The sequence below is a fragment of the Dendrobates tinctorius genome, unplaced genomic scaffold (assembly GCF_039654945.1).
Source record: "Dendrobates tinctorius isolate UK_male_01 unplaced genomic scaffold, ASM3965494v1 ptg000083l, whole genome shotgun sequence".
NCBI classification, from domain to species: domain Eukaryota; kingdom Metazoa; phylum Chordata; class Amphibia; order Anura; family Dendrobatidae; genus Dendrobates; species Dendrobates tinctorius.
In genome coordinates this window covers 38-144,216 of record NW_027361751.1, presented here as the reverse complement: position 1 = coordinate 144,216, position 144,179 = coordinate 38, and the positions used below count along the sequence as shown (strand labels likewise).

General features: G+C 46.2%; 2 protein-coding genes and 1 long non-coding RNA gene across 4 annotated transcripts; 2 read left to right on the top strand and 1 right to left on the bottom strand.

The window, feature by feature from the left end:
• Positions 1-19,130: 19,130 nt before the first annotated feature.
• LOC141097213 (uncharacterized) lies at positions 19,131-21,422 on the top strand. Its single transcript, XR_012233875.1, has 3 exons — positions 19,131-19,195; positions 19,290-19,352; positions 20,935-21,422. It is a non-coding gene; the product is annotated as an uncharacterized lncRNA (long non-coding RNA).
• A 12,432-nt stretch (positions 21,423-33,854) lies between these two features.
• On the top strand, positions 33,855-118,741 carry CCDC125 (coiled-coil domain containing 125). Of its 2 annotated transcripts, none has more exons than XM_073584020.1 (12): positions 33,855-34,011; positions 47,669-47,985; positions 66,468-66,526; positions 67,708-67,794; positions 74,277-74,354; positions 77,983-78,068; positions 85,578-85,660; positions 86,183-86,298; positions 97,702-97,806; positions 100,431-100,611; positions 103,776-103,906; positions 118,159-118,741. In XM_073584020.1, exons 2-12 carry the CDS (start codon positions 47,700-47,702, stop codon positions 118,510-118,512), a joined length of 1,566 nt encoding a protein of 521 aa, XP_073440121.1. In that variant the 5' UTR covers positions 33,855-34,011; positions 47,669-47,699; the 3' UTR covers positions 118,513-118,741. The 2 variants fall into 2 exon arrangements, with proteins under 2 accessions (XP_073440121.1, XP_073440122.1); XM_073584021.1 differs by lacking the exon at positions 33,855-34,011 and adding an exon at positions 45,681-45,702.
• A 19,600-nt stretch (positions 118,742-138,341) lies between these two features.
• On the bottom strand, positions 138,342-138,892 carry LOC141097059 (histone H2AX-like). Its single transcript, XM_073584018.1, has one exon. It carries the CDS (start codon positions 138,828-138,830, stop codon positions 138,399-138,401), a length of 432 nt encoding a protein of 143 aa, XP_073440119.1. The 5' UTR covers positions 138,831-138,892; the 3' UTR covers positions 138,342-138,398.
• Between the last annotated feature and the right edge of the window lie 5,287 nt (positions 138,893-144,179).

Here is a 144,179-nt window from a genome sequence, read left to right as displayed (position 1 = left end):
AGATCAGAGCGGAAGGAATCCCGGTGATTCTCATTGCATCAGACTGGCCACGCTGAGCGTGGTACGCAGAACTAGTGCAACTAGTCGCCAACTTTCCCTGGCGGATACCGGACCACCCAGACCTACTCTCTCAGGGGCCGATTTACTACCAGAACTTGAGCGTTCTGAATTTAACGGCCTGCCCATTGAATCCTGGATTCTAGCCCAGGCCAGTTTCTCGCAACAGGTAGCTTCCATCATGATTAGCGCTTGGGAAACCTACATCCATGTGCATTTACCATCGCATCTAGAAGACCTTTTTCTCCTGGTGCAGAACCCGTGGATGTTCTCTACTCGTTTTTTCCATTCCTTCCAGTTTGGAGTTTCTCCTAACGGGGTTAGACTCAGGCCTTACGCTTTCCTCTCTCAAGTGTCAAATTTCGGTCTTATCCGTAGGATAGCTTCCAAATTACAGGTTAAGACCTTTATACAGGGAGTGTCATCTTGTTCCCCCCTACAAGATGCCATTGGAGCCTTGGGACCTAAATTTGGTCCTAGGTGCCTTGCAAGAAGCCCCTTTTGAACCAATACAGGATGCAGCGCTTGCCCTTCTTACTTGGAAAGTAGCTTTTCTTGTGGTGGTAACGTCCATCCGGCGGGTCTCGGAGTTGGCAAAAAAAAAAGTGCCTTGTCCTGCAGGCCTACATTTCTAGTTTTCCACCAGGACAAGGTGGTGTTGAGGATATCTCCGTTCTTTTTACCTAAGGTAGTTTCTCCCTTCCGTCTGAATGAGGACATAGATCTGCCCTCGTTCTGCCCAGAAGCGGTCCATCGTACTGAGAAAGGGTGACATGCTTCACATGGGGAGCCTATGGAGCTGTCTGGCAGAACATGGGGATGCTTTGGTGGTGACATGCTGCACATGGGGAGGCTATGGGGGTGTCATGCTGCATATGGGGAGGCTATGGGGGTGACATGCTGCACATGGTGAGGCTATGGGGTCTTATGCAGTATATGGGAAGGCTGTGTGGGGCTTATGCAATATATAGGGAGGCTGTGTGGGGCTCATGCAGTATATGGGGAGGCTGTGTGGGGCTTATGCAATATATAGGGAGGCTGTGTGGGGCTCATGCAGTATATGGGGAGGCTGTGTGGGGCTCATGCAGTATATGGGGAGGCTGTGTGGGGCTCATGCAGTATATGGGGAGGCTGTGTGGGGCTCATGCAGTATATGGGGAGGCTGTGTGGGGCTCATGCAGTATATGGGGAGGCTGTGTGGGGCTCATGCAGTATATGGGGAGGCTGTGTGGGGCTCATGCAGTATATGGGGAGGCTGTGTGGGGACTCATTCAGTATGTGGAGAGACTGTGGGGCTCAATCTGTATATGGGAAGCTGTGTGGGGTTCATGCAGTATATATAGGGAGGCTGTGTGGGGTTCATGCAGTATATATAGGGAGCCTGTGTGGAGCTCATGCAATATATGGTGGGACTGTGTGGGGCTCATGCAGTATATGGGGAGGGTGTGCGAGGCTCATGCTGTATATAGGGAGGCTGTATATAAAGGGCTGTGGTGGGGTTCATACGATATACAGAAGGGGCTGTACTTGGGTTCAAAGATATAGTGCCTTGCGAAAGTATTCGGCTCCCTCAAACTTTTCAACCTTTTCCCACATATCCTGCTTCAAACATAAAGATACCAAATGTTAATTTTTGGTGAAGAATCAACAACAAATGGGACACAAATGTGAAGTTGAATGAGAGTTATTGGTTATTTAAAAATTTTGGTGAAATACAAAAACTGAAAAGTGGGGCGTGCAATATTATTCGGCCCATTTAACTTAATACTTGGTTGCGCCACCTTTTGCTGCGATTACAGCTGCAAGTCACTTGGGGTATGTCTATCAGCTTTGTACATCAAGAGACTGAAATTCTTGCCCATTCTTCCTTGGCAAACAGCTCTAGTTCAGTGAGGTTGGATGGAGATTGTTTGTGAACAGCAGTTTTCAGCTCTTTCCACAGATTCTCGATTGGATTCAGGTCTGGACTTTGACTTGGCCATTCTAACACCTGGATACGTTTATTTGTGAACCATTCCATTGCAGATTTTGCTTTATGTTTGGGATCATTGTCTTGTTGGAAGACAAATCTCCGTCCCAGTCTCAGGTCCTTTGCAGACTCCCAACAGGTTTTCTTCACGAATGGTCCTGTATTTGGCTCCATCCACCTTCCCATCAATTTTAACCATCTTCCCTGTGCCTGTTGAAGAAAAGCAGGCCCAAACCATGATGCTGCTACCACCATGTTTGACAGTGGGGATGGTGTGTTCAGGGTAATGAGCTGTGTTGCTTTTACGCCAAACATATCGTTTGGCATTGTTGCCAAAAAGTTTGATTTTGGGTTCATCTGACCAGAGCACCTTCTTCCACATGTTTGGTGTGTCTCCCAGGTGGCTTGTTGCAAACTTTAAACAACACTTTTTATGGATATCTTTAAGAAATGGCTTTCTTCTTGCCACTCTTCCATAAAGGCCAGATTTGTGCAGTGTACGACTGATTGTTTTCCTATGGACAGACTGTCCCACCTCAGCTGTAGATCTCTGCAGTTCATCCAGAGTGATCATGGGCCTCTTGGCTGCATCTCTGATCAGTCTTATTCTTGTAGATGAAAGTTTAGAGGGACGGTCGGGTCTTGGTAGATTTGCAGTGGTATGATACTCCTTCCATTTCAATATGATCGCTTGCACAGTGCTCCTTGGGATGTTTAAAGTTTTGGAAATCATTTTGTATCCAAATCCGGCTTTAACCCCTTTCTGACATCAGACGTACTATCCCGTCCACGGGACCCGGGCCCGTATGACCACGGACGGGATAGTACGTCTAAGCGATCAGCGGCGCTCCCGGGGGGGGGGGGGTCGCCGCTGATCGCGGCCGGGTGTCAGCTGATTCACAGCTGACACCCAGCACTATGTGTCAGGGGCAGTCACAGACCACCCCCGGCACGCTAACCCCTGGCACACTGCGATCAAATATGATCGCAGTGTACCGGGGGATTAGGGAAGCATCGGCAGGGAGGGGGCTCCCTGCGTGCTTCCCTGAGACCCCAAAATCAGCGCGATGTGCTTTGAGGTTCTCCTTCCCTGCAGGCCCCCGGATCCAAGATGGCCACGAGGGCCTTCGGGGGCCTGCAGAGAGGTGGCTTCCTCAGTGCCTGCAGAGAGCAGGCACGGAGGAAGCCTTGCAGCACCTGTCAGATCACTGATCTGACAGAGTGCTGTGCAAACTGTCAGATCAGCAATCTGTGACACATTACAGTAATGTAAAAATAAACAATAAAATAAAGTGAAAAAAAAATAAGTGTAAAAATAAAATAGTGATTACCACTGTGCATGCCATCGTTACCTCAGAGTTGGCGTACAGAGCGGTTGCATATGCCCCTGTGTTACCTGAGAGAATGAAAAATCCAGTAGTGAATAACCCCTTTAACTCTTCCTGACATGCAGTTGTACACCCCCCTGACTTACCTGAGAGAGAAAAATCCAGTAATGTCCATTGGTAGCCAGTGCGATCCTACTGCGATCTGTCTCCTCCTGCAATCTGTGCTGTGTGCTGGCTGCTGTGAGACCGATCTCTGATCACAGCACCAGCAGTTCCCCAATCCCTGTTCCAGTCCCCCCAATATACCCCACTCCCAATTGTATTTTTGGCTTACTTTTTTGCACTTTCTCCTTGTGCGTGGCGTCCTGCGCTGAGCATTCGTGCTCTTCCCATGCCCGCAGCACTCTGATCAGTATCGCTGCTGATCAGAGTCTGAGCCAAGGGACTTTTTCTTTTTTAAGCTAGTTAGAGCAGTGGATGTCGCAGTGTAAGTGATACTCAATATTTTTTAGTGTAGCTTTATAGGTAGGGAGGTATAGTATTATAGTAGCAGACGTCGAAGGGTTAGTAACGTCAAATTTTCTTTTTAGAAAAGATCAATAGTACAGTGTAGCTTTATAGGTTGGGGGTAGGTGTCAGGGAACTAGTGCATTAGGTGAGTGGCTGTCAGTGTTAGTGACGTTCAATTCTGTTTTAGAAAAAAATAGTACATAACAGCTTTATAGGTAGGGAGATGGGGCATTAGAGTAGCGGAGGTTGCAGTGTTAGTGACATCCGATTTTGTTTTAGAAAAAATAGAGAGTAGCTTTTGTAGGTAGAAAGGTAACGATTTTTCTTTTGCAAAAAAGAAAAAAAAATTGCTATCGCTGAATAAAATTTTAGCTAGTGCAGCATTAATGACATCCGGTTTTCTTTAGCAAAAAAAAAAAAAAAAAATTAGCGGTGAGTAAATTTATAGCTAGTGCAGTGGTGCATACTTGGACGAGATGGGGAACCTGCATACCAGTATAGGGATGAGGGCAATCATTACTGACGACCATTTTTGCTTTGCAAAAAAAATTAAAAAATAGAATAGCGCCAGGTAATTTTATAGGTAGGGCATTAGTGTAGTGCACGTTACTGTAATTTTTTATACATTTTTTTTTTTTTTTACATCTGATTTTTTTCTTTTAGGCTGTGTGCCTACGTTGCGTTTAAGCGTTTCCGCAGCGCTTTTAGACAAGCGTTTCTGCTGCGGAAACGCTTAAGAAAAGCATCTAATGTAATAGAATGGAAAACGCACATGTGCTAATGGTGCGTTTGTTTCCGCTGCGGAAACGCTTAGTGGAAAAAAACGCAGCATGTTCATTAATTGGGCGGAATCGCATGCGATTCCGCATACATACACTGTAATTGCAAAAACGCATCGGAAAACGCATGTCAAAACGCTTGACAATCGCGTCAAAAACGCGTGTCAAAAAGTGCATGCGTTTTCCCTGGCAAGGGCATGTGTTTCTGCTCAGGAAAAAAACGCTTGAAAAACGCTACGTGGGCATATAGCCTTAAGTGTTTCTTCTAAATTTTTCGTTTTTATTTTTTCCTATACTTTTTATAATAAATAGTATCCATTACACAAGTCCCACATAATACATGTGTAAAAGCACCACTTACATACACTTATCCCCAGTGTTTTGAAGAATAAAATATAAATGGCCCAATTGTCAAGAAGCTATTCACCAGAGGAGGTATACGCTTTTCTTGCCTTCAACATAGATTCGGGCAGTGAGGAAGATCTCACATTACTCTAGTTCTCTTCATGCTCCTCATCTAGTGAGGAGGACCCCAGCAAGGTGCCCTTGAACCCAGGCAACCTCTTTGCTTTCACATGGATTCCAACCCCCTGAAGATTATCAACCTATATTTTCGGATTTCATGGGTAGCTCAGGAATCCAGTTTGATGTTACAGGCTTCACTGAAATTGACTTTTTCAAATTCTTTTTCAGCAAGGAAATAATAAATCTTATGAGAGCCCAGACAAAGTTGTATGCCCACCAATTTTTCACCTGAAATCCCCTGTCTTGATACGGCAGATGGATGGGCTTTGCCCTAAATGCAGCCAAAATGATGCCATTTTGGGGCATTGTGCTGCATATGGGCATGGTAAAAAAAAACAGCTTCGTCAATATTGGAGTGCTGATATACTCTACAGCATACTGATATTCCGTATGGCCATGACAAGGACACAATTTGAAGCGATCCAAAAATGTTTGCATTATAGTGATAATGTGCAGTGCCCTCCCTGAGACAATCCTAACTTTGATCGTCTATATAAAATTTGGCCAGTAGTTGAACACTTTAGCAGAAAATTTGCTGAGGCAAACAACCTCCAAAAGGAGGTCTGTATAGATAAATCTCTGGTTCATTTCAAAGGGAGGCTAAACTTCCGAACACGTGGGCTCACTATAACCAGCGATTAAATTGGAGTAATGCAATCCGATTAAATATCAGATTATAGTCGTACCAATTGATACGTACCAGTTTGCCATTGAGATCTGTTACCAAAACAGATCTCAATTTTTGTGAACAAGTTTTTACCATGACATAAGTGCTTCTCATAAAATTAGAATATCATCAAAAACTTTATTTCAATTCTTCAATACAAAAAGTGAAACTCATATATAGAGTCATTACAAACAGAGTGATCTATTTCAAGTGTTTATTTCTGTTAAAGTTGATGATTATGGCTTACAGCCAGTGAAAACCCAAAAGTCATTATCTCAGTAAATTAGAATAATTGACAAAAAACACCTGCAAAGGCTTCCTAAACTTTTAAAAAGGTCCTTTAGTCTGTTTCAGTAGTCTCCACAATCATGGGGAAGACTGCTGACTTGACAGATGTCCAGAAGGCAGTCATTCACACACTCTCCAAGGAGGGTAAACCCCAAAAGGTCATTGCTTTAGAAGCTGGCTGTTCACAGAGTGCTGTATACAAGCATATTAATGGAAAGTTGAGTGGAAGGAAAAACTGTGGTAGAAAAAGGTTCACAAGCAACCGGGATTACCGCAGCCTTGAAAGGACTGTTAAGAAAAGGCCATTCAAAAATTTGGGGGCGATTCACAAGAAGTGGACTGCTGCTGTAGTCATTGCTTCAAGAGCCACCACACACAGACGTATCCAGGACATGGGCTACAAGTATCGCATTTCTTGTGTCAAGCCACTCATGACCAATAGACAACGCCAGAAGCGTCTTACCTGAGCCAAGGAGAAAAAGAACTTGGCTGTTGCTCAGTGGTCCAAGGTGTTGTTTTCAGGTGAAAGTAAATTTTGTATTTCATCTGGAAATCAAGGTCTCAGAGTCTGGAGGAAGAGTGGAGGCGCCACAATCCAAGCTGCTTGAGGTCTAGTGTGAAGTTTCCACAATCAGTGATGGTTTGGGGAGCCATGTCATCTGCTGGTGTAGTCAATATTCAAAAATGGATGGCTAGCACTCAACTGCAGTATAGAATCACAGTGCAAGTGGTCCCATCAACAGTAACTCATGAAATCACTGCACACGTACAAGTAGAAAATATGCTTCAGGTGCAAATTTATTTATAGTGGTAGGTGAAGCGACAGTCAAATGACGTTTCGGCCAGATGATGGCCTTGATCACATAGTTGCTAGAAAAAATTGAAATATACACAATAAGAAAAATATACAAAAAAGACAAAAAATGAAACATATACATTCAATATTTACAGTATATATACAAAGCACTAAATACGCATGTCCAGGGCATTAATGAAAAGAACATGGTATGGCTGCCAGAGGATACTCATCAACATTCATAGAGAGGCATCTTTGGAGGAAGAGGAGATAGAAGAAGACGATGTTAAGATGATATAACAATGTAATGAGATATAAATTTGGTCTAGTAAAATATCAGTTTATGAGCTTGCAAAAAGGAAGGGATATAGAAAATTAAAGTCATAAACCTTTTTTAAAATACTTTGCATGCCACAACGTGTTTTGATAGCAACACGCTATCTTCCTCAGGTAGTAAAGAATGTGCTGTTATGAATGGGTCACCGAGGAGGATAAAAACCTAAACCAAGCTAAGCCCCAGAAAAACCAGAGAGGTTGGTAACTGCAGATTGCAGATCCCTGATCCTAACCACACAACTAGCAGCAGCCGTGGAGCATACCTACTATGAACCTAGACGCCTCGTCACGGCCGGAGGACTAAATAAGCCTAAAGCAAGAAAAGGGGAAAACTGCCCCAGAGCAGACCCCAAAGGAATAGACAGCCCCCACACATGTATTGACGGTGAAACAAGATGAAAACACAAACGCAGGCAGGAAAGTAGGCTGAGCAAACGATGGGGCCCAAACTAACTAGAAAGGAGAGGAAAGGAAAGACACTCTGCAATCTGCCCAAAACCCTACAAAATAATGTCCAACACTTTTAACCCTGAAGTCACTAGACTTCTCCCACTATATCAGCACTCTGAAATATTCTGAGACAGAGCAAAAAGAGGCCAATCTAATAAGGGACAAAAAGCAAATTGGCAAATACAGATAAATAAGAGTGGAAATTCAGCACAGCCCCAGCCACGGCTGGCTGACCACACAAAAAAATGAATAGAACAACAAAATCAAGTGTGAACATTAGCAGAAAAACTTAGCTTGAGCTGACTGGAACAGAGCTGAGAACCAAGACCTGACAAGCAGAAGGAATCACCAGCACCAGAGTAGGGCGTTGGCTGTCTTAAATCCAATCTGAGATTCCTGAGGTCCAATCTTCATCCTCATTATCAGGTGGCAGATCGCTACTGATTAAATCAGCCTCACTACCTCCTGTTACCACCAGAGGGAGCCTGGAAGGAGAACTCACAACTGGTAGACCAGAAAATGAACTCACAACAATGTGTCATCTCTTGCTTTCCTATTTACATCCCTCATCGAGGGTACATGGCAGGAGTAGCTCCGGGCACAGTAATTTCTCCTTGGCCAAAATACCTGCGGTCACGTGACTCCAGCAACACCTCCCCACAGTCATGTGTTCAAACCTCGTGACGAGAGTAGGAAGAGTCAGCACAGAGCTCTGTCCTCCTTACCTCTTCGCTTTCACCGGGGTTATGCAGGGGTGCATAACCCCATGAGGTTAGTGGCCCTTTGGCCCATTTAGCCACATAGCCCCTTAGACCACTAGATTCTTCTCATGTGCGCTCCCTGTTTCTCTCTTTTTTTGCAGGTTACTTTGATAGCCGCCTTCATCAGCTCGTCTGCATTGTTGGGTCTGGTGTCTCACATCTTCCTCTTGACAATACCCCATAGAGAATCTATGGGGTTAAGGTCAGGCGACTTTGCTGGCCAATCAAGCACAGTGATACTGTTTTTAAACCAGTGCTCTGAAATTTCCTGGTAGACGGCTGTGTTGACTTTGGTCTTGATAAAACACCGTGGACCTACATTAACAGATAACTCGTGAAATCACTGCACACGTGCAAATATAAAATATGGTTCAGGTGCAAATTTATTTATAGTGGTAGGTGAAGCGACAGTCAAATGACGTTTCGTCCAGATGATGGCCTTGATCACATAGTCGCTAGAAAAATATAGAAATATACACAATAAGAAAAATATACAAAAAAGACAAAAAATGAGACATATACATTCAAGATTTACAGTATATATACAAAGCACTAAATACGCATGTCCAGGGCATTAATGAAAAGAACATGGTATGGCAGCCAAAGGATACTCATCAACATTCATAGAGAGGCATCTTTCGAGAAAGAGGAGATGGAAGAAGAAGATGTTAAGATGATATAGTGTAATGAGATATAAATTTGGTCTAGTAAAATATCAGTTTATGAGCTTGCCTACCGCTTTTAATGAAGCATCGTAGGAAAAAAGACAGATTATGTCCCTGTTAGGCGGTTTATCATATGGTAAGATATATCCTGTAAGTGATAATATACAGACTATTAGTCAAGTTGTATAGCAATATGGACAGTTAATATGTAGTTCTCAATATGATTATAGATAATATAAATTACAATATAGGAGGGATGTGAGTAATGAGAACCTTAGATCGCCCATTAGGAGTGCTATGAGTGAAGGTTGTATAATATGCAGAGATAGTGAATGTACTGCAGATACATGAAACTGATGTAATAAAATCTATGTATAGATACACAGACGAGTATCATGATTGCTGTTTACATAGTATAGACATACCAAAGTATATGCGTCAATCTTATGTAGAGGGATGCACCCTGAGCCATGATTTCTATGTTGGTACTGAAATAGAAATTAGGGTGAGATATAAATATATACAAAATAGATATAGCTCCTAATCATAATAATAGGAAAATGGGGGATATAAGGTTCCCTGCATGAGGAGGGATCTGTTCATATATTGTGCTAGAGTGAATTCCAGACTGCAAGTTTTAGTGTGGGGCAAACGCTCTGTGAAAAAACAAAATATGTGGTATTAATTTAAGCTATCAGGCTTATACAAGAGCTGCATATACTTATCTTTAGATGGCAAAAAGCTCTCACATCCGTTGGTGGCACCGTGGTGAATGCTGACACATCAGTGTCTAAGGCTGGTTTCATACTAGCGTTTTTTTGCGCTGCGCCTCGTGCGCTATCGTGCGCATGCGCATTGCTCCCCTATCTTTAACATGGTGGGCGCATGGTATAGCGCATGTACGCGTTCATGTGCGTTTTCGTGCGCTGCGTTTTTTCCAGGTGTGCGCTCAGGCACGCTAGACGCTACATGTTGCATTTTTCTGTGCGCCCAACTGCTGCCAAAAAACGCATGTGTACGTTAGTGCACGGAATGCGCAAAAAAACAGCATTACAGTCTATGGGATCGCACTCGTGCGCTAGAACATGCGCACGCATGCGTTTAAAGTTGCATTCGTTTTTAGAGTTAACATGGTGACATACTGGTTCAATCGCATGCGTAAAAAAACAGCAAACACATACAAAACGCTTAATGCGTTTTTTGTATGCATTTGGAATGCGCATGAGGCGCAGCGCAAAAAAACGCTAGTGTGAAAGTAGCCTAAGCGAGGACTGGCGCTAGGAGTCGGGTAAGCGCTCCTAATGTAGAGCGATGATGAATCACGTGACCGGGGGTGACGTGGAGCTCTGGCGCATGCGCGGATGTTTTATTATAGACATTCCTGGCGTTGGTTACTGTGTATAGAATAGGCGCTCCTAATGTGGAGCGCTGATCGGTCATATGACCGAGGAAGACATTGAGCACTGGCGCATGCGCAGATCTATATATATAAAATTGAATGTGTGTTTATCACCAACCAATCACGAAGCATCTTTCATTTCACCAGAGCCATTTAAAAGAAGCTGAGCTGTGATTGGTTGCTATGAGCAACAGTTTTCTTACTCCACAACAACACCTCAGCAGGCGGTGACCGTGTGGGAGAACTCTAGCATCCCCAGCAACATAAGCCCCCATCCATTGTCTGCCCCCCAGAAAGGAGCAGAGAGCACATGACAGAAATGAATCCCCCCTCCCTGCCCATATACATATCACACATCCTCCATCCCATAGGCACATCTTCCCTCTTAAAGGGATCATTGGTATGGAAGTCAGGGCAAATCCATCCAGCACTTTGGTTTGACCCCAGGCCTCTCTTAAACGGATCCCCGGTATGGAAGTTAGGACCGTTCCACTCAGCTCTGTGGTTCTGACCCCAGGGTGTCTTAAAGAGATCATTGGTAGGAAGTTAGGGCAATTCCACTAAGCGCTCTGGTACTGGCCCCAGGCCTCTCTTAAAGGGATCCCCGGTACGGAAGTTAGGGCAAATCCCTCAGCGCTCTGATTCTGACCCCGGCCTCTCTTAAAGGGATCATTGGTATGGAAGTCAGGGAAAATCCATCCAGCGCTTTGGTTCTGACGCCAGGCCTCTCTTAAAGGGATCCCTGGTATGGAAGTTAGGGCAATTCCACTCAGCGTTCTGGTTCTGACCCCAGGCTCTCTTAAACGGATCCCCGGTATGGAAGTCAGGGCAATTGCTTTCAAATGCTCTGGTACTGACCCCAGGCCTCTATTAAAGGGATCATTGGTATGGAAGTCAGGGCAAATCCACTCAGCGCTTTGGTTTTGACCCCAGGCCTCTCTTAACCCCTTCACTACCAAGGGTGGTTTGCACGTTAACTCCCGGGCCAATTTTTACAATTCTGACCACTGTACCTTTATGAGGTCATAACTCTGGAACGCTTCCATGGATCCCGGTGATTCTGTCATTGTTTTCTCGTGACATATTGTACTTCATGTTAGTGGTAAAATTGCATTCAAATAACTTGCGTTTATTTGTGAAAAAAACGGAAATTTGGCGAAAATTTTGAAAATTTCGCAATTTTCCAACTTTGAATTTTTATGCCCTTAAATCACAGCGATACGGCACACAAAAAACTTAATAGATAACATTTCCCACATGTTTACTTTACATCAGCACAATTTTGGAACCAAAAATTTTTTTTGTTAGGAAGTTATAAGGGTTAAAAATTGACCAGCGATTTCTCATTTTTGCAACACCATTTTATTTTTAGGGACCACTTCACATTTGAAGCCACTTTGAGGGGTCTATATAATAGAAAATACCCAAAAGTGACACCATTCTAAAAAATGCACCCCTTAAGGTGCTTAAAACCACATTCAAGAAGTTTATTAACCCTTTAGGTGCGTCACAGGAATTTTTTGAATATTAAAAAAAAAAATGAACATTTAACTTTTTTTCACAAAAAAAACACTTCAGGTTCAATTTTCTTTATTTTACCAAGGGTAACAGGAGAAATTGGACTGCAAAAGTTATTGTGCAATTTGTCCTGAGTATGCTGATACCTGATATGTGGGGGGGAACCACTGTTTCGGCGCATGGCAGACCTCAGTAGGGAAGGAGCGCCGTTTGACTTTTTCAATGCAAAATTGGCTGGAATTCAGATCGGACGTCATGTCGCGTTTGGAGAGCCCCTGATGTACCTAAACAGTGGAAACCCCCCAAGTGACCCCATTTTGGAAACTAGACCCCCCAAAAGGAACTTATCTAGATATGTGGTGAGAACTTTGAACCCACAAGGGCTTCACAGAAGTTTATAACGTACAGCGGTACAATTAAAAAATCATATTTTTTCCACAAAAATGATCTTTGCACCCCCAATTTTTATTTTTCCAAGCGTAACAGGACCTAAAAGTTATTGTGCAATTTGTTCTGAGTACGCTGATACCCCATATGTGGGTGTAAATGACTATTTGGGCGCATAGCAGAGCTCAGAAGGGAAGCAGCGCCATTTGACGTTTTTGTCTAGAATTGAGATCGGACACCATGTCGCGATTGGAAAACCCCTGATGTACCAAAACAGTGGAAACCCCCCACAAATGACACCATTTTGGAATCTAGACCCCCAGGGAACTTATCTAGATGTGTGGAGAGCACTTTGAACCCCCCCAGTGCTTCACAGAAGTTTATAACGACTGGGCGTGAAAATAAAAATATCGTATTTTTTCAACAAACATCATCTTTTAGTCCCCATTTTTTTTATTTTCCCAAGGGTAACAGGAGAAATTGGACCCCAAAAGTTGTTGTCCAATTTGTCCTGAGTACGCTGATACCTCATATGTGGGAGAAAACTACTGTATGGGCACACGTCGGGGCTCGGAAGGGAAGTAGTGACGTTTTGGAATGCAGACTTTGATGGCATGGTCTGCGGGTGTCATGTTGCTTTTGGAGAGCCCCTGATGTACCTAAACTATTGAAACTCCCCACAAGTGACCCCATTTTGGAAACTAGACCCCCCACGGAGCTTATCTAGATGTGTGGAGAGCACTTTGAACCCCCAAGTGCTTCACAGAAGTTTATAATGCCTGGGCGTGAAAATAAAAAAAACATTTTTTTCCGCAAAATTATATTTTTGCCCCCAATTTTTTATTTTCCTAAGGGTAACAGGAGAAATTGGACCCCAAAAGTTGTTTTGTAATTTGTCCTGAGTAGGCTGATACCCTACATGTGGGGGTAAAACACTGTGTGGGCGCATGGCAGAGCTTGGAAGGGAAGGAGCACCATTTGACTTTTTCAACGCAGAATTGGCTGGAATTGAGATCAGACGCCATGTTGCCTTTGGAGAGCACCTGATGTGCCCAAACAGTGGAAACCCCCCCAATTATAACTCCAACCCTAACCGCAACACACCCCTAACCCTAATCTGAGCCCTAGCCCTAACCCTAGCCCTAACCCTAGCCCTAGCGGGAAAATGGAAATAAATACATTTTCTTTTAGTTTTATTATTTTTCCCTAACTAAGGGGGTGATAGCGGGGGGTTTGATTTACTATTTATGGCGGTTTTTATGTTTGGCAGCTGTCGCACGCTAAAAGACGCTTTTTATTGTAAAAATAGTTTTTGCATCACCACATATTGTGAGCTATAATTTTTCCGTATTTTGACCCACCGAGTCATGTGAGGTCTTATTTTTTGCGGGACGAGTTGACGTTTTTATTGGTGCCATTTTCGGGCACGTGACATTTTTTGATCGCTTTTTATTCCGATTTTTGGGACGCAGAATGAACAAAAACCAGCGTTTCATTAATTTCTTTTGGGGGGTGCGTTTACACCGTTCCGCGTGCGGTAAAATTGATAAAGCGTTTTTATTCTTCGGGTCAGTACGGTTACAGCGATACCTCATTTAGGTCGTTTTTTTGTTTTGTCGGTTTTTTGCTATGAAAACAATTTTATATAAAAAATAATTATTTTTGTTTCGCTTTATTCTGCGAGCTATAACTTTTTTATTTTTTTGCGGATGATGCTGTATGGCGGCTCGTTTTTTGCGGGACAAGATGACGTTTTCAGCGGTACCATGGATATTTATATGCGTCTTTTTGATCGCGCGTTATTGCACTTTTTGTTCGGTGGTATTATAATAAATCATTTTTTGCTTCGTTTTTTATTTTTTAAGGGGTTCGCTAAAGGGGTTAACTAATGGGACAGTTTTATAGGGCAGGTCATTACGGACGCGGCGATACCAAATATGTTTACTTTTATTGTTTTTGTTTTTTTTATTTTGAAAAAATGGATTTATTGGGGAATATTTTTTTTTTTTTTTACTAATTTATTTAGCGATTTTTTTAAATTATTTTTAACACTTTTTTTTTTTTTTTTTTTTTACTTTATTACCTTGTCCCAGGTGGGACATCACTGTCCTGTGACAGATCGCTGATCTGTCACATCACAGATCACTGTGACAGATCAGCGATCTGTCACAGGCACTGCTGCAGACTTCCTCATGCCTGCGCTTTGCAGGCAGTGAGGAAGTCAGCTCCCTGCAGGCCCCGTCGCCATCTTGGATCCGGGGGCCTGTAGGGAAAGAGCCCTCCGCAGCAGCGCTGCACATTGCGCTGCCGTGGGGGGCTCAGGGAAGCACGGAGGGAGCCCCCTCCCTGCCGATGTTTCCCTTTAACCCCCGGTACACCGCGATCGCGTTTGATCGCGGTGTGCAAGGGGTTAACGTGTCGGGGGCGGTCAGTGATGACATTGTGCCGGGTGTCAGCTATGATAATTAGCTGACACCCGGCCGCGGTCAGCGGCGCTCACCACGTGGGCGCCGCTGATCGCTGGGACGTAATATTCCGTCCATGGTAGTTAGGTCCAGGGTCACATGAACGGAATATTGCGTCCTTTGTAGGTAAGGGGTTAAAGGGATCCCCGGTATGGAAGTTAGGACAGTTCCACTCAGCGCTGTGGTTCTGACCCCAGGGCCTCTTAACGGGATAATTGGTATGGAAGTTAGGGCAATTCTACTCAGCGCTCTGGTTCTGACACCAGGCCCCTCTTAACGGGATCATTGGTATGGAAGTGAGGGAAAATCCACTCTGCGCTCTGATTCTGACCCCAGGCCTCTCTTAAAGGGATCTCCAGTATGAAAGTTAGGGTAAATCCCTCAGTGCTCTGATTCTCACCCAGGCTTCTATTAAAGGGACCATTGGTATGGAAGTCGGGGCAAATCCACTCAGCGCTCTGGTTCTGACACCAGGCCCCTCTTAAAGGGATCCCCAGTGTGGAAGTTTGTGCCATTCCACTCAGCGCTCTGGTTCTGACCCCAGGCTAACGGGATGATGTGGGATATTAGGAGAGTAGTCTGGTGGCTCTGGCTGACGGGATGATGTGGGATATTAGGGGGAGTAGTCCGGCTGCTCTGACGGCATGATGTGGGATATTAGTGGTAGTTGTCCCGTGGCTATGGCTGATGGGATGATGTGGGATATTAGGGGTAGAAGTCCAGTGGCTTTGACGGAATGATGTGGGATATTAGTAGCCCGGTGGCTCTCGCTGACGGGACGGTGGGATATTAGTGGTAGTAGTCCGGTAGCTCTGGCTGACGGGACGATGTGGGATATTAGGGGTAGTAGTCCGGTAGCTCTGGCTGACGGGATGATGTGGGATATTATAGTGAATGTGGCTATGCGAAGTGGGCGGGGCTGTACACTCAGCTTTATATATAGATATAATCATTATAACATAGTAACATAGTTTTGAAGGCTGAAGGAAGACCTTATGTTCATCTAGTTCAGCCTATTTTTAGTGCAGCTGTTCTGCATTGTTGATCCTGGGGAAGGCAAAAAACCCACAGAGTAGAAGCCAATTTTCTCCATAGGGAAAAAAATTCCTTCCCCTAAGCTGGGTCAACCATCTACCTATAATATTCTGTTATTCGTAACCTTCTATACTGTTACTCACAAGAAAAGCATCCATTCCTTTCTTAAATTCATTCAGTGAGTTGGCCATCACCACTTCCTCAGGAAGAGAATTCCAGAGCCTCACTGCTCTTACCGTGAAGAACCCTCTTTTATGCTGGTGCAGAAATTGTCTTTCCTCCAAACGAAGAGAATGCCCCCTTGTTCTTGTCACAGTCCTTGGTGCAAACAGTTCATTGGAGAGATCTCTGTATTGCCCTCCGATATACTTGTACATATATATTAAGTCTCCCCTAAGTCTTCTCTTTTCTAGAGTAAATAGACCTAATTTTGATAACCTTTCTGGGTATTGTAGTGAACCAACTCCATTTATCATTTTAGTAGCCCGCCTTTTAACCCTTTCAAGTTTAGTAATGTCTTTCTTGAGCACCGGCGTCCAAAATTGCACACAATACTCCAAGTGTGGTCTGACGAGTGATTTGTACAGAGGGAGAATTATGTTTTCATCTCGTGTCCCCAGACCTCTTCTAATGCATCCCATGACCCTATTTGCTTTGGTGGCAGCTGCCTGACACTGGGCACTCCAATTTAGCTTCTTATTGACTAAGATGCCTAAGTCTTTTTCCATGTCTGATTTCCCCAGCAGTTTCCCATTTAGTAAGTAATTGTAGCATCTGTTTCTCCTTCCCATGTGCATAACCTTACACTTATCTGTGTTAAACCTCATTTGCCATTTTTCAGCCCAATTCTCCAATTTACTCAAATCTGTCTGTAGTTGCAAACTGTCCTCCTTTGTGTTAACTACCTTACATAGTTTTGTATCATCTGCAAATACTGATATTTTACTGTGTAAGCCATCCACTAGATCATTAATAAATATATCAAATTGTATGGGGCCCAATACAGAACCCTGTGGTACCCCACTAGTAACCCTGGCCCAATCTGAGTATGTACCATTAATAACCACTCTTTGTTTTCTATCACTAAGGCCTCTTTCACACATCCAGCTTTTGTAATCCGGCACGATGCGGCGAAATTTTTAATAACCGGATCCAGCACCGGATCCGGTTTTGTCCCATAAGCTTTCATGGTCGCCGCATCGTGCCAGATGGTTATGCATCGTGTCCGGTTGTTGCCGGACACGGCAAAAATTAGCCGTCCGGCATCTGCAAAAAACGTTCTCTGCAACGTTTTTTGTCAGCGCCGGACCGGCTTTTTCCACAGCACATACCCGGACTCTGTGAATGTTAACCCCACAAGTGCCCGGCGAGAAAGAGATCTCTCTCTGTCACCCGGACACTTGTGAGAGATCTCTCTCGCCGGGCACTTGTGGGGTTAACATTCACAGAGTCCGGGCATGCGCTGTGGAAAAAGCCGGTCCGGCGCTAACAAAAAACGTTGCAGAGAACGTTTTTTGCAGATGCCGGACGGCTAACAATAAAGAGATTCTCTCGCCTGGACACTGAGTGTTAACCCCACATGTCTCTCTCTCTCTCCACCCCCCTCTCCCCTCCCCTCCCTTTCAGCAGCTGTCTCTCAGCGGCTGCCTCTGTCCACCGGTGTATATGTTCCTCCTGCGGCTCCTTTAAATCATGTCCAAGCCGTATCAGACGCCCCATACACATCCGGTGTCACGGCTGCAGGCCGGATCCGGCGGCCTGGCTTCTCGCCGCATGCTGCCGGACCCCACACACCGGATGTGTGAAAGTAGCCTAAGCCAGCTACCTACCTATCTACACACATTTTCCCCTAGCCCAAGCTTTCTCATCTTACTTACCAATCTTTTATGTGGGACAGTGTCAAATGCTTTAGAGAAGTCGAGATAAATGACATTCAATGATTCTCTTTGGTCCATTTGAGAGCTTACATCCTCATAGAAGCTGATCAGGTTAGTTTGACAGAAGCGATCCTTCATAAATCCATGTTGATATGGAGTTAAACATTTATTAACATTGAGATATTCCATAATGGTATCCCTTAGAAACCCTTCAAAAATTTTACAAACAACAGATGTTAAGCTTACCGGCCTATAGTTTCCAGGTTCCCTTTTACACCCCTTTTTGAATATTGGTACCACATTTGCATGCCGCCAATCAAAAGGAACAGACCCTGTTTCTATAGAGTCTTTAAATATAAGGAATAGAGGCCTGTCTATCACATTACTTAACTCCCTTAATACCCGAGGATGAATGCCATCAGGGCCTGGTGATTTGTCAATTTTAATCTTATTATAATTTGTAATAACTAACCGCAGTTAGTTACTATGCCCGGGCAGCGCCGGGTTCTTCAGCTAGTACAAAATAAACATAAATGCACTCACGGTGCTGGCTGATATGTATGTTGTCATGTGGATGTGAGGCGGAGCTAGTCTAATGCTTATCCCAAGATGGAGCGTGACTGTATAGATAGTTTTAGGGACGCTGCATAAATGGGAAAGGAAAAAATAATATAATTGTGATCTGACTGTTAGGATGATGGGAGACTCCTATTAGTATTTTAGTGATTTGTTTATAGATAGTTAGGTGCAACTGGAGTATATTGCAGAACAACTGATGCAGTTGTGTCATAGTGTATGTAGGTAATAAATATGACATTTACAATTCATATGTTGAAATAAATTGAAAAAACAGCAATCAAGGGGAAGGTAAAAAGAAGGAAAAAAAATGGAAAAACATGATAAAGCATAAGGTAACATAAAGCATAAAAACATGAAAATTAGGATATTAAGTAGGAGTCCAAGCTAAATGGCAAAGTAAATGAAAATAAAAGGGGCTAGGGGGGGGGGGGGTGGTAAATTACAAAAAGGAAACTTAGATATCTCATGCATAGTATATGGTCTTACCGCCTCGACCAAATTTATTGCTTTGACGATATGTGCAATAGATCAATGGGTCTAGGGAAAGAAATGCATTTAACCAATCTATTTCACGATTAAGGCCCCTGGGGCTAAGGGTGTCAATGTATGAATCCAATAGGTCTCACGTCTGAGTAACTGGATGTGATTCCCGCCGCCTTTTTACCATCTAAAGATAAGTATATGCAGGTTTTATATAAGCCTGATAGCTTAAATTAATACCGCATATTTTGCTTTTTCACAGAGCGCTTGCCCCACGCTAAAACTTGCGGTGTGGAATTCACTCTAGCACTCTCCTCATGCAGGGTAACTTATATCCCCCATTTTCCTATTATTAATTATGATTAGGAGCTATCTCTATTTTGTATATATTTATATCTCACCCTAATTTCTATTTCAGTACCAACATAGAAATCATGGCTCAGGGTGCATCCCTCTACATAAGATTGACGCATATACTTTGGTATGTCTACATTTACTATGTAAACAGCAATCATGATACTCGTCTGTGTATCTATACATAGATTTTATTACATCAGTTTCATGTATCTGCAGTGCATTCACTATCTCTGTGCATATTATACAACCTTCACTCATATCACTCCTAATGGGCGATCTAAGGTTCTTATTACTCACATCCCTCCTATATTGTAATTTATATTATCTATAATCATATTGAGAACTACATATTAACTGTCCATATTGCGATACAACTTGACTTAGGCTGAGTTCACACGTTGCATTTTTTTCGCGTTTCCGCGGCGGTTTTAACCGCGCGATTTTGCCGCGAAAAATAAGCATCCCATGCATTCCTATGGGATTCCGCAATGCTGTGCTAATGCTGCGGTTTCTACCGCGGCGGAATCGCTCCGCGGCAAAAACCGCAGCATGCTCATTATTTTGCGGAATCGCGGCGATCCCGCACCCATAGGAATGCATTGTTCCGCTTACTTCCCGCATGTGGCTGTGCACACCATGCGGAAAGTAAGCAGAACATTTGCGGATGGTACCCACGGTCCGGAGGAGAGGAGACTGTCCTCCGGGCTTTGGGTACCATATCCCTGTAAAAAATAGAATTTAAAAATAAAAAATATTGTATTCTCACCCTCCGACGTCCCGCGCAGTCTTCCCGCTTCTCTTCACGCTTTCGTTCCCAGTAATCCTTTGCGAAAATGCCCGCGATGGCGTCCGTTCTCGCGGGATCGCGAAGTCTCGTGGTTATTCACGCGACGTCATCGCGAATTACCGCGAGACATCGCGATCCCGCGAGAACGGACGTCATCGCGGGCATTTTCGCAAAGGATTACTGGGAACGGATGCGCGGGACGTCGGAAGGTAAGAATAACACCATTTTTTATTTTTATTTTTTACATTTTATCTTTTACTACTGATGCTGCATAGGCGGCCTCAGTAGTAAAAAGTTGGTCACACTCATCAAACACTATGTTTGACGAGTGTGACCAACCTGTCAATCAGTTCTCCAAGCGATGCTACAGATCGCTTGGAAAACGCTAGCATTTTGCAAGCTAAATACGCTTGCAACATGCTAGTTTTTCCACGGGAAAATCGCGGGAATTTAAAATGCGATTTTCCCGCGGACTGGAATTACGGAATTATCGCGGTAATTTCCGCGAGAGTTCCGGTACGTGTGCACTTGGCCTAATAGTCTGTATATTATCACTTACAGGATATATCTTACCATATGATAAACCGCCTAACAGGGACATAATCTGTCTTTTTTCCTACGATGCTTCATTAAAAGCGGTAGGCAAGCTCATAAACTGATATTTTACTAGACCAAATTTATATCTCATTACATTATATCATCTTAACATCTTCTTCTTCTATCTCCTCTTTCTCCAAAGATGCCTCTCTATGAATGTTGATGAGTATCCTCTGGCAGCCATAACATGTTCTTTTCATTAATGCCCTGGACATGCGTATTTAGTGCTTTGTATATATACTGTAAATATTGAATGTATATGTCTCATTTTTTGTCTTTTTTGCATATTTTTCTTATTGTGTATATTTCTATATTTTTCTAGCGACTATGTGATCAAGGCCATCATCTGGACGAAACGTCATCTGACTGTCGCTTCACCTACCACTGTAAATAAATTTGCACCTGAAGCATATTTTCTATTTGTACGTGTGCAGTGATTTCATGAGTTATCTGCTGGTGTAGGTCCACTGTGTTTTATCAAGACTAAAGTCAGCACAGCCGTCTACCAGGAAATTTCAGAGCACTGGTTTAAAAACAACAGTATCACTGTGCTTGATTGGCCAGCAAAGTCGCCTGACCTTAACCTCATAGAAAATCTATGTGGTATTGTCAAAAGGAAGATGTGAGACACCAGACCCAACAATGCAGATGAGCTGAAGGCGGCTATCAAAGCAACCTGCAAAAAAAGAGAGAAACAGGGAGCGCACCTAACCTCATGGGGTTATGCACCCCTGCATAACCACGGTGAAAGCGAAGAGGTAAGGAGGACAGAGCTCCGTGCTGACTCTTCCTACTCTCGTCACGGGGTTTGAACACATGACTGTGGGGAGGTGTTACTGGAGTCACGTGACCGCAGGTCTTTTGGCCAAGGAGAAGAAATTGCTGTGCCCGGAGCTACTCCTGCCATGTACCCTCAATGAGGGATGTAAATAGGAAAGCAAGAGATTGCACATTCTTTACCACATGAAGGAGATAGCGTGTTGCTATCAAAACGCGTTGTGGAGTGCAAAGTATTTTAATAAAGGTTTATGCCTTTAATTTTCTATATCCTTTCCTTTTTGCTTCTAAAGACCGCACAATCTCTTGCTTTCCTATCAAAGCAACCTGGCTTGCATAACACCTCAGCAGTGCTACAGGCCGATTGTCTCCATGCCGCACTGCATTGATGCAGTAATTGATGCCAAAGGAGCCACGATCAAGTATTGAGTGCATTTACTGAACATACATTTCAGTAGGCCAACATTTCGGATTTTAAAATCATTTTTCAAGCTGGTGTTATAAAGTATTCTAAATTACTGAGATAATGACTTTTGGGTTTTCATTGGCTGTAAGCCATAATCATCAACATTAACAGAAATAAACACTTGCAATAGATCAATCTGTAATGACTCTATATAATATGAGTTTCACTTTTTGTATTGAAGAACTGAAATAAATTAACTTTTTAGTGATATTGTAATTTTGTCAGAAGCACCTGTATGTTGAAGAGTGCTAAGTGTGGAACTGGTACAGCATGGTCTGGTTTGTGCTCCTGTTAACCTGACACACGTTTCACCACTCTAGCTTCTTCCTGAGGATGTGTCTAAAGTGAGGGGCCGGCCGGATTAAATACTTCACTGCATCAATCAGCTGTGAATGCTTACTACCTCGCTCAACCAAAAGGAGGTAGCGTGTGATGTCATGAGGAGGGGTGGAGTAATCGGCGCATGAAGTCCCTGCACCACCTCATAAGAAAGTGACCTCATTCATTTGCGAACTTTAGGAGACTATATTTAATAATATCTCCTCTTACCACATTAACAATTGTATTTCATCTGGTAGCTATATGTAAAGATATGGATCTATGCCAATGTTGGGGAGCTAAAACAACATACGTGTAGTGATTAGTGTTGAGCATTCCGATACCGCAAATATCGGGTATCGGCCGATATTCGCGGTATCGGAATTCCGATACTGAGTTCCGATACTTTTTGCCTATCGAATACCGGAATCGGAAGTTCCCATAATGCTATGAGCCAGTTTGATTTGATTCAGCCAGTGAGGAATCCTCAGAGGTGTGGGCATATCCTGTTAGGCATGTAGGCATGTTAACTAATGGCATGCCTGTGATTGGCTGCTGAAATGATGTCATGATGCATTATAAAAGCCACCGCCTCCATTTAGGGTTCACTCTGCTGCGAATTCAGTTAGGGACAGGCTGGTGTTCAAGACTCTGAGGGACAGTGAGAGATAGCGATTTGCTATATAATATTGTGCTTTACCCAGGCTACATTATCAATCACTGTAGCTTTCGTTTGCCTTGCAGCGCTGTTCACACCTGTCTGCAAGGTCTATGTGAGTGCAATGCACGCTGCAGTGTGTCCTGCAGCCACCTCTGGTTGTAGGCCACTCAGCGTGCGTCACTGCCTCATACATATTTATTTTTGTTTTATTGCTGCTCATTTTTCATTATTTCTCCTATTAGTGTGCATCCATCCGTATCCATCTACATTAGTTGCAAACACTATAGGAGTAGACAGCGGAGCCTTTCTGCAGCCTTTCAGTGCTAGTGCCCAGTTCTCTGCACTGTTCACGGCTGTCTGTGAGGTCACTGTGTGTGAGTGCAGCTCACGTTGTAGTGTGTTCTGCAGCCACCACTGGTTGTAGTACGCTCAGCGTGCGTCACTGCCTCATACATTGTCCTTTTTTTGTTTTATTGCAGCTCATTTTTCCTGATTTTTTTCTCCTATTAGAGTGCTTCCATCCATATCCATCTACATTGGTTGATTGCTCATTTTTCCAGATTTCTCCTATTAGTGTGGTTCCATCCGTATCCAGCTAGAATATTTCCAAACACTATATAGGAGTAGATAGAGGAGCCTTTTTGCTGGCTTGTGCCATGCAGCCATAGCCAGATTAGTATTAGCCTATTTTTTGGAGCCTCATCTATTGCATTGTAGGTTACCTTCCTGCATTGTAATAGCTCCAAAAAGTTTGTGATACTATCTCTTTCACATCCGTTTTGTTTTTTTGAAAAAAACACGTAAATAAAGTTCACCAAACACTCCACTTGACAGTTGTGTAGGCCACATTACCTCATATTACAGTGTAGTCCACACACTTTATAAAATTAGTGTTTCTTTTACCTGTTAGCAGCTGTTCAGGAATAAGCACACTAAGCCCCCCTTTGTACTTTTCTGCCTATCTTTATCAGTCTACCAAGATGAAGAAGGCAGGGAATAAGGCACGTGGTCGTGGTCATGGAGTTTCAGCAGGGAGAGGATGTGGGGATTCTGTGCCTGCTGCGGGCACAAGTGACTCAGCATCCCCCAGTTTTACCAGGCAACAGTCCTTTATGCGCAGCTTTGTAGGACCTTGCCATACCCCACTGCTGTGGGACGAACATATTGAAGCCGTTGTCGGATGGATGGCAGCTAACGCATTGACTTCAATTACTTCCACATCCTCTCAGGGCCAGAGCACTGAAGAGCAACCATCTGTCTCTTCACCACCTGCCAAATTGCCCAGGCAGTCAGAGAGCCCTGGACAGGAGCCATCTCTACTTCTGTTCTCTGAATCTCTTGGCTTGGAAACAGGGGGCCAGCCAAGCAGCATTCTAGAATGTGAAGAGGGAGTATGCAGTGATGCGCAACTGCTTTGTCCCTCTGAATTTGAAGAGGCGGGTGGGCCAGTGCCTATGGTCAGCACACCTCAGTATGCATCAGATGATGAGACTCGGGTGCCACTTTCTGGTGTGTACTGTGCTGGCGAGACTACCCAGGAGAAGCAGGTGTTTGAAGAGGGGAGTGCAGATGATGAGGTCCTTGACCCATCATGGTGTGAGGAACAGGAAGGTGGTGGGAGCAGCTCTGAGGAAGAGATTCCCCGAACAGCCAAAAAAGGAGGGAGAGGGAGGGGGAAGACTTGGTTGCCTGTAGCCTCCACTTCGGCACCCGTTAGGAACATTCCTCTTCCAAAACCCAAAACGGGCGCTCCCAGGATTTCCAGTGCATGGTCCTTTTTTGACACAGTTGCAAATGACATTTGCTTTGTCAAATGCAAGCTGTGTAATCAGAAAGTCAAAAGAGGGAAAAGTGTCAGCAACCTCAATACCACAAATATGTGGAAACGGGTGCGGACCAAGCACGTGGTGGAGTTACAAAGACACACTGAAGATGTAGGCCAACCAACAGCACCACCTACCACCTCTTTAGCTCGTGTTGTAGCCTCTTCCTCCAGCTCACGCACAGCTGGTTTGGCTTCCTCACAGGATCACCATGGAAGAACCTCTGGCACTGTTGTCCAGAGACCCAGTGACATTCCACCCACAGCACCACGTTCCCTGTCATCCTCACACTCCCAGGCCACTCTACAGCCATCGGTAGCACAGGCATGGGAGAAAAGGCAGCCATACTCGGCAAACCATCCCCGAGCACAGGCTCTGAATGCTGGCATTGCAAAACTACTGGCCCTTGAAATGCTCTCATTCAGGCTAGTGGAGACTGACACCTTCCGTAACTTCATGGCATTGGCAGTCCCACAATACACCGTGCCCAGCCGCTTTTATTTCAGCAGGCAAGCCGTCCCTGCCCTGCAAAAGCATGTGGAGGGAAAAATTAAACATGCGCTACTAAACGCCGTCAGTAGCAAGGTCCACCTGACCACCGATGCGTGGACCAGTAACCATGGACAGGGATGATACCTTTCCCTCACTGCCCATTGGGTCAATGTTGTGGAGCCGGGTACAGATCTTGAGTGTGGCGCTGTATGTGTTCTGCCAACTCCAAGGATTGCAGGAATCCAGTCTGTACACATTGACTCCTCCTCATACTCCAGTTCCTCAGAATCAGCGCTGCAGGAGCCGTCACGGTCTACCTCCACATGGACCCGTGAACGCTTACTCGATATGAGCACAGCTGTGGCCAAACATCAACAGGCCGTACTGAAATTAATTTCTTTGGGGAATCGAAGCCACACAGCGCAGGAGCTCTGGAATGCCATCAAGCAGGAGAGCGACGTGTGGTTTGTGCCAGCGAATCTCCAGCCAGGCTTGGTAGTGTGTGACAATGGCCGAAATCTGGTGGCAGCTCTGGGCCTAGGCAACCTCACTCACATCCCATGTCTGGCACATGTGCTCAACTTGGTCGTACAGAGCTTTCTGAGGGACTATCCGGATCTTGATGCACTGCTGCACAAGGTCCACATAGAGTGCGCTCACTTGCGGCGTTTCAGCATGGCAAGATCGCGCATTGCAGCTCTGCAGCGCCGATTCCGCCTTCCGGAACATCCCATCATATGTGACCTACCCACCAGGTGGAATTGAATGTTACATATGTTGGAGCGGTTGTGTGAGCTGCAGGCAGAAGTAATGGAGTACCAGCTGCATCAGGCGCAAACAAGTCGCACTGTGCGCCGGTCACACTTCACCACCACGGAGTGGGCCTCTATGAAGGACAACTGCCATGATTTGCGTGCCTTCGATGATTCCACGCAGATGGTGAGTGCAGATGATGCACTAGTCAGCATGACTGTCCCCCTTATCTGCCTGCTTCAAACAACACTGCAAGCACTAAGGGAGGAGGTTTTGGAAGAGGTGGAGGATGAGGAGTCACAAATGCCATCTGCTTCTGGACAGTCTGCGCAACGTGGTTCCTCACAAAGGCCTAGGCAGGGGACACTTTGTGAGGAGGATGAGGAGGAGTCAATGGAGGAGGAAGACATCTGTCCAGAGGAGGGAGGTACACAATGCTGTAGCAATCAGTATGTAGAGCGAGGGTGGGGTGATGCAGAGCAGGCAGAGATGACGCCTCAAGCAGGGGACAGCGTTTCTTGGGCAGTTGGGAGTCTGCAGCACATGATTGATTTCATGCTGCAGTGCCTGAGAAACGACCGCCGCATTGCCCACATTCTCAACACGGCTGATTATTGGGTGTACACCCTCCTAGATCCTCGCTACCGGGACAACTTGCAAAGCCTCATAACACCGTTGAACCGTAAGCGTAAAATGCGGGAGTACCAAGACACTGGTGCATTCCATCATGTTCTCCATTCCACCCGAGAGCAGTGCTGCTAGTGCTTTACAAAGCAGCTCTGTGCGTCGATGCAGTGAAGGAAGCTCTGCACAAAGAGCGAGCAGAGGCAGCGCCTCAGCACAAGGCAAGACCAGTATGGCCCAAATGTGGCAAAGTTTTGTGTGCCCGCCACAAATGTCTACACCATCACAGACGGCTCCAGTCAGCAGGAGGCAACGTTTCCGTCAGATGGTGACAGACTACATGTCTTGCCCTCTCAGTGTACTCCAAGACGGCTCTTCCCCCTTCAAGTTTTGGGTCTCTAAGCTGGATACATGGTCAGAGCTTAGCCAGTATGCATTGGAGGTGCTGGCTTGCCCTGCTGCTAGTGTATTATCGGAACGCGTCTTTAGTGCCGCAGGTGGTGTACTAACAGACCGTCGCACGCGACTATCCTCCGATAACGTTGACCGCCTTACTTTTCTGAAAATGAACAAGGCCTGGATCTCACCGGAATTTGCCAGTCCTCTTCCAGAATAGATAATTGGTTGGCAACAGTATCCAGGTCTCCTGTTGTGTTCATGTTTCTACCACCTGAACTGCAATCCCTGGGCTCCAACACTGCCAGTTGTTGCTCAGAAGTGCCATCTGCACAGAGAAAAACACATGCTCCAGTGTTAGTGGGGTTCAGTAACGCCAGCTGCTCTCCTGCTGTGTGTCCGGCAATATCTCCTGCTCCCTCCACATTCATCCCAACATCAGATATTAAACTTGCTCCAATTCGGCCTTAGCCTACTCCATGAATGACCCTGGGCTCCAACACCGCCAGTTGTTGCTCAGAAGTGCCGTCTGCACAGAGAAAAACACATGCTCCAGTGTTAGTGGGGTTCAGTAACGCCAGCTGCTCCCCTGCTGTGTGTCCGGCAAAGTCTCCTGCTGCCTCCACATTCATCCCAACATCAGATATTAACCCCTTCACTACCAAGGGTGGTTTGCACGTTAACTCCTGGGCCAATTTTTATAATTCTGACCACTGTCCGTTTATGAGGTAATAACTCTGAAACTCTTCCATGGATCCCGGTGATTCTGACATTGTTTTCTCGTGACATATTGTACTTCATGTTAGTGGTAAAATTTCATTCAAATAACTTGCGTTTATTTGTGAAAAAAATGGATATTTGGTGAAAATTTTTAAAATTTCGCAATTTTCCAACTTTGAATTTTTATGCCCTTAAATCACAGAGATACGGCACACAAAAAACTTAATAACATTTCCCACATGTTTACTTTACATCAGCACAATTTGGGAACCAACATTTTTTTTTGTTAGGAAGTTATAGGGGTTAAAAGTTGACCAGCGATTTCTCATTTTTGCAACATCATTTTATTTTTAGGACCACATCACATTTGAAGCCACTTTGAGGGGTCTATATGATATAGAATACCCAAAAGTGACACCATTCTAAAAACTGCACCCCTTAAGGTGCTCAAAGCCACATTCAAGAAGTTTATTAACCCTTCAAGTGCGTCACAGGAATTTTTTAGAATATTTAAAAAAAATGAACATTTAACTTTTTTTCACAAAAAAAATACTTCAGGTTCAATTTTTTTTATTTTACCAAGGGTAACAGGAGAAATTGGATTGGAAAAGTTATTGTGCAATTTGTCCTGAGTACGCTGATACCTGATATGTGGGGGGAACCACTGTTTCGGCGCATGGCAGAGCTCAGAATGGAAGGAGCGCCGCTTGACTTTTTCAATGCAAAATTGGCTGGAATTCAGATTGGACGCCATATCATGTTTGGAGAGCCCCTGATGTGCCTAAACAGTGGAAACCCCCCACAAGTGACCCCATTTTGGAAACTAGACCCCCCAAGGAACTTATCTAGATATGTGGTGAGAACTTTGAACCCACAAGGGCTTCACAGAAGTTTATAACGTACAGCGGTACAATTAAAAAAAATCATATTTTTTCCACAAAAATGATCTCTTCACCCCCAATTTTTATTTTCCCAAGGGTAACATGACCCTAAAAGTTATTGTGCAATTTGTCCTGAGTAAGCTGATACCCCATATGTGGGTGTAAACGACTATTTGGGCGCATGGCAGAGCTCAGAAGGGAAGCATCGCCATTTGACTTTTTTGGCTGAAATTGAGGTCGGACACCATGTCACGATTGGAAAACCCCTGATGTACCAAAACAGTGGAAACCCCCACAAATGACACCATTTTGGAAACTAGACCCCCCAAGGAACTTATATAGATGTGCTTCACAGAAGTTTATAACGCCCAGGCGTGAAAATAAAAAAATCGTATTTTTTCCACAAACATGATCTTTTAGTCACCAATTTTTTTTTATTTTCCCAAGGGTACCAGGAGAAATTGGACCCCAAAAGTTGTTGTCCAATTTGTCCTGAGTACGCTGATACCTGATATGTGGGAGAAAACTAATGTATGGGCACACGTCGGGGCTCGGAAGGGAAGTAGAGACGTTTTGGAATGCAGACTTTGATGGACTGGTCTGCGGGTGTCATGTTGCCTTTGGAGAGCCCCTGATGTACCTAAACTATTGAAACTCCCCACAAGTGACCCCATTTTGGAAAATAGACCCTCCACGGAACTTATCTAGATGTGTGGTGAGCACTTTGAACCCCCAAGTGCTTCACAGAAGTTTATAACGCCCGGGCGCGAAAATAAAAAAATAATTTTTTTCCACAAAAATGATATTTTTGGCCCCAATTTTTTATTTTCCTAAGGGTAACAGGAGAAATTGGACCCCAAAAGTTGTTGTCCAATTTGTCCTGAGTAGGCTGATACCCTATATGTTGGGATAAACCACTGTTTGGGCGCATGGCAGAGCTTGGAAGGGAAAGAGCACCATTTGACTTTTTCAATGCAGAATTGGCTGGAATTGAGATCAGATGCCATGTTGCATTTGGAGAGCACCTGATGTGCCCAAACAGTGGAAACCCCCAAATTATAACTCCAACCCTAACCCCAACTCACCCCTAACTCTAATCTCAGTCCTAATTCTAGCCCTAACCCTAGCGGGAAAATGGAAATAAATACATTTTCTTTTAATTTTTTTATTTTTCCCTAACTAAGGGGGTGATAACGGGGGGTTTGATTTACTATTTATGGCGGTTTTTATTTTTGGCAGCTGTCACACGCTAAAAGACGCTTTTTATTGTAAAAATAGTTTTTGCATCACCACATATTGAGAGCTATAATTTTTCCATATTTTGACCCACCGAGTCATCTGAGGTCTTATTTTTTGCAGGACGAGTTGACGTTTTTATTAGTATCATTTTCGGGCACGTGACATGTTTTGATCGCTCTTTATTCCGATTTTTGGGACGCCGAATGAACAAAAACCAGTGTTTCATGAATTTCTTTTGGGGGGTGTGTTTACACCGTTCCGCGTGCGGTAAAATTGATAAAGCGGTTTTATTCTTCGGGTCAGTACGGTTACAGCGATACCTCATTTAGGTTTTTTTTATGTTTTGGCGCTTTTATGCAATGAAAACAATTTGATATAAAAAATAATTATTTTTGCATTGCTTTTTTCTGCGAGCTATAACTTTTTTATTTTCTTGCTGATGATGCTGTATGGCGGTTTGTTTTTTGTGGGACAAGATGACGTTTTCAGCGGTACCATGGATATTTATATGCGTCTTTTTGATCGCACGTTATTTCACTTTTTGTTCGGCGGTATGATAATTCATTATTTTTTGCTTCGTTTTTTATTTTTATTTTTTAAGGGGTTCGCTAAAGGGGTTAACTAATGGGACACTTTTATAGGGCGGGTCGTTACAGACGCGGCGATACCAAATATGTGCATCACGGATACACCGCCTCCAGTGGGGCGAATTTAGGTATTACACGAAATCTGGAAACCCCGCCTCCAGTAAGGCGAATTTAAATAATAAAGGGGGAACCTGGGTAACATTAAAAATGGTGGGCCCTGCAATAGGGAATAGGGAAGTGGAGACCTCCTGAACTCCCCTGAGCCAGTGTCCCTGCACTCCTAACGTTCCCTATGCCGATTCCGCATCGGGCGTGCAACAGAAACCTAAAAACCCTAGCTCGTCCTGACCTAAACCCTCACTAGGGAATTGGTCGGTGCGGAAACTAATCCCAACACTGCACTAAAACACACATGAGGAAAGATGACAAAACAGGGGAAACATCACTTAACTTTGCTCTGTTGCGTGCGCTCCTAGCAACAGAGCCCACCACCTGTGTGCATCTTCTCCACCCGGATCCATCACCATAACTGGATCCTTCACCATAGTGCAGCCTTGGAGCAGAGTCCACCACCAGTTGCAGAAGTCCAGTAACAGAGTCCCAAAGAGGAGTTCAGCCCCTGCCCAAAAAGTCAAGCATGCTTGAGTCCAGCGCTCAGCAACCAAGTCCCACATGCTGAGTGCAACTCTCTCCATAGTCATCACTCCACCAAGCCATGCAAGCACTTCCTGCCAACACCATAAACTGCGACAACACCACGCCATGCCAGCCCTTCTTGCAGACCACCTAGCTGCCACTCGTCCCCTCTGGCTTGGATGCGCAGGACTCATGTTCAGCTCCTTCATTCACCCAGGCTTCCTTCCCAAATGACGAACACACAATATCACTAACAGTGATTGAACCCACCTGGCTCTCTGTTATAGAGCATTCACACCTGTTACCTAATCACGTGCACTTAACCAAAGAACTAAAGTGCGATACCACTCACCACCACCGGGGCAACTTAGAAAGAACGACACCACGTGTAATAATTCTAATGGCCACCAGGGGCAATTACATCACTTTGGCACCTAGCCAAAGGAAAAAAAGTTAACTTATCCATTTACCTTGTCAGATCCAACCTGGATCACTACAATGTGTACTTTTATTGTTTTATTTTTTATTTCCAAAAAAATGAATTTATTAGGGAATATTTATTTTTATTTATTTAGCGATTTTTTTTAAATTATTTTTACACTTTTTTTTAACTTTATTACATTGTCCCAGGGGGGACATAACTGTCCTGTGACAGATCAGCGATCTGTCACGGGCATAGACGCAGACTTCCTCATGCCTGCGCTTTGCAGGCACTGAGGAATTCAGCTCCCTGCAGGCCTTCGAAGGTCCCCGTCGCCATCTTGGATCCGGGGACGTGCACGGAAAGAGCCCCCCGCAGCAGCGCTGCACATTGCGCTGCTGTGGGGGGCTCAGGGAAGCACGGAGCGAGCCACGTCCCTGCCGATACTTCCCTTTAACCCCCGGTACACCACGATCGTGTTTGATCACAGTGTGCAAGGGGTTAACGTGTCGGGGGCGGTCTGTGACCGCCCCTGACACATTGTGCCAGGTGTCAGCTGTGATAATCAGCTGACACCCGGCCGCGATCGCTATGACGTAATATTCCGTCCATGGGACTTAGGGCCCATGTCACATGGACGGAATATTACGTCCAATGTAGGAAAGGGGAACTTGCTCCAATTCGGCCTTAGCCTACTCCATGAACGACCTGGGCTCCAACACCGCCAGTTGTTGCTCAGAAGTGCCGTCTGCACAGAGAAAAACACTAGCTCCTGTGTTAGTGGGTTCAGTAACGCCAGCTGCTCCCCTGCTGTGTGTCCGACAAAGTCTCCTGCTGCCTCCACATTCAAACTACATCAGATATAAAACTTGCTCCAATTAGGCCTCAGCCTAAACTCTGATTGAACCTAGGCTCCAACACCGCCAGTTGCTGCTCAGATGTGCCGTCTGCACAGAGAAAAACACATGCTCCAGTGTTAGTGGGGTTCAGTAACGCCAGCTGCTCCCCTGCTGTGTGTCCGGCAATGTCTACTGCTGCCTCCACATTCACACTACTACTGATTTCAAACTTGCTCTACTCTGTCTCTAGTATTTCCCCTGGCCTCCAACACTGCCAGTTGCTGCTCAGAAGTGCCGTCTGCACAATCAACACTTGTTCCTGTGTTACTGGGGTTCAGTAACGTCAGCTGATCCCCTGATGTGTCTCCTGCTCTGTCCACATTCCCACTGCTAGTACTTTTCATCAATGAGAAGCAAAGGAGAGCCAGGCTGAAGTTTGCCAAACACCATAAGGATTGGACCATAGAGGACTGGAGTAAGGTAATCTTCTCTGATGAGTCTAATTTTCAGCTTTGACCAACACCTGGTTGTCTAATGGTTAGATGGAGACCTGGAGAGGCGTACAAGCCACAGTGCCTTGCACCCACTGTGACATTTGGTGGAGGATCGGTGATGATCTGGGGATGCTTCAGCAAGGCTGGAATTGGGCGGGTTAATCTTTGTGAAGGACGTATGAATCAAGCTGCATACAAAGTTATCTTGGAAAAACAGTTGATTCCTTCTGCTCAGGCAATGTTCCCTAACACTGAGGACTGGTTTTCCAGCAGGACAATGCGCCTTGCCACACATCTAGGTCAGTTTGTAGATGAAGGACCACCACATCAAATCCCTGTCATGGCCGGCCCAATCTCCTGAACCCCATTGAAAACCTCAGGATGTAATCAAGAGGAAGATGGATAGTCAGAAGCCATCAACAAAGAAGAACTGCTTACATTTTTTTTCCAGGAGTGGTATGAGGTTACCCAAAAGCAGTGTGAAAGACTGGTGGCAAGCAGCCAAGACGCATGAAAGCTGTGATTAACAATCATGGTTATTCCACAAAATATTGATTTCCGAACTCTTCCTGAGTTAAAACATTAGTATTGTTGTTTCTAAATGATTATGAACTTGTTTTCTTAGCATTATTTGAGGTCTGCAAGCACTGCATCTTTTTGTTATTTTGACCATTTCTCATTTTCTGAAAATAAACAAAATTTAGTGCTTGGAAATTCGGAGACATGTCAGTAGTTTATAGAATAAAAGAGCAATTTACATTCTACTCAAAAATATACCTATAAAGAGAAAAATCAGACTGAACATTCTGCAGTGGTCTCTAATGCTTGCCAGAGCTGTATAGCACTGCAGTATATACGATGCATGCACCACCATATATAACACTGCGATATATACCATGTGTAGACGAGTTATACATAGCACTGTGGTATATATGGCATATACACGCGTTATATATAACACAGCTGTGTATACGATGTGTACAATAATCACATATAACACAGCAGTATATACAATATACTTACTGGGTATATATTACACGGAGGCATATGTGACATTTACACTAGTGATAGATAACGCTACTGCGGTATATACTGTATAGATACGTGTGTACTGGGGACAGGAGTGCTCAGGTGAGACAGGCAGAGCCCAGCCTTCAGGTCATGTGACCGGTAGAAGGAGGGGAGGCCACGTCTGTACCGGAGGAAACCAGAGTTGTGTGCACTGTGTAACATCTGTGGGGAGGAAGTGACAGGCGGGAGCCCTGCTGCATGGTGGGTGAGACCCTCTATATACAGAGGCTAGGACACTGACCTGGTGGCGGTATATGGCTGCTCTGTCATCCGGGTGTTTGTAGAGAGGGCTGCACTGCAGGATAACTGGGAGTGCGCGCGGGGCTGTGAGGTCGGGGGGCAGGTTTGGGTGCTCCCTCTTAGTTTTAACCCCGTGTGTTCACATACCGGACTGGCCCGTCTGTATCTGCTCTTCATCAGGGAGTGGTTGTGTCATATCCTGAGTACACAATGTGCTGGAACTTGTGAGAGGGGCACTGTGTGTAATGGAAGGGACTGGTCGGGGGGCACTGCTGTCCTGTGAGTAATGGAAGGGACTGGTCGGGGGGCACTGCTGTCCTGTGTGTAATGGAAGGGACTGGTCGGGGGGCACTGCTGTCCTGTGAGTAATGGAAGGGACTGGTCGGGGGGCACTGCTGTCCTGTGTGTAATGGAAGGGACTGGTCGGGGGGCACTGCTGTCCTGTGAGTAATGGAAGGGACTGGTCGGGGGGCACTGCTGTCCTGTGAGTAATGGAAGGGACTGGTCGGGGGGCACTGCTGTCCTGTGTGTAATGGAAGTGACTGGTCGGGGGGCACTGCTGTGCTGTGTGTAATGGAAGTGACTGGACGGGGGGCACTGCTGTGCTGTGTGTAATGGAAGGGACTGGTCGGGGGGCACTGCTGTCCTGTGTGTAATGGAAGTGACTGGTCGGGGGGCACTGCTGTCCTGTGTGTAATGGAAGTGACTGGACGGGGGGCACTGCTGTGCTGTGTGTAATGGAAGGGACTGGTCGGGGGGCACTGCTGTGCTCTGTGTAATGGAAGTGACTGGTCGGGGGGCACTGCTGTGCTGTGTGCAATGGAAGTGACTGGTCGGGGGGCACTGCTGTGCTGTGTGCAATGGAAGTGACTGGTCGGGGGGCACTGCTGTGCTGTGTGCAATGGAAGTGACTGGTCCGGGGGCACTGCTGTGCTCTGTGTAATGGAAGTGACTGGTCGGGGGGCACTGCTGTGCTGTGTGTAATGGAAGTGACTGGACGGGGGGCACTGCTGTGCTGTGTGTAATGGAAGTGACTGGTCGGGGGGCACTGCTGTGCTCTGTGTAATGGAAGTGACTGGTCGGGGGGCACTGCTGTGCTGTGTGTAATGGAAGTGACTGGTCGGGGGGCACTGCTGTGCTGTGTGTAATGGAAGTGACTGGACGGGGGGCACTGCTGTGCTGTGTGTAATGGAAGTGACTGGTCGGGGGGCACTGCTGTGCTGTGTGTAACGGAAGTGACTGGACGGGGGGCACTGCTGTCCTGTGTGCAATGGAAGTGACTGGTCCGGGGGCACTGCTGTGCTCTGTGTAATGGAAGTGACTGGTCGGGGGGCACTGCTGTGTGCAATGGAAGTGACTGGTCGGGGGGCACTGCAGTGCTGTGTGTAATGGAAGTGACTGGACGGGGGGCACTGCAGTGCTGTGTGTAATGGAAGTGACTGGACGGGGGACACTGCTGTGCTGTGTGTAATGGAAGTGACTGGACGGGGGGCACTGCTGTGCTGTGTGTAATGGAAGTGACTGGACGGGGGGCACTGCTGTCCTGTGTGTAACGGAAGGGACTGGACGGGGGGCACTGCTGTCCTGTGTGCAATGGAAGTGACTGGTCCGGGGGCACTGCTGTCCTGTGTGTAATGGAAGTGACTGGTCGGGGGGCACTGCTGTGCTCTGTGTAATGGAAGTGACTGGTCGGGGGGCACTGCTGTGCTGTGTGCAATGGAAGTGACTGGTCGGGGGGCACTGCTGTGCTGTGTGTAATGGAAGTGACTGGACGGGGGGCACTGCTGTGCTGTGTGTAATGGAAGTGACTGGACGGGGGGCACTGCTGTCCTGTGTGTAACGGAAGGGACTGGACGGGGGGCACTGCTGTCCTGTGTGCAATGGAAGTGACTGGTCCGGGGGCACTGCTGTCCTGTGTGTAATGGAAGTGACTGGTCGGGGGGCACTGCTGTGCTCTGTGTAATGGAAGTGACTGGTCGGGGGGCACTGCTGTGCTGTGTGTAATGGAAGTGACTGGACGGGGGGCACTGCTGTCCTGTGTGTAATGGAAGTGACTGGACGGGGGGCACTGCTGTGCTGTGTGTAATGGAAGGGACTGGTCGGGGGGCACTGCTGTGCTCTGTGTAATGGAAGTGACTGGTCGGGGGGCACTGCTGTGCTGTGTGCAATGGAAGTGACTGGTCGGGGGGCACTGCTGTGCTGTGTGCAATGGAAGTGACTGGTCCGGGGGCACTGCTGTGCTCTGTGTAATGGAAGTGACTGGTCGGGGGGCACTGCTGTCCTGTGTGTAATGGAAGTGACTGGTCGGGGGGCACTGCTGTGCTGTGTGTAATGGAAGTGACTGGACGGGGGGCACTGCTGTGCTGTGTGTAATGGAAGTGACTGGACGGGGGGCACTGCTGTGCTGTGTGTAATGGAAGTGACTGGTCGGGGGGCACTGCTGTGCTGTGTGTAATGGAAGTGGCTGGTCGGGGGGCACTGCTGTGCTGTGTGCAATGGAAGTGACTGGTCGGGGGGCACTGCTGTGCTGTGTGTAATGGAAGTGACTGGACGGGGGGCACTGCTGTGCTGTGTGTAATGGAAGTGACTGGTCGGGGGGCACTGCTGTCCTGTGTGTAATGGAAGGGACTGGACGGGGGGCACTGCTGTCCTGTGTGTAATGGAAGTGACTGGATGGGGGGCACTGCTGTGTGTAATGGAAGTGACTGGATGGGGGGCACTGCTGTGCTGTGTGTAATGGAAGTGACTGGACAGGGGGCACTGCTGTCCTGTGTGTAATGGAAGTGACTGGACGGGGGGCACTGCTGTCCTGTGTGTAATGGAAGGGACTGGACGGGGGGCACTGCTGTCCTGTGTGTAATGGAAGGGACTGGACGGGGGGCACTGCTGTCCTGTGTGTAATGGAAGTGACTGGATGGGGGGGCACTGCTGTGCTGTGTGTAATGGAAGTGACTGGATGGGGGGCACTGCTGTCCTGTGTGTAATGGAAGTGACTGGATGGGGGGCACTGCTGTGCTGTGTGTAATGGAAGTGACTGGTCGGGGGGCACTGCTGTGCTGTGTGCAATGGAAGTGACTGGTCGGGGGGCACTGCTGTCCTGTGTGTAATGGAAGGGTCTGGACGGGGGGCACTGCTGTGCTGTGTGTAATGGAAGTGACTGGATGGGGGGCACTGCTGTGCTGTGTGTAATGGAAGTGACTGGACGGGGGGCACTGCTGTCCTGTGTGTAATGGAAGTGACTGGATTGGGGGGCACTGCTGTGCTGTGTGTAATGGAAGTGACTGGTCGGGGGGCACTGCTGTGCTGTGTGCAATGGAAGTGACTGGTCGGGGGGCACTGCTGTCCTGTGTGTAATGGAAGGGACTGGACGGGGGGCACTGCTGTCCTGTGTGTAATGGAAGTGACTGTTCGGGGGGCACTGCTGTCCTGTGTGTAATGGAAGGGACTGGTCGGGGGGCACTGCTGTGTGTAATGGAAGTGACTGGACGGGGGGCACTGCTGTGTGAAATGGAAGTGACTGGTCGGGGGGCACTGCTGTCCTGTGTGTAATGGAAGTGACTGGACGGGGGGCACTGCTGTCCTGTGTGTAATGGAAGTGACTGGTCGGGGGGCACTGCTGTCCTGTGTGTAATGGAAGTGACTGGATGGGGGGCACTGCTGTCCTGTGTCTAATGGAAGTGACTGGATGGGGGGCACTGCTGTGCTGTGTGTAATGGAAGTGACTGGTCGGGGGGCACTGCTGTGTGTAACGGAAGTGACTGGTCGGGGGGCACTGCTGTCCTGTGTGTAATGGAAGTGACTGGTCGGGGGGCACTGCTGTCCTGTGTGTAATGGAAGGAACTGGACGGGGGGCACTGCTGTGTGTAATGGAAGTGACTGGTCGGGGGGCACTGCTGTCCTGTGTGTAATGGAAGTGACTGGACGGGGGGGCACTGCTGTCCTGTGTGTAATGGAAGTGACTGGACGGGGGGGCACTGCTGTCCTGTGTGTAATGGAAGTGACTGGTCGGGGGGCACTGCTGTCCTGTGTGTAATGGAAGTGACTGGACGGGGGGCACTGCTGTGTGTAATGGAAGTGACTGGACGGGGGGCACTGCTGTGCTGTGTGCAATGGAAGTGACTGGTCGGGGGGCACTGCTGTCCTGTGTGTAATGGAAGGGACTGGACGGGGGGCACTGCTGTCCTGTGTGTAATGGAAGTGACTGGTCGGGGGGCACTGCTGTCCTGTGTGTAATGGAAGGGACTGGTCGGGGGGCACTGCTGTGTGTAATGGAAGTGACTGGTCGGGGGGCACTGCTGTCCTGTGTGTAATGGAAGTGACTGGACAGGGGGCACTGCTGTGCTGTGTGTAACGGAAGTGACTGGACGGGGGGCACTGCTGTCCTGTGTGTAACGGGAGTGACTGGTCGGGGGGCAGTGCTGTCCTGTGTGTAATGGAAGTGACTGGTCGGGGGGCACTGCTGTCCTGTGTTTAATGGAAGTGACTGGATGGGGGGCACTGCTGTGCTGTGTGTAACGGAAGTGACTGGTTGGGGGGCACTGCTGTGTGTAATGGAAGTGACTGGTCGGGGGGCACTGCTGTGTGTAATGGAAGTGACTGGTCGGGGGGCACTGCTGTGTGTAATGGAAGTGACTGGTCGGGGGCACTGCTGTCCTGTGTGTAATGGAAGTGACTGGTCGGGGGGCACTGCTGTCCTGTGTGTAATGGAAGTGACTGGATGGGGTGCACTGCTGTCCTGTGTGTAACGGAAGTGACTGGACGGGGGGCACTGCTGTCCTGTGTGTAACGGAAGTGACTGGACGGGGGGCACTGCTGTCCTGTGTGTAATGGAAGTGACTGGATGGGGTGCACTGCTGTCCTGTGTGTAATGGAAGTGACTGGACGGGGGGCACTGCTGTCCTGTGTGTAACGGAAGTGACTGGTCGGGGGGCACTGCTGTCCTGTGTGTAATGGAAGTGACTGGATGGGGGGCACTGCTGTCCTGTGTGTAATGGAAGGGACTGGACGGGGGGCACTTCTGTCCTGTGTGTAACGGAAGTGACTGGTCGGGGGGCACTGCTGTCCTGTGTGTAACGGAAGTGACTGGACGGGGGGCACTGCTGTCCTGTGTGTAATGGAAGTGACTGGATGGGGGGCACTGCTGTCCTTTGTGTAATGGAAGTGACTGGACGGGGGGCACTGCTGTCCTGTGTGTAATGGAAGGGACTGGACGGGGGGCACTGCTGTACTGTGTGTAATGGAAGGGACTGCACGGGGGGCACTGCTGTGCTGTGTGTAATGGAAGTGACTGGACGGGGGGCACTGCTGTCCTGTGTGTAATGGAACTGACTGGACGGGGGGCACTGCTGTCCTGTGTGTAACGGAAGTGACTGGTCGGGGGGCACTGCTGTCCTGTGTGTAATGGAAGCGGGTGGACGGTGGGCACTGCTGTCCTGTGTGTAACGGAAGTGACTGGATGGGGGGCACTGCTGTGCTGTGCGCAATGGAAGCGGGTGGACGGGGGGCACTGCTGTCCTGTGTGTAATGGAAGTGACTGGATGGGGGGCACTGCTGTCCTGTGTGTAATGGAAGGGACTGGACGGGGGGCACTGCTGTCCTGTGTGTAACCGAAGTGACTGGTCGGGGGGCACTGCTGTCCTGTGTGTAACGGAAGTGACTGGACAGGGGGCACTGCTGTCCTGTGTGTAATGGAAGGGACTGGACGGGGGGCACTGCTGTCCTGTGTGCAATGGAAGTGACTGGTCGGGGGGCACTGCTGTCCTGTGTGTAATGGAAGTGACTGGATGGGGTCACTGCTGTCCTGTGTGTAATGGAAGTGACTGGATGGGGGGCACTGCTGTCCTGTGTGTAATGGAAGGGACTGGACGGGGGGCACTGCTGTGCTGTGTGTAATGGAAGGGACTGGACGGGGGGCACTGCTGTGCGGTGTGTAATGGAAGGGACTGGACGGGGGGCACTGCTGTCCTGTGTGTAACCGAAGGGACTGGACGGGGGGCACTGCTGTGTGTAAAGGAAGTGACTGGACGGGGGGCACTGCTGTGCTGTGTGCAATGGAAGTGACTGGTCGGGGGGCACTGCTGTCCTGTGTGTAATGGAAGGGACTGGACGGGGGGCACTGCTGTCCTGTGTGTAATGGAAGTGACTGGTCGGGGGGCACTGCTGTCCTGTGTGTAATGGAAGGGACTGGTCGGGGGGCACTGCTGTGTGTAATGGAAGTGACTGGACGGGGGGCACTGCTGTGTGTAATGGAAGTGACTGGTCGGGGGGCACTGCTGTCCTGTGTGTAATGGAAGTGACTGGACAGGGGGCACTGCTGTGCTGTGTGTAACGGAAGTGACTGGACGGGGGGCACTGCTGTCCTGTGTGTAACGGAAGTGACTGGTCGTGGGGCACTGCTGTCCTGTGTGTAATGGAAGTGACTGGTCGGGGGGCACTGCTGTCCTGTGTGTAATGGAAGTGACTGGATGGGGGGCACTGCTGTGCTGTGTGTAATGGAAGTGACTGGTCGGGGGGCACTGCTGTGTGTAATGGAAGTGACTGGTCGGGGGGCACTGCTGTGTGTAATGGAAGTGACTGGTCGGGGGGCACTGCTGTGTGTAATGGAAGTGACTGGTCGGGGGCACTGCTGTCCTGTGTGTAATGGAAGTGACTGGTCGGGGGGCACTGCTGTCCTTTGTGTAATGGAAGTGACTGGATGGGGTGCACTGCTGTCCTGTGTGTAATGGAAGTGACTGGACGGGGGGCACTGCTGTCCTGTGTGTAACGGAAGTGACTGGTCGGGGGGCACTGCTGTCCTGTGTGTAACGGAAGTGACTGGTCGGGGGGCACTGCTGTCCTGTGTGTAATGGAAGCGGATGGACGGTGGGCACTGCTGTCCTGTGTGTAACGGAAGTGACTGGATGGGGGGCACTGCTGTGCTGTGCGCAATGGAAGCGGGTGGACGGGGGGCACTGCTGTCCTGTGTGTAATGGAAGTGACTGGATGGGGGGCACTGCTGTCCTGTGTGTAATGGAAGGGACTGGACGGGGGGCACTGCTGTCCTGTGTGTAACGGAAGTGACTGGACAGGGGGCACTGCTGTCCTGTGTGCAATGGAAGTGACTGGTCGGGGGGCACTGCTGTCCTGTGTGTAATGGAAGTGACTGGATGGGGTCACTGCTGTCCTGTGTGTAATGGAAGTGACTGGATGGGGGGCACTGCTGTCCTGTGTGTAATGGAAGGGACTGGACGGGGGGCACTGCTGTGCTGTGTGTAATGGAAGGGACTGGACGGGGGGCACTGCTGTGCTGTGTGTAATGGAAGGGACTGGACGGGGGGCACTGCTGTGCTGTGTGTAATGGAAGGGACTGGTCGGGGGGCACTGCTGTCCTGTGTGTAACCGAAGTGACTGGTCGGGGGGCACTGCTGTCCTGTGTGTAATGGAAGCGGCTGGATGGGGGGCACTGCTGTGTGTAATGGAAGGGACTGGACGGGGGGCACTGCTGTGTAGGGTTGGTGGGCCGAGCTGGGGGGGTGGTCCCTCTTCTTACCGCGCAGAGATATAAACAGAGACACGATGAGGCAGATTCTGGGTGCAACAGGTCCAAGTTTATTGTTCACCGTCCGACTGACGGCCCTCGCAGCACACCGCGATATCTCTCTCACAGCCCTCCATGTCCAGGGCCGCTTCAACACCGTACGTTACACTAGGGACGTATTTATACGTACCGTCCCTTCTCACACTGTGACAATCCTGACAGCTCAGTCACTGTGGCCGCCTTAGGCCCGTACACCATCAGCACTTTACTGGCCAGTTTCGTCGTTACACATACGGTGTCCTTCACCTAGAGCCTCGTCTCTGCTGCGGTCCTTTCCTGTCAGGACCACCCCCCTGACGTTCTCTCTCCTCAGTTCCCCTGGTCTGGATTCACCTCACAGCGGACAGACCGTCAGTCCTCCTGTCACTGCGGCTCCCCCTGGGGACTGGAACCTTCTGTAACCCTCCCTCAGTATTTATAACTCTCCCGGTTCCTTGAAACTGTCACTCTAACTGTCACTCCGCCCCCCATGACCAACGGTTTCTAAAGCCCTAAGCTGATGTCACGTCCTTTGCTCACACTCCACCCTGCCATCTAATGGTCATCCCAAGGTACTGCACGTCACCTACACTTTCCTAGCTGTTTCCCACTATATTACTGACACCTACCTAAACTGTGCAAACCTATCTTTCTTCACTCTGACTAGTCCGTCCGTCCGTCAGGTCACCTTCCCTACAGCTGTCCTGTGTGTAATGGAAGCGACTGGACGGGGGGCACAGCTGTCCTTTGTGTAACGGAAGTGACTGGACGGGGGGCACATCTGTCCTGTGTGTAATGGAAGCGGCTGGATGGGGGGCACTGCTGTGCTGTGTGTAATGGAAGCGACTGGACGGGGGGGCACTGCTGTCCTGTGTGTAACGGAAGTGACTGGTCGGGGGGCACTGCTGTCCTGTGTGTAATGGAAGTGACTGGACGGGGGGCACTGCTGTCCTGTGTGTAATGGAAGGGACTGGACGGGGGGCACTGCTGTGCTGTGTGTAATGGAAGTGACTGGACGGGGGGGCACTGCTGTCCTTTGTGTAATGGAAGGGACTGGACGGGGGGCACTGCTGTGCTGTGTGTAATGGAAGGGACTGGACGGGGGGCACTGCTGTCCTGTGTGTAATGGAAGCGACTGGACGGGGGGGCACTGCTGTCCTGTTTGTAACGGAAGTGACTGGTCGGGGGGCACTGCTGTCCTGTGTGTAATGGAAGTGACTGGACGTGGGGCACTGCTGTCCTGTGTGTAATGGAAGTGACTGGATGGGGGGAACTGCTGTGCTGTGTGTAATGGAAGTGACTGGTCGGGGGGCACTGCTGTGTGTAATGGAAGTGACTGGTCGGGGGGCACTGCTGTCCTGTGTGTAATGGAAGTGACTGGACGGGGGGCACTGCTGTGCTGTGTGTAACGGAAGTGACTGGACGGGGGGCACTGCTGTCCTGTGTGTAACGGAAGTGACTGGTCGGGGGGCACTGCTGTCCTGTGTGTAATGGAAGTGACTGGTCGGGGGGCACTGCTGTGCTGTGTGTAATGGAAGTGACTGGACGGGGGGCACTGCTGTGCTGTGTGTAATGGAAGTGACTGGACGGGGGGCACTGCTGTCCTGTGTGTAACGGAAGTGACTGGACGGGGGGCACTGCTGTGCTGTGTGTAATGGAAGTGACTGGACGGGGGGCACTGCTGTGCTGTGTGTAATGGAAGTGACTGGACGGGGGGCACTGCTGTCCTGTGTGTAATGGAAGGGACTGGACGGGGGGCACTGCTGTGCTGTGTGTAATGGAAGTGACTGGACGGGGGGGCACTGCTGTCCTGTGTGTAATGGAAGGGACTGGACGGGGGGCACTGCTGTGCTGTGTGTAATGGAAGGGACTGGACGGGGGGCACTGCTGTCCTGTGTGTAATGGAAGCGACTGGACGGGGGGGCACTGCTGTCCTGTTTGTAACGGAAGTGACTGGTCGGGGGGCACTGCTGTCCTGTGTGTAATGGAAGTGACTGGACGGGGGGCACTGCTGTCCTGTGTGTAATGGAAGTGACTGGATGGGGGGAACTGCTGTGCTGTGTGTAATGGAAGTGACTGGTCGGGGGGCACTGCTGTGTGTAATGGAAGTGACTGGTCGGGGGGCACTGCTGTCCTGTGTGTAATGGAAGTGACTGGACGGGGGGCACTGCTGTGCTGTGTGTAACGGAAGTGACTGGTCGGGGGGCACTGCTGTGTGTAATGGAAGTGACTGGTCGGGGGGCACTGCTGTCCTGTGTGTAATGGAAGTGACTGGTCGGGGGGCACTGCTGTGCTGTGTGTAATGGAAGTGACTGGACGGGGGGCACTGCTGTGCTGTGTGTAATGGAAGTGACTGGACGGGGGGCACTGCTGTGCTGTGTGTAACGGAAGTGACTGGATGGGGGGCACTGCTGTGCTGTGTGTAATGGAAGTGACTGGACGGGGGGCACTGCTGTGCTGTGTGTAATGGAAGTGACTGGACGGGGGGCACTGCTGTCCTGTGTGTAACGGAAGTGACTGGTCGGGGGGCACTGCTGTCCTGTGTGTAATGGAAGCGGGTGGACGGTGGGCACTGCTGTCCTGTGTGTAACGGAAGTGACTGGATGGGTGGCACTGCTGTGCTGTGTGCAATGGAAGCGGGTGGACGGGGGGCACTGCTGTGTGTAATGGAAGTGACTGGACGGGGGCACTGCTGTCCTGTGTATAATGGAAGGGACTGGACGGGGGGCACTGCTGTGCTGTGTGTAATGGAAGGGACTGGATGGGGGGCACTGCTGTCCTGTTTGTAATGGAAGTGACTGGTCGGGGGGCACTGCTGTCCTGTGTGTAATGGAAGTGACTGGACGGGGGGCACTGCTGTGCTGTGTGTAATGGAAGGGACTGGATGCGGGGCACTGCTGTCCTGTGTGTAATGGAAGTGACTGGTCGGGGGGCACTGCTGTCCTGTGTGTAATGGAAGTGACTGGACGGGGGGCACTGCTGTGCTGTGTGTAATGGAAGGGACTGGTCGGGGGGCACTGCTGTCCTGTGTGTAATGGAAGCGGGTGGACGGGGGGCACTGCTGTCCTGTGTGTAATGGAAGTGACTGGTCGGGGGGCACTGCTGTGCTGTGTGTAATGGAAGTGACTGGACGGGGGGCACTGCTGTGCTGTGTGTAATGGAAGTGACTGGACGGGGGGCACTGCTGTCCTGTGTGTAACGGAAGTGACTGGACGGGGGGCACTGCTGTGCTGTGTGTAATGGAAGTGACTGGACGGGGGGCACTGCTGTGTGTAATGGAAGTGACTGGTCGGGGGGCACTGCTGTGTGTAATGGAAGTGACTGGTCGGGGGGCACTGCTGTGTGTAATGGAAGTGACTGGTCGGGGGCACTGCTGTCCTGTGTGTAATGGAAGGGACTGGACGGGGGGGCACTGCTGTCCTGTGTGTAATGGAAGTGACTGGACGGGGGGGCACTGCTGTCCTGTGTGTAATGGAAGTGACTGGACGGGGGGGCACTGCTGTCCTGTGTGTAATGGAAGGGACTGGACGGGGGGGGCACTGCTGTCCTGTGTGTAATGGAAGCGACTGGACGGGGGGGGCACTGCTGTCCTGTGTGTAATGGAAGTGACTGGTCGGGGGGCACTGCTGTCCTGTGTGTAATGGAAGTGACTGGTCGGGGGGCACTGCTGTCCTGTGTGTAATGGAAGGGACTGGACGGGGGGGCACTGCTGTCCTGTGTGTAATGGAAGCGACTGGACGGGGGGGCACTGCTGTCCTGTGTGTAATGGAAGCGACTGGACGAGGGGCACTGCTGTCTTGTGTGTAATGGAAGTGACTGGTCGGGGGGCACTGCTGTCCTGTGTGTAATGGAAGCGATTGACCGAAGGCACTGTGTTTGTGATGGAAGCGACTGAGGGGCACTGCTTTGCTGTGTGTAATGGAAATGGCTGGATGGGGGGGGGGCACTTCCTTTTTAGGGGGGGTGTGTGTTTTTTTTTTTTTTTTTTTTTTTTCCTTCATGGTTTGGAATATTGTTGCAACAAGTGAATTTCTCCTTGGAATACGCTGTAATCCTTTGGACCCGATTTAGCAAAGCGATTATTCCAGAATTCTAGTGTAAGTTGCATTGAAGCGTTTCAAGTTTTTTCATGCGACATGGAGATATGTAAACATTTTGCCAATTTTTGCCTTTTCAGGCCAATTTGGGTGCAGCTAAGGCAGGACGGAGAGGTGACGCCGTAGCTCATCTAATTTATCACTAGCGGCATCTTTCCTTACGTCAGAAGTCTTTGACTCCAGTCGGACTGGAGATTTGTTGCACGGCGCTCCTGATTCATTAAGAGTTATGAAATGAGAGCATCTGACTCCAGCATGCCCCCTTATAAAGACTGGCGCATAAATCGCCGGTGTTGATGAATCGGGGCCTTTGTCTCTTAATTAGTTTCCCTAAGATTATATCTAAATGTGACAGAATTTTTTTCCATTACAGATTTTGCCATAGATCCAATACAAAAGCCACAACACTCCTGTCCCAACCTGCAGCTTAATCCACTTGTGTTCTGCAGCATAAGTTCACAGGCTGATGATTTAACACCTTCATGATGTGGCGAATTTCCCTTTTTTTTTTTTTTTTTGTTTTTTGTTTTTCTTCCCATTCTCCTTGACAATATAGCAATATAAGGGCTTGTTTTTTGTGGGACAAGTTGTATTTATGAATGACACAATTCATTCTACCCCATGGTGTACTGGAAAACAGGGAAAAAGTTCAAAGTGCAATTTTCTAATTGGCGCTTTTTTTTTTTTCTTTATTACTACTATGTTTACTGTATGGGAAAACCAACCTGGCAGTATGATTCCCCCAGGTCATCCCGAGTACACGGATGCCAAACACGTATAGTGTGTTTTTTTTTTTTTCCATTAGTATTCTATTATCCTGAAATGGTGTTTGGGCATTTTCTATATGCAGTCCAAGGATTGCAATGTGATCCTCAGGAATACAGCAGTCTGACTGAATCAGTGACCCCAGTGTAGAGGGGTGGGTGGGGGAAAGGGTGAATATTCATTTTCCATGTACATGATGCATAATTTGCCAGTGCGTGACAATAAATTTTCCGGGGCTTACAGCATCACAATGGGGCCTCATACAGGAAAAAAAAGTTACGTATTTCATCTTATTAATATACTAAACAAAAATGACCTGACCGATTCCTTTTAAGGCTGGTTTCACATTAGCGCTTTTGTGCGCAGCGCATCGTGCGCACCCGTGCGCATGCGCACTGCGCACCTATACTTAACATGACGTGCGCATGGTCTTGCGCATACTTGCGTTTTCGTGCGCATGCGTTTTTTTGTCTTTTGCGCCAGGCGCGCCAGACGCAACGTGTTGCATTTTTGCTTCCGCCCTGTCTCGTCAAAAAAACGCTTGCGCACGGAATGCGCAAAAACACCACATTGGAGCCTATGGGAACGCATGCGTGCGCATGGTCTTGCGCACGCTTGCGTTTTTTTGCGCATGCGTTTTTTGAGTTAAACAAGTCTAGAATGTTCTCTAGACAATGGAAAAAACGTCACACTTAAAAACGCATGCGCATAAAAAACGCCAACGCATGCAAAAAACGCATGTAAAACGCAAAGAACGCTGCGTTTTTTTTTACACATCAGCGTGCGCATGACGTTAAAAAAACTCGCGTTTGTTTTGCGTTTTTCTTTGCGTTTTTTATGCGCCCGATGCGCTGCGCAAAAAAACGCTAATGTGAAACTAGCCTTAGTGGTGAAAAAAAACGTTGGAAATTTGTAAACAAGGAACATTTTGGTTTTGTTGCAATGTTCCGATATATAATGCTAGGGGCAGGGAATTTACACTAGAAGCACCACTCCATCGCTGCAATAAAAATCAAAACGCTGGAGTGGTGCTTTAATGATGCCTCACAGTTTACTTCCTGCAAATAATCCTTTATATGACGGGCAAAGTAAGTATATGTGATCTAATGTGAGGATCCGTGGAGCAATATAAATAGATATAACTAGTATACATACTGATGCGTTAGAACACATTATACTGTACGTGTTATTCGTGTTTCAGATCTGAAGGACAATCACTTCACACGCCGGCGATGACTGACGGCCTTTCAGAGGATGAGGAAGATTTTATGGCTGGTGGAGACTTGGGAGAAGGTTTTGGGAGAAAGCCAGGTGGACTCTACGAAAGTCTTGATGAAACTATGGCAAAATCATTCAAATTAAGGAAAGGATCAAGTTCTGTTCATTACCACCTTATTAAGAAGGGAGAAGACGATTGTAACATGAGACATCATGTAGGAAAAAATAGCATGTCCGAAGAAAGGGAGACTGGGAGGCCAGCGAAAGAGGCTTATACCCGCTGCAGACAGAACAGCATTGGTAAGACTGGCAGACACTTTCTCTATGTACTGTACACACTGAATGTTTTTTGATGAGTACTTCGATTCTTGAAGCAGTTTTGATGAGATTTTAAGTGCTGCATGTGCACACAACTGGGCCAATTCATGAAGGTTCAGGAAGTGAACATAATGGCACAGCAATGTCAAAACGTCACTGCTGAGCGCATGTTTTGTCTTTTGTTACTACGTTTAACTGTTTCGGGGTTCGGAGACCTTGACGCAGTTAATTCTTCCGTTGGGAAGCTGCCCACTCTATATTTAACCCCTTTCCTACTTTAGACGTACTATTCCGTCCATGTGACTTGGGACCTACTGTAAGTCCCAAGAACAGAATAGTACATCTAATGCGATCAGCTGCGCTCACGGGGGGAACGCAGCTGATCGCAGCCGGATGTCAGCTGATTATCACAGCTGACACACGGCACAATGTGTCAGGGGCAGTCACGGACCGCCCCCGACATGTTAACCCCTGGCACACTGCGATCAAACATGATCGCAGTGTCCCGGGGGGTTAAAGGAAGCATCGGCAGGGAGGGGGCTCCCGCCGTGCTTCCCTTCTACCCCCCCCCCCCCACAGCAGCGCAATGTGCAGCGCCACTGTGGGGGTCGCCTTCCTTGCAGGTCCCCGGATCTAATATGGCGACGGGGGCCTGCAGGGAGCTGGCTTCCTCACTGTCTGCAGAGCGCTGGCATGAGGAAGCCTGCAGCAGTGCCTGTGACAGATCGCTGATCTGTGATGTGACAGATCAGTGATGTCCCCCATGGGACATTATAGTAAAGTAAAAAAAAAAAAATCGCTAAATTAAAAAAAAAAAAATTCCCTAAAATTCATTTTTTGAAAACAAAAAAACAATAAAAGTACACATTTGGTATCGCTGCATCCGTAATGACCCACCCTATAAAACTGTCCCATTAGTTAACCCCTCTAGCGAACCCCTTAAAAAATAAAAAACTAAGCAAAAAATGATGATTTATCATAACGCGCGATCAAAAAGACTCATATAAATATCTATGGTACCGCTGAAAACGTCATCTTGTCCCGCAAAAAAACAAGCCACCATACAGCATCATCAGCGACAAAAATAAAAAAGTTATAGCTCACAGAATAAAGCGATGCAAAAATAATTATTTTTTATATAAAATTGTTTTGATTGCATAAGGCTACGTTCACACGTACCGGAACTCTCGCGGAAATTACCGCGAGAATTCCTGAATTCCATTTCGGGGGAAAATCGCATTTTAAATTCCCGCGATTTTCCGGCGGAAAAACTAGCATTTTGCAAGCGTATTTAGCTTGCAAAATGCTAGCGTTTTCCAAGCGATCTGTAGCATCGCTTGGAGAGCTGAATGACAGGTTGGTCACACTCCTCAAACAGTGTTTGACGAGTGTGACCAACTTTTTACTACTGAGGCCGCCTATGCAGCATCAGTAGTAAAAGATAAAATGTAAAAAAAAAAATAAAAAATGGTGTTATTCTTACCTTCCGACGTCCCGCGCAGCCGTTCCCAGTAATCCTTTGCGAAAATGCCCGCGATGACGTCCGTTCTCGCGGGATCGCGATGTCTCGCGGTAATTCGTGATGACGTCCGTTCTCGCGGAATCGCGATGTCTCGCGGTAATTCGCGATGACCGCGAGACTTCGCGATCCCGCGAGAACGGACGTCATCGCGGGCATTTTCGCAAAGGATTACTGTGAACGAGAGCGTGGAGAGAAGCTGGAAGGCTGCGCGGGACGCCGGAAGGTAAGAATAACAATATTTTTAATTTTAAATTCTATTTTTTACAGGGATATGGTACACAAAGCCCAGAGGACAGTCTCCTCTCCTCTGGACCGTGGGTACCATCCGCAATTGTTCTGCTTACTTTCTGCATGGTGTGCACAGCCACATGTGGGAAGTAAGCGGAACAATGCATTCCTATGGGTGCGGGATCGCCACGATTCCGCAAAATTAATGAGCATGCTGCGGTTTTTACTGTGAAGCGATTCCGCAGCATTAGCACAGCATTGCGGAATCCCATAGGAATGCATGGGATGCTTATTTTTCGCGGCAAAATCGCATGGTTAAAACCGCCACGGAAACGCGAAAAAAACGCCACGTGTGAACTCAGCCTAAAACCGTCAAAACATAAAAAGACATAAATGAGGTATCGCTGTAACCGTACTGACCCGAAGAATAAAACCGCTTTATTAATTTTACCGCACGCAGAACGGTGTAAACACACCCCCCAAAAGAAGTTCATGAAACGCTGGTTTTTGTTCATTCTGCATCCCAAAAATCGGAATAAAAAGCGATCAAAAAATGTCACGTGCCGAAAATGGTAACAATAAAAACGTCAACTCGTCCCGCAAATAACAAGACCTCACATGACTCGGTGGGTCAAAATATGGAAAAATTATAGCTCTCAATATGTGGTGATACATAAACTATTTTTACAATAAAAAGCATCTTTTAGCGTATGACAGCTGCCAAAACAAAACCCCCCATTAGTAAATCAACCCCCCATTATCACCCCCTTAGTTAGGGAAAAATAATAAAATTAAAAAAAAAATATTAATTTCCATTTTCCCGTTAGGGTTGGAGTTAGAATTGGGGGGGTTTCCACTGTTTTGGCACATCAGGGGCTTTCCAAACGCGACATGGCGTCCGATCTCAATTCCAACCAAAAAAGTTAAATGGCGCTGCTTCCCTTCCGAGCTCTGCCATGTGCCCAAATAGTGGTTTACCCCCATATATGGGGTATCAGCGTACTCAGGACAAATTGCACAATAACTTTTGGGGTCCTGTTACTCTTAGGAAAATAAAAATTGGGGGTGAAAAGATCATTTTTGTGGAAAAAATGATTTTTTTTTAAATTGTACGGCTGTACGTTATAAACTTCTGTGAAGCCCTTGGGGGTCTCACCACATATCTAGATAAGTTCCTTGGGTCTAGTTTCCAAAATGGGGTCACTTGTGGGGGGTTTCCACTGTTTAGGCACATCAGGGGCTCTCCAAACGTGGCATGGCCTCCAATCTGAATTCCAGCCAATTTTGCAGTGAAAAAGTTAAATGGCGCTGCTTCCCTTCCGAGCTCTGCCATGCGCCCAAACAGTGGTTCCCCCGACATATCAGGTATCGGCGTACTCAGGACAAATTGCACAATAACTTTTCCAGTCCAATTTCTCCTGTTACTCTTGGTAAAATAAAAAAACTGAACCTGAAATAATTTTTTTTGTGAAAAAAAAAGTTAAATGTTCAGTCCTTTTTTTTTTTTTTTTTTTTTTTTTTTTTTAACATTCAAAAAATTCCTGTGAAGCACCTGAAGGATTAATAAACATCTTGAATGTGGTTTTGAGCACCTTGAGGGGTGCAGTTTTTAGAATGGTGTAACTTTTGGGTATTTTCTATCATATAGACCCCTCAAAGTGACTTCAAATGTGATGTGGTCCGTAAAAATAAAATGGTGTTGTAAAAATGAGAAATCGCTGGTCAACTTTTAACCCTTAAGTTCCTAACAAAAACAAAATTTTGGTTCTCAAATTGTGCTGATGTAAAGTAAACGTGGGAAATGTTACTTAAGTATTTTGATTGCCATATCTCTGTGATTTAAGAGCATAAAAATTCAAAGTTGGAAAATTGCGAAATTTTTGCCAAATTTCCATTTTTTTTCACAAACGCAAGTTATATGAAGGAAATTTTACCACTAACCTGAAGTACAATATGTCACGAGAAAACAATGTCAGAATCACCGAGATCCATGGAAGCGTTCCAGAGTTATTACCTCATAATGGGAGAGTGGTCAGAATTGTAAAAATTGGCCCGGGAATTAACATGCAAACCACCCTTGGGAGTAAAGGGGTTAAAGGATAGCGTCAAAGCTGCCCCAAGAAAATGACCGCTGGTGTTTTCTGATGCTGCCTGAGAAATCTCGGAAGGTTGCACCAGTGTCTAAATGACATTGTGTGCATTTATGTTCAAGTGTATTTTTTTATTTATTTATTTTTTTTCCTGAAGCATTTTTGCAGCCTTTTAATTGGACAGTGTCTAGTTTGAAGTGTTTTCCATCAGAAGCATCAAAGAACTGACAGGGACCTTTAGGTTTTTCAAAACCTGAAGCAGAATATAAAATTGGACAGACTGAACATATGAATGGCAAAGTTGATTCATAATAGAAATGAATAGGAAGAGTGTTTCAATCGAACCGACTCTAAAAGACACCTCCGAAATCTTCATGTGCACTTTTCCTTAAAAACAAAGACATGCAGCTTTGTCAAATCATGGTCTACGTTCCATTGCACAATAGAAGAAAATCCAGCTCAACGATGAAGTGAAAAAAATCAAATTCTTCACTTGAGTTTCAAGAATAGAGGATAAAAGTATCAGCATAGATAGCAGCAAACAATGCGTTATCAACGTGTTTCAGGTGTGCAGCACCCTTAGTCATGAGGGCGAAAATAAAAAATAAATCGATCACTAAACGGCCCATCGAGAGAAACATTGTACCTACCCTAAAGTGATGTCAATAAAAACATAGATTTGGGGCGAAAAAAACACAAGCCCTCACACAGGTCCATATCCCGAAAATGTAAAACTCTCAGAAAATGGCAACACTACCAATTTATTTATTTTTTTTCACCACTTAAAATAAAAACTGAGTGTTTGGTATATGTATAATCCTACTGAGCTGGAGAATCATATTGCAAGGTCATTTTTCCATTCTACATGATGGCACCACGAGAGAGGGGATCCGCCCAGCGAGGACAGGAAACCTTCAAGATAAAAGGGGCGGCTCCTCTCTACGCATCAGTTGGTTTCCTGTCCTCGATGGGGAACCCTCAAGATGAAAACCTCTTGAAGATTCTAGAAGAAAAGAAGAGGATGCCTGGGTCGGGCGATTACTGACCTGCTACACCCGTCGCCAGGTACCGGTGGTCGCCTCGGGGGCCATATATTCCTATGTCCCCCCTGAACGAGTGCATGGCCACAGCCCGTGAGGCAGATGCCCGGGTGAAGTCTTGACCTTGGAGATCACGATATTTGTAATCTCCCTGTTGACCGACATGTCATGGATGCCACTTCGTGCTCCCTCCCTGTTGACAACCAGTGGCCATGCAGCCCGTGAGGCACATCGGTGCCCGGGCTGAGGAAAGTCTCCTCGGAGGACCCTTTGGGAAATCCCTCCCTGTTGAGCGTAGGTCGGACACCGGAGCTGCCCAGGAGAACAGTACCTGCAGTGTGGAGACTTTCGCAGGTGACCAGGTCCATGGGGGCCGCAGGTATGAGGGCAGCAGCAGGTGTCATGGAGATAGCAGCATGGGAACGCTGCGGTGGCCTGGGCACGTACCGGAAGGGGAAAAGCCGGGCACGCGCAGCTAATGGGGACACCTGAATGCGAGCTGAAAACAGCGGCAGGGAGCGCACACAGGACAAGTGTGGTACGCCCACATGACGGGGGGCGCGCATCGGAAGTGGTCACCGAGTGCGTGCGTACATTGTTTTCGGAACACGTACGCCCGAGAGGACGCAGGCATCGGTGGAGGCGCGCACCGGATGTGGTTGCCGGGTGCGCGCGTAGGCCAGCTATAGTGCGCAGGCGTGGGGGCATAAACAGGAAGTGCAAGTGGCCGGCAGGTGCAGGATCAACCAGGTGTGCCAAACTAATTAGGAAAAAAAAGTGCTTCTATTTAAAAGCAACAGGAAGTGCTGGCAGGCGTCACCACACCATTATTGGGTTAGATCTGACTGCTCCCATCGCAAGGCAGCAGCAGCTAAGCAGTTTATAGAATGGAGAGCCCTTCGCCAGAGCACTTGCAGCCGCACCAGGAGGCGAAGGAGAGGCGGTCGCGCTCAGAGGAGAAGAGCCAGACACGCCGCATTGTCGCCGCAAAAACGAGGGGTCCCTAGTCTCTTTGGGAGACAGTGAGAAGACCAGTCAGCCTCCAGATCCGGTACCCGTTCTGTGAAGCGTCCGAGTAGTGAGTGAGCTTCGAGAAAGTCCAGCACTCTAATGTCTGTTCTCCTTCTCTCTCCCTCTCTTGTATCTTCTCTCCCCTCTTTTACATACATTGGTGGGGTGGAGTATAGGAGGTCCCTAAGAAGAGTAGGGGGAAAAAACTAAAAATAATGAATGTCCTTTATGCAATAGTCCCCTAGGAGCATCCTGGATTAAGAGATTGTGCCAGGATTGTATTAAGAGGACAGTAGCGGAAGAGACGCCCTCATTCTCTGACAGTCTGAGATCCCTAATTCAAACAGAGGTTTGCAAATCAGTGAGGGCATTACAATCAACAGATACGGATAACAACTAGAAAGATCCAGCCCCTCAGTGGTGTCTCAGGAGGACTCCACAGGGTCAGAGGAGGACTCAGATAAAACCCGCTATTCAGATAGTAGTTCTGACGAGGAAAACGCATTCCCAGTAGAAGATACAGATAACCTTATAAAGGCAATCCAGTCTAACATGGGGCTGGTAGATGAGCGAGCAAAAAAGACAGCTCAGGAACTCATGTTTAGTGGACTAAAAAAGAAAAAACATAGAGCCTTCCCTATTAATGAACAGCTGGAAGGACTCACAAAACTGGAACTGGAAAAACCAGAGAAGAAGTCCCAGATAATCAATTCCCTAAAAAGGAGGTACCCCTTTGAGGAAGAGGCATCCTCGTCCTGGGATAGAGCTCCAAAAACTGATGTAGCGATATCCAAAGTCGCCAGGAAATCCTCCCTACCATTTGAGGATTTAGGTTCTCTAAAAGAACCTCTGGACCGAAAGACAGACAATTGTCTTAAAATGGCTTGGGAGGCCTCGGCTGGGGCACTAAGACCCACCATCGCGGCAACTTGTGTGGCTAGCTCCCTTTAAAATATGGGTTGACAACCTGGAGGATCAGCTAGAGCAAGGAGTCGCCAGGGAGTCTATTCTGGAAGCATTGCAGGCCATCAGAGCAGCGGCAGTCTTTCTCGCTGAAGCTTCAGCAGATTCAGCCAGGCTAGCAGCAAAATCGGCAGCCTTAACCAATGTAGGACGCCATGCAGTATGGCTCAAATGCTGGCCGGGGGACACACGGGTAAAGATGAAACTTTGCTCTCTGCCATGTGAGGGAAATTTCCTGTTTGGATCGGCATTGGATGACGTATTGGAGAAAGCCGGCGACAAAAAGAATTTCCCAAAACGGCCATTTCAGAATGGCCGAAAATTCAGAAGACAGCAGTACAGGGATCGAGACAGAAACAACTCTGACAAGCGATCCAGAGGTGGGAGAGGCTTCTATTTCGGCAAGCCCTCCTAAGACGCCAAAAAACTCTCCCAGTGACGGTCCTTCTCAGGTGGGGTGAAGGCTCTCTCATATCCTCCCAGCCTGGGAGAGGATCTCATCCAGCACCTGGATCCGACAAATTGCAGGGTCGGGTCTGGAATTAAGATTCCACCACTGGCCGCCACGAAGATACATGCAGACTCCAGTACAGTCATCTCAAGAAAAACAAGGTCTGGAAGGAGAAGTATTATCACTTCTAGAAAAACATGTCCTGGAAGAAATTCTGGAAAATGAAAAGAGGGAAGGTCTTTACTCCCCCCCCCCCCCCCGATCCAGCAACAAGACCGCAACTCTGAGTGGCGGTCCAGATAAGGTCTCGGTGGCGTCACTTTCAATACAGGGCTCTGCCCTGTGGGGTAGCAATAGCCCCCCCCCCCCCCCCCCCCCCCCCCCCGAGTCTTCACAAAATTAATTGCAGAGGTCACAGCGCATCTCAGGGAAAAAGACACTCTGGTGATACCATATCTGGACGACTTCTTGATAGTGGGAAGAGATCTCTCTCACTGTCAAGAACAAGTCAAAATGGTGATGGAGACGCTACAGACCCTGGGTTGGCAGCTGAACCTCAAAAAATCCAAGCTGGAACCAGCAATGATCCAGAATTTTTTGGGCTTAACAATGGACTTTGTGGTACAGGGGTGTTGCCTCCCAGAGGAGAAAGAGAAGATCAAAAATCTAATCATGGCAACATTATTAAAAAACAAAAAAAAAACAGAAATGACTGAGAAGGGTCGTGTCAGTGTTGGGGTCCCTAACCTCCTGCATACCATCAGTAAAATGGGCCCAGTTCCACACAAGAGAACTTCAGTGGTGTGTACTACAAAACGACCTGAGGCTTCAGGGGCAGTTAGAGCAGAAGCTCACCCTCCCGGACCCTGTACTCCAGTCACTCAGGTGGTGGCTACAGATAGTCCTCTCCAAGAGGAGTACCCTGGACATACACAGCCTCCAAAGTAGTCACAACGGACTCCAGTCCATGGGTGTGGGGAGCCCACCTAGACACACTGTGGCTCCAGGATCCCTGGGCCCAGGAGGAAAGAAATCTATCCTCAAATGATTGTGAACTGCTAGCCATCGAAAGGGCGCTGGAAGGATTGTTGACACACCTAAGAGGACATCATGTGAGAGTCCTATTTGACAACCGAACAGTGGTCGCATATGTGAACCAACAGGGGGCACCTGTTCTCAGTCCCTGATGCAAATAGCAAAAAGGATCATGACTCTAGCAGAACACCAGTTCCTTTCATTATCGGCCCTGCATACTCGAGGCGTAGACAACCTGAAGACAGACTTTCTGAGCAGGAACCACTTGAGGCAAGGAGAATGGTGCCTAAAAGAGTCCATTTTTCAATGGATTGTGCATATGTGGGGGAAACCCATCATAGATCTCTTCACCTCAAAAACCAACAGGAAGGTTCAAAAATTCTGCTCCCTAAGTCCAGCAGACAGGCCATTGGCAGTAGACGCCTTCAGGATAAAGTGGACACCAGGTCTCCTGTACGCCTTCCCTCCAATATGCCTCATTCCAGCAGTTCTGAGGAAGATCAGGGAGGACCAAGCCAGAGTAATTATGATCGCTCCCTTTTGGCTGAAAAGACCGTGGTTCTACTGGCTGAGAGTGATGTTGGTGACGGACCCATGGGTGCTGCCAGAGGACCACGACCTCCTAACACAGGGTCCCTTCAATCACCCTCCGAAGTCCAGGCTGCATTTGACAGCCTGGAATTTGAAAGGTCACTGTTAGAGAAAAAAGGTTTCTCAGTGGGGTTAATATCCACCTTACTTAGTAGCAGAAAACCAGTGACTACAAAAATTTATGGAAGGATATGGAGGAAATTTTTATCTACCTCAGGCCCGATACGGGAGGGAGAAGTACCGCAAGGCTGGGAAAAAAAACGCTTAAAGCACACTGAGTTAAATATCACTAAGTGTGAAGAGCGCAAAGTACCAAGCTCTGTTACACCACAGAGTGGTACTATGAAGCAAAGCATAAAGGACTATACCCTGTTAGACTGCACAGGCATATAGAAAGTACTAATTAGGGTCCCTATAACTTAACCCTCCAGGGAAGACTAAGCTGGTGGTTGACCCTGCGCTGACACACGGTGTGCTTTAGCACGCGTGCCTGAGGACGCCCGGTGCATATGCTAAGTTCAAGCAGCAGTTCCCACCCTACACTGCCTGTCTAGATCAACACTCGCAGTGCTATTAGGGGCACACGTGCACACAAGGTGGTAAAGTAGCCGCCAAACACACATGATACTAGTGCACAGTCATGCGCCATTGACAGCTTTTTATACCTTGCTCAAGTCCAGACAGACAGGACCTTGCCTGTGGACAAATCTGAAGCTGCCACATCACCAAAGCACCTGACATCTGAGCACCAATGGGAAGGAACCATATCATGGACATGCTTAGTAGGGTGAAATCTGGACTTGGGCCCCAAAGCACAGCGCTGCACATGTAAACTAGTAGTCACCATAGGCTTAGCTGGAGAGCCAGCAGTAACTACACGTGCAAGGCACTGGGGCCGGAGAGTGTGCTGAGCAGTCATCCCAGTGGCCGAGCCTGAATGGGAGACCACAGCACCAGACAAGGCTTGAGATCCATCCCGTGCAGCGCGAGAATCCCGACGCCTAACACCCTCACATATCGACGGAAAAATAAGTTATGGTTCTTGGAAAGAAAAACAGCCATGCTTAATATAGTGAGATGAAGTGTTACCTTCATCCAGTATTCTGGCACCACACACCCCAAAGCGCATTTCGGCTGTGGTGGCTCTTCCAAGGTAACGTTTCATCTTGCTATACTATGCAGGGCTGTTTTTTGACTACATTCCTTAGTGATTTGTCTGCATATGAACACTGTGATACAAAATGTTCTATTTATTTGTGATATGGATTTCTAGCCGCATGTATTTATCCTTACTACTCTTAGGATTTGGCCCTTTTTGCAGCATTGAATTCATGTATAAGGCTATTTTTGCCTTGTTGCGATGCCACATTTTTTTGGCCAGTACACTTTGGCCTAACCCCTGTGTTACTCTTTTATGTATTAACCCCTTCACTACCAAGGGTGGTTTGCACGTTAACTCCCGGGCCAATTTTTACAATTCTGACCACTGTCCCTTTATGAGGTAATAACTCTGGAACACTTCCATGGATCCCGGTGATTCTGACATTGTTTTCTTGTGACATATTGTACTTCATGCTAGTAGTAAAATTTCATTCATATAACTTGCGTTTATTTGTGGGGAAAAAAATGGAAATTTGGCGAAAATTTTGCAATTTTCAAACTTTGAATTTTTATGCTCTTAAATCAAAGAGATATGGCACTCAAAATACTCAATAAGTAACATTTCCCACATGTTTACTTTACATCCGCACAATTTGAGAACCAAAACTTTTTTTTTTATTAGGAATATAAATTGGACTGGAAAAGTTATTGTTCAATTTGTCCTGAGTATGCTGATACCTGATATGTGGGGGGAACCACTGTTTGGGCGCATGGCAGAGCTCAGAAGGGAAGGGGCGACGTTTGACTTTTTCACTGCAAAATTGGCAGGAATTCAGATTGGACGCCATGCCACGTTTGGAGAGCCCCTGATGTGCCTAAACAGTGGAAACCCCCCACAAGTGACCCTTTTTTGGAAACTAGACCCCCCCCCCCCCCCCCCAAGGATCTTATCTAGATATGTTGAGGGCACTTTGAACCCCCAAGGGCTTCACAGAAGTTTATAACGTACAGCCGTACAATTAAAAAAATCATATTTTTTTCCACAAAAATGATCTTTTCACCCCCAATTTTTATTTTCCCAGGAGTAACAGGACCCCAAAAGTTATTGTGCAATTCTGTCCTGAGTACGCCAATACCCCATATATGGGGGTAAACCACTATTTGGGCACATGGCAGAGCTCGGAAGGGAAGCAGCGCCATTTAACTTTTTTGGCTGGAATTGAGAGGGGACGCCATGTCGCGTTTGAAGAGCCCCTGATGTGCCAAAACAGTGGAAATCCCCCAATTCTAACTCCAAACCTAGCCCTAACCCTAGCTCTAATGGGAAAATGGAAATAAATTAAAAAAAAAAATATTTTATTTTCCCTAACTAAGGGGGTGATAACGGGGGGTTTGATTTACTATTTATGGTGGTTTTTATGTTTGGCAGCTGTCATACGCTAAAAGACGCTTTTTATTGTAAAAATAGTTTATGCATCACCACATATTGAGAGCTATAATTTTTCCATATTTTGACCCACCGAGTCATGTGAGGTCTTGTTTTTTGCGGGACGAGTTGACGTTTTTATTGGTACCATTTTCGGGCACGTGACATTTTTTGATCGCTTTTTATTCCGATTTTTGGGACGCAGAATGAACAAAAACCAGCGTTTCATGAATTTGTTTTGGGGGGGTGCATTTACACCGTTTCGCGTGCGGTAAAATTGATAGAGCGGTTTTATTCTTCGGGTCAGTACGGTTACAGCGATACCTCATTTATATCTTTTTTTATGTTGTGGCGGTTTTATGCAATGAAAACAATTTCTATATAAAAAATTATTTTTGCATCGCTTTATTCTGCGAGCTATAACTTTTTTATTTTTTTGCTGATGACGGCATGTTGTGGCTCATTTTTTGCGGGACAAGATGAAGTTTTCAGCGGTGCCATGGATATTTATATGCATCTTTTTGATCGTGCGTTATTGCACTTTTTGTTCGGCGGCATGATAATAAATCGTTGTTTTTTGCTTAGTTTTTTATTTTTATTTTTTAAGGGGTTATCTAATGGGACAGTTTTATAGGGTGGGTCATTACGGACGCGGCAATACCAAATATGTAGACTTTCATTTTTATTTTTTTTATTTTCAAAAAATGAATTTATTAGGGTGTGTGTATGTATGTATGTGTGTATATATGTATGTATGTATGTGTATATAAAAAAAAAAATATTATATATATATATATATATATATATATATGTATATATATTTATTCGGACTCCCATGACAGCACCACGAGAGAGGGGATCCGCCCCATAGGAACAGGAAACCTACAGATACAAAAGGGCGGTACCTCTCCCACGCATCAGTTGGTTTCCTGTTCCTGAGGGGACGGGATCCTACAGAAGAATGGGATCCCAGGCCGGCCAGCCGACACCGGTAGCGAGGGGGTCTCCTACCTCGGCTTGGTTCGGATTTTCTGGAAGACGCCACGGTGGCCCAGGATGGGTATCACGGCGGTGGCGTGGACAGCAGGGAGCGGCGTCCGGAGGATGGCCGTCTCCGGAATTAAGCCGCCGCCGGTAAGTATTTTCCCCCCCGGGATTCCCGGCTCCGGCGGCGCAGATAGGTTGCCAGCGCTGTGCAGAGGGCTGCGACCGGGCGCTGCTCCGGAGCTCCCGGGCGTCCCGCGGAGCTTCCGGCGTTTCCGTGGTAGCGGTGACGTCAGGGGGCGGGCGGAGGAGGCGCTTCCGGGTCAGCGCGCTACTGCGCATGCGCGGCGATCCCAAGATGGCGGCGCCCATCGGAAACACCGGTGGCGCGCGGTGGGGCGCCAGCTGGGGTAGGGAGATCCATTAAGGGGGGGAGGGGCGCGGCATGGAAACTGCTGACCGGAGGAGGGGTATTTAGGCGGGACCCGGGCAGGGTACCTTGCCTTGGCCACATTACTACATGCAGCAGTGTGCAGCAGCAGCAGCAGCAGCAGCAGTGGTGATGGAAAGCGATCGAGAGCAGCAGCGACAGAAGCAAGGGCAGCAGCGGCAGACATCACTGCCGCCCCTGGATGACCTTCGGCAGGTCAAACAGAAAAAGAAAGGGTCCCGTGACAGTAATGCGGGACGAAGTGACCAGTCCACTCGTAAAAGCTCCTCCAGGCAGACAGGAGCATCGGCTGAAAGAAATCCCCCTCGTTCTCCGGTACTTGATTGTGGCACTGGTAAGTGATCTTCGTGAAAGTTCACTCAGTGATGGGACCCCCCTTCTGTGTTTTTTTTTTTTCTAGGGAAAAAAAGCTACAAATAAAAATAAACATAGGGAATGCGCACTCTGTGCATGCCCATTACCAGACGCGTGCCTCAAAAGATTGTGCCCCCCCTGTATTCAGCAGACGGTGGCAGAAGAGTCGCCTGCAGTAGCGGCGAGTTTGAGAGACATTGTCAGGGTAGAAATGAGGGAAACCCTAAGGTCCTTGTCTCAGCCGCAAAGTCTAAGGGGCGAGGTCCCGGCGGAGTCTGATTCCTCAGCAGAGTGGAGAAAAAGCAGAGACTCCCAGGCTTCATCTCCCTCGTCCTCTTCAGGAGAAGAGGACTCGGGGCGATTTTGTCTGCCTCTTGACCGGGTAGACAAGCTGGTCAAAGCAGTCAGAGGGACAATGGAGGTAGAGGAACCTAAGCCCCATTTATCCATGCAGGATGTCATGTTCGGTGGGCTGGAACAGAGGAAGCGGAGAGTCTTTCCGTTAAACCAAAAGATACAGGATCTGATCCACAGAGAGTGGAAAAGACCGGACAAAAGAGGGTCGCTACCACCAGCCCTCAAAAGGAGATACCCCTTCGACGATCCGGCAGTAAGTTCTTGGGACAGAGCCCCCAAATTAGACGCTGCCATTGCGAAGGCATCAAAAAAATCCTCGCTCCCCTTTGAGGACATGGGATCCCTTAAAGATCCCTTAGACAGGAAAGCTGATACCTTCCTGAAAAACACCTGGGAGATGGCGGCCGGGTCCTTAAGACCAGCAGTGGCTTCAACGTGCACGGCCAGGTCCATGATGGTCTGGTTGGACCAGTTGGAGTCACAACTAAAGCAGGGTACATCAAGACAAACAATTCTTGGGGCCCTACCGACCATCCAAGAGGGAGCAGCTTTCCTAGCAGATGCCTCAGCGGATGCAATGAGAATGGCCGCCAGAGCAGCAGGTCTCTCTAACGCAGCTCGCAGAGCCCTGTGGCTAAAGTGCTGGCAGGGAGACATCCAGTCCAGAGCAAAACTCTGTGCGATTCCATGTGAGGGCGAATACTTATTTGGAACTGTCCTAGACGAGCTGCTTGAAAAGGCGGGGGATGACAAGAAAAAGTTCCCAAACCTTTCATCAGCGTCCTACCGTCGCCCTTTTGGTAGAAGGAGATTTGGCCAGGGGAGAAGGCGCAACTCTTCACCTGTTAGAGATCGACCCAGATGGGAAGACAGAAGGAGACGAGGTACGGGCTATATGTTTACACGCTCGTCAAGAGATCAAAAGAAATCAAATCAATGACTAGCGGTTCCCGTAGGGGGTAGACTGTCATCCTTCTTCCCGGCATGGTCGCAGATTACGAATAGTGACTGGGCGCGCAAGGTAATATCCACCGGGCTTAGGTTGGAATTTACCCAGATCCCGCGGGACACCTTTAAACTGACCCCCTTAAGATCTTCTCATCTTGAACAAGCGGTTTTAGAAGCGGAAATCTTGAGCCTATGTCAGAAAAATGTTCTGGTAGAGGTCCCAGAGGCTGAAAGAGGAAGAGGGTTTTACTCTCCCCTGTTTCTAATCCAGAAACCTGATAACACATTCAGAACGATTATAAACCTTCGTTCCCTTAACGAATTTTTGATTAATCATAAATTCAAAATGGAGTCCATTAATACAACAATAAAAATATTGTTTAAAGGTTGTTTTATGGCAGTCATAGATTTGAAAGACGCGTACTATCACGTACCTATCCATACAGACTTCCAGCAGTTCCTGAGGGTGGCAGTTTCAGTAGAGGGCACAGTACGTCATTTTCAGTATAGAGCCCTTCCCTTTGGTCTCTCAGCAGCACCAAGGGTTTTTACAAAATTAGTGGCCGAAGTTATGGCTCACTTACGAGAGGTTGACGTCTTAATCATTCCATATTTAGACGATTTCTTGATTGTAGGAAAATCGATGGGTCATTGTAAATCCCAGATAGAAAAGGCTAGATCCAGGTTAGAAAACCTAGGATGGATTTTAAACTACGAGAAATCCCGACTCCAGCCCTTAAAAATACAGAAATTTTTAGGATTGATACTAAATTCAGACACTCAGCGGTGCCTGCTACCACTAGATAAATTACAAAAGATACAGGAGCAGGTTCTTCGGGCAATGGATAACCCATCTATGACCCTCAGACAGGCCATGTCCCTGTTAGGTTCTCTAACTTCATGCATCCCAGCAGTAAGGTGGGCACAGTTCCATACCAGAACCCTTCAAAACGACGTCTTGATTAATAGCAGGGCCCTTGGAGGCTCCTTACAAGGTCGGATGTGTCTAAGCCCCTCAACTGTTACATCACTAAGATGGTGGCTTCAGAGCGAGAACCTAGCGTCAGGGGTGCCCTGGATAGCACAGATAACCCGTATTATAACCACAGACGCTAGTTCCTTTGGTTGGGGAGCCCATATGGGGGACATAGTGGTACAGGGCCAGTGGGATTCTAATTCTGAAATCTCATCCAACCAGAGAGAACTATTGGCGATAGAGCGAGCAGTCAAGAAACTCATTATCTACCTGCAGGGCCATCATGTGAGGATACACTCGGACAACCAGGTAGCGGTAGCATATGTCAACCACCAAGGTGGAACCCGCTCCAGCGCTCTGATGCAGATAACAGAACGGCTCCTCCAGATAGCAGAGAGAAATTGTCTATCTTTGACCGCGCTCCACATCAGCGGAAAGGACAATGTAAGAGCAGACTTTTTAAGCCGCAAGGCTCTAAGACAAGGAGAATGGGCTTTGAACAAAGACATTTACCGCCAGATTGTCCGCAGATGGGGCCAGCCAGAGGTAGACCTCTTTGCCACCAGAGAAAACAGAAAAGAAAGATTGTTCTGCTCTCTGAACCCCAGGGAAAATCCCCTGGCGGTGGATGCCCTACTGATAAGATGGGACTTTTCTCTGGCATACGCCTTCCCACCATTGAATCTTCTTCCCCTGGTAGTCAGGAAGATCAGAGAGGATCAGGCAAGAGTCATACTGATTGCCCCCTTTTGGCCCAGGAGGACCTGGTTCGCGTGGTTTAGGACCATGTCGGTAGGCGATCCCTGGGTACTACCGAACCTTCCGGATCTCCTCTACCAGGGGCCAGTCAGCCACCCACAAGTAGCGAGACTTCATTTGACGGCGTGGTGTTTGAAAGGTCACTATTAAAAAATAGAGGGTTCTCCAAGAACTTAATTGACACCCTCCTAAGAAGCAGAAAATTAACCACCACTAATATTTATGCTAGGACCTGGAAACGCTTCCTATCCACCTTTCACTTTGACATCAGAGATGGAATTCCCACGAAACATATTCTGGAATTTCTCCAGAAAGGTTTCGAATTGGGTCTCTCCACAAGTACGCTAAAAGTACAGGTTTCAGCCTTAGGGGCCCTGTTTGCAGCTGATATTGCAAAAGATTATTGGGTAGCAAGGTTCATCAGAGCAGCGGCCAGATCGAGACCTATACATAAAGACAGATGCGTACCGTGGGACTTAAACTTAGTCCTTACAGCCATGACAGAAAGTCCGTTTGAACCTTTAGATTCCGCCTCACTAAAGATTATATCCCTTAAAACAGCATTCCTGGTAGCAATAACATCCGCACGTAGGGTGAGCGACATACAGGCACTCTCCAGATTGCCTCCTTACACAGAGTTCTTACAGGATAGAGTGATCCTAAGGCCAGATCCAGCATACCTTCCCAAGGTAGCAACACAATTCCACAGGACACAGGAGATAGTTCTGCCTTCCTTCCTCCCTAATCCAACCAACCCTAAAGAGCAGAAACTTCAGGCATTAGATATTAGGCGGTGCTTACTGACATATTTAGCAGCCACGGATCCTTGGAAGAAGGAGAACGCATTATTCCTATCCTTCCAAGGTTCCAGAAAAGGATACAGAGTATCAAAACGCACATTAGCAAGGTGGATTAGGGAGGCTATCTCTCTTGCCTACACAGCAGGTGGCGGTCCGGCTCCACAGAACCTGAGGGCACATTCCACTCGGGCCATGGCATCATCCTGGGCAGAGAGATCTGGAGTATCAATTGATCAAATATGTAAGGCGGCCACCTGGTCATCTCCTTCCACCTTTTTTAACCACTATCGGTTAGACATGGGTGCCTCCTCAGACCTCACCTTCGGGCTAAGGGTGCTGCAGGCTGTAGTCCCTCCCTAAATTAGTTTACATCTCTGTAATTCTCTCGTGGTGCTGTCATGGGAGTCCGAATAAAGTATTAAGTTACGTACCGGTAACGGTATTTTTCGGAAGCCCATGACAGCACCCTTAGTTCCCTCCCTTGTTCACATATAGGGGTGCACTCCTTAGAAGTTTGTTCATAGAATCACCTTATGTGGGAGATGGTATGAAATAATTCTGTTAAATAGGGTAGATAGGTTGTATATATCATATGTTGTGTACTAACCATGGTAGCCTCTCAAGCTCTGTAATCCAACTGATGCGTGGGAGAGGTACCGCCCTTTTTTATCTGTAGGTTTCCTGTTCCTATGGGGCGGATCCCCTCTCTCGTGGTGCTGTCATGGGCTTCCGAAAAATACCGTTACCGGTACGTAACTTAATACTATATATATATATATATATATATATATATATATATATATATATATATATATATATATATATATATATATATATATATATATATATATTATTATTTTTTTTTTTTTAAAACTTTATTATAATGTCCCATGGGGGACATCGCTGATCTGTCACATCACAGATCGCTGTGACAGATGAGCGATCTGTCACAGGCACTGCTGCAGGCTTCCTCATGCCTGCGCTCTGCGGGCAGTGAGGAAGCCAGCTCCCTGCAGGCCCCCCGAAGGTCCCCGTCGCCATATTGGATCCGGGAATCTGCAGGGAAGTCGACCCCCGCAGCGGCGCTGCACATCGCGCTGCTGTGGGGGTCGCAGGGAAGCACGGAGGGAGCCCCCTCCCTGCCGATGCTTCCTTTAATCCCCGGTACACTGCGATCATGTTTGATCGCATTAGACGTACTATTCGTCCTTGGGACTTGGGTCCCAGGTCACATGGACGGAATAGTACGTCCAATGTAGGAAAGGGGTTAATAAAGTTTGTTTTTATTCTTCTGATTTTTTTTTTTTCTTTGGTGTTTTGTCTATAAGTTCTTTATTGTGTGGAAAGTGCAGTTGTTAATATTTCTGTTCTCTGCAGATGCAAGTTCTGAAATTTCTAACGAAGATCTGAGGCAGCGTCTCCAAGATGTAACGGAAGTAAGCTGCTCTACAGTATAACCCATACTTTATAATCTTGTTACCCCTGCAATGTGCCACATGAGGTGTAAAGTTATTTTGCATCCACTGGTATTTTTTTGAAAATACCACTCTACTGTACATTAGTCTGGTCGTTGGATGCGCAGTAATAGTATATTTTTAGTTTGCTGCTTGTTTTTGACTTTCCTTAACCTGTTTAAGCTTGCGTGTTTTTTTTTTTTTTTTTGTCCACAAATGGTGGACTTCCCACACTTTATGAAATCCAGCTTCAAATTGTCTTTGAGCATGTCACATAGATTGGATCAAGTAGAGTTTGTGAGCTTAGAAAGGAGGTCTTGGCAATTTATTAAGTCCAAAACATTTTGGTACAAATGAGAAATTTCAATTACTGGAAATCTGAGGCTCCGATTAATTCTGTCATGGCTTAAGAAAATTCCCATACGTTTATGAGCAGTAGTGACCTGATGAGCTTTTACCATTCTCAATATCTATCTATCTATTGTAGTGCAGTGGTGTTCACACTGTGCAGTGATGAGGCAGTGACCCAAGCAAGTTCAAAAACGAAACATGTTTAATGTCCAAAAAGAAAGCTTGCACAGTGCACACTATGCTGTATCCTCCGGGTCGCAGCTGGGAAAATCAAATACAGTCCAGGACCGGCTGCGTGAGCAATGGCTCCTCCGTGTACGCTGGGGTGAGGGGGGGTGCCAGACCTTCTGTCTACGCTTGGCCCTTTGTTACCTCACACAGCGAGTGCTCTGCAGACTGACTGCTCTGTCTGCCCACAAGCTCTAAACTGACACATCCAAACTCTTCCTACATGGTTTTTTTTTTTTTTTTTCCTTTACTCCACTCTGTGGCCATGGGCCACTGGTAAGATCTGGGCTGGAGGAAACGAACCGGACCTCACTACCTTCAGTCAGCTTCATAAATAAAAGTCCATACCAGGTTTTCCTGGAAAAGCTCCTTGGTCAAAAAAAACACTTGACCAGGTTCAAGCTTACTTTTATTCTGCCTTGTGACTCATAGGCACCCTGCTGTGACCACAAGGCACGCCAGCAGATATAATATACTTTTGAGCGCTTTCTGGGGGACACATAGCGACCCTCGCATATAACTCTGGTCACTACCTCACACTATCTATCAAATCAAATTTTGTAAAATTACTATCCTGGTTTTAGGAAGTTGAACTTCTAAGAGTTGAACTAGAAGCTTCCCAAAGACAACTTGATGGAAAGGATGAAGCGCTGAAGATGTTACAAAACATGGTAAGTTGAAAAAACTGGCATCAGGGGGCACCATGTACACAGTGAGGATAAGACTATGAATATATAGTTAAGTACACGTAAAGGGAACCTGTGAACAGGTTTTTCCAATATAACATATGGCCACCACCTTTAAGGCCTCTTTTACAGCATTCTAGTAAGCTGTATACAGTTGGGTGAAAAGTGTTTGCCCCGTACCTGACTTCCAAATCTTTTGCATGTTTGTCACACTGAAATGTTTCAGATCACCAGACAAATTTAAATATTAGACAAAGATAACACAAGTAAACACAAAATGCAGTTTTTAAATGAAGGCCTTTATTAAGGGAAAAAGAAATCCAACCCTACAGGGCCCTATGTGAGAAAGTGATTGCCCTGACTCCCTTAAAACAAAATAACTGTGGTTTATCACATCTGTTACTACTACCTTTAACTGTTTTGGGGTTCAGAAACCTTGACGCAGTTTAAGGCCTCTTTCACACTTCAGGTTTTTACAATCGGTCACAATCCGCCAGGTTTTCTTTTGAGGATCCGTTTTTTTCCCCATTGACTTCCATTACTGGCGGATTGTGACGGATTGCCGTCCGTTGCATCCGTTTTTTTTGCGGATCCGCCAAAATTTGCTGTCCGTCACCATCCTCAAAGATTTGAAAACGGAGCTTGCAAGGTTTTTTTTTCTGGCGGATCCTCCAGACACTAATTTAACCCGAAATTCTTTCTGGGTGCCGGACACAAAAAAAAAAAAATCTCTCTTTCTCTTTCTCTCTCTCGCGCTCGCTCTCTCGCGCGCTCGCTCTCGCGCGCTCTCTCTCGCGCGCTCTCTCTCTCGCGCTCTCTCTCTCGCGCTCTCTCTCTCGCGCTCTCTCTCTCGCGCTCTCTCTCTCGCGCTCTCTCTCTCGCGCTCTCTCGCGCTCGCTCTCTCTATCGCGCTCTCTCGCTCTCTCGCTCTCGCTCGCTCTCTCGCTCTCGCTCGCTCTCTCGCTCTCTCTCTCGCTCTCTCTCTCGCTCTCTCTCTCGCTCTCTCTCGCTCTCTCTCGCTCTCTCTCTCGCTCTCTCTCGCTCTCTCTCGCGCGCTCTCTCTCTCTATATCTCTCGCGCGCGCGCTCTCTCTCGCGCGCTCTCTCTCGCGCGCTCTCTCGCGCGCGCTCTCTCGCGCGCGCTCGCTCTCTCGCGCGCGCTCTCTCGCGCTCTCTCGCGCTCGCTCTCTCTATCGCGCTCTCTCGCTCTCTCGCTCTCGCTCGCTCTCTCGCTCTCGCTCGCTCTCTCGCTCTCTCTCTCGCTCTCTCTCGCTCTCTCTCGCGCGCTCTCTCGCTCGCTCTCTCGCTCTCTCTCGCGCTCTCGCGCGCGCTCTCTCTCTCTATATCTCTCGCGCGCGCGCTCTCTCTCGCGCGCTCTCTCTCGCGCGCTCTCTCGCGCGCGCTCGCTCTCTCGCGCGCGCTCTCTCGCGCTCGCGCGCTCTCTCTCGCGCTCTCTCTCGCGCTCTCTCTCGCGCGCTCTCATAAAACTTGACAGACTGAACTTGTGAATGGCAAAGTTGTTTCATTATATCATATATAGGCAAAATCAGGATTAGAATATCAGAGGAAAAATATAATAAAATTTGTATTGAATATTTTCCCACAAACCTTTTATATTAATCGGCTCCGCTCCTCCTGCTCTATAGAAAACTCCAGATTTAACTATTTTCATGTTCCCCATCTTAATAGAATCGTTTCAGTTGATGCCATTTTTATTTTCTGGCTTGTAAATGCATGAGTGTCATGATTGTTGATATGGATGACTGTTATGATTGGGTCACCGAAGAGGAGAGCAAGCCCAAGCTAAGCCACAGAAAACCAAAGAGGTTGGTAACTAAGCGGATTGCAGACCCCTGATCCTATCCACACAACTAGCAGTAGCCGTGGAGCGTGCCTACGATTATCCTAGACGCCTCGTCACGGCTGGAGAGCTAACTAAGCCTAAAGCAAGAAAGGGTAAATCTAAACTGCCCCAGAGCAGACCCCAAAGGAACAGATAGCCCCCAAACATATATTGTCAGTGAGACCAGATGAAAACACAAACTCAGGCATTAAAATAGACTGAGCAAATGATGGGGCCCACACTGACTAGACAGGACAGGAAAGGAAAGACACTGTCTGCAATAACGCAAAAAAACCTGCAAAAAAGTCCAACATGTCTGATGCAAAAAATACTGAAGTCGCACGACTTTGCCCACTATATCAGCACTCTGGTATATTCTGAAAGCAAAGCAAAAAGAGGACAAAAACAAACTGGCACAAGCAGTAACATACGGATGGTGATTCAGCACAGCCCCAGCCGGAGCAGTCACTTGAGCAACTGCCGCCTGAAGTATCTTCCTCCCTAGATTTGCATCTGCTGATGCAAAGGTGTGGACACACTAAAACTTGGAAAGGTATACACTGATGAACAAGAGACTGCAGTCTGCTCTACAGAGCTGTAAGGTTGAAACCTGTTGAAGAGCTGCCCGGAAAGCTCTTGAAGTCCATGCAGAGTGCGCCCTAAGCCTGAATGGTGGAGCACTGGCACCTGCCCTATAAGCCTTGCTATTGTCTGATCCTAAGCCAGTGAGCAATGACCTCTGCCAGAGCATACATTGATGACCCTAAGGCATTTGAATGGAGCTGGGAGGCAGGCTTGTCTGCTCCACTTCTGGCTACATCCACCTATGTGAGAACCTCTCAGTGAGATGAGGCGAAGTAACTAAAGATGGGAGAGTAATCTCATTAAAGTGAAAAGGTGGAGAATTACGCTAAGGCAAAAGGAGGGAGCCCTATCATCTGGTCTAGAAGGCAGGAACTTGGCTTCTGGGAGTCTACATGATAGTCTTCCAAGGAGGACCCAATTTTTAATTGGTTGCATTAATACTGTAAGCAGACTATCCCACGTTACTGTGCCCCCCCCCCCCCCACCACAAATATGACTAACAAGAAAGGTCTTTTGTGCTATGCAGAGGGGATTGGGGACTTGCATACAGCTTACTAGAGTGCTGTAAACGAAGCATTAAAGCACAGTTGTTAACAATTCCGAAAAGAGGGAAGAATAGGAAGCAGGATGGATGAACACAGAACTTAAGCACATGCTAAAAAGGAAGAAAAAAATGTTTATAAAATGGAAAGAGGGAGGCATATCTAAAGAAGAATATAATGCTGTCTGCAGAACCTGCAGGGCACAAATCAGAATAGCTAAAGCTGAAAATGAATTGAGGCTTGCAAGAGATGTCAAAAGCAATAATAAAGGATTTTGGGGATATGTCAAAAGTAAAAGAAAAGTCAAAGATGCTATAGGATTTTTACAGGATGAAAATGATGAAATGGTAAGACAGGATGTTGAGAAGGCTGAACTTTTAAATTCCTATTTTGCATCTGTTTTCTCTCAGAAAGGAAATGTAACATCAACTGTTATTCACTGTCCTATTAAGGGAATAGAAGAATCCAGGATATCTATAAACAGAAAGATAGTGAGGAAACACTTAGCTAACCTAAATGAATTCAAGTCTCCAGGTCCAGATGAATTACACCCCAGAGTACTGAAGGAGATAGCAGAAGAAATTTTTGAACCCCTCTCCATAATCTTTGAAAATTCTTGGAGAACAGGAGAAGTGCCAGAAGACTGGAGAAGAGCAAATGTTGTTCCTATCTTCAAAAAGGGGAAGAAGGTGGACCCAGGCAACTATAGGCCGGTGAGTCTGACTTCTATACCAGGAAAGATCTTTGAACAAATTATTAAACAACATGTATGTCAGCACCTGGATAAGAATGAAGTGATTAAACAGAGTCAGCATGGGTTTGTAACTAATAAGTCATGTCAGACTAACTTAATTTCCTTCTATGACGGTATCACTGATTGGGTGGATCAAGGAAATGCTGTAGATATAGTATATCTTGACTTCAGCAAAGCATTTGACAAAGTCTCTCATACAATCCTTATTGAAAAAATGACTAAGTATGGAATGGACAAGGCAACTGTTAGGTGGATTCATAACTGGCTTAGTGATCCGACCCAAAGAGTGGTCGTAAATGGCTGCACATCCAGTTGGAAGAATGTCTCAAGTGGGGTACCACAGGGCTCTGTCCTGGGCCCTGTATTGTTCAACATCTTTATCAACGATTTAGATGAAGGAATTGAGGGTAAACTGATAAAATTTGCTGTTGACACAAAGCTAGGAGGGATAGCTAATACTAGAGAAGAGAGAGAGAGGATTCAAAAAGATTTAAATAAACTGGAGAAGTGGGCAGCAACTAACAGAATGGTTTTTAACAGGGAGAAATGCAAAGTACTACATCTGGGCAATAAAAATGAAAAAAGCATATATAGAATGGGAGGAATAGGGCTAAGTGACAGCACATGTGAAAAAGACTTGGGTATACTAATAGATCACAGACTGAATATGAGTCAACAGTGTGATGCAGCAGCAAAAAAGGCAAATGCAATTCTAGGATGTATTAACAGAAGCATACATTCTAGATCACGTGAAGTAATTATTTCCCTCTACTCCTCTTTGGTCAGACCTCATCTGGAATATTGTGTCCAATTTTGGGCACCACATTTTAAAAAAGACATCAACAAACTGGAGCAAGTTCAGAAAAGAGCGACCAGAATGGTGACCGGTCTTCAAACCCTGTCTTATGAGGAAAGGTTGCAGGATTTGGGAATGTTTAGTTTGCAAAAGAGAAGACTGAGAGGAGACTTAATAGCTGTCTACAAATATCTAAAGGGCTGTCACATTGTAGAAGGATCAACTTTATTCTCATTTGCACAAGGAAAGACTAGAAGCAATGGGATGAAGCTTAATGGGAGGAGACACAGATTAGATATTAGAAAAAACTTTTTGACAGAGTGATCAATGAGTGGAACAGGCTGCCACGAGAAGTGGGGAGTTCTCCTTCAATGGAAGTCTTCAAACAGAGGCTGGACAGACATCTAACTGGGATGATTTAGCAAATCCTGCTTTGAGCAGGGGGTTGGACCAGATGGCCCAGGAGGTCCCTTCCAACTCTACGATTCTATGATTCTAGGTGGTAGCCATACTTTATATTGGGGAAAACCTGGTGACAGGTTCCGTTTTAAAAGGGTTATCTGGGCTTGTGGCAAGTCTGCATTCACTCTATGTATGCATTCACTCGCGGGCGGCACGGTGGCTCGAATCCCACCAAGGACAAAATCTGCAAGGAGTTTGTATGTTCTCCCTGTGTTTGCGTGGGTTTCCTCCGGGCACTCCAGTTTCCTCCCACATTCTAAAGACATACTAATAGGGAATTTAGATTGTGAGCCCCATCGGGGGACAGTGATGATGTGTGCAAAATGTAAAGCGCTGCGGAATATGTTAGCGCTATATAAAAATAAAGATTTATTTATGTAACGGCACATTTCTGAATCCTCAAGAGTGCACACTGCATGCTGTCAGGATTCTCCGGCATTGCTGCCGTGATTGGGTGGTTACGTGACCACAGATATGCGACTTGCATCACCTGCCAACTAGATGTGCTCGGCCTCCCTTAACTCAAATAAATTTGAGCGAGGCCGAGCATGTGTAGTCGGAATGTGGCCCAAAATGTGCAAATCTCATACCTGTGGTCACATAGAGGAAACGAGAAAGCGCACCTTGTGCAGATCACAACAAACATGGGAGAAAAAAACCTCATAGTGAAACTGCTCTGAATAGGTTGTGCAGGCACAACACTGAGCAGAGTAGGGCAAGTAATCCACTGGCTGCTCCTCCACCATGCTGGACCCTGTGCAGAGATCCAGAAATGTAATCCAGGGAAAAGAGTAGCTGAGTATAGCTGTTGGTAAGGATTATTATGCCACCAAATGTATTAAAAGACTGCAATACTTGTGGTCACATGACCATCTGATTTCAGCAGCATACCAAACAGCCCCTTTAAGTCTCCTATACACATTAGGCTAATGTTGGCTGTTTTTATCAACGGATTTGGCTGATAATCCAATATGGTATGTGTTAATTTACATTAGTTTTTATCGCATGTTTGAAGTTTTTGTCTCTTCTTGGCATGCCTTGCTTTAGTGGGAACCTGACAGGTCCCTAATTCCCTAATGCCCTTCAATCCCCCAGCATTTGTATATTTATTGCTAAAGACTCTGCCTATCAAGCCCTTTATTGTGTTTGACGCCTGAACAGATGTTTAACAAGTGCCTTTATAAATTGTTTTTCATAGGTAAATTGCCCTCTAGACTAGTCGATGGATCATTTGTTTATGCAGACGAGTTGTTCCACTCAGCATGTTATCACACCCCTGTGGGCGTGATAACGTGATTTGCAAGAGTCAGCCTTATCTCCGGATCTGCTTTTTCTTTGCTCTAGCCAACTTTTGGTGGAGCTGCTTCATACTGGTGTGAAAAGTGAGCAAAAAAAATGTTTTCTGGCATAAATGTTTTGATGAATCGCCCCCTATTTGTTGGTGTAGTAAATCACTGAATGATTTTGGATGCGTTGTCTTTCATAGGCGATGTTTGATAAAGCCACGAGTCACACTAAGGTCATGCTTCAGAAAGCAGGAGATCATCGCAGAGCCCTAGAAAAGGTCAGTACCACACTAATGCATAGTGCATCTCTTGTAATTTTCTATAAATGGCTGTTAAAATTAATTTACGGCCTTGTTATCTATACTTAAAGGTCTGTTTCTGTACCAGCACCTCCAGGGTGGGATCAGCAACGTTCCGTGCAGCTGTCGTGGAACTACAACTTCCAACATGCTGCACAGTTGTGTGGGAACTGGAGTGCAGGATGCTGCTGACCTCTGGGGCTCTTATCTGACCCACTGGAGGCATTAACGTCACAAAATTTTTTTTAAGTTTCAGTATGTTAAGTTTAATCAAAGAGGAGATCCCAAAAGGGAAAAAAAAAACACCTGGTTCCCACGCTGCTATACTTAAACCTTCAAATAGAGGAAATCCAGTAGATTCTAGGAGTAGGTTCCAATATCAATGCTTTATGTACATCCGACCTGAGGAAGAGGTCATGGAATGGACCTCGAAACAAGTTGTCTTTGTATGTACCATGAAATAAAGCATTGATATTGGAACCTACTCCTAGAATCTACTGGATTTCCTCTATTTGAGGGTTGAAGTATAGCAGCGCGGGAACCAGGTGTTTTTTTTTTTTTTTTTTTTCCCCCCTTTTGGGATCTCCTGTTTGATTAATGGAAGCAGATGCTGTCTGTCTACACCCTTCTGCTGCAGCTTCATTATATGGGATTGAGTGTATTTAGTAGTTGTGGCATTACACAACCTCTGAGGGTGAGTACCCTGAACAATTCAATTTTTACTTATTATATCTGGTAAAGCCCTATGGGTGCGCTTTTGTGGTTTCTTTTATCTTTTTAGTATGTTAAGTTTAGCAGCTACTAGTACATCTTTCCTGGAGGTTGTCACCTTTTATGTGCTACTGAAAGGCTGATCTTCCTGGTGATAGTGGTCACATGCCACTCTTTAATTACACCTCACTTATTATGCAGTATGGTCAATAAGGGGACCATCCTTCACTAAGTGAGTATCGTGAATGGTTGGGGGATGGTTGGTCAAATCAGCGACTATCCCTTCCAGTATGCCCTATGTGAGATTGGGTGGAGAATATATTCAGAAAAACCCTTTTATGCGAAGTACACACGTTGAGTATTTGAGTGTTTTTGACCTCCGTATTTGTAAGCCAAAACCAGGAGAGGGTGATAAATACAGAAGTGGTGACGTGTTTCTTTTATACTTTTCCTCTGATTGTTCCACTCCTGGATTTGGCTTACAGATACTGAAGTGAAATACTGACCAAATACTGAACGTGGCCTTAAAGGGAACCTGTCTCCCCCCCAGGTGATTTTAACTAAAAGAGCCACCTTGTGCAGCACTAATGCTGCATTCTGTCAAGGTGCCTCTTCTAGTTGGGGTCCCTTCCACCGCTGAAAGAATTGTTTGTTTCTTGGGCATGCGCAGTTAGCGCTGCCCGTCGACTGACCTGTCATGATGTCTTCCTTCTCGCGCCTGCGTGGACGCGCGGCCCGAGATCCCGCCCCGCAGTGTGAATAAATCAGAGGAGACTGCGGGGTGGGATCTTGAGCTGCGCGTCCACACAGGCGCGAGAAGGAAGACATCATGTAATGTCAGTGGACGGGCAACGCTAACTGCGCATGCCCAAGAAACAAGATTGCAGCGCAGGCGCCGGGTAAATAACAGCGCTGAGGAGGCGTCGCACAGAATAATGGAGGAAATGACTGATGGCTGTGAGGAGTCTGTGTCTAGGGGGGAAAGACCTGCCCCCCGGACAAACTAGAGGTATGAGTGACAAATTATAAAAAGGATTCTTTCAGTGGTGGAAGGGACCCCAACTAAAAGAGTCACCTTGCATTAGTGCTGCACAAGGTGGCTCTTTTAGCTAAAAACGCCTGGGGGGGGGGGGGGGAGGTGACAGGTTCCCTTTTAAAGGGGTATTCCCATCTCCAAGATCCTATTCCAACATGTGGTATATACAGTATATGAATAATATTAGCAAATGCCTTCAAGCATATAGCAGTTTTTCTGATTCGTTATGTTTTTCCTCATGTGCAGGACCTTGGATATCCATGGTTACGACCACTGATATAGTGACAGTTAGTTAGCTAGTTGCTAGTGGTCATAACCATGGATACCTAAGGTCCTGCAATGCCTGGCCGTGAGTAAAGAGAAATGGTGACTCAAAAACTAGACTACATTTCTAACTGGAGGTATTTGATATAATATTAGCAACTACATATTGGGATGGGAACTTGGAGATGGGAATGCCCCTTCAATGACTTCTACGTCTTTATTTTAAGAAGAAATACTATCTAGTGGGTTAAACACACTGTAAGTCAATAGGAAAATACATACAATGTTTTTTTTTTTTTTTTTTTGTCATTTTCCAAACTCTACATTCTTTGAATATGCGATTTGTCGTCTTCTTTTTTTTTTTTTTTTTTTTTTTTTTTTCAAAAGGCTTCACTATAGGAAAAATATCAACACATGACAAATGCATTTATGACAATAAAAAGCCACAGAGGAAATAAATGATTTCCCACCCTTGTTTCCCACTATGAATTTTACATTGGAAGGGAACTAGTTGATAACCTCATTATTAGAGGTATTTGTAAGATGGGTTCACACTTGTAACCTCAAACCACAGTGTACAACCTCCTCAGACAGCCGCTTCCCCTCTGGAAAATGCGAATGGTCTGTTTGAATGGAGACCACAAAATGCTTATGTTGGGGGCAACCTCCTCAGACAGCCGCTTCCCCTCTGGAAAATGCGAATGGTCTGTTTGAATGGAGACCACAAAATGCTTATGTTGGGGGCTTCATCAGAGAATAGCTGCTAAGTACGGGGTCCCCTGACATTGACACCTCCTAAGATCAGGGCCTTGTTTGGACAACTGTTCTGTTGTAACGGTATCTCACAGCTAGACAACCCTTTAGAACACTATTTGCTAATATGACATAATAGGATGCATTTGCCGTCATGCTTCTGATACCCAAGTTCTAATTCAGTGTTTAAATTGGACTCCTCACTGAGTAGAACCGCCCACTGGACTCCTATGCATATAAACACCTGGGAGTTCAATGAATCAAAAGCAATTTTTGCTAAAACTTTTCCCATAAAAATGTCTATCAATCTGATTATCTCCCCCTGCTCAATAACATCCTGCCTGCAGAACAGATGCCATTTTCAACATGACTGGTCCCTTTTTATGATATGCACTTCCCATAGCCCTGAACAATGGCTGGCAGCCCTATATATATACACATTCTGCCGTCTTACCCAGTTGGCAGAACATTCATGGTTCCCTTTTGTGAAGAAACCATGGTAAGAGGTCATTCTGACTGTGGTATTGGTATCAATTGCTGTGGTTGTTGACCGGTCACCTCCCGTCCTCAGGGTGATCACAATCTCCATTCCTGACTTTCCAGCATTGTTCTCACGAGAGTCGCCTTTTTGCACAACTACAGTACATATCTCCCATACATGTAACCTGGCAGGACCTTTACAATCCATCAGTCACCACTGTCGGCCTTACGCTGATGTATGGTTAATGAACAGGGAAAGCAAACAATGAGTGTGCATGGGCGCTGTGTGAAATACCGGAGTATAAAAGACAATGTTTTTAAGTATGGTGGTTTATTATTTGGCCTTTGTGTCTCTTCACATAGGAGATAAATGTTCTGCAGTGGGAAATTGAGTTTGATCAGGTGAGGCTTAAAAACCTGGAGGAGTCCTGGAAGGAGAAGTATGAACGGTGCGTAAGTCGTGTCCTGGGATTATAATATTATAAACGTTTCATGGTTGTGGTGTGAAAATAAGTCACAAGAAAAATATTGATAAACATTATTAAAGGGAATCTGTTACCAGGTTTTTGCCATCTAGTTTGAGAGCAGAATAATCAAGAGCTAGTCCCGAATTCCAGTAATATGACACTTATTGGGCTCGTTACTGTAGTTTTGATAAGAGATTTTCACTAGATAACTAGTAAACTTACTGCCATATTTATTCGGACTCCCATGACGGCACCAAGAGAGAGGGGATCCGCCCTTCAGGAACAGGAAACCTACAGATACAAAAGGGCGGTACCTCTCCCACGCATCAGTTGGTTTCGTGTTCCTGAGGGGACGGGATCCTACAGACAGATCCCAGGCCGGCCGGTACAGGTAGCGAGGGGGTCTCCTACCTCGGCCTGCTGCGGAGCTCCTAGAGGACGCCACGGTGGCCCAGGATGGGTGGCACGGCGGTGGCGTGTGCAGCAGGGAGCGGTGTCCGGAGGGTGTCCATCTCCGTAAAAGAAGCCGCCGCCGGTATGTATGCCCCCTGGGGGCTCCCAGCTCCGGTGGCGGGGGGGCCGGCGCGTGCAGGGTGCTGAGGCCGGGGAGCGCTGCATACTGGAGCGCCCCGGCGTCCCGTGTGACTTCCGGTCACGTCAGAGTCGCGGTGACGTCAGGGGGCGGAGCCTGTGGCACTTCCTGGTCGGCGGCGCCACTGCGCAGGCGCGAGGACACAAGATGGCGGCGCCCATTGGAGAGACGCCGGTAAACACCAGTTCACCTGCCAGGAGCGGCGCCAGCTGGGGAGGGGGGCCCTATTAGGAGGGGGAGGGTGCGGCAGGAGGAAATCTGCTGTCCGGAGGAGGGGTATATAGGCAGGACCCTAGATGGGTGCCATGCCTTGGCCACATTATTGCACGCAGTAATGGAGAGCGATCAGCAGCAACGGCGGCAGCAGCGACAATCATCACAGCCGCCCCTGGATGACCTTTGGCAGGTCAAACAAAAGAAGAAAGAGTCCCGTGACAGTAATGAGCGTGCAGGACGAAGTGACCAATCCAGTCATAAAGGCTCCTCTAGGCGGACAGGAGCGTCGACTGAGAAAAATCCCCCTCATTCTCCGGTACTTAATTGTGGCACTGGTAAGTGATCTTCGTGAATGTTCACTCAGTGACGGGGCCTTCTTCTATGTTTTATTCTAGGGGAAGAAAGCTACGAGTAAAACCAAACACAGGGAATGCGCATTCTGTGCATGCCCGTTACCAGCCTCATGCCCCAAAAAGTTGTGTCCTCCCCTGTATCCAGCAGACAGTGGCGGAGGAGTCGCCCGTGGTAGCTGCGGGTTTAAGGGACATAGTCAGGGCAGAGATGAAGGAAACCCTAAAATCCCTGTCCCAACCAGAAAGCTTAAGGGGTGGGGACCCTGTGGAGTCTGATTCCTCGGCAGAATGGAGGAGAAGTAAGGGCTCCCAGGTTTCATCTCCCTCGTCGTCCTCAGAAGAAGAGGACTCTGGTCGGTTTTGTCTGCCGCTTGACCGAGTAGACAAGCTAGTAAAAGCAATGGAAGAGGAGGAGCCTAAGCCTCAGTTATCCATGCAGGATGTCATGTTCGGGGGGCTGGAGTAGAGGAAGCGAAGAGTCTTCCCATTGAACAAAAAAATTCAGGATCTGATCCGCAGAGAGTGGAAAAAAAACAGATAAAAGAGGGTCGCTACCACCAGCCCTCAAGCGTAGATACCCCTTCGATGATCCGACGGTGAACACTTGGGACAAGGCCCCCAAATTAGATGCGGCAATTGCGAAGGCGTCAAAAAGATCCTCACTACCCTTTGAGGACATGGGGTCCCTTAAAAATCATTTAGATAGGAAGGCAGATACCTTCCTTAAAAGTACCTGGGAGATGGCAGCCGGTTCCTTAAGACCAGCAGTAGCATCAACATGCACGGCCAGGTCCATGATGGTCTGGTTGGACCAGTTAGTCGCAGTTAAAACAGGGAAAGTCTAGACAGACAATTCTTGGGGCCCTACCAATAATCCAGGAGGGCGCAGCCTTCCTAGCGGATGCCTCGGCTGCTGCAGTAAGAATGGCCGCCAGGGCAGCAGGACTCTCTAATGCGGCTTGTTGAGCCCTGTGGCTAAAGTGCTGGCAGGGAGACATTCAATCCAGAGCGAAACTCTGTACTATCCCGTGTGAGGGGGAATATTTGTTCGGAGCAGTCCTGGACGAACTGCTTGAGAAAGCCGGGGACGATAAGAAAAAATTCACAAATCTTTGGTCTGCATCCTACCGACGTCCATTTAATAGGAGATTCGGTCAGGGGAGAAGGCGCAATCCTTCACCTAATAGAGACCGTCCCAGATGGGAGGATAGAGGAAGAAAAGGTACGGGCTTCATGTTCAGGCGCTCGTCGAGAGAACGAAAGAGACCGAACCAATGACTAGCAATTCCTGTGGGGGGTAGACTGTCATCCTTCCTCCCAGCATGGTTACAGATCACCAATAGTGACTGGGTGCGGAATGTAATATCCACCGGGCTCAGGTTGGAGTTCAGTCATGTTCCACGGGATACCTTTAAACCAACTCCCTTAAGATCTTCACCCCTTGAACAAGCTGCTTTAGAAGCGGAGGTCTTGAGCCTGTGCCTGAGAAACGTCCTGGTAGAGGTCCCGGAATCTGATAGAGGTAGAGGTTTCTACTCTCCCTTATTCCTAATCCAAAAACTGGATAAAACATTTAGAACGATTATTAATTTACGTTTCCTTAATGAATTTTTGGTTAATCACACCTTTAAAATGGAATCCATCAATTCTACAAATAAAAATGCTGTTTTTGAAGGGTGTTTTATGGCAGTCGTGGACTTGAAAGACGTGTACTATCATGTACCTCTCCACGCAGATTTCCAGCAGTTCCTTAGAGTGGCAGTTTCAATAGACGGTATAGTCCGTCATTATCAGTATAGAGCCCTTCCCGTTGGTCTCTCAGCAGCGCCCCGGGTATTTACGAAGATAGTAGCCAAAGTTATGGCACATTTGCCGGAAGTTGATATCTTAATTGTCCCATGCTTAGATGATTTTTTTGATTGTGGGAAATTCGGTGGGCCATTGTCTATCCGAGATAGAGAAAGCTAAGTTCAGATTAGACAACCTTGGATGGATAATAAATTACGAGAAATCCCGATTTCAGCCCTTAAGGGTCCAGAAGTTTCTAGGCTTACTGTTAAATTCAGAAACTCAGCAGTGTCTGTTACCATTAGATAAATTACAACATATACAGCAGCAGGTTCTTCGGGCAATTGATAAACCCTCCATGACCCTCAGGCAGGCCATGTCTCTGTTAGGCTCTCTAACCTCATGTATCCCAGCGGTCAAGTGGGCACAATTCCACACTAGGGCCCTTCAGAAAGACGTCCTAGTTAATAGCAGGGCCTTAGAGGGCTCCCTACAGGGTCAAGTATTGCTAAGCCCTTCGACTCTTACATCTCTTAGGTGGTGGCTCGATGACGGAAACTTATCCTCGGGGGTGCCCTGGGTGACGCAGATAACCCACATAATAACCACAGACGCTAGCCCTTTGGGTTGGGGGGCCCATATGGGGGACATAGTGGTACAGGGACATTGGGACTCCGATGCTGAGACCTCATCTAACCAGAGGGAGCTGTTGGCGGTTAAAGAACTCATTATGTACCTACAGGGCCATCATGTGAGGATACTCTCGGACAATCAGGTAGCAGTAGCCTATGTCAACCACCAAGGTGGAACTCGCTCCGACGCCCTGATGCGGATAACGGAACGTCTCCTTCAGATAGCCGAGAAAAATTTTCGATCTTTAACTGCGCTCCAAATCAGGGGAAAAGACAACATGAAGGCAGACTTTCTAAGCCGCAGGGCCCTAAAGCAAGGAGAATGGGCTTTAAACACGGATATTTACAACCAGATTGTCCGCAAGTGGGGTCAGCCGGAGGTAGACCTCTTTGCCAGCAGAGAAAACAGGAAAGAAAAATCGTTCTGCTCTCTGAATCCCAGGGAAAATCCACTGGCAGTGGACGCCCTCCTGATAAGATAGGACTTCTCTCTAGCATATGCCTTTCCGCCATTAAACCTCCTACCTCTGGTAGTAAGGAAGATCAGGGAAGATCGGGCAAGGGTCATATTAATTGCCCCCTTCTGGCCCAGGAGGATCTGGTTCGCATGGTTAAGGACCATGTCTGTATGCGATCCCTGGGTACTGCCGAACCTTCCGGATCTCCTCTACCAGGGGCCAGCCAGTCAGCCACTCACAGGTAGCGGGACTCCATTTGACGGCGTGGTGTTTGAGAGGACACTATTAAAGGATAGAGGGTTCTCCAAAATGTAATTGATACCCTCCTGAAAAGCAGAAAACAAACTACCACAAATATCTATGCTAGAATCTGGAGGTGATTCCTGTCCACCTTTCAGTTTGATGTCAGGGACGGAATTCCCACAAAAGAAATTCTGGAATTCCTCCAGAGGGGTCTCGAATTGGGTCTCTCCACAAGTACATTAAAAGTATAGGTTTTAGTCTTAGGGGCCCTGTTTGCATGTGATATTGGCAACAACTATTGGGTAGCGAGGTTCATCAAAGCCGCGGCTAGATCGAGACCCATACACAAAGACAGATGTGTACCATGGTACTTAAATTTAGTCCTTACAGCCATGACAACTATTTGAACATCTAGATTCGGCCTCATTAAAGGTTATATCACTTAAGGCAGCTTTTCTGGTAGCGATAACATCCGCACGTAGCAACATACAGGCACTTTCCAGATTTCCCCCTTACACAGAGTTCTTACAGGATAGCGTAATCCTAAGGCCGGACCCGGCATACCTTCCCAAAGTAGCATCACGCTTTCACAGGACACAAGAGATAGTTCTGCCGCCTTTCCTCCCTAATCCGACCAATCCTAAGGAACAAAAACTTCAGGCGTTAGATGTTGAGATGCTTACTTAAATATTTATCAGCCACGGATCCTTGGAAGAAGGAGAATGCATTATTTATATCCTTCCAAGGTCCCAGGAAGGGATGTAGAGTATCAAAACGCACGTTAGCAAGGTGGATTAGGGAGGCTATCTCTCTTGCCTACACAGCAGGTAGCGGTCCGGCTCCACAGAATTTGAGGGCGCATTCCACTCGTGCCATGGCATCATCTTGGGCAGAGAGATCTGGAGTGTCAATTGACCAGATATGTAAGGCGGCCACCTGGTCAGCTCCTTCCACCTTTTTTAACCACTATCGGTTAGACATGGGTGCCTCCTCAGATCTCACCTTTAGGCTAAGGGTGCTGTAGTCCCTCCCTAAATTAGTTTTACATCTCTGTAATTCTCTCGTGGTGCTGTCATGGGAGTCCGAATAAAGTATTAAGTTACGTACCGGTGACGGTATTTTTCGAAAGCCCATGACAGCACCCTTAGTTCCCTCCCTTGTTCACATATAGGGGTGCACTCCTTTAGATGATTGTTTCACAAATTTATCTTATGTGGGAGATGGGGTAAATAGGATAGATAGGTTGTATATATTGTATGCTGTGTACTAACCATGGTAGCCTCTCAAGGTCTGTAATCCAACTGATGCGTGGGAGAGGTGCCGCCCTTTTGTATCTGTAGGTTTCCTGTTCCTGAAGGAAGGATCCCCTCTCTTGTGATGCTGTCATGGGCTTCCGAAAAATACCGTTACCGGTACATAACTTAATACTATTCCACCATATTCATAAGCTCTATATCATCCCGCCTCCACCACTGATTGGATGTTTTCTGCCTATTCACTGTACAAAGAAAATTGCCAATCAGTAATGGGGATGGGGTTATACAGAGCTCAGCATTAAAGGGGTTGTCCGGGCTTTTCACATAATCTCAGTACATATCTGGGCTGCAGAATTATGACAATAAGTAATTTACTTTCTGTCACTAGTTTGCACGGTTTTCTAGATATTCTGAACAGAACGTCCAAGGGGGGGGGGTGTTATGGCATTGAAATGAGAACTAGTCGTAACCTCCTACTCTACTCCAAACATGCCCTCTATAGCAACAACCCCACCCTCCATAGCTACAGGCCCTCCCCATCCACATGAAGAAGCTCTCATCACACAGTAACAAATCCTCTTCCTCTAGCAGCCTCAGTGCAGAGAGCAGCTGCTCCTCCCCCAGACACACAATGAACAGTGTTCTATGGAAAGTGAAACTAGTGAGGAGGGAAAATCGTCCTGTATTCTGGGACAGGCTGCTCCCATCAGTATTTGTGTCATTAGAGACACAGTGCTCACACATACACTGCACCAAATCTGCTGCTGTGTGAAGACATCAGTGACACAGAGCTGTCTCATTCACACAGCAGAGGCTTTGTCACACAACAGATTACATCAGTGACTGCCATCCCCTGTGCAGATTAGAAGCTGCAGACCCCCATCATTGGCCATCACACAGTCTGTTCTCACTGCTGCCAGCAGCCTGGGACAGTGAGGGAAGGAATTACTGATAATGAGTTATGTATTGTAATCATGGAGTGGCCCAGAATACAGGACGATTTTGCCTCCTCACTAGTTTCACTTTACATAGAACACTGTTCAGTGTGTGTCTGGGGGAGGAGCAGCTGCTCTCTGCAGTGAGGCTGCTAGAGGAGGAGGATTTGTTACTGTGTGATGAGGGCTTCTTCATGTGGACGGGGAGGGTCTGTAGCTATGGAGGGTGGGGTTGTTGCTATAGAGGGCATGTTTGGAATAGAGTAGGCGGTTACGACCAGTTCTCATTTCAATGCCATAACACACCCCCCTTGGACGTTCTGTTCAGAATATCTAGAAAACTGTGCAAACTAGTGACAAAGTAAATTACTTATTGTCATATTTCTGCAGCCCAGATACGTACTGAGATTGTGAAAAGCCCGGACAACCCCTTTAAAAAAAACAACTGATGGATCTACAGCAGATAATTCTGTAGCAAACATCCTAGTAAGTGATGCATCACGGGAATCAGGGTCTCTGCCACTACATCATGGTGGTCTCAGATGGGGTTGCAGAAACCTGGTGACAGATTGACTTTAACAAACCTGACAATGTGCAGTGTATAAAAAAGAATCAGGTGCTTGCAATGTTGAATTGGGGTGTCAAGGGCCCACCAGTAACCAACTCCAGGGCCCCGCTTTTCAGCTACATGCAAATGTGACATTATCCTCAATCACCAATTTATATAGCCATGATCTTGGTAGATTGTTACACGAATAAGATGCTGCCTTTGTCTGTACATAGCGATTCAAGTATATTTTGCCAAGTACTGCTCATATAAGAGGGTGATGGCCCATTGTTGCACAGAGGCCCACCAGAGGATTCTATATATATTTTATTAAAAGGCATCTCCTTAGTAAGATGTGGGTCCTTTTTACCAATATGTTTATCTTTCTTACAGCATACGGTACACTATTTTTGTTTCTTGCGCTTCTAAATGTTTACAGTGGAAATTAACAAGCCGTTTTTTTCCTCATAGCATACAGTGTGAAAATGCAGCACTGAAGGACAGTTTAGAGCTGCAGACAAATGAAGTGAAGGTCCTCAGGTCTGAAAACACAAGTAAGAATTACTGTACGAAGTAGATGATGCTGTAAGGCCTGGGTGGGGAACCTCAGGCCCTTTTACAGGCCTCGATATCCGGCAGATTCCCAGGTCCCTCAGTGCTTGGACCGGCGGCTGTATTTTGATGGCCGCCAGCCCATTAATTTGTTCTTGCTGTGTGAGCACACGCCAGCACCAGGACATACTTGGTGAGCGGAGTTGGCGCAATCTGTATGGCCCCTGAAGGACGGCAGAAATATCCAAGTGGCCCTTGCCAGAAAATACGATTCCCCACTCCTGCTGTAAGGAGGCAAGTTTTTTTTTTGTTTTTTTTTTTTTATAAAGGATTTGGAATAGTATTTTACTTGTTGTTTGCAGTCATTTCCATTATACTTGGCAGCCACTGTATGGTTTCTAAAAAATAATCTGGTTCCTAAAATCATGATGGCCGGACTTGTCCTAAGTACATCTGTCTCCAACTCTGGATTATGAGTCACTAGTATCTCACATGTATTTTTAACCCATCTCTTCTCTGTCCAGTTATAAACCAGCAGTGCCAGGAGCTGTTAGCGATGCTGGATGTAAAGCAGCAGAAAATGTTCCAGGATAACATGTCTCTTGATAAAAGTAGTCTAGTCGAAGTCACAGCACTTGAAGTAAGTCCATCATTATGTTACCTATGACACCTTGGACTGGCATCCACCTGCCCATTTTTTTGAAGTTGGCTTTGCTCCTTGAATTTCTTTTTTCAAGAATCCTGTGTTCTATTTTGTGTACTGTATTACAGAAAAAAAGCTTGTTCAAGCCCCTATGTCTTATGCTCACCGTTTATGGGACAGCCTGATTACTTGCATGATCAAGCAGAGTGTGCGACAGTTTATATGGGGCTATGTACCTGTAGGTGAGGTGGCCCAGCTTGGGGAGTGGTCCCTGGTTTTCCGCAAACAGACATCACAGACACAAGACGGAGGCAGATTTCGGGTACAACAGGTCCAAGTTTATTAGCCGTCCTCCTGACGACCTCAGCAATACACCACAGCACTTCCACAGCTCTCCGTATTCAGACCCGGGTACACACACCTTTCTTCTGTCGTTGTGATGTTTCTCACGGTTCTGTCACTGGGGGTCGCCCTAGGCCTAACTACCACCAGCACTTCACCGGTCAGAGGTTGTCATCAATTTGGTACCCCCGGGGCCTCGTCTGTTCTGTTCTTCGTGTCGGGGCCATCCCCCTGACATCTTTTCTCCTCAGTCCCCTTGTTGAGCTCTCCAACACTGACCGCACTCCTTCACCAAATCCTCTCCTCCTGAGCTCCTCCCGGGACTGGAACTTTCTGGAACCCTCCTGTCCTATTTATAACCTTCCCGGTTCCCTGTAACCCTGCCCCCCATGACTAGCGGTTTCTAGAGCCATATGCTGTTGTCAAGTCCTGTACTCACTCCCCCCTGCCATCTTGTGGTCAAACCAGGGTATTGCACCCATTCTACACTTTTCCTAGCTGTTTCCCTTCTTCTTTCTGACAAGTCCATTCGTCTGGTCACCTTCCCCACATACCCCTGCCCTTAGGTTGCTGTCGCCATCTGTGTGCAGCATTGCCTGCTGCTGGATTTGTGGCTAATCTCGGGTGGCTCAGGACTTGTAATATGTTGGATTGTTGGGGTCTTCTATGCATTGTGGATAATGGATAGCGACCAGGTTATAGCTTATAGAAAGAAACAGCGTGGTCTTCATATAAACATCAACAGTTCTCTTGCTAGAAATATCTAGCGTGACCCACTGTAGATCGGACTGAGAAAAAAAACACAGCATGCTACGAATAGCCGCTAATGTCAGTGGAGACTTGCCAATGCAAGTCCATGTGTGCAAGAAAAAAATCGCACATCACACGGACCATACAAGAAATGTCTTATTTTTTATTTTACGCCCCCATCTCCTAGAAGACGTGACATTTGATCAGCTGAGTACAGTAAATTCACCGTGTGAGCTGTCAGGATAGAATAGATAAACGAGAGAGGTGAAAAGATGTCAGTAACATATAATTAATGCAGTGCGCCTGAAGTTTAATGTTCGTATATTTTAGCTAATAATTCATTAACTTAAAGGAAAAAAAATGGCATAGGGTCCCCTGAAATTTTAATAACCAGCTGAGGGAAAGTGGACAGCTGGGGGCTGATGTTTATAGCCTGGGAAAGGGGTAATAAACATGGAGCTTCTGAGGCTATTAATATCAGCTCACAGCTGTATACTTGGCCTTTACTGGTTATTAAAATGAGGGACCCCCAAAACAATGACGTGGGGGCCCTCATAATTGATAAACAGTAAAGGCTAGGCAGACAGTTGCAGGCTGAAATTAATAGGCTAGGAAGGGGATATGGATATCGACCCCCTCCCAGACTAAAAACAATCAGCCAAGTCACCCCAGAAATTGGTTGTCATAAGATATGACAATTCTGGCGCTTAGCCGCTGCTCTTCCCACTTTTCCTGGTGTGGTGGCAAGTGGAGAAATGGTATTGGAGTTGTCAGCTTTGTATTGGTAGGTGACATCAAGCGAGAAAACATTGCATAGCACTTGGACCAGTGTTAATCTATGGGGCAGCTCACATCACTGTTTATTTTCTCAGGTGTATTCAACGTGCGTGTAAAATCACAGCATGCTGTGATTGGCACCGAGACTCAGTTGAGTCTCGGCTCACTCACCCATACGTCTATCATTCAAGCGCTGTGCGATATATGTTGACCCCGGCCATGGAGGAGATGGAGAAATTAGTTTCTCTGCCTACTCCACAGCTGTGCTCCGATCCACTATGTGTGAGAGGCTCGGAGCACCGTAGCAGGACACTTGAATAAGCAAACTTATATTTACAATGTGACTGTTTATCCTGGCATTCGGCAGAGACACTGAGCTGTCCATGATAGTGCAGCATCAGTGTCTTGCGGTGATGTAAAGGTGGGTGGAGATCATGGCCGATGAACTCTGTTCACCTCTCTGTCACCGCTAGGGTGTGAGAGCTTTTGCTATAGGCCCCTGTGATCATGTACACCACTGATTGCATCCTCTCACTAATCTAACTTCTCTCCGTTCTTCCTTCCTATGAATCTGGTCCCTTTCAATGTTTTCCACAACCTCCCATGCACTCACTTTGTATCTGGACATATACAGATACTGCAGATGACTGGTTCATGCAGCTTTACATGAAAACCCTTAATGTTATAACCATAGCTGGACCATACAGTACAATCACTTTTTTTTTATTATGTCACTCCTATTACTTTATAGAATGCAAGCTCTTGTGAGCAGGACCCTCACCACTCTTAAATGTGATACTCTGTGATGTCAGATGTTTGTACCTGAGTCATAAAATACTGCCAAATATGTTGGTGCTTATTATTATTATTATTATTATTATTATTATTATTACTATTACTTCTCAGTTGGCTACAGGTTCTACGTTGGGGATGGGCTGCACCTCAGTGGGGAGGGTGCAGCTGTGCTGGGGGAGAAAATGGCTAGAAGGTTGGAGGAGTGTTTAAACTAGGAACGGGGGGAGGGTATTCCTTTTAGGCTATGTGCACAGGCTGCGGGTTCACCTGCGGGTTTTTCCATGCGGAACCACAGGTAAAACCGCAAGTAAAGTGACCTGCGGTTTGGCCTGCGGTTTTCCCCTGCGGTTTCACACCTCTACTATGTTAAAGGTGTGAAACTGCAGAGGAATCCGCAGAAATAATTGACATGCTGCGGTTTATAAACCGCGCGGAAAAAAATGCAGCGTGAGCACAGCGGTTTTTAAAACCCATAGGGTTACATGGTACTGTACCATGTCTGCGGAACTGCAGCAGAATCCACAGCGTGTGCACATAAGGAGGGGAAGACAGTGCAGATAGAGACCTGGGCACAAATGATGACATTGGGGGTGGCATGGGGGGTGGGGTTGGAACAGTTAATAATTTAAGAAAGAATAGAGGTACAGAGAGATACATAAAGTGCATGTATACTAATGCCAGAAGCCTCGCCAACAAAATGGAGGAATTGGAGTTAATGTTGTTGGAACATAATTATGACATGGTGGGGATATCTGAGACATGGCTGGACGAGAGCCATGACTGGGCTGTTAATGTACAGGGCTATAGTGTGTTCAGAAATGACCAAACAAATAAGCGAGGGGGAGGCGTGTGTTTATATGTAAAATCATCCTTAAAACCCATCCTGCGTGATAATATATATGAATTTAATGAAAATGTAGCGTCCCTGTGGGTGGAGATAAGGGGAGGACGAAAAAATAATAAATTACTGATAGGGGTTTGTTATAAATCTCCAAAAATAATGGAAGCAACAGAGAATATCCTCATAAAGCAAATAGATGAAGCTGCGACTCAACGAGAAGTCATTATTATGGGAGACTTCAATTACCCTGAAATACATTGGGGAACAGAAACCTGCAGTTCCAGCAAAGGTAATAGGTTTCTGACAACTATGAGAGACAATTACCTTTCACAACTGGTTCAGGACCCAACAAAAGGGGGGGCACTGCTAGACCTAATATTAACCAACAGGCCAGACCGCATATCAAATGTAAGGGTTGGGGGTCACTTGGGTAATAGTGATCACAAATTAATAAGTTTTCATGTATCCTTTAACCCCTTACCTACAATTGACGTAATATTCCGTCCATGTGACCATGGACCTAATTACCATGGATGGAATATTACGTCACCGCGATCAGCGGCGCCCACGTGGTGAGCGCCGCTGATCGCGGCCGAGTGTCAGCTAATTATCATAGCTGACACCCGGCACAATGTGTCAGGGGCGGTCACGGACCGCCCCCGACACGTTAACCCCTTGCACACCGCGATCAAACACAATCGCGGTGTACCGGGGGTTAAAGGGAAGCATCGGCAGGGAGGGGGCTCCCTCCGTGCTTCCCTGAGCCCCCCACGGCAGCGCAATGTGCAGCGCTGCTGCGGGGGGCTCCTTTCCTGCAGGTCCCCGGATCCAATATGGCGACGGGGACCTCCGGGGGACTGCAGGAAGCTGGCTTCCTCAGTGCCTGCAAAGCGCAGGCATGAGGAAGCCTGTGCAGTGCCTGTGACAGATCGCTGATCTGTCACAGTGATCTGTGATGTGACAGATCAGCGATCTGTCACAGGACAGTTATGTCCCCCCTGGGACATTGTAATAAAGTATAAAAAAAAAAAAAAAAAAGTGTAAAAATAATTAAAAAAAATCGCTAAATAAATAAAAAAAATCCCCAATAAATTCATTTTTTGGAAATAAAAAAAACAAAACAATAAAAGTACACACTTGGTATCGCCGCGTCCATAACGACCCGCCCTATAAAACTGTCCCAATAGTTAACCCCTTAAGCGAACACCTTAAAAAATATAAAAATAAAAAACGAAGCAAAAAATGATTTAGCATACTGCCGAACAAAAAGTGCAATAACGCGCGAACAAAAAGACGCATATAAATATCCATGGTACCGCTGAAAACGTCATCTTGTCCCGCAAAAAACGAGCTGCCATACAGCATCATCTGAGAAAAAATAAAGTTATAGCTCGCAGAAAAAAGTGATGCAAAAATAATTTTTTTATATAAAATTGTTTTCATTGCATAAAAGGGCCAAAACATAAAAAAAGACCCAAATGAGGTATCGCTGTAACCGTACTGACCCGAAGAATAAAACCGCCTTATAAATTTTACCGCACCCGGAACGGCGTAAACGCACCACCCAAAAGAAATTCATGAAATGCTGGTTTTTGTAAATTCTGCGTCCCAAAAAACGAAATAAAAAGCGATCAAAAAATGTCACATGCCCGAACATGATACCAATAAAAGCATCAACTCGTCCCGCAAAAAATAAGACCTCACATGACTCGGTGGGTCAAAATATGGAAAAATTATAGCTCTCAATATGTGGTGATGCAAAAACAATTTTTACAATAAAAAGCGTCTTTTAGCGTGCGACAGCCGCCAAACATAAAAACCGCCATAAATAGTAAATCAAACCCCCCGTTATCACCCCCTTAGTTAGGGAAAAATAATAAAATTAAAAAAATGTATTTATTTCCATTTTCCCGTTAGGGCTAGGGTTAGGGTTAGAATTGGGGGTTTCCACTATTTGCGCACATCAGGGGCTCTCCAAACGCAACATGGCGTCTGATCTCAATTCCAGCCAATTCTGCGTTGAAAAAGTCAAATGGTGCTCCTTCCCTTCCAAGCTCTGCCATGCACCCAAACAGTGTTTTACCCCCTCATATGGGGTATCAGCCTACTCAGGACAATTTTCAAAACAACTTTTGGGGTCCTATTTCTCCTGTTGCCCTTAGGAAAATAAAAATTTTGGGGCAAAAATATCATTTTTGTGGAAATTTTTTTTTTTTTTTTTTATTTTCACGCCTGGGCGTTATAAACTTCTGTGAAGCACTTGGGGGTTCAAAGTTCTCACCACACATCTAGATAAGTTCCTTGGGGGGGTCTAGTTTCCAAAATGGTGTCATTTGTGGGGGGTTTCCACTGTTTTGGTACATCAGGGGCTTTCCAAACGTGATATGGTGTCCGATCTCAATTCCAGCCAAAAAAGTCAAATGGCGCTGCTTCCCTTCCGAGCTCTGCCATGTGCCCAAATAGTCATTTACACCCACATATGGGGTATCAGCGTACTCAGGACAAATTGCACAATAACTTTTAGGGTCCTGTTACCCTTGGGAAAACAAAAATTGGGGGTGAAAAGATCATTTTGTGGAAAAAAATGATTTTTTAATTGTACCGCTGTACATTATAAACTTCTGTGAAGCCCTTGTGGGTTCAAAGTTCTCACCACATATCTAGATAAGTTCCTTAGGGGGTCTAGTTTCAAAAATGGGGTCACTTGTGGGGGGTTTCCACTGTTTAGGTACATCAGGAGCTCTCCAAACGCGACATGGCGTCCGATCAGAATTCCAGCCAATTTTGCATTGAAAAAGTCAAACGGCGCTCCTTCCCTTCTGAGCTCTGCCATGCGCCGAAACAGTGGTTCCTCCCCCACATATCAGGTATCAGCGTGCTCAGGACAAATTGCACAATAATTTTTGCAGTCCAATTTCTCCTGTTACACTTGGTAAAATAAAAAAAATTGAACCTGAAGTAATTTTTTTTGTGAAAAAAAGTTAAATGTTAATTTTTTTTAAATATTCAAAAAATTCCTGTGACGCACCTAAAGGGTTAATAAACTTCTTGAATGTGGTTTTGAGCACCTTAAGGGGTGCAGTTTTTAGAATGGTGTCACTTTTGGGTATTTTCTATCATATAGACCCCTCAAAGTGGCTTCAAATGTGATGTGGTCCGTAAAAATAAAATGGTGTTGCAAAAATGAGAGATCGCTGGTCAACTTTTAACCCTTATAACTTCCTAACAAAAAAAAATTTTGGTTCCAAAATTGTGCTGATGTAAAGTAAACATGTGGGAAATGTTACTTATTAACTTTTTTGTGTGCCATATCTCTGTGATTTAAGGGCATAAAAATTCAAAGTTGGAAAATTGCGGAATTTTCTAAATTTTCGCCAAATTTCCGTTTTTCTCACAAATAAACACAAGTTATATGAATGAAATTTTACCACTAACATGAAGTAAAATATGTCACGAGAAAACAATGTCAGAATCAACGGGATCCATGGAAGCGTTTCAGAGTTATGACCTCATAAAGGGACAGTGGTCAGAATTGTAAAAATTGGCCCGGGAGTTAACGTGCAAACCACCCTTGGTAGTGAAGGGGTTAATAAGATGTGTAGTAGAGGGGTTACAAGGACACTAAACTTCAGGAAGGCAAATTTCCAACGGATGAGAGATGATCTTGGTGCAATTAACTGGGACGATATCCTGAGACATAAAAATACACAAAGAAAATGGGAGACGTTTATTAGCATCCTGAATAGGACCTGTGCGCGATACATACCGTATGGGAATAAACATGCTAGAAATAGGAGGAAACCACTATGGCTAAATAGAGCAGTAAGGGGAGCAATAAGAGATAAAAATAAAGCATTTAGAGAATTAAAGCAAGTAGGTAGTGATTAGGCATTAAATAAATACAGAAAATTAAATTCTGTAAAAAGCAAATCAAGACAGCAAAGATTGAGACAGACTCATTGCCAGAGAAAGTAAAAATAATCCCAAAATATTATTTAACTACATAAATGGTAAGAAACTAAAAATTGATTGTGTTGCGCCCCTTAAAAATAGGCTGGGTGAAATGGTGGATGAGGAAAAAGCCAATATGCTAAATGACTTTTTTTTTCAACAGAATTTACACAAGAAAATCCCATGACTGATCACATGATCAGTGATAACAAAAATTCTCCATTAAAGGTCACCTGGTTAACCCAGCAGGAAGTACGGCGGCATCTAAAAATCACTAAAATTGACAAATCCCCGGGCCCAGATGGGATACACCCCAGAGTACTGCAGGAATTAAGTACAGTCATAGATAAACCCATTATTTTTAATCTTTAAAGATTCCATAATAAGTGTCTGTACCTCAGGACTGGCGTATAGCAAATATGGTGCCAATATTCAAAAAGGGAACAAAAACTGAACTTGGAAATTATAGGCCAGTAAGTTTAACCTCAACTGTGGGTAAATCCTGGAGGGTTTTCTAAGAGATACTATACTGGAGTATCTGAAGAAGAATAACCTCATAACCCAATATCAACATGGGTTTACAAGGGACCGTTCCTGTCAGACTAATCTGATAAGCTTTTATGAAGAGGTAAGTTCCGGACTGGACCAAGGGAATGCAGTGGACGTGGTGTACATGGACTTTTCAAAAGCTTTTGATACGGTGCCACACAAAAGGTTGATAACATAAAATGAGAACAATGGGGATAGGGGAAAATATGTGTAAGTAGGTTAATAGCTGGCTCAGGGATAGGAAACAAAGGGTGGTTATTAATGGAGCACACTCGGACTGGGTCACTGTTAGCAGTGGGGTACCACAGGGGTCAGTATTGGGCCCACTTTTTAACATTTATTAATGACCTTGTAGGGGGCATATAGTAGAATTTCAATATTTGCAGATGACACTAAACTCTGCAGGGTAATCAGTACAGAGGAGGACAATTTTATATTACAGGAGGATTTATGTAAACTAGAAGCTTGGGCTGATAAATGGCAAATGAGCTTTAATGGGGATAAATGTAAGGTCATGCACTTGGGTAGAACGAACAAGATGTATAATTATGTGCTTAATTGTAAAACACTGGGCAAAACGGTCATTGAAAAAGACCTGGGTGTATGGGTGGACGACAAAATCACATTTAGTGGCCAGTGTCAGGCAGCTGCTGCAAAGGCAAATAAAATAATGGGATGCATTAAAGGAGGCATAGATGCTCATGAGGAGAACATAATTTTACCTCTATACAGTTGTGGCCAAAAGTATTGACACCCCTGCAATTCTGTCAGATAATACTCAGTTTCTTCCTGAAAATGATTGCAAACACAAATTCTTTGGTATTATTATCTTCATTTAATTTTTCTTAAATGAAAAAACACAAAAAGAATTGTCCTAAAGCCAAATTGGATATAATTCCACACCAAACATAAAAAGAGGGTGGACAAAAGTATTGGCACTGTTCGAAAAATCATGTGATGCTTCTCTAATTTGTGTAATTAACAGCACCTGTAACTTACCTGTGGCACCTAACAGGTGTTGGCAATAACTAAATCACACTTGCAGCCAGTTGACATTGGCTATTTCCTATAGTCCAAAAGATGCGCGGAAAAAAACGCATCAAAAACGTGCAAAAATCGCTGCAAAAAAGCGCGTTTTCTGGGAAGGAGAACCCGTTTCCTGAGCGCTTAAAAAAACGCTACCTTGGCACATAGTCTAACACTTGTTTATTTAGTTTGGAAAATCGAAGGCTTAGGGGTGATCTTATTACAATGTATAAATATATGCGGGGACAGTACAAAGACCTTTCTAATGATCTTTTTACTCTTAGACCTGTGACGAGACAAGGGGGCATCCTCTATGTCTGGAGGAAAGAAGGTTTAAGCATACTCACAGACGCGGATTCTTTACTGTAAGGGCAGTGAGACTATGGAACTCTCTGCCATATGATGTTGTAATGAGTGATTCCCTACTAAAATTTAAGAAGGGACCGGATTCCTTTCTTGAAAAGTATATTACAGGGTATATACACTAGTTTCCTTGATATTACTTGATATTGCGTTGATCCAGGGAGCTAGTCTGATTGCCGTATGTGGCGTCGGGAAGGAATTTTTTTCCCCTATGTGAAGCTTACTGTTTGCCACATGGGGTTTTTTGCCTTCCTCTGGATCATCATGTTAGGTTAGGATAGGATAAGGGTTGATCTACACTGTGTTCCTAATTATTATGCAAACAATATTTCCTCATATTTTCTCTAGATTACCTATATGAATTGCAGTCATTGTTATTTTCCAGTCATCTAATATTCTCGTATAATTGCAATGATTTTGCACAAACTGCCTATGAAAACAGTATATTTGTAAAAATAAGAAACACTCAAAATGCATGTTCCAAATTATTATGCACAGCAGAGTTTTCAACCTTTTTTATTTTTATTTTGAACAGAAAAAGGTCAATTGTGAAATTATAAGCATTATCAGCTTATTACAAAATGAAATCAAACCGTTTTCAAGTCAAAACTTTCTTCTAGGTGATGTTACATTTGTACATAGGACCCCTTGTACGAAATAAGCTTCTGAACTCTCTCGTCCATTGAATTTGTCAGTTTTTGGATGGTTTGTGCTTCAATTGTTTTGCATGTGGACAGAATACCCTCCCAGAGCTGTTGCTTAGATGTGAACTGCCTCCCGCCATCATAGACACTCCTTTTGATGATGCTCCAGAGGTTCTCAATGGGGTGGAGGTCAGGGGAAGATGGTGGCCACACCATAAGTTTGTCCTCTTTTATGCCCATAGCAGCCAGAGATACAGATGTGTTATTTGCAGCTGGAGACGGTGCATTATCATGCATGAAAATGATCTTGCTGCGGAAAGCACGGTTCTTCCTCTTGAACCATGGCAGGAAGTGCTGTTTTAGAAACTCCACATAGATTATGGAGTTCATCTTTACCCCTTCAGGGATCCTAAAGGGGCCGACAATCTCTCTCCCCATGATTCCAGCCCAAAACATTACTCCACCTCCTCCTTGTTGGCGCCTTAGCCGTGTTTTCATGGGGTGTCAATCAACCAGCCGTCTTCCACTCCATCCATCTGGACCATCGAGCGTTGCACGGCACTCATCGGTGAACTAAACAGTTTGGAAGTCAGTCTTCATGTATCGTTTGGCTCACTGGAGCCGTTTCTGCTTGTGTGCAGTGAATAGAGGTGGTCGACAAGATGGCTTACGCACAGCTGCAAACCTCTGAAGGACCCTGCATCTTGTTGTTCAGGGGACGTTGGAGGCACCAGCAGCTTCAAAAACTTGTCTGCTGCTATGACAAGGCATTTTTGCAGCTGCTCTTTTAACCTGACGCAATTGCCTGTTGGAAAGTGTCCTCAATTTTTCCTTATCAGCACGCACACGTGTGTGCTGGGAATCAGCTACATACTTCTTGATTGTGCGATGATCACGATGATGTGTCTTGGCAATGTTGATTGTAGTCATGCCTTGACCTAAATACTCCACAGTTTGTTGCTTCTCAGCAGCCGACACATCCTTTTTCTTTCCCATTTTGGCAAAAAATGTAGGCTGCTTAATAATGTGGAACAGCCTTCTTAAGTAGTCTTGCCTTTATTTGGACACACCTGCCAAACTAATTTGTACAGGTATCTGCAATTGCTTTCTGTGATATAAAGAGCCCTGACACACATCACCATCAATGAGTTTAAATGACAAACAAAAAAATTCTAACCTTATCACTCCTAAACTTTTTGCATAATAATTTGGAACACAGTTCATATGGACTTAAAGTCTTCCTTCAACCTTAATAACTATGTTACTGTGTAGTAATGTACAACACACTTCTGTGAGAACAGCATCTGAATCTTAGTGGTGTGCATGGCATCCTATTCTCACATTTGGTATACTTGTGTTTAGCTTGCAGTGCTCGGCGCCTGTACATGTTGTCCTGGAGGAGAGCCCTGCTCGTGTGCCAAAATGTCAGCTGCTACTCGCAAGCATCTCCTTCAGCTCCGCCAAGAGGTAACTTATTGTAAATGTGTTTTAATGGTACTGATGTTCTCACAGAAGATATACGGATACTTTTTTGTACTTTCTTTGTCCAGTAACATTTGAAGTTACTGATTATCACTTTGCACTGTTGTTGTTGTTGTTGTTGTTGTTGTTGTTGTTGTTGTGTTTTTTTTTTTTTTTTTTTTATATAAAGTGATTTAAATATTTTAGGAATATTTAGGAGTGGACAACTAATTTTCCCTAGGGGCCAAATGAGAGACAGTGAATGTTGTGGAGGGCCGCACCAATAGGCTGAAATTAACCGCTTAAAGTCCAATGACGAACAGAGTACATCATTGAACGCCTCCCCCTGTATGGTGCGGGCTCCAGCGATGAGCCTTCACCTATTCCGGGATCTGCTCAGCTGACATGTGCCTGGAACAGCGACGGGTGGAATCGCAATTCACCCGCAGCTGTTAACATGTTAAATGCCGCTGTCAAACTCTGACAGTGGCATTTAACATGCACGCGCAGGAAGCGCATCATTACCTCCTCCCATCAGCGCCCGTGTCACATGACCACAGGTCGCCGATGGGTTTTCATGGTTGCAGCTCTGCTCTATGTAGCACAAGCCATTGGATAATCGCAGCTTCTAGTCTCCCATGGGGACTATTGAAGCAAATAAAAAGAAAAAAAATGTAAAAAAAAAATATAAAGGTTCAATTCACCCCCCCTTTCGCCCCATTCAAAACAAAACCACAAAAAAAATCAAATATACACATTTGATATCGCCGCGTTCAGAAACGCCCGATCTATCAATATATAAAAAGAATCTAATTGGTAAACGGTGTAGCGAGAAAAAAATCGAAACGTCAGAATTACATTTTTTTTTTTCGCTGCAGCATTGCAATAATGGGCGATGAAAAGATCGTATACACACCAAAATGGTATCAATAAATGTCAGATTGGCGTGCAAAAAATAATCCCTCACCCGGCCCTAGATCCTGAAAAATGGAGACGCTATGGGTCTCGAAAAATGGCAACATATATTTTGGAATTTTTTTCACCACTTAAATAAACAGCTGTGTCTCGGCCAGCGAAACGCTCATTAGGGTTGCACATCCTGACGGGGGGGGGGGGGGGGGTCACTTGCTCCATTCTTGTAACTTTCCTGGTAAGCCTTCCTTGATTAGTGTCACATACTTGTATTAGGTATTTTTGATTTAGGACGTTTTGGTGAGGCATCCCTAGGGGGTTCTTTGTATTATGTCATTGTGTTGACAAATTACTCTCTCATTATGGAGGGGTGCTCCCCACCCGTTGTGCTATCATCTTTTTCCCTCTATTATCATGTTTTGGTACTGTTTTATACATTTTACCTTTTTTGATATTTAATAAAATTTAGGGTATGTGCACATGTCGTGGATTACCCTGCGGATTTTTTTCGAGCGGATTTGGCTAAATCTGCAGGTAAAATGACCTGCGGCTTTCCCCTGCGTTTTGACACCTGCGGATTCCTATAACGGAGCAGGTGTCATAACACTGCGGATCCGCACAAAGAATTGACATGCTGCGGATTTAAATCTGCGGAAAAATCCACAGCATGTGCACAGCGTTTTCCATTTCTCATAGACTTTAATAGTACTGTACAACGCAGCAGAATCTGCAACGTGTGCACATACCCTTAGAGATTTTTCCTTATTGGCACTAGTCACTTGTTTTTTCTCCAATTAGTCTTTAAATAAAAAAGAACCTAGACATGTTTGGTGTCTATGAACTCGTAATGATCTGGAGAATCATAATGGCTGGTTAGTTTTAGCATTTAGTGAACATGGTTAAAAAAAATCCAAAAGACAATTGTGAAATAGTACTTTTTTTGCAATTTCACTGCATTTGGCATTTTTTTTCTGCTTTCCAGTACTTGATATGGTAAAATCAATGGTGCCATTAAAAAGTACAACTCGTCCCGCAAAAAACAAGCCCTCACACGGCCATATTGATGGGAAAAGTATAAAAGTTATGGCTCTGGGGAGAAGGGGAGCAAAAAATGGAAAAGGAAAAACTGAAATACCCCTGGTTAATTAACGGTGCTGTGGAAAATGTGTATAGCGCCCCCCACAGTCGGATTTTCTCTGGGGTCTCTGCTGCCGGTGTTACCGTATAACGTCATTAACTGTATAACGGCGACCGCAAAAAAAAAAAAAAAAAAGTCAGATGTACCATTTAACTTCTCTCTCCTCTGATGTGATCGCACATCAGAGGAGAGAGAAATGGGGTCCCCGATTTCCCCCTCCGATGTCCTTCGGCTCGCGTGCTTCCCCCCCGCCCCCCATGGGTGCCACCATCTTCTGGGGAAAAAAAAAGATCTGCCGGCCGGCACCCGGCTACTTATGTCCCCATGACAACACTTCCTGTTCCTCACTTATGTCAGCCTTTGATAAAGAGATCAAATATCACATGTGCTGGTAAAGCTATTTTCCAGGAAACTGATAAGGATGAAGGTTGGTATCTGCACAGTGCTAAACAGAGAACTGATGGGAAAGTTGAAAGGACGGTGAAACCCTTTCTCATGTGCTGTAGAAGGCCTTTTATATAGCAGTGAATGAAAAGACATGTATGATATGGGAGAGAGAGTGTTTCATTGTTTTGTGCAGTTTGAAGTGGAGAAGAAGAGCAAAGAAGAAGCCTATGTAATGGCGGACGCCTTTCGGATTGCCTTTGAGCAGCAACTGAAGCGCAGGAATGATGCGACTCTGCCTCTAAGTGAGATCGAGAGACTCTGCAAGAAGGGGAGCAAAAGACTGAACAGCTGGAGACGCCTTAAAGAGGATGGCGGTAATCCTGGAGTGGATAGTTTACAGTAGCTGATTAATATTGCTTTTTAGCAGAGGCGTAGCTAGGACATCAACATGGGGGCGAAACACCTCTGAGTGGACCCCCTAACCTTGCTAACCATGTTGACATCTATGGTGGCGCACACTTACATTGGGTAAAGAGGAACCTCAGCAGATGACCGTGCTGTTATTGAGGAAAAAAATGATTATGCAAAGACCAACACTGTTATTACCGCCATATGGTGACATGTAGTGGTAGATACCAGTGCTGCAGAACACTTTGTTAATAAAATAGAAATTTTATTAAGTATAAATGATATTAAAATAAATAAAACTGCATCTGTCACCACATTAGACTTATCTAAACTATTAATATGGGCATACAGGTTATAGACTGCTGGAAACAGTCCTCCCTGTGTGTCTCATATCAGATGTGTTATAGTTGATAAATCATCTTTTATCACTTTATGTAAATGAGCTCTGGGAAGGATGTTGACTGGAAGATAACTCTGTCCCTAGAGCTTGTTTTATATGAAGGAGAATTACCAGAGTGAGACAAGTAACCAACACAGAACAGGTGAAATGAAAGCAGAGCAGAGAGTGGCCGTTCCATGTCACACTAACTGTGGTTATTACATATCACACTGGTAACTCCCCATTATATTTAAAACAAGTTCTGGGGGCAGAGTTATCTTAAACACACCATCCTCCCCAGAGCCTGGAAGAGGTCATTTATATACAGTGATGAAAGATGATCACCAATTGCTATCTTATTGCGAGAGTTAAAATATCTATTAGCGCTGCTATGTCACCAGCCAAGGTAAAGCTTGTATCATTCAGATTTAATATAAGTAGTAAGCCGTGTAAGGCCTGTATGTGTCTAGTATAGGATGTATAGCAGCCATAAAGCAATATATCGCCGCTGCTGCACGGGTACAATCGATGCCTAGCTGCAAGCAAGCATGCCGCCAGATCTATCAAGCAAAACACATCCAATATGTGTGCAGCTAGCATGAAGGACCTCATGTAAATGCATCGCCTGCAGGTGCAGTCTCACTAGGCCAGTGTCTATAGAATGGATGAGTGTCGTGTATACTTGGATTACACCAATTTCCAAAAATGTGAATACTAAATGTAGAATAAGTTTACTAATAATACCGTTCAAACTAAGTGTCTATTCCTAAAAAAAAAAGTCTAATTTAATATCTAATCAACATATAACCCAATGTATTAACATGGTATATATTGGGATTGTATTTATTTTCAACAATTTGCCTATTAAATGTGGAATATTTTACGAATAAATAAATTTAAATGTTTATCCTTCTATAAAAAGCCTAATTTAGTATTTATACCACGCAATTCAATTTATTGTTTGAAGTTCTATTGATATGTGGATTGTTTGACCTAATCCCTATTCCAGAGATTGACAGCGGCATTTAACTAGTTAAAAGCCGCTGGTGGATCATGATTCCAACCGCGGCTGTTGTGGGCACAGGTCAGCTGTATAGATCAGCTGTCCTGTGCCCGGAAAGGTGCGGGATCAGCGCCGGAGTCCGGCATGGGCGTACTATTATGCCCAATGTCGGAAAAAGGTTAAGGGAAAAAGAAATCCAAACCTATAGGACCCTGTGTGAAAGTGATTGCCCCCTAAATATAACTGGCTGGACCATCCTTGGCAGCAACAATTGCAATCAGGCGTTTGCGATGACTGGCAATTAGTCTTTTACAACGCTCGGGAGAAATTTTGGCCCACTCATCCTTGCAGAATTGTTGTAATTCAGCTTTACCTGGTGACATATAGCAGCGCTAATGGATATCTTAACCCTTGCAAGAGGATACCAATCGGTGATCACTATATGGTCAGATCTGATAGAAGCAGATATTAATTATTTGATATTTCTTAGGTGACCCAATATATAATAAACATAGATGCTATTTAAACTTGACCTTTAATAAGGGACAATGGTCAGGGATCCCATTAGTTATATAACATCTCTACATCCTAGCACTATAATCTGGACCTCAGTGGGTGACAGCTCTTATAATTACACAACAATTTTATTAAGAAGTGACCCAATATACATCCTCAATTGGGTGTATGTTTTAATCTATTATCATTGATCTTTAATAAAATGTAAGTTATATTTTATTCACAAATATTTTTCCCCTTCCTCCTATTCCAATTTCTCTACAATTTACCAGTGGTGTACACTCATGTGCATAAACCTCCAATGAGATTTGACAACGTAATCATTAGATGGTAAAATTGCCCCTAGAGGATATTAATGCCAGTACTGTCTTTGTGCCCCCTTTTGATTGTGGCAACACTGTGCCCTATACTCTAATAATGCCTTTAAGTGCCCATGTATGATTCAATAAAGGCCCGAGTCCCCTTCCACACACACCATAATAATGGCCCCTTAGTCCCTCCACATACAGTAATATTGGCCCCTGGGTCGCCCTCCATACATACCTTAATAATAGTACCTTAGTTCCTCCACATACAGTAATAGAGCCCCTGAGTTCTCCCACAAAAAAGTAATAGTGCGAAAAAGATATGTAGCCCACACAATATAGCATCCCCACACATTCTATAATGGTCCCACAGTCCCCTTACAAAGTACTGACTATTAAGATAAACATCATATAATCTCTTAACCCTGATATTGGTGAGTCTGCGAGCAGACGGATGTGGGAGCGTCATTGCGCTGGGGCACGCACAGGATATGGCCACGTTGCTCGACATGTGCCAGGACTTTTCCACCCTGTCATTCTTTACGCTTCAGGTGTAAAGCAATCTGCGGCCTACTAATCAGAGAGCGGAAGGGCAGGGAGACAGTGCCTTTATTCTAATCCACAGGGTTTAACTGTATCGCTGTGGGTTGCCCCATCAGCACCACCCATTGTAAGTCATATTGGTGCCCCCCATTTAGGACTCCAGACTATTACGTTTAGCATGAAACTATTACAAAGGGGGTCTTCTCCTATGGCAAGTGCAGGTGGATTGTATATAATTGTTTAAATGGGCACCAAGTAATTCTACACTGTCCCACCATATGTGCAATACGGGCACCAAGGTTATATTAGATTATGTATTGCACATACATCTTGTGTCTGAGTTTATATTTGTCTTTTTTTTTTTTTTTTTTTTTCCTTAAAAAGATTCCATTTCAAGAGCTAGAAACAGAAGTTTAGGTCAAAAACTAAAGGACATGTTGGTATCTTCAGCCGATAGTATGAATCTAGATGCTGCGGATGACCCACAGGAAGTTCTCAGGATATTAATTGACCTGGTGAGTGAGTATATAACATTTAAAGTCTACATTATTTTTACTAACTGGGTAATGCATGATATTAAGGGATGATAATTGTAATCTCTGCAGGATTCATGCTCATTTGACCCTTAGGGCTTGTTCACATCTTCTGTTTTTGCAGTAATATTTTCCAGGACGTCCTATCCTGACAGCACCATGGGGGTTGACCTTTCATCCTTATAGGGACAGGAAATACACGAGAGGTTAAAAGGTCCCCTCCCACACCGCACTCCAGTGTTTTTCCTGTCCCTGTAAGGACAGGCACGAGAGCGCCGCAGCATGCAGCAACTTACCGGGGCCAGGAGGTTCGGGGTCCCAACTGCCAACTCCTCCGGTCGGACGGTGCGCGCGGCACCTCCCTAAGGGGAGTCTCCCGCCTGCGGTCCCGTGGAGCGTCGCTCCGGGACATTGGGTCGCTTCCCCCCCTGCGCGGCTTCCACGAGACAGTGCCAGAGCGGCGGGCCGCGTCACTTCCAGGCGTTTAGGAATGACGACTTCTGGTCACAAGGTCCTGCGACGTCAGGATGAAGCGACTGAGAGCGTTCCAGCGCAAGATAAGGTAGGATAAGAGAGCGGGGGAAAGTGGGGGAAGCGATACAGACCTGTGGTCCTCTCAGCGCTGCCATCATGGACGGAGAACACGGGCGCAGGAACGATCAGCCAGAGCCAGCGTCCGTGAGTAGGGGGCATGGCGGGCTGTTATTCAAAGACAGGAGCTGTTACTAAAAATGGACTCCTGTTCTTTGTTGGGACAAGACGACGCCGACCCCGACGGCAGCAACGTCTAGGGCATCAGGCAAACCCAAATGCCCCATCTGTGCCAACAAGCTGCCGAGCGCATGGAAGAAGCCCTTATGTGAGGACTGCACCCTGCGGATCATCAGAGGCGAGCAGGCCACGTTCCTCACTGAGATGCGCATAGTGGTCAGAGAAGAGGTCCAGGCCTCCGTCTCGTCATGGCTACCCAGGCAGTCTGCCGACCGGTCCCGATCCAAAAGACCAAGATGGGAGTCCGACCAGTCTTCAGAGGAGGAGATATGGGGTACGGACTCGGAGGAAGAGGGCGAGATCACCTCTGAAGCCCCGGAGACAGAGAAAAAGTACCTCTTCACATCGGAAAACACGGACGAGCTCCTTAGTGCAGTGAGGAGTACGATGCAGATCGAGGAAGCCCCGAAGGAGCAATCCATCCAGGATGCGATGTTCGGGGGATTAAGAGCCAGGGTTCGTCAGGTCTTCCCAGTCAATGACCATATCCGGGCAATGATCCTGGAAGAATGGGAAGATGCCGAAAAAAGACTGATTGTGCCACGAGACTTTAAACTGCGACTTCCATTTAACCCGGAAGACATCAACACTTGGGACGAGGTGCCTAAGATTGATTCCCAGGTGGCCAAGGTGTCGAGGAAAACCTCGATTCCCTTTGAGGACTCTTCCAGTCTCAAAGAACCCATGGACAAAAAGGCCGACGTGCTCTTAAAGAGGGCTTGGGAGGCCTCAGCGGTGGTGATGAAAGCAAACATAGCCGCCAGTTCAGTCGCTAGGTCCATGCATCTATGGATTGACCAGTTGGAACAACAATTGAAGGAAAAGACCCCTAGGGGTGATATCCTTGAGCATTCCCCTGTTAAAAATCGTGACTGGTTTTCTTGCAGATGCTTCGGCGGAATCTGTAAGATTTGCGGCTAGGAATAACTCTTTATCCAATGCGGCCCGTCGAGCCATATGGATGAAAACTTGGTCGGGGGACTACCAGTCTAAAAATAAATTATGTTCCATACCTTTCTCGGGGGGGGGGGGGCGAAGTATTTGGGCCTGCTTTAGATAAGATTCTAGAGCGTGCCTCTGACGACAAAAAAGGGTTTCCAGAGGAAAAACCAAAAAAGACGTTTTCCTTTCAAAGATTCCGTCCTTACCAGAGGCAGGAATATAGGGGGAAAGGGAAATCTCCTCGCTGGGAGTATTTGGGGGGGGGAAGAGGTAGGGCTCCCCCGTCTCGCTCCGGACAAAGTTCCAGAAGCATAAGACAATGACGCCATACCGGTAGGGGGGCGTCTCAGACACTTTGCGGGGGCTTGGCGATTCATCTCCCAAAACCCGTGGGTCCTCAATACAATCTCCCAGGGCTATTCCCTCGAATTTACAAACACCCCCCCCCCAACACGATTCGTGGTTACAGAACCCCGTTCCAGAGCCCTGATAGATCCTATATGGGCCGACATAGGAGACCTGTTAAAGACAGAAGTAGTGGTTCCAGTCTCAGAAGCGGAGAGGTCAGGGCCACTATTCAACACTCTTCACGATAAAACCGTCTGGAGAAAGCCGAACCATCATAAATTTAAAACCATTAAATCAATGGGTTCGGTACAAGAGATTCCGGATGGAATCCCTGAAGACCGCCATCCCGCTAATAGATCAGAACGCTTCCATGTGCACTATAGACTTAAAAAGTGCGTATTATCATGTGCCCATCCATCCTCAATCTCAGAGGTTCCTACGCTTCGCTCTAAAGAAAGGGGGCAGATTCTACCACTTTCAGTTTCAGGCCCTTCCGTTCGGCTTGGCGTCAGCACCTCGAGTTTGTACGAAGCTGGTCGCCGAAGTCGTGGCAAATTTAAGACAGGAGGGCATAATCATTGTGCCTTACTTAGACTACTTTTTAGTGATATCCCGTACAGCGGAGGAGTTGAAGGAACAACTCATTTCAGTAATTTCCAGGCTCAAGAGCCTAGGTTGGATCCTAAACAGAGAGAAGTCAGACCTACGGCCCAGTTCTCAGAAGAAATTCTTGGGAGTCATGTTGGATTCCAAAAGAAGAATCCCATTCTTACCGGAGGAGAAGAAAAAACCCATCATGGACAAGGTTCGCCAGCTCTATCAGAACCAGGTTTCAATAAGGACCGCGATGAAAATCCTGGGCACACTAACCGCATGCATACCCTACGTTACGTGGAGCCAGGCCAACACAAGAACCCTGCAGAGGGAGATCCTGACAAGATGGGACAGACGACAGTCCTCGCTGGACAAGAAGTTCCGACCGTCTCCAGCTTTGAGATCGTCCCTGAGTTGGTCCACAGAAATATGAGCCAGGGGGTTCCTTGGATCCTGTCTCCATGTGTGACCATCACCACGGATGCCGGCAGAGAAGGATGGGGAGCCCACCTAGAGGGAAGATACCTACAAGGAACATGGCCCAAGAACATTAGCTTACCGTCCTCAAACTTCCGAGAACTACGAGCGGTTTGGGAAACGCTGAAGAGAAACAAGTTATGCCTACAGAATCAGCATATAAAGATCATGTCGGACAACGTGACCACAGTAGCCTTCCTACGCCACCAAGGGGGTCCAAGGCACGGGAGACTTCAGGATCTAGCAGCTCGCATCCTTATCTGGGCGGAAAACAACACTCGCTCCCTGTCGGCAGTACACCTAGAAGGCTCCCAAAACAATATAGCCGACTACTTAAGCAGGCAAGAAGTCCGGGCCACCGAGTGGGAGCTGAAAGAGGCGATCTTCAGGGATTTGTCCAGTTGGGGTGTCCCCCAGCAATGGCACCTCTTCGCGACGAGGAAAAACGCCAAGCTAAGGAGGTTCTACTCCCTCAATCCGGCGGACCATCCAGAAGAGGTCGACGCCCTGAACCAGAGCTGGAGAGGGGAACTCCTATATGGGTTCCCCCCTATCGCCAAAATACCAAGGGTTCTCAGAAAGATCCAGGAGGAGGGAGCTCTAGTAATGCTAATCGTACCCTTTTGGCCCCGGCAGAGTTGGTTTACCCTCCTCAAGAAGATGGCTCAAAAGGGACCACTCCATCTACCAGCGTCATCGGACCTACTTTCCCAGGGCCCAGTTCTACACCCAAACCCAGGAAACCTACAACTAGCAGCATGGATCCTGAGAGGGACATCCTGAAGTCCAGTGGCCTCTCGGACCAAGTGATCTCTACATTACAGGCCAGCCGTAAACCTGTTACGAGGGCAATATATTGTAAAACCTGGAAGAGGTTCTGCTCAGAAAGTGGTAGTACCCCTTTAGACCTATCTCGGCCAAATATCCCTCAGATCCTGGATTTCCTACAGGCAGGATTTGATAAGGGCCTGACCCCGAGCACTCTCAAGGTCCAGATAGCGGCTTTAAGTACCTTCTTCAATTTCTCCCTATCCTCCCATCCATGGATAGCACGATTTACTAAAGCCACCCAGAGGTTAAGACCCACATTGAGAAGAACTGTCCCCCCGTGGGACCTAAATCTAGTGCTCAACTCTGTGTAGACCCCCTTATGAGCCAATGTCAGAGATAGACATTTCAAAGCTATGATTTAGCGAATCCTGCTTTGAGCAGGGGGTTGGACCAGATGGCCCAGGAGGTCCCTTCCAACTCTACGATTCTATGATTCTATGATTCTAAAGCTCACACAAAAGACCGTATTTTTGGTAGCCATCACCTCAGCCAAGCGCTTAGGTGAGATCCAGGCCCTCAGTCCAGAATCCCTACATTCAGATCTTTGAGGATCACATAGTGCTCAGACTAGACCCGAGGTTCCTCCCGAAAGTAGCATCTCCGCAAAATCTAAACCAGGAGATAATCCTACCCTCATTTTGTCCAGCCCCAAAGAATGATAAAGAAAAACTGTTCCATTCTCTGGATGTTAGACGCGTGGTCATCCGCTACTTAGAAGTCACCCGGGATTGGCGACAGGACACAAAACTATTTATCCAGTACGGCGGTAAAAATAGGGGCAAAAGTGCAGCTACACATACGCTGGCAAGGTGGATCAAGGCAGTTATCACCTCTGCGTACGAGGCCGAAGGTTTTCCTATACCTGTAGGACTTGGAGCCCATTCCACCAGGGCAATAGCGACATCATGGGCAGAGAGGGCGGGAGCCTCAGTAGATCAAATATGCAGGGCTGCCACCTGGTCTACTCCGAACACGTTCTGTAGACACTATAAGTTGGACACTTTGACAGCTAGCCAGTCGACCTTCGGTCGTAGAGTGCTACAAGCAGTAGTCCCACCCTAAGCGAATTCCTACTTTGGTATTCCCCATGGTGCTGTCAGGATAGGACGTCTTGGAAAACGGAGATTAGACCTACCGGTAATGTTATTTCCAGGAGTCCATCCTGACAGAACTGGTAGTTCCCTCCCCAGGATTTGTATTGGTGTCAATATGCTTGTACTAAATCTCAATAAATTTTAATTGCATCCATACTGGTGTGGTACTTGGAAAATCACTGGAGTGCGGTGTGGGAGGGGACCTTTTAACCTCTCGTGTATTTCCTGTCCCTATAAGGATGAAAGGTCAACCTCCATGGTGCTGTCAGGATGGACTCCTGGAAATAACATTACCAGTAGGTCTAATCTCCGTTTTTTTCTACACATTTTTGCTGCAGACTAAAAACAGCGTTTTCCTGTACCAGTGAATACGATTTCTAAAATCTCAGGCACATCGTGTTGATTTTTTTTTTTTTCATCTTTTCCTTTTTTTTTTTCAAATCTGCAGCATGTCAATTATTTCAAAGGTTTTCACCTATAGAAATTAATGAGGGAAAAAAAACACGTAAAAATTGCATTAAAAAAATACAAGCAAAAATGCATGCCTTGTTATGCACCATTTTCCTGTTACCTCTGCTCATTCTTGGGGTACATACTCACTTGCGATAGACATGAAAACCCAAGACTGCCGCCGGTACTGGGACGGGAGCGTGCGGCTGCATAGAAATACATATAGCTGCACGCTCCGGTCCAAGTGCTGGCGGCAGTGCCAGGTTTTCATGCGAGAGACTCGCACGACAATCGCTCGCTCACGCCACTTAATTTCCATCTGAGTGCTATCCCATGTTTTGTAGGATAAAAAAAAACAACAAATGCATAAAGTGTCAAAAAATGGCAAAAAATGATCGAATGTTAAAAGCAGGGGGAAAAAAATTTGATGTTGTAAACTGAATAATCTTTTCAATAAAAATACTTTACACTGCATGATTATCGCGAACAAGCATTCCTAGGAACGCGGGTTTCGCAATACTATAAACAGGGCTTGTCCTACTGAGAACAAAAGCAGCGTATACGCATTGATCAATCCATTACAGATTCTTCCGTGCACAACTGCCTTTGTAAACGGGCTATTAAATGTCTGCTGATCAGAAAACAATTAATTGGCTTAAGTAAGGATTTCTACAATATGGAGAGGAAAGAAAGTATCAACAGTCTTGGAGTTGTGGGTGGAAATGTGGGAAACCAGGCTATGGATAATGAAGAAAGCGCATGCAGAGCAAACAAGTACAGTATGACAGCTATGCTAATAACACAGCAGCACCCTAAATACACACAGACCTCACACCCGGCCTGTATCACTGGGAGAGACACTCTCATATCAGGATCAGGCTGCAAACTGCATAGTAGGGGGTCCAAAAAGGAATTAAGACTGTAGAATGAAACTGTATCTAAAAAGGTAACCACTAAGGCCTGTTTCACACTTCGGTTTTTTGACGTCAGTCAAAATCCTCCGTTTTGCAAAAAAAAAAAAAACATCTGCCATTTGTTTTGGCGGATCCGTTTTTTTTCCCATTGACTTGCATTGTAGCGGATTTTGACGGATGGTCATCTGTTGCATCCGTTTTTTGACAGATCCGTCATAATTTTGGCATTCGCTGTCTTGAGTGGACGTACAATGAAACATTTTTTTTGAGTGCGTTAAAACAGCGGATAGCAATGGATCCGTCACTGTCCGCCATGTGTTATAATGGACGCGTATGGGCGGCGGATCTGATGACAACCGTTAATTGATGGATCCGCCAACGGATCCGCTTTTTTATACTGAGCATGCCCGGAAGAATTTCCTTTCCTTTCCTTTTTAACCCCAAATCCTGTTCTGGCAACTAAAAACTCTCGCTCTTTCGCGCACGCTTTTTTTTTTTTTCTCCTTTTTCCAGACACATATTACTTTAAATTTCATGCACTAGTGTCTAAAGCGGATCCGTACAAAAAACTGATCCGATTGCATCCGTTTGTCACAAACCGGAAACTGATCAGTTTTTTCAAACTCTGGTGGATTTTGCCTGACGTGAAGTGTGAAACAAGCCTAAGGCCGGAGTCACACTAGCGATAAAATCGGACGAATGCAATGCGATAAAAAATCGCATTGCATTCGTCCCAATGTTATTCTATGTTGCTGCTCCCATCATGCGTTTTTTTTTTTTTATCGGATCCGTTCCTCGGACCGAGACAATCGGAGCATGCTGCGATTGTGACCGATCGGATTCGACAATGCAAGTCTATGGATGCGATTAAAAATCGCATTGAAAACGCACCACACGTGTGACTTGCGATTAACCCCTTCCTGCCATCCGACGTACTATCCCGTCCACGGTACCCGGGCCCGTATGACCGGGGACGTGATAGTACGTCGGCGCGATCAGCGGCGCCCACGTGGTGAGCGCCGCTGATCGCGGCCGGGTGTCAGCTGATTATCACAGCTGACACCCGGCACAATGTGTCAGGGGCGATCACGGACCGCCCCCGACACGTTAACCCCTTGCACACCGCGATCAAACACGATCGCGGTGTACCGGGGGTTAAAGGGAAGCATCGGCAGGGAGGGGGCTCCCTCCGTGCTTCCCTGAGCCCCCCACGGCAGCGCAATGTGCAGCGCTGCTGCGGGGGACTCCCTTCCTCCAGGCCCCCGAATCCAAGATGGCGACGGGGGCCTTCGGGGGCCTGCGGAAGCTGGCTTCCTCAGTGCCTGCAAAGCGCGGGCATGAGGAAGCCTTCTGCAGTGCCTGTGTCAGATCGCTGATCTGTCACAGTGATCTGTGATGTGACAGATCAGCGATCTGTCACAGGACAGTGATGTCCCACCTGGGACTATTTAATAAAGTAAAAAAAAAAATAAAAAAAAGTGTAAAAATAATTAAAAAAAAAATCGCCAAATAAATTAGAAAAAAAAAAATATATATTCCCCCAATAAATCCATTTTTTGGAAATAATAAAAAAACAAAACAATAAAAGTACACATATTAGGTATCGCCGCGTCCGTAACGACCCGCCTTATAAAACTGTCCCATTAGTTAACCCCTTTAGCGAACCCCTTAAAAAATAAAAATATAAAAATAAAAAACGAAGCAAAAAATAATGATTTATCATACCGCCAAACAAAAAGTGTAATAACGCGCGATCAAAAAGACGCATATAAATAGCCATGGTACCGCTGAAAACGTCATCTTGTCCCGCAAAAAACGAGCCGCCACACAGCATAATCAGCGAAAAAATAAAAAAGTTATAGCTCGCTGAATAAAGCGATGCAAAAATAATTATTTTTTATATAAAGTAGTTTTCATTGCATAAAACCGACAAAAACATAAAAAACGACCTAAATGAGGTATCGCTGTAACCGTACTGACCCGAAGAATAAAACAGCTTTATCAATTTTACCGCACGCGGAACGGTGTAAACGCACCCCCCCCAAAAGAAATTCATGAAACGCTGGTTTTTGTTCATTCTGCGTCCCAAAAATCGGAATAAAAAGCGATCAAAAAATTTCACGTGCCCGAAAATGGTACCAATAAAAACGTCAACTTGTCCCGCAAAAAATAAGACCTCACATGACTCGGTGGGTCAAAATACGGAAAAATTATAGCTCTCAATATGTGGTGATGCAAAAACTATTTTTACAATAAAAAGCGTCTTTTAGCGTGCGACAGCCGCCAAACATAAAAACCGCCATAAATAGTAAATCAAACCCCCCGTTATCACCCCCTTAGTTAGGGAAAAATAATAAAATTAAAAAAATGTATTTATTTCCATTTTTCCATTAGGGTTAGGGCTAGGGTTAGGGCTAGGGGTGTGTTGGGGTAGGGTTAGGGTTAGGGCTAGGGTTAGGGTTAGGGCTAGGGCTAGGGTTAGGGTTAGGGTTAGGGCTAGGGTTAGGGGCGTGTTGGGGTTCGGGTTGGAGTTAGAATTGGGGGTTTCCACTGTTTGGGCACATCAGGGGCTCTCCAAATGCAACATGGCTTCTGATCTCAATTCCAGCCAATTCTGAGTTGAAAAAGTCAAATGGTGCTCCTTCCCTTCCAAGCTCTGCTATGCGCCCAAACAGTGTTTTACCCCCACATGTAGGGTATCAGCCTACTCTGGACAAATTGCAAAACAATTTTTGGGGTCCAATTTCTCCTGTTACCCTTAGGAAAATAAAAAATTGGGGGCAAAAATATCATTTTTGTGGAAAAAAAATGATTTTTTTATTTTCACGTCCGAGTGTTATAAACTTCTGTGAAGCACTTGGGGGCTCAAAGTGCTCACCACACATCTAGATAAGTTCCGTGGGGAGTTTCAATAGTTTAGGTACATCAGGGGATCTCCAAACGCACATGACACCCGCAGACCATTCCATCAAAGTCTGCATTCCAAAACGTCACTGCTTCCCTTCCGAGCCCCGACGTGTGTCCATACAGTAGTTTTCTCCCACATATGGGGTGTCAGCGTACTCAGGACAAATTGGACAACAACTTTTGGGGTCCAATTTCTCCTGTTACCCTTGGGAAAATGAAAAAATTGGGGACTAATTGATCATGTTTGTGGAAAAAATACGATTTTTTTTATTTTCATGCCCTGGCATTATAAACTTCTGTGAAGCCCTTGGGGGTTCAAAGTGCTCACCTCACATCTAGATACGTTCCTTAGTGGGTCTAGTTTTCAAAATGGGGTCATTTGTGGGGGGTTTCCACTGTTTAGGTACATTAGGGGCTCTCCAAAGGCAACATGACACCCGCAGACCATTCCATCAAAGTCTGCATTCCAAAACGTCACTACTTCCCTTCCGAGCCCCGACGTGTGCCCATACAGTAGTTTTCTCCCACATATGGGGTATCAGCATACTCAGGACAAATTGGACAACAACTTTTGGGGTCCAATTTCTCCTGGTACCCTTGGGAAAATATAAAAATGGTGACTAAAAGATCATGTTTGTGGAAAAAATACGAATTTTTTTATTTTCACGCCCGGGCGTTGTAAACTTCTGTGAAGCACTGGGGGGTTCAAAGTGCTCACCACACATCTAGATAAGTTCCTTGGGGGGTCTAGTATACAAAATGGTGTCATTTGTGGGGGGGTTTCCACTGTTTAGGTACATCAGGAGTTTTCCAAACGCGACATGGTGTCCGATCTCCATTCCAGCCCAAAACGTCAAATGGCGCTGCTTCCCTTCCGAGCTCTGCCATGCTCCCAAATAGTGGTTTACCCCCACATGTGGGGTATCAGCGTACTCAGGACAAATTGCACAATAACTTTTAGGGTCCTGTTACCCTTGGAAAAATAAGAATTGAGGGTGAAAAGATCATTTTTGTGGAAAAAATATGATTTTTTAATTGTATGGCTTTATTTTATAAACTTCTGTGAAGCCCATGGGGGTTCAAAGTTCTCACCACACATCTAGATAAGTTCCTTAGGGGGTCTAGTTTCCAAAATGGTGTCATTTGTGGGGGGTTTCCACTGTTTTGGTACATCAGGGGTTTTCCAAACGCGACATCGTGTCCGATCTCAATTCCAGCCAAAAACGTCAAATGGCGCTGCTTCCCTTCCGAGCTCTGCCATGCGCCCAAATAGTGGTTTACCCCCACATGTGGGGTATCAGCGTACTCAGGACAAATTGCACAATAACTTTTAGGGTCCTGTTACCCTTGGGAAAATAAAAATTGGGGTGAAAAGATCATTTTTGTGGAAAAAATATGATTTTTTAATTGTACCGCTGTATGTTATAAACTTCTGTAAAGCCCTTGTGGGTTCAAAGTTCTCACCACATATCTAGATAAGTTCCTTGGGGGGTCTAGTTTCCAAAATGGGGTCACTTGTAGGGGGTTTCCACTGTTTAGGTACATCAGGGACTCTCCAAACGTGACATGGCGTCCAATCTGAATTCCAGCCAATTTTGCATTGAAAAAGTCTAACGGCGCTCCTTCCATTCTGAGCTCTGCCATGCGCCGAAACAGTCGTTCCCCCCACATATCAGGTATCTGCGTACTCAGGACAAATTGCACAATAACTTTTGCAGTTCAATTTCTCCTGTTACCCTTGGTAAAATAAAAAAAATTGAACCTGGAGTATTTTTTTTATGAAAAAAAGGTAGATGTTCATTTTTTTTTAAATATTCAAAAAAATTCCTGTGACGCACCTAAAGGGTTAATAAACTTCTTGAATGTGGTTTTGAGCACCTTAAGGGGTGCAGTTTTTAGAATGGTGTCACTTTTGGGTATTTTCTATCATATAGACCCCTCAAAGTGGCTTCAAATGTGATGTGGTCCTAAAAATAAAATGGTGTTGTAAAAATGAGAAATCGCTGGTCAACTTTTAACCCTTATAACTTCCTAACAAAAAAAAATTTTGGTTCCAAAATTGTGCTGATGTAAAGTAAACATGTGGGAAATGTTAGTTATCAAGTTTTTTGTGTGCCGTATCTCTGTGATTTAAGGGCATAAAAATTCAAAGTTGGAAAATCGCGAAATTTTCAAAATTTTCGCCAAATTTCCGTTTTTCTCACAAATAAACGCAAGTTATTTGAATGAAATTTTACCACTAACATGAAGTACAATATGTCACGAGAAAACAATGTCAGAATCACCGGGATCCATGGAAGCGTTCCAGAGTTATGACCTCATAAAGGTACAGTGGTCAGAATTGTAAAAATTGGCCCGGTCATGAACGTGCAAACCACCCTTGGGGGTGAAGGGGTTAAATCGCAAGACTTCTCCAGGTCAACAGGAAAAAGCATCAGGCATTGGCATTGGATGTCAATTTGATGCTTAGATGCTGTATTGTAAGGGTTCCAATGGATTGTAATGAATAAGAAAATGCTCACACAAGAATTGAATTTACTAAATTGATTTACTATATAAAGTGATAAGATCAAATAAACAATAAAAAACTATAAATACATATGCATTAATCAGAAACTAGCATTATTCATACATTACATTATTCAGATAGTCTCATCTCAATGTCCTCTCTGGTCTGTCACATCTTTCTCTGTGTCTCTCTCCCTTTCTGTTAATCAGCACCCTCCTTTTATCCCCCCCCAAAAGCATCCAAATGTGTCTTAGTTAAAAAGCTTTGATCTATCCCTGAATGCTAAGGAGAAAGTCTCCTGAAACCAAATAGATGAGAATTCACCAGATAACATCCATGGGGAAAGTTAACGCACCCAATCTAATTATGGCAATGAAGGTCCTTTGTTGTAGATAAAGTGTAAGCCAGTTATTTGCTCTGCTTGGACAATTTGACCATCTGGTTGAAACAAGTTTCAATGACCTTCTAGGAAGGTTCAAAGAGCTGAATATATAGTATAAAGTCCCCGTTACACACTGCGATATCGCTAGCAATATTGCTGTAAAGTCACCGATTTTGTGACGTTGCAGCGATATTGCTAGCGATATCGCTGCATGTGATACTTACCTCCGACCGGCTCCCCCGCTGGTTATCGCTGATCGCGCGAGAAGCTGCTGGACCATTCCTCGTCGTCCACTTCCTGCGGCACTTCCTGTGGCGCCGACGAGCGACGCGTGGAGCCGGGCGGGAGGACGCAGGATCGCCGCGTCTGACAGGTAAGTAGCGATCCCCGTCCCCAGCGATGTCGCTGGTGAGATCTGCCTGAGTGGCAGCTCACTAGCGACCACCTAGCGATTCACCAGCGATCCTGACCGCGTCATATCGCTGGTCGGGATCGCTGGTGAGTCGCTAGGTGTAACGGTACCCTTACTGATTGAAACTATATCAATAGTTGGTATTAATTAATTGGGAGTGTTGAAACCATTAAAAATAAATCATAGTATACAGATGCGAATAAAATCGGTTCATCGCCAGAAAATGGGATGACAGACGGATCCCTGGACAAGAAATCTTTGTGCGATTTCGTACCGTAAAAATCGGACCTTTTTTTTTTTTTTTTTTCATTCGTTGTGTGACTCCAGCCTAATATGTAAAACTCTCCCCTCATTCCATGGTGTCCATAGCCTTAAAATTTAGACAATTTAGTATTAGACCAGCTGCGCCAAACTTATCACAGTGGTTGATGCTGGATGATAAAATTGCATCTCTTGACGTCTTTGCCTAACTTTATATCTTATCTTGCTTGGCTTACTTTTTTTTTTTTTAACAAAAATTGTTGCCTATCCAAGGCCACACCCCTTTCCACACCCGTTCTTATTAGGCCACACCCCTCCCCACACCTGTTTAGGCCACACCTCTAAAGTGAGTCTCAAGACCCAATTTATTATTACTATGCCAGTGTTTAATGAGAGTTGTGCAAGAGTAAAATGCAGCTAATTTATTTAGATGCGCATGACATTTTAATGAATTGGCCGCATTTTCAGTGTTGTGCACCTCGACAGAAATATTACACCAGTCAGGGAATGGAGTACAGTTCTAACAAAAGCTACGCATAATTTTTGAAGAATCCAGAACGCTTGATGATTCAGAATTGAGGAACTTTATTACACCCTTTTCATTGTACAAATGACACCTGATTCTCAGGGAGCGTGTTCTAAATATATCAGTGTTTTGTATATAACAAAAGGGGCGGCAAGCGCATATTGGCTTTATAATGTATGTTAAAAGTGAAATTGGGTGGTGAAGGGGTAGAAGCAGTAGCTTACCTGATTGGGTTGTGTGTGTCTCGACTCCAATAACTGCCTATGGGTTATTCAGCTGCTGCAGTCACGTCTGCAGATAACAGGCTCTTTTTCTGCATGTAGATAGAAGTAGGAGATGAATGTTCTGGTAGACTATGATCCTGTGGAAAAGAGTAGTTCACGTGTGGTAATACTTTAAGTAGCTTTTATTAATGCATTTCAGGTTTGTACTGAATTAACCATTTCTCAAAACTAAACTCCATATGGAGAGCAATACAACAAGAGGGGGTTTGAATACCCAAGGGGCTTCAAATGTAAGAACTCATGCCCAGATGTCATTTTTTTTTTAAGTGTAGTTTGTAAAAGAAAAAGCTGGTAGTAACATAAAATGACAGAATAGACTGGAAAATATAAGATCGTTATTGGTGTGTTTAAGACATCATACAAAACAAAATACCTTTTAAAAAGAATACATATGATCAATGCCTAATTCTTAAGCACGCCTATAAAGCTCTGTTTTCCAGTCTATTATCACTTTATTTTAGTGATATGTGATTGTAGCATACGCAATAATATATGGTGTAAAGACTAAGATTTCTGTACTTTGGATTTGCAGCTTAATGATAAGGAAGAGGCTTTAGCTCATCAAAGGAAAGTAAGTTACATGCTTGCAAGAACTATAGAAGGGAAAGTCGATCCAGCAAGATCCCACGGCAAAAGTACTAAAGAGCCCTCTCTGAGCAACGACCAGCACCCGTGCTCTGACATGGGGAGAACTGTGGCTGGGTGCCACTGCCTGACAGACCACGCGTCCCATGGGAGCGGGAACCAAGAGCAGGCCACACTGAGGACTCTGGAAACCTCATTTTCTTTGCTACTAAACAATGTCTACCCCCAACAAGAACATACAGAAGATACTGTGATAAACCAGGAGACCCTTCCTGAAGTTTCAGGACATCTTCAAACCTGATCTGTATCAGTGGTGGCTCTTTAAATTGATTTATTCACATTCTGAATTTATAATTTTATTTGTGAATATTTTAGCAGCTTGATAGATTCCATTTGTACTTGGTGAGGATTTTCAATATTTACAAGATTATGGGTTGTAACCTATTAGTAAATTAAGGGATTTTTTTTCACATTTTACATCTGTATGTATTTGTATACAAAACTTCTAATATACTATTTTTTTATCAACATTGAGAGGTTCTCCCTGTGCATGACCACGGCAGCCGATCAATCACTGAGGCTGGTGTAACTAAAGTGGTAAATGGGGGCTGACCAGAAGCTTTGGAGCAGCTGGATTCATCTGGTAACAAATGCATTCTATTTCATTTAGGATTGTTTTCTTTATCGCATAAAACCTCTTTTAAAAAAAAAAAAAAGCATTCTCCTCTTACAAAGTTCAGACTTCTCGCTAGGATATGATCATTGATGGCCAGACTTCTCGGGCCGTACTCAATTCTTCATTGACAGTCCTTCAACGCGTTCATTGAGTTGCTCCTCTTGTAAATCTCTGAAGAGCTTTGTGGTAGGAAGCCCACACTGTAAATGAAAGCCTAGACAGTGAAGCAGCTAAATCAGCACTGTGGCCTCTTCATCTTATATCTCACTATAGCAGCTTGACCTTTAGGAGTAGTGATAGGTGAGGGCCACACTCGGCATTGTTTTCATCTGAAAGCAAATAGACCATGTGCTTGTGCTGCCATGTGCACTTACTAAGGCTGGAGTCACACATAGCGACTCACCAGCAATCCTGACAACGATATCAATGTGTCAGGATCACTGGTGAATCGCTGTGTGATCGCTGGTGAGCTGTCAAACAGACAGCTTCACCAGCGATCAGCACAGCGACGCCCGGCGTCGCTGTGCACGTTAGTAACCAGCGCGCTGATGCAGGAAGCTGGGAACTAACGTACACATCGGGTATCTAAGGGACGTGCGTCCCTAGGTACCCGATGTGTACGTTAGTTACCAGCTGATCGCTGGTCTCCCGCCTGTCACACGCAGCGATGTGTGGTGGCCAGCGGGAGACCAGCGACCAAAAAAAGTCCTGGCCTTTCCTGCAGCGATCAGCGATACCAGCAGGGGGGCCGGTTGCTGATCGCTGTCACACACAGTGATCTCGCTGGTGAGATCGCTGTTGTGTCACAAAAATTGTGACTCAGCAGCGATCTCGCTAGCGAGATCGCTATGTGTGACGGGGCCTTAAGGCTTATTACTACACTTATCACATTAACTGCATCAAGTTACATGAAATATCTCTGGGCCAATGTCCCAAGAAGCCCCAAAAGAGAATGGTGGTTCAGCAGTCATAATGCATTTATGTGAAAGTAGCTCTAGACATCCCCAATGTCAATGTGCTATGAAAGTTCCACAACTTATTCAACTGATAGAAAACACACTGACTCAAAAATTGAGTCTCTCTGACACTAAGTTTATTTATTTATTTTTTTTTTGGGGGGGGGGGGGGGGGGGGGGTCGGGTTAACACAGTAATGCCACAGGCAAAATTTTGCCTTACACAGAGCCCACTGAAGTCGATGAGTGATCAGTGTCATTCGGTAAGGTGTTGTTTCTAGAGAAGCAAGACTCTGAGGTACATGAGAATTGGTTTTCTGCCCTGCCCTTTAGACCCCCCCCCCCCCATGTCAGGCATCTATGTTGAGACCCATACGGGCTGCTCAGAAGGGATGCTCTTTTGACGTCTGGTGAATGGGAGCACATAAAGATAAACTCATAAAGCGTCTGGTTTGCTCAGGCATCTCCCTGTCACATGAGTTATGTCCCCCTGGGACATTGTAATGAAGTTAAAAAAAAAAAGTGAAAAAACAGAATTTTTGGGTTGCTTACCGTAAAATCTGTTTCTCGGAGCCTTCATTGGGGGACACAGAGACCATGGAGTGTAGGCTGCTGCCACTAGGAGGCTGACACTATGCACAAAAAAAGGTTAGCTCCTCCTCCGCAGTGTACACCCCACCGACCGGCAGGAAATTCCTCAGTTAGTGAGAAAGCAGTAGGAGAAGTAACAGAATAGATTGAAAACAGAACAAACAACTCAACTGTAACCAAATCAACCAAAGTAAGAACAGGAGTTGTAGAACATGGGAGGGTGCTGTGTCCCCCAATGAAGGCTCCGAGAAACAGATTTTACGGTAAGCAACCCAAAAATCCTGTTTTCTCGTTCGCCTTATTGGGGGACACAGAGACCATGGGACGTCCCAAAGCAGTCCCTGGGGTGGGAAACAAACTTCCATCAGGCCAGTGGACTCACCACCACTGCCTGCAGAATCCTTCTACCTAGGCTGGCGTCCGCCGAAGCGTAGGTGTGGACCCTGTAGAATTTCACAAACGTGTGAACCGAAGACCAGGTTGCAGCTTTGCAAAGCTGCAGCGCAGAGGCTCTGTGGCGTACCGCCCAGGAATCACCCACTGCTCGGGTAGAGTGCGCTCTGATTCCCGGAGGGGGCACTCGATGCTTAACCCGGTAGGCCTCCAAAATTGCCAATCTGATCCAGCGAGCAATAGTAGCTTTGGAAGCCGGGTGACCTTTCCGCGCCCCATCTGGAATGACGAAAAGAGAGTCTGTCTTTCGCAAGGAAGACGTCCTAGACAGACTCTCATCGCCCTGACCAGATCCAGCTTGTTCAGGGACCGCTCCCGGGGGTGAGATGGACTCGGACAGAAGGACGGCAGAACAATATCCTCATTGAGGTGAAAGGAGGACACCACCTTCGGAAGAAAAGAGGGCGGAGGCCGCAGAACTACCTTGTCCTGGTGAAGTACCAGGAAAGGAGAGCGGCAGGAAAGAGCTGCCAATTCCGACACACGCCGGATGGAGGTGATGGCCACCAGAAAGGCTACCTTCCAGGAGAGAAGGGAAAGGGAGACTTCTCTGAGAGGTTCAAAGGGAGAACCTTGCAGAACCTCAAGAACCAGATTAAGATCCCATGGATCCACGGGCGCTCGATACGGAGGAGCCGTGTGAGCTACGCCCTGAAGAAAGGTTTTGACCTGAGGGCGGGACGCCAAAGTCTTCTGAAATAAAATGGACAGCGCCGAAACTTGACCCTTCAAGGAACTGAGAGCAAGCCCCGCATCCAGCCCTGCCTGAAGAAACGCCAGAACTGAAAGGAGCGAAAAACACATAGGCGCAATGTTATTGGCCTCACACCAAGTGAAATAGGCCTTCCAAGTACGGTAGTAAATTTTGGAAGATGATGGCTTCCTGGCTCGGATCATGGCATGAATTACTTGACCGGAGAATCCTGCTTGTTTCAAAACCTCGGTCTCAACAGCCACGCCGTTAAATTGAGCGGCCGAGAATTGGGGTGGCAAATCGGACCTTGAGACAGCAGATCTGCCCTGTCTGGAAGCTTCCAGGGGGCGTCCGCGAGAAGGGTGACAATGTCTGCGAACCAAGACCTTCTGGGCCAATTCGGGGCGATGAGAATGACTGGGATTCCTTCTGCATTGCTCTTCTTCAACAGCTTGGGAAGAAGAGGCAGGGGAGGAAACAGGTAGGGGAGCTCGAACTGTGACCAAGGAATGGCCAGAGCGTCGGCGCCCACTGCGAGAGGATCTCGAGCTCTGGATACAAACTGTGGGACCTTCCTGTTGAGGCGAGTAGCTAGCAGATCTACGTCCGGGGTTCCCCAACGACTGCAGAGCTGAAGAAATACCTCCGGATGTAGGGACCACTCTCCTGCCGCGAGACCCTCGCGGCTGAGAAAGTCTGCGGCCCAGTTGTCTACGCCGGGAATGTGTACCGCGGAGATTGTCGGTACCGAAATCTCTGCCCACTGAAGGATCTTGGACACTTCTGCCAGGGCTGAGACACTCCGTGTCCCTCCTTGGCGGTTGACATATGCCACCGCTGTGGCATTGTCTGAATCCGGACAGGCAGGCCCCTGAGGAGCCTCTCCCAGTGGACGAAAACCAGATGGATCGCTCGTATCTCTAGGATGTTGATCGGCAGAGCAGATTCTTGAGTCGACCAACGACCCTGAACAGTGTGATTGCGCAACACTGCACCCCAACCGAGGAGGCTGGCATCCGTTGTTACAATCTGCCAGTGAACAGGAAGAAAAGACCACCCCAAGAGGATGAGAGGAGACGTCAACCACCAGTTGAGTGACCGCTTGATCCGGCATGAAAGACGAACAGGGCGATCCAGGGACAGAGGCGACCTGTTCCACCTCGACAGAATGGCGTGTTGGAGAGGTCTGGCGTGAAATTGGGCAAAGGGAACTGCCTCTATCACCGCCACCATCTTTCCCAGGACCCTCATAGCTGTTCGGAGGGACGGAAATCGTGTGGTCTGCAGCGATCGTACAGCCTGCTGCAGGGAGAGAATCTTCTCTTGTGGGAGAAAGACCCTTGACCGACGAGTGTCGAACAGTAGGCCCAGAAACACAAGACGTTGAGTAGGGACCAGACAGGACTTTTTCCTGTTGACGATCCACCCGAAATCGGAAAGAGTGTCCAGGACGATCGTCAAACTTAGGCGTGCCTGTTGGAAAGAGGGAGCTTTGATCAGAATATTGTCGAGGTACGGAAAAAGAACGAGACCTCTGATCCTCAACAAGGCCATCAACGCAACCATGGTCTTCGTGAAGACTCTGGGTGCGGTGGCGAGACCGAAGGGCAGCGTGACGAACTGGTAATGTTCCTGGCGAACCGCAAAACGCAGGAACTTCTGATGTCCGGAGAATATGGGAACATGTAGATCGGCATCTTGGATGTCTATTGAACACATGAATTCCTGCTCCTCCATGGAAGCGATTACCGAACGAACCGACTCCATCCGGAAGTGGCGAAGAAGGACTCTCTTGTTGAGCAGCTTGAGATCCAAGATGGGTCGGACCGCCCCGTCTTTTTTCGGCACAACAAACAGGTTTGAATAAAACCCTGTAAACTGTTCCGATTCTGGAACGGGCACAATCACCCCGGAACTGAGGAGAGTGTCGATGGCCGTAAAGAACCCCGGGATCAAAGCTGGATCTGTTGGAGGACGGGATTCGAAGAAACGATCCCGTGGAAGAGAGACGAACTCTGTCTTGTATCCTGACCCAAGCGTCCTCTACTGAGGCCAGCCAGACGTCCTTGAAGAACAGGAGTCGACCTCCCAATTGGAAGGGACCCTGGGGAGTCCGAGTATAGTCATGCTGATGTGGGCCGTCCAGATCCGGATCTGGATGGTCTGCCCTGCGAAGAGTGGGAGCGCCAGGAGGGAGTGGGTCTGAAGGAAACCTTCTTCCTATCTTGGCGTGCCTGCGGTCTTTGTTGGTTGGAGGAGATCTCCGCCGTATTGAAACGGCGGTAAGCCCGAAAGGGTCGAAACTGACGCCTCAGTGGGGGTCTGTGAGGCTTGGACTGAGGCAGGAGAGAACTCGTGCCACCGGTGGCGTCCTTAATAATTTTGGTCCAATTGGGATCCAAAGAGGCGCCCTCCCTGAAAAGGCAGATTAGTAAGAGACTTTTTAGAAGACAGGTCCGCCTGCCAGGCCTTGAGCCAAATTGTACGTCGGATTGCCACAACGTTACTTGACGCCTGAACTGCGCAGGATGCGGCATCCAAAGAAGCAGAAAGCAGATAATCCCCCGCATGGGAAATCTGATTGGCAAGATCGGCCAATCGATCTGGTTGTGCTTTCTCTAGGATGCCCTGACGAAGATCCTCTGCCCAAGTGGCTATGGCTTTTGTTGCCCAAGATGAAGCAAAAATTGGGCATACCGCCGTCGAAGCCGCTTCGAAGGCAGACTTTGCTAGGGATTCTATGATCTTATCATTAGAATCCTTAAGGCTAAGTGCACACGTTGCAGAAAATTTCTGCACAAAAACCTGAATCCCTTCCCAGAAACCGCACCTATTTTTCCGCGGCGGTTTTTGTGCGTTTTTTGCGCGTTTTTGATGCGTTTTTTACCGCAGCGGTTTCTAAAAGCATGGGAGAAACCTAAACCGCGGAAAAAACCGCAAAATTAATGTGCATGCTGCGGTTTTTACCGCGATGCGGTTTTTTCGCGGTAAAAAACGCATCAATGTGCACAAAATGTGCAAAATGCATAGAAATGACTGTGCACCTTATTTTTAGCGGTTTTATAGTGAAAACCGCGGTAAAAACCGCTAAAAAAAGCTGTGTGTGAACACAGCCTAGAGACGCCACGCCTGAAAGCGGGAGAACCGTGTTATTAGAAAGCCTGGACACGGGCGGATCGACCGAGGGAGAGGCAGACCAGTTGTCCGTGAGCTCTTTAGCAAACGGATACAGAACGCCGAGACGCTTCCCTCATTGAAAGCGTCTGGTCGGATCCCCTCTATCCCTGGTAAAAATCTTTCCAAACTCGGAATGTAAAGGGAATACCCTGGAGGGTGTTTCCTCCCGTCTGAACGAAACCTCCTGATCTGAGGATTTCGCAGGGGGGTCAGCAATGTCAAAGGTCTGATGGATCGCTGCAATGAGGTTCTGCACAGTAACCCTCATGTTCGCATCCTGGTCCGAATCCAGCTCTAAGATCCCCTCAGCTGACCTGTCCGAGAGCGCTTCACCTGACTCGGGAGAGGAGGCCCGGGAGGGAGGCTGCCGAGAAGGACTATGTGGTGACATGGGGCGAGGAGAGGATTCAGGCTGGGGATCCTGCCTGGGTCTTTTGCGACTAACGCTGGCCGACTCAGATGGAACCTCTTGAGGCCTGCTGGACCCTGTAGAGGTGTCCAGGGGCAATTTATCCAGGACGGCTACTAGGGACTGAGACACCCTGGTGAGGTCTTCCACTGACTGTGATAGAGATGAGGCCCAGCCAGGCATGGGGGGTTCACTCTCGCCTGGGGCCCTAGATGGCTCCTGGGCGGCATCAGGTTGAATAGGATTGCTACAATCCAGGTAGAGGGAAGTGGACTGACCTGATGGACGTTTGCGATTGCAAGAAGAGCATGCAAAGAACTTGACGAGAGTGCAGGAGGGAGCCGCAGGGCGGTTACGGTCAGATTTGGAGTTAGACATAGTGAAACCTGAGGTAGTGCCGGAAGGTTGGGGGACAGGGTGCAGAGAAGGGTGTCAGCCTGCGGATGCAGAGCTACTCACGGTCCGGTGACCCCAGAGACTAAGGTATCCACCTCTCTGCAGCTGCAGGTCAGAGCGATATCCGGCTGACAGGCCCAGGGAGCGATATCCGGCTGCCAGGGGCGTCCGGCTGTGCGGCTGCAAGATGGCGACAGCCTGAGAGGAATCAGGGAAAAACGCGCTCCCAGGGGAAGGAGGGCGGGGCTAACCGTCTGCTGAAAACGGCACCGCCCCTGGCCAGGAACAGGCTGAGAAGAGCGGTGGGAGGGCCTGGAACGGGCGGGAGAGAAGCCCGCTTAGTAGAAAGGGGCGGGGGGCGTGGCCGCGATACAGGAGTAGGCCCGAACTGAAGCCAGGGCCTAAATTAATCGCGGCGGCCGTCTGTCAGCACAGGGGCGGCGCGGAGGAACCGCAACATGAGCGCTGCCGGGGAAAAGACCCCTGTCCGGGATAGGGACAGCGGCTGACCGCATAAAAAAGGGTGCCTGGAGGCGCGGGACGGCCACGGAGACCCACAGTGCTACCATCTCTCCTGACCAAGTCCCGAGTGGGGATCTAATACCCTGTCCCGGGTCCGAACTCTTTCAGGTACCTTCTGTGAAGCTTGTCTGCGTCTCATCCGATCGACAGGCTCTGGCAGGCGAGTGGGTGGGAGACGGACGACCAGGACTCTCAGAAAGGCCGACACATATGCATGTTGGCGTCCGCCCGGAAGGCTGCTGGTCCTGGTGCAGAGAGCTGCAAGGATACGGGGCGGCCTTATGCACCGTACTCGCAGCCTCTTCGTGGGACTACAGAGGTGACTATTCACCCTGTATCCCTCCGGCGAAACCTGAAAAGGAACGACACACATCGAGGTAGATATGGGTCTAATGAAAGACCCGTGTCCACCTCCTACTGACACTAAGCTAAACTGAGGAATTTCCTGCCGGTTGGTGGGGTGTACACTGCGGAGGAGGAGCTAACCTTTTTTTGTGCATAGTGTCAGCCTCCTAGTGGCAGCAGCATACACCCCATGGTCTCTGTGTCCCCCAATAAGGCGAACGAGAAAATTGTTTATAAAAAATCGCTAAATAAGTAAAAAAAAAAAAAAAAAATTTGGGAAGCCCACGCATTAACAAAGAATTAACCCCTTAAAATAACTACAACTCCCAAATTTTGCACACAAACCCTCATTTAATTATTAGTTAAGGACATATAAAAAAAAAAAACTTGAAATGAAATGCTTTACTGAATGTAAACCATGTGTCATTTCATGTCGGGTTCGGGAATGATTTGAGAGAAGCCGGCAATTTAATTAGCGGCTATTCTGCTATGAAGAAGTCTGTGAAATAAATATATATATATATTTATGTCACAATGACGTGTGTGTATATATAGATATACACTCACTGGCCACTTTATTAGGTACACCTGTCCAACTGTGTGTTAAGACTTAATTTCTAATCAGCCAATCACATGGCGGCAACTCAGTGCATTTAGGCATGTAGACATGGTCAAGACAATCTCCTGCAGTTCAAACCGAGCATCAGTATGGGGAAGAAAGGTGATTTGAGTGCCTTTGAACGTGGCATGATTGTTGGTGCCAGAAGGGCTGGTCTGAGAATTTCAGAAACTGCTGATCTACTGGGATTTTCACGCACAACCATCTCTAGGGTTTACAGAGAATGGTCCGAAAAAGAAAAAAAATCCAGTGAGCGGCAGTTCTGTGGCCGGAAATGCCATGTTGATGCCAGAGGTCAGAGGAGAATGGGCAGACTGGTTCGAGCTGATAGAAAGGCAACAGTGACTCAAATTGCCACCCGTTACAACCAAGGTAGGCAGAAGAGCATCTCTGAACGCACAGTGCGTCGAACTTTGAGGCAGATGGGCTACAGCAGCAGAAGACCACACTGGGTACCACTCCTCTCAGCTAAGAACAGGAAACTGAGGCTACAATTTGCACAAGCTCATCGAAATTGGACAGTAGAAGATTGGAAAAACGTTGCCTGGTCTGATGAGTCTCGATTTCTGCTGCGACATTCGGATGGTAGGGTCAGAATTTGGCGTAAACAACATGAAAGCATGGATCCATCCTGCCTTGTATCAACGGTTCAGGCTGGTGGTGGTGGTGTCATGGTGTGGGGAATTTTTTCTGGGCACTCTTTGGGCCCCTTGGTACCAATTGAGCATCGTTGCAACGCCACAGCCTACCTGAGTATTGTTGCTGACCATGTCCATCCCTTTATGACCACAATGTACCCAACATCTGATGGCTACTTTCAGCAGGATAATGCGCCATGTCATAAAGCTCGAATCATCTCAGATTGGTTTCTTGAACATGACAATGAGTTTACTGTACTCAAATGGCCTCCTCAGTCACCAGATCTCAATCCAATAGAGCATCTTTGGGATGTGGTGGAACGGGAGATTCGCATCAGGGATGTGCAGCCGACAAATCTGCGCCAACTGTGTGATGCCATCATGTCAATATGGTCCAAAATCTCTGAGGAATGCTTCCAGCACCTTGTTGAATCTCTGCCACGAAGAATTGAGGCAGTTCTGAAGGCAAAAGGGGGTCCAACCCCTTACTAGCATGGTGTACCTAATAAAGTGGCCAGTGAGTGTATATACACAGTGGGGCAAAAAAGTATTTAGTCAGTCAGCAATAGTGCAAGTTCCACCACTTAAAAAGATGAGAGGCGTCTGTAATTTACATCATAGGTAGACCTCAACTATGGGAGACAAACTGAGATAAAAAAAATCCAGAAAATCACATTGTCTGTTTTTTTTTCATTTTATTTGCATATTATGGTGGAAAATAAGTATTTGGTCAGAAACAAAATTTCATCTCAATACTTTGTGATATATCCTTTGTTGGCAATGACAGAGGTCAAACGTTTTCTGTAAGTCTTCACAAGGTTGCCACACACTGTTGTTGGTATGTTGGCCCATTCCTCCATGCAGATCTCCTCTAGAGCAGTGATGTTTTTGGCTTTTCGCTTGGCAACACGGACTTTCAACTCCCTCCAAAGGTTTTCTATAGGGTTGAGATCTGGAGACTGGCTAGGCCACTCCAGGACCTTGAAATGCTTCTTACGAAGCCACTCCTTCGTTGCCCTGGCGGTGTGCTTTGGATCATTGTCATGTTGAAAGACCCAGCCACGTTTCATATTCAATGCCCTTGCTGATGGAAGGAGGTTTGCACTCAAAATCTCACGATACATGGCCCCATTCATTCTTTCATGTACCCGGATCAGTCGTCCTGGCCCCTTTGCAGAGAAACAGCCCCAAAGCATGATGTTTCCACCACCATGCTTTACAGTAGGTATGGTGTTTGATGGATGCAACTCAGTATTCTTTTTCCTCCAAACACGACAAGTTGTGTTTCTACCAAACAGTTCCAGTTTGGTTTCATCAGACCATAGGACATTCTCCCAAAACTCCTCTGGATCATCCAAATGCTCTCTAGCAAACTTCAGACGGGCCCGGACATGTACAGGCTTAAGCAGTGGGACACGTCTGGCACTGCAGGATCTGAGTCCATGGTGGCGTAGTGTGTTACTTATGGTAGGCCTTGTTACATTGGTCCCAGCTCTCTGCAGTTCATTCACTAGGTCCCCCCGCGTGGTTCTGGGATTTTTGCTCACCGTTCTTGTGATCATTCTGACCCCACGGGGTGGGATTTTGCGTGGAGCACCAGATCGAGGGAGATTATCAGTGGTCTTGTATGTCTTCCATTTTCTAATTATTGCTCCCACAGTTGATTTCTTCACTCCAAGCTGGTTGGCTATTGCAGATTCAGTCTTCCCAGCCTGGTGCAGGGCTACAATTTTGTTTCTGGTGTCCTTTGACAGCTCTTTGGTCTTTACCATAGTGGAGTTTGGAGTCAGACTGTTTGAGGGTGTGCACAGGTGTCTTTTTATACTGATAACAAGTTTAAACAGGTGCCATTACTACAGGTAATGAGTGGAGGAAAGAGGAGACTCTTAAAGAAGAAGTTACAGGTCTGTGAGAGCCAGAAATCTTGATTGCTTGTTTCTGACCAAATACTTATTTTCCACCATAATATGCAAATAAAATGAAAAAAAAACAATGTGATTTTCTGGATTTTTTTTTCTCAGTTTGTCTCCCATAGTTGAGGTCTACCTATGATGTAAATTACAGACGCCTCATCTTTTTAAGTGGTGGAACTTGCACTATTGCTGACTGACTAAATACTTTTTTGCCCCACTGTATATAGATATATATATATATATCTATATATATAATGTGTCTATCTATTCTTTCTTTCTTTATTAAACCTGTCAGTGTGAGTTTACTGTATCGTGCACTGAATTGCCGGTTTTCTAAAAGACACCGGGTGCGTATTTCTCGTGTGGTCCGTGTGTAATCCGTATTTTTGCGCACCCATAGACTTGCATTGGCGTACTATGGGCGTAGTACGCTGACAATCGCAGCATGCTGTGATTGGCACGGACCGTAGAATACGCCCGAGAAATATACGGCTGTTGGGAGCTGCCCCATAGAGAATAATTGGTCCGTGTGTAATGCGTGCTTTTAACGCCTCTTACTCGTCCGTATTCCTCGCCAGTGTGACCCCGGCCAATTAAAGTTGCGGATATAGAAGACAGGAACAGACGAAACAACTGCAGATATGTGTATAATCTGCAGGTTAACAGCGTTATATTTCTGGTGATGGGTTCCCTTTAACCCCTTAATGTCTATGGACGTGCAGAGTCCGTCATGGCAGGAGGTAACTTCCCGCACCATGACGGACTCTGCACATCCTGCCTTTGAACTGTCACTGCGTGTAAACACGCAGTTTCAGTTCAGTGCCAACAACTGTCTATGACAGTTGAGAAGCACAGGAAGGGGGTCGGTCCCTGCACCCACAGTGCTGTGATTGGTCGGTCGATCTGAAAGACCAAACAGCAGTGATGAGCAGAAGCTGAAATTTGAGCCTCTCCTTGCCTGATCAGTGGGAGCTCAGCGCTGCAGTGGCTGAGCTTCTGCACTGACAGCTAGGAGCGGTGCCCCCTGCCGCCCCTGGCTGTTAACCCCCTCACTGCTGCGATCGAGCGTGATCACAGTGTTCAGAGGGGGAGGCAGAGGGTAGGGGGCTCCATCTGCCTCAGGTCGGCGTCCCTGCGATGTAATCGCAGGGCACGACCTGTGCCATGATGACCCGGAGGTGTCATAACAACCTCCGGGTCATTTACCTACGGAGAGCTGGTGAGATCATGTGCGTCAGCAGCTTTCAGCATAAGTATAATGCATTACAATGCTGGAGCACTGTAATGTATTATACCTAAAGTGAAAGTCCCATAAAGAGACAAGGTAAAAAAAAAAAACATTTTTAAAAAAAATATGTAAAAAAAATTAGTAAAAAATAATATAAAAAATCCCTTAACAATTTTATGTAAAAAAAAAAAACAAAAAAAACACGTTTGGTATCGCCACGTCCGTAAAAATCCCATCTATAAAAGTGTCACCCTAGTTAACCCCTTCAGTGAACGCCATAAAAAAACCAAAGCACAAAAAAGTAGCGAATTATACTTTTTCCAAGCAGTATCATCATACCGCTTGGAAAAAGTGCAATAACACGCGATCAAAAACACGAATATAAATAAACATGGTACCGCTGAAAACGTCATCTTGTCACGCAAAAAACGAGCCGCCACACAGCATCATCAGCGAAAAAGTAAAAAAGTTATAGCTCGCAGAATAACGTGATGCAAAAATATTTTTTCTATAAAAGTTTTTGTGTAAAAAAACACCAAAACGTAAAAAAAAGATATAAATGAGGTATCGCTGTAATCGTAGTGACCCGAAGAATAAAGCTGCCATACTAATTTTACCACATGCGGAACGGAGGGGGGGAAAAAAAGCATTCCTAAATTGCCGGTTTTTGTTCATTCAAAAAATGAACAGAAAAATCAGAATAGAAAGCGATCAAAAAACGTTATGTGCCCAAAAATGGTACCAATAAAAACGTCAGCTCTTCCTGCAAAAATCAAGCCCACACGACTCTCGGCCGAAATATGGAAAAATTATAGCTCATTGAAGATCATTTTTGTGGAAAAAAACATGATTTTTTAATTTTCACTGCTCTGCATTATAAACTTCTGTGAAGCACTTGGGGGGGATCTAGTTTCCAAAATGGGGTCACTTGTGGGGGTTCTCTACTGTTTTGGCACATTAGGGGCTCTGCAAACGCAACATGATGCCTGTAGAACATTCCATCAAAGTCTGCATTCCAAAACTGCGCTCCTGCCCTTCTGAGCTCTGCCATGTGCCCAAACAGTAGATCCACTCCACATATGGGGTATCGGCGTACTCAGGACAAATTGCATCACAACTTTTGGGGTCCTATTTCTCCTGTTACCCTTGTGAAAATAAAAATGTGTGGGCAAAAAGATCATTTTTGTGGAAAAAAAGATTTTATTTTCATGGCTCTACGTTATAAACTTCTGTGCAGCACTTGGGGGTTCAAAGTTCTCAACACACATCTAGATAAGCTCCTTGGGGGTCTAGTTTCCAAAATGGGGTCACTTGTGGAGGGTTTCCACTGTTTAGGCACATCAGGGGCTCTCCAAATGCGACATGGCGTCCAATCTCAATTCCAGCCAAAAAAAGTCAAATGGCACTCGTTCCCTTCCGAGCTCTGCCATGCACCCAAATAGTAATTTACCCCCACATATGGGGTATCAGCGTACTCAGGACAAATTGCACAATAACTTTTGGGGTCCTGTTACTCTTAGGAAAATAAAAATTGGGGGTGAAAAGATCATTTTTATGGAAAAAATATGATTTTTTAATTTTTACGGCTCTACGTTATAACCTTCTGTGAAGCACTTGGGGGTTCGAAGTGCTCAGCACACATTTAGATAAGTTCTTTGGGGGGTCTAGTTTGCAAAATGGGGTCACTTCTGGGGGGGGGGTTTCCACTGTTTAGGTACATCAGGGGCTCTCCAAACGCGACATGGCATCCGCTCTCGATTCCAGCCAGTTTGACATTCAAAATCTCAAATGATGCTCCTTCCCTTCTGAGCTCTGCCGTGCGCCTAAAGATTGGTCTTCCTCCACACATGGGGTATCGGTGTACTCAGGAGAAATTGCACAACAAATATTGTGGTTCATTTTCTCCTGAAACCCTTGACAAAATAAAAAAAAATTGTGTCCAAATAAAAATTTTTGAGAAAAAAGTTAAATGTTCATTTTTTTCCTTCCACATTGCTTCAATTCTTTTGAAGTACCTAAACGGTTAATAAACTTCTTGAACACCTTGAGGGGTGCAGTTTTTAGAATGGTGTCACTTTTGGGTATTTTCTGTTATATTGACCCCCCTAACTCACTTCAAATGTGAGGTGGTCCCTTAAAAAAAAATGGTTCTGTAAATTTTATCACAAATATTCCCATAAATTATGGATACATCAATATCACCTCAAACTCTAGAAACAATGTAACAACACACACTTCTCCTAGCTAATTATAGCAGAAAAAAAACACGTTTTTAAGAGAAAAAGTATAAACAATTTTATTGAATTATGTTAAAATTACACCAATAAACAGAGTTCCCCACTAAGCAGGCATGTAACATGGGGTTAATCCAAAATAAATGGCACAGAGGGAAATACAATTTTAAATGGCTGAAGACATATACTATCGGCCTGCAAGTGTCCTAACAAAAATGCATTGTGTTACAGTGCTGACATATATATAATGCAGACCTTTTAACTACACTTAAATAGGCTCACTGCATAACCCAACAAAGTACAAAGTGCTTATAGTGCAAGTCAGGCTAAATATAACCTAACCAAAGTACGTCCTGTAAACTTATGAAAAAACTCCAGTGCTAGCAAGATATGCAATACAAACTGGCTACTAAGTATAAGCCCACTACATGTAGACAATTATATACTGCTGCCAGTACTTAAAATGTGACCCAGACAAAATGCCTGCGATTAAAGCTGTGCACTGTATTTACATCTGGCCGTGTAAACAAGGATTCCCCTGGCCTGCCGCCTCAACGCGCGTTTCACAGCTTCTTCCTCTACACTCTGTTTATTGGTGTAATTTTAACATAATTCAATAAAATTGTTTATACGTTTTCTCTTTTGTAAATTTTGTTGGAAAAATGAGAAATCGCTGGTCAACTTCTAACCCTTATAACTTCCTAAGAAAAAAAAATTTTGGTTCCAAAATTGTGCTGATGTAAAGTAGACATGTGGGAAATGTTATTTATTAACTATTTTTCGTGACATATCTCTCTGATTTAAGGGCATATAAATTAAAAGTTTGAAAATTGCAAAATTTTTAACATTTTCACCATATTTCCATTTTTTTCATAAACGCAAGTCATATCGAAGAAATTTTACCACTAACATGAAGTACAATATGTCACGAAAAAACTATCTCAGAATCAGCGGGATCCGTTGAAGCGTTCCAGAGTTATAACCACATAAATTGACAGTGGTCCGATTTCAAAATTAAGGCCTGGTCTTTAACCTACAAAATGGCTTGGTCGTTAAGGGGTTAAGTAGTTTATCTTACGAAACACAGAGGTGTTCAAACAGCCACAGGTAAGGGTGTGTGCACACGCTGCAGATTCTGCTGCGGATTGATCCGCAGGTGAAAAGACCTGCGGTTTATCACCTCTACAATGGAGGAGATGGTAAACCGCAGCGGAATCCGCAGAAAGAATTGACATGTCAATTCTTTCTGCGGATTAGAAACCGCGGAAAAATCCGCAGCATCTGCACTGCGGTTTCCATTTCCCATAGGATATTATGGTACTGTACACCGCAGCAGAAACTGCTGTGGATCTGCAGGGCCAAAACCGCTGCGGAGCCGCAGCAGAATCCGCAGCGTGTGCACACACCCTTAATGTTCTGGTTTAGGTTACATACAAACATGCTCGGATAACACGTTATCAGCGTATCTTGGGCGTGCACGAATCTGTGGCTCAATGAATATAGTATCCGTGCACGCCCAAGATACACGGATAACACCTGAGAACGCTCGCTCATGACTAGTTATAACCTCTGAGATATATATATTTATATATATAATTCTCCATAATGGTTGGTTTTCCCAACCCATTTGTTTTCTCAGGTAATTGACTTTGCACTTTTGACACGTTAAGCATTGAACTTATGGATTGTAAGTGGTGTCCATACACACATTCCCACTACCCTGTATCTATGATACGAGTTATTTTCATATCGTTTTAGCTGTACTATTGTGTCTAATAAGACTATTTTTCATGCTGTTGAGGATTTTGAGGACATTTTACATTAACCTTTACGAAGGGTAGCAATATATACAGAAACACATACAAGGATTCTATATGTGCTGATGCTGTTTCATGACATAAGTGTAATTTATTTCCTGAAGCCAAAGTGTTAAACTATGTTGTCAGTGGAGTTGTGCAATTTGGACCCAAGTCTAGCAAGTGGATGGAGCCCTGCCAACCACCTCCTACCTGCTGGCATCCAAGGCTCTTCTTTTGACTAGTCAGGAGAGGAGCCCAGGTTTCCAGCAGTTATCAGGTGCTTCTCAGGACTCCAGTCCAGCAGCCACAGAATACTAGCCTCGCTGCTGGTCTAGAGTCCTCCAAATTAATTGCTAATCACAAAGTTCCTATGGTCTGTGTATGCTGCAGTTTTTCAGCTAGTATTTGTGTACAGAAAAAACAATTAAAGTTCAAGAAAAGTAGATATTTACAGAAATACTCTTATGCCTACTGTTTTTTAAACACTGCAGAAATTAACCTAGATGAGACAGTGAGATTCAGATTGGCTTCTTTTAACCACAAGAGAATTTGACAAATGTACTAAACTCATTCTGCCCAAACAAAATGCATTTATTTTCTCTTAGAACACAGCAGTCTTTTCTTGTAGGCCATGTTTGCCTAAGGCCTGTTTCAGACTTCTGTTTTTTTGGGTCAGTTAAAATCCGCCAAAATGGCGGAAAGCGGATCCGTTGGTAACTGCTGTGAACGGATGCCACAAAAAAAACGATCCAACGGATGGCCATCCGTCAAGATCCGCCGGTAAAGCCACTCAATGGGGAAAAAAACGGATCCGCCAAAAAAAAATGGCGGATCCATTTTTTTCAAAAACCAGCGGATTTTGACTGATTGTCAAAAACAGAAGTGTGAAACAGGCCTAAGATGTCAACAGCACTGCCAAGTTTTCCAGTTCACGGATGTTTCGGGACAACGCAGACTGTCAGTTCCCTTAAGAGTCTTTCCAGTTGTTTTTGCTGCATCTTTGGTCCATGGTTTCAAGCAGATGGCTTCCAAACAATGACACCAGAAGATTGAACATGACACCTTACTGATTCAAGATTTCCAAACCCTGAAATGGTTTAAAGAAGTGACAAAAGAGGGAACATGTGCACAGTAATGTTTTGACATAGATCAGGGGTCTCAAACTCGGCAGAGTAAATGGGCCGCACAAAAAAATAAAAATTTGAGCTGGTGGGCCGCATTCCTTTCAGACTTAGTTCACCTCGTACACACACGGCTGCGCTACATCCACCCTGTAAACCCCTCCTGACCTCACACAAACTTACCTTCATCCAGCACCATGACAGACAGCAGTGTCCTGCATAACCATACACTGAGGCCTCTGATCATGTGACCCCTGACTCCTCCCCTCCTGTGACCTCATCCCAGGTCCTGTGCACACAGAACAGCCATCACACGCTCCTCCACCTGCCTCAGGGAGTGAGACGTGGTGCACCGCGGGCCGCAGATGCCTGCCTCAGGGGCCGCACGCGGCCCACGTATTTGAGACCTCTGACATAGTAACATTAAAGGGGTTGTCTGGTATTATGCCCTCCAGGCCATGGGGATTTTCCAAGACCATGAGTGATGAGCATGTGATTGCAGGTATATGATTTGCATACACTGTCACGTGCTGACTAGATGGGTGCACACTCGCTCAATGCAAGTGTATTGAGCGAGTGTAAAGTGGCAAGAAAGTCTGCTTGGAATGTGGCTGGAGAGTCAAAGCGCAATGTGAAGATTCCTTATTCTGCAGTCAAAGTGACTAAGGCTAGATAAGGCTAAGTTCACACTTGCATTTGGGTTGAGTGTGTAGGGCTGCGTACTTCCTCCCTTAAGCTCCACCTACTTATGTACTTCTGCATGCGTCCTGCGTACCTATCTTTTATGGTTTACTGCTCATGTGTAGCGATATCACTACTACAGTGGGGCATCTCACTAAAGGACTGTGTGCAGATATCACACTCCTACAGGGAGAGATAAGTTCCTTTTACATTTAGCGATGCAACAGCGATCCGACCCGGTCAGGATCGCTGGTGCATTGCTAAATGATCGCTAGTGAGCTTTCACACAGAAAGACCTCACAGCGATGCAGCAGCGACGCAGCGCACGATACTCACCTTTCACACACAGCGATCCTGGCGTCCTCCCGCCCGCCTCCACGCGTCGCTCGTCTCAGCAGGCAGCGCCTGACGAGAAGTGGAGCCGCTCGATCTCACGCGATCAGTGACGGACAGCGGGGGAGCCGGTCGGAGGTAAGTATCACACATAGCGATATCGCTATAACGTCACAAAATCAGTGACGTTTTAGCGATATCGCTATGTCTAAGACCCCCTATATTTTACAAATAGTTTTTTGCTCACTATTACAGGGGTGTGCACATAGATCATAGGTATTTTTTATAATATATGTGTATATACTTATATATTCTCACTACTAATAGTTACATATCCCTGGAATTTTTTTATATGTATCAATGCAATATGGGTCTAATATACATATAATGTAAAACTACTGCAGGGATGTATAACTCCACATGTATAGATCTTTCTTCCTCTGTACATGACACTATTGTTAACAAATGGCAGTCTGAGGCGTAAGGGTACGTTTCCATGTTCAGTACTTGCTGTGGATTGGACGTTGCGTCCAATTCGCAGCATCCAGAAGTTACAGCATAGTGGAGGGGATTTTATGAAATCCCATCTCCACTATGCGTACTAAGACACAGGTGGCAGACCTGTGTAACCGGACGTGCGGTGCGTCTTTCTAGACTGCAACATGCTTTTATCGAGTCTACTGTATAGCATGCAGTGATTCCACCTGGTTCAATGAACACATGCGGAATCACCACACATACAAAGCCAGCATCGCTCTGCACGGAGCAGGCATGTGCTGCAGCTTCCTGAACGTGGACGCATACCCTTAATGTACGTGCCCACCACAATCGAACTAGCACCGCTTTGGACGTAGCACATGTTCTCTGCGTCCAGTGCTGTCTCCTATTGATCCACAAGCTCGCTGCCCACGACCAGGAATTGCTGCATTTTTTACTGTGTATTCATGCAGCATCAATCACACGGCCAGATGTTACAGCATAGTGACGATATATGCAGTCCAGAGCGCTGCTACACCCGGATCATACACAAATGGTGAACGCGGGATTTCTGGAAGTCCCATCCATTACGCTGTAACATCTGGCCGCTGCATAAAACGCCATTTTTTTTAAAGTCTCCATGTGTTAACCTGGTACACAAGGGGCAGACGTGACCGCGCCTCATAAAAGCTAGTAATGCTCACACAATGAACCGCTCCTACTGATGCAGAGGAGCCCGGTTTAAGGGCTGTACCCAGAGGGGGAGCAGCCTCTATACACCGGGCAGGGGTCCGCCACTGTAGAGCCGCTCTCTGAAGGCACACGCGGCACAGGCCGCCATCACGGCTCCCAGCTCTCTCACACATGTGGGTGGCCCTTAGAAGGGCCTTTGGGTTATAGATCGCTCTCCACGTCCGTCTCCGGGCTTAGTACTCCTGGGATTGCTGCGTGCTCTTCTTCCCGCCCTTTCCTGAGGTGGGCGCGGAGCTTCCCGTCTTCTTGGGCAGCAGCACGGCCTGGATGTTGGGCAGGACGCCTCCCTGGGCGATGGTCACGCCGCCCAGCAGCCTATTCAGCTCCTCGTCGTTGCGCACGGCCAGCTGCAAATGGCGCGGAATAATGCGGGTCTTCTTGTTGTCTCGGGCCGCATTTCCCGCTAGTTCCAGGATCTCGGCAGTGAGATATTCCAACACGGCCGCCAGATAAACGGGAGCGCCGGCGCCAACCCGCTCGGCATAGTTGCCCTTGCGGAGGAGTCTGTGAACACGTCCCACAGGAAACTGAAGCCCGGCACGAGAAGAGCGAGTTTTAGCCTTCGCCCGAGCTTTGCCGCCACCTTGCTTGCCACGTCCCGACATGTTGCTCGTCAAGTAGAAGTCCTTCTCCAAAGAAAATTGCCTCGACTATAATCGCTCTGCGCCGCCGCCTCCATTTTTATACAGTCACCTGCGCCTGTGATTGGTTGTTTTTCAAGTCAGCCAATGAATCTTATTAATTTAAAAATAACCAATCAGAATGAAAGCTTTAGCGGTCACGTGATTGCCAGCCAGAGGCGTTGCAGTTTTAGCTTCCCGCTGGCGCCGCCTGTCGTGACGTCATCTGCCATCGCAGACGAAGCAACGCGAGAACCAGGTCACGTGACATGCTCCACGCTTTGGGAGGTCATGTGACGTCTCACATGATGGAGGCGGAGCGTCGTGACGGCAGAGGTGAAAGAAACCTGAGAGGCGAAAACCGCGGCTAGAGGGTCAGGATGAGGCTGGGGTGACGGCGGAGGTGAGAGGAGCGAGTGCTGCGCGGCGGGGACGAGCGGCCGGTGTGTGGCGCCGCTCACGTTTCAGTCTTAATGGCGGACGGTGTAAGGGGCATCTTATGAGGTGAATTCCCCGGACCTGGGCGTGTGAGCCGGCCGCAGGAGTAATGAGGAGGGAGTCTGTGTGGGCAGAAATGGCAGAGACCTAGTGAGAGGCGGTGTGTCATCCCTGTGTGCCCTGACGCTGAGGAAAGCAGTGGCATCCCCGCACCTACAGCCCTGGCCGCTGTCACTGAGGTGATATGTCTGCGGAAGGTTCTGCAATGCTGAGTGCACTTGGCTAAATCATCAAGATCCGCTGCTGGCAGCTCCTTTTGAAATTGATGACCGCTGACATCCGATGGGAGATAAGTCTGGAGGCGCTGCAGCCGTGGTAGTGCGTTTAGGCACTAACTGTGTACAGTAGCATAAACAAAGTGTTGTGTTGATTAAAGAGGTTTTCCCAACAAACAAAGTACATTTTCTTCAATAGCTCTTGGAATAATAATAATTTCCACAATTGGATGTGTTTTAAGAAAAATATTCCTGTGCTGAGTTAATCTTGTACATGTTCCCCTACTGTGTACTGTGTAATGGCCGTGTCTGTACAGGGACATGCTCTCATCATACCACAGTTCCTGGGCAGGGGGGGGGAAGCAAAAGCATATACAGACAGGACAGCACGGGATCACAGCTGATTGTTTCTGTGAAGCAAAATATTTCACTGCCTGTTTTTAAGCAATGTTTTACCACCAAAGAAATAAATCAGCTGCGATCCTGTGCTTTAATGTCTGTATACTCTTATGCTTCTTCCCTGCCCAGGAGCTGTGGTATGATCAGACCATGTTTCTGTACGGTCAGGCACAGTGGGGGCGCATTTATTATTATTATAGCGCCATTTAGGGGAAAATATGTGTAGGTGAGTTAAGAGCTGGCTCAGGGATAGGAAACAAAGGGTGGTTATTAATGGAGCACACTCGGACTGGGTCACGGTTAGCAGTGGGGTACCACAGGGGTCAGTTTTGGGCCCGCTTTTTAACATATTTATTAATGACCTTGTAGGGGGCATAGAGAGTAGAATTTCAATATTTGCAGATGACACTAAACTCTGCAGGGTAATTAATACAGAGGAGGACAATTTTATATTACAGGAGGAGTTATGTAAACTAGAAGCTTGGGCTGATAAATGGCAAATGAGCTTTAATGGGGATAAATGTAAGGTCATGCACTTGGGTAGAACGAACAAGTTGTATAATTATGTGCTTAATTGTAAAACACTGGGCAAAACAGTCACTGAAAAAGACCTGGGTGTATGGGTGGATGACAAACTCACATTTAGTGGCCAGAGTCAAGCAGCTGCTGCAAAGGCAAATAAAATAATGGGATGCATTAAAAGAGGCATAGATGCTCATGAGGAGAACATAATTTTACCTCTATATAAGTCACTAGTGCGACCACACTTAGAATACTGTGTACAGTTCTGGTCTCCGGTGTATAAGAAAGACATAGCTGAACTGGAGCGGGTGCAGAGAAGAGCGACCTAGGGGGTCTGCAATACCAAGACAGGTTATTACACTTGGGGTTATTTAGTTTGGAGAATCGAAGGCTTAGGGGTGATCTTATTACAATGTATAAATATATGTGGGGACAATACAAAGACCTTTCTAATGATCTTTTTACTCTTAGACCTGTGACGGGGACAAGGGGGCATCCTCTACGTCTGGAGGAAAGAAGGTTTAAGCATACTCACAGACGCGGATTCTTTACTGTAAGAGCAGTGAGACTATGGAACTCTCTGCCATATGATGTTGTAATGAGTGATTCACTACTAAAATTTAAGAAGGGACTGGATGCCTTTCTTGAAAAGTATAATATTACAGGGTATATACACTAGTCTCCTTAATATTGCGTTGATCCAGGGAGCTAGTCTGATTGCCGTATGTGGAGTCGGGAAGGAATTTTTTTCCCCAATGTGAAGCTTACTGTTGCCACATGGGTTTTTTTTGCCTTCCTCTGGATCAACATGTTAGGGCAAGTTAGGATAGGATATGGGTTGAACTAGATGGACTCAAAGTCTCCCTTCAACCTTAATAACTATGTTACTCTGTTATTTATTCCATGGCGCTTTACATGTGAGGAGCGGTATACATAATACAAGTACAGTAATCTTAAACAATAAAAGTCACGACTGGTACAGGAGGAGAGAGGACCCTGCCCGCGAGGGCTCACAATCTACAACGGGATGGGTGAGGATACAGTAGGCGAGGGTAGAGCTGGTCGTGCAGCGGTTTGGTGGATCGGAGGTTACTGCAGGTTGTAGGCTTGTCGGAAGAGGTGGGTCTTCAGGCTCGTTTTGAAGGTTTCCAGGGTAGGCGAGAGTCTGATATGTTGTAGAGAGTTCCAGAGTAGGGGGGATGCACGGGAGAAGTCTTGTATGCGATTATGGGAAGAGGAGATCTTGTGAGGATCAGAGGTTTCGTGTAGGTAAGTACCAGGAGACGAGGTCACAGATGTATGGAGGACTCAGGTTGTGGATGGCTTTGTATGTCATGCTTAGGGTTTTGAACTGGAGTCTTTAGGTAATGGGGAGCTAGTGCAGGGATTGACAGAGGGGAGAGGCCGGGGAATAGCTGGGGACAGGTGGATTAGTCGGGCAGCAGAGTTTAGATATAAGATTATCTCAGCACAGGAACAATTTTTTTTATTTTAAAGGGGTTTTCCACTACTAGGACAACACCTTGGCCCCAATAAAATAATAAAGCCTACACTCGCCCCCCGTGCTGGTCCTGTTTCAGTGGTGTAAGCACTCGCTCTCCTGTGGTTCTCGAGTGGTTGTTGTGACACGTGATGCCGGCGCCCTATCGGCGCTGTTGTCACTGTCCCCACCTTCAGACAAATAGAACATGAAGAGTAAGTCCTGTCTGGAGCTGATCTCGGACATCCGCTTCATGCTCAATTCGACAAGAGGCGGGGACAGTGATGCCGGTGTCACAACAACCGCAAGGGAGCCCCGGGACTGCAAGTGATGGCTATGACAAGAAGTTGCCTCAAGTAGTGGACAACTTCTTTAACACGACTAATTGTGGAACCTGTTGTTATTCACAGATCTGTTGATTTAAATGTTCATTAAAATAAACTTTGTTTATGGGAAAACCCCTTTATCATATAAATGGCCACACCAATGGTTCTTCGATTGATCCATAGGACGTCACATGCAAACCCTAAGGCATCCAACAGTGTCTAAACAAAACATGAGAAGGATTTTGCTCGAAATTGGGTTTTAAACCAGACGTCCAGCCACAGCTGTTTCATTGACTTTGTGCCACTGCGGTGCAGACATCTGCCTTCTTCGGTGCAGGGTTCCACTTTTGTCTTGGATGCAGTGATACCAGAGATTGGACTGCACTCCATGGGGGCAATGCCATAAAGAGGCCATCACAAGGAAACATCACACTGGTTGTACTCCGAGATCATGGTGAGGGGTTGCTTAACCCCTTAACGACCAGGGGTATTTTTGGTTTTGCATTTTCATTTTTCTCTCCCCTTCTTTCCAGAGCCATAACTTTTTTATTTTTCTGTCTATATGGCCATGTGAGGGCTTATTTTTTGCGGGACGAGTTGTACTTTTAAATGACGCCATTGGTTTTACCATGTCTTGTACTCGAAAACGGGAAACAAATTCCAAGTGCGGTGAAATTGCGAAAAAAGTGCAATCCCACACTTGTTTTTTGCTTGGCTTTTTTGCTAGGATTTCTAGATGCTAAATCTGACATGCCATTATGATTCTCCAGGTCATTACGAGTTCATAGACACCAAACATTTCTATGTCCTCTTTTATCTAAGTGGTGAAAAAAAATTCCAAAGTTTGCTAAAAAAAAAAAAAAAATTGCGCAATTTTCCAAGACCCGTAGTGTCTCCATTTTTCATGATCTGGGGTTGGGTGAGGGCTTATTATTTCCGTGCTGGGCTGACGTTTTTAAAGATACCACTTTTGTGCAGATACGTTCTCTTGATCACCCGTTATTGCATTTTAATTCAATGTCTTGGCGACCCAAAAAAACGTAATTCTGGCGTTTTGAATTTTTTTCTCGTTACGCCGTTTAGCGATCGGGTTAATGCTTTTTTTTTTATTGATTGGGCGATTCTGAACGCGGCGATACCTAATGTGTATGTGGGATTTTTTTTTTACTGTTTTATTTTGATTGGGGCGAAAGGGGGGTGATTTGAACTTAGGTTTTTTTAATTTTTTTTAATTTTTAACCTTTTTTTTTTTTTTACTTTTGGCATGCTTCAATAGCCTCCATAGGAGGCTAGAAGCATGCGCAATCCGATCGGCTGTGCTACATATGGGCGATGAGCACATCGCCCATATGTAGCATATTTACTGCTGTGCTTTCAGCGCCGACCACCGGGTGGCGCTGAAAGCCATATGCCTGGAACAACCATAGAGGTCTCATAGAGACCTCTGGTTGTCCAGGCAACATGACGCCGACCCCCGATCACGTGACGGGGGTCGGCGATGAGCTCACTTGCGGCCGGAAATGCTATTTAAATGCCCGCTGTCAGCTTTGACAGCGGATTTAACTAGTTAATAGGCGCGGGCGGGCGGCGATTCCGCTCGCGCCTATTGCGGGCACATGTCAGCTGTTCATAACCGGAGCCCTCATCAAATCAGGGGAGATGTCTGAAGACGGACTGTGTCCGTCATTGGACATTAAGGGGTTAATGTAACTGGTCCTCTCTAGTCTTCATCCCAGGAACTGTAACAACTTGGCGTTACATTGGAGAAATGGCCGCACCACTGGTTCCACGACCAAATCAAGGTTTACCAGGAGCCATTTTTCAACTCAACTCCAGGCCATATAAATGTGCTACCATAGCCTGCAGATTCCCCAGACTTCATTGGGCACCAGTA

Coding starts and splice junctions, on each gene's coding strand:
- CCDC125 (XM_073584020.1), top strand. CDS start 47,700: ATGACTGACGGCCTTTCAGAGGATGAGGAAGATTTTATGGCTGGTGGA. Junction 74,355..77,982: donor ATCGCAGAGCCCTAGAAAAG/GTCAGTACCACA, acceptor CTCTTCACATAG/GAGATAAATGTTCTGCAGTG. Junction 78,069..85,577: donor TGGAAGGAGAAGTATGAACG/GTGCGTAAGTCG, acceptor TTTTCCTCATAG/CATACAGTGTGAAAATGCAG.
- LOC141097059 (XM_073584018.1), bottom strand. CDS start 138,830: ATGTCGGGACGTGGCAAGCAAGGTGGCGGCAAAGCTCGGGCGAAGGCT.